Source organism: Ananas comosus, linkage group 12 (assembly GCF_001540865.1).
Source record: "Ananas comosus cultivar F153 linkage group 12, ASM154086v1, whole genome shotgun sequence".
Classification (NCBI taxonomy): domain Eukaryota; kingdom Viridiplantae; phylum Streptophyta; class Magnoliopsida; order Poales; family Bromeliaceae; genus Ananas; species Ananas comosus.
The window spans coordinates 3,181,628-3,312,943 of NC_033632.1; the positions used below are offsets into that span (position 1 = coordinate 3,181,628).

At 36.6% G+C, this 131,316-nt stretch overlaps 15 protein-coding genes, 1 long non-coding RNA gene and 1 other non-coding gene across 40 annotated transcripts; 8 read left to right on the forward strand and 9 right to left on the reverse strand.

Moving 5' to 3' along the window:
• Positions 879–3,341, forward strand: LOC109717886 (pentatricopeptide repeat-containing protein At1g71060, mitochondrial-like). 3 transcript variants are annotated; one of them, XM_020243828.1, is made up of 2 exons: positions 879–1,017; positions 1,318–3,341. In XM_020243828.1, exon 2 carries the CDS (start codon positions 1,365–1,367, stop codon positions 2,913–2,915), a length of 1,551 nt encoding a protein of 516 aa, XP_020099417.1. In that variant the 5' UTR covers positions 879–1,017; positions 1,318–1,364; the 3' UTR covers positions 2,916–3,341. The 3 variants fall into 3 exon arrangements, with proteins under 3 accessions (XP_020099417.1, XP_020099418.1, XP_020099416.1); XM_020243829.1 differs by having other exon boundaries at positions 879–1,012; XM_020243827.1 differs by having other exon boundaries at positions 879–3,341.
• Positions 13,455–15,913, reverse strand: LOC109718469 (protein DETOXIFICATION 48-like). The gene is made up of 3 exons (XM_020244726.1): positions 15,776–15,913; positions 14,832–15,610; positions 13,455–14,597 (listed from the first exon to the last, which is right to left on the reverse strand). The coding sequence occupies exons 1-3, from the start codon at positions 15,911–15,913 to the stop codon at positions 13,667–13,669; spliced, it is 1,848 nt and encodes a 615-aa protein (XP_020100315.1). The 3' UTR covers positions 13,455–13,666.
• LOC109718518 (sucrose transport protein SUT2) lies at positions 29,236–36,619 on the reverse strand. The gene is made up of 5 exons (XM_020244777.1): positions 35,880–36,619; positions 32,413–33,128; positions 32,021–32,084; positions 31,880–31,923; positions 29,236–29,586 (listed from the first exon to the last, which is right to left on the reverse strand). The coding sequence occupies exons 1-5, from the start codon at positions 36,421–36,423 to the stop codon at positions 29,428–29,430; spliced, it is 1,527 nt and encodes a 508-aa protein (XP_020100366.1). The 5' UTR covers positions 36,424–36,619; the 3' UTR covers positions 29,236–29,427.
• Positions 44,439–48,275, forward strand: LOC109718519 (L-galactose dehydrogenase). The gene is made up of 5 exons (XM_020244778.1): positions 44,439–44,812; positions 44,887–45,118; positions 45,856–46,155; positions 47,020–47,148; positions 47,914–48,275. Exons 1-5 carry the CDS (start codon positions 44,646–44,648, stop codon positions 48,043–48,045), a joined length of 960 nt encoding a protein of 319 aa, XP_020100367.1. The 5' UTR covers positions 44,439–44,645; the 3' UTR covers positions 48,046–48,275.
• On the reverse strand, positions 48,853–56,235 carry LOC109718517 (probable protein S-acyltransferase 23). Of its 3 annotated transcripts, none has more exons than XM_020244776.1 (14): positions 55,828–56,235; positions 55,183–55,323; positions 54,505–54,617; positions 54,018–54,097; positions 53,525–53,688; positions 52,842–52,902; positions 52,584–52,683; positions 52,060–52,120; positions 51,406–51,483; positions 51,083–51,181; positions 50,822–50,900; positions 50,663–50,718; positions 50,570–50,586; positions 48,853–49,662 (listed from the first exon to the last, which is right to left on the reverse strand). In XM_020244776.1, exons 1-14 carry the CDS (start codon positions 56,098–56,100, stop codon positions 49,362–49,364), a joined length of 1,623 nt encoding a protein of 540 aa, XP_020100365.1. In that variant the 5' UTR covers positions 56,101–56,235; the 3' UTR covers positions 48,853–49,361. The 3 variants fall into 3 exon arrangements, with proteins under 3 accessions (XP_020100365.1, XP_020100362.1, XP_020100363.1); XM_020244773.1 differs by having other exon boundaries at positions 52,773–52,902; positions 55,828–56,234; XM_020244774.1 differs by having other exon boundaries at positions 50,570–50,718; positions 52,773–52,902; positions 55,828–56,231.
• On the forward strand, positions 61,181–66,215 carry LOC109718068 (maf-like protein DDB_G0281937). 4 transcript variants are annotated; one of them, XM_020244069.1, is made up of 9 exons: positions 61,181–61,310; positions 61,784–61,855; positions 61,940–62,014; positions 62,966–63,049; positions 64,076–64,145; positions 64,234–64,325; positions 65,407–65,448; positions 65,688–65,772; positions 65,858–66,215. In XM_020244069.1, the coding sequence occupies exons 1-9, from the start codon at positions 61,275–61,277 to the stop codon at positions 65,953–65,955; spliced, it is 654 nt and encodes a 217-aa protein (XP_020099658.1). In that variant the 5' UTR covers positions 61,181–61,274; the 3' UTR covers positions 65,956–66,215. The 4 variants fall into 4 exon arrangements, with proteins under 4 accessions (XP_020099658.1, XP_020099661.1, XP_020099659.1 ...); XM_020244072.1 differs by having other exon boundaries at positions 65,869–66,215; XM_020244070.1 differs by having other exon boundaries at positions 65,688–65,768; positions 65,869–66,215.
• LOC109718757 (BTB/POZ domain-containing protein At3g05675-like) lies at positions 67,339–70,208 on the reverse strand. The gene is made up of 2 exons (XM_020245162.1): positions 68,979–70,208; positions 67,339–67,904 (listed from the first exon to the last, which is right to left on the reverse strand). Exons 1-2 carry the CDS (start codon positions 70,107–70,109, stop codon positions 67,635–67,637), a joined length of 1,401 nt encoding a protein of 466 aa, XP_020100751.1. The 5' UTR covers positions 70,110–70,208; the 3' UTR covers positions 67,339–67,634.
• On the reverse strand, positions 72,853–76,987 carry LOC109718910. 4 transcript variants are annotated; one of them, XR_002218550.1, is made up of 5 exons: positions 76,813–76,987; positions 75,998–76,592; positions 73,720–74,912; positions 73,371–73,589; positions 72,853–73,251 (listed from the first exon to the last, which is right to left on the reverse strand). It is a non-coding gene; the product is annotated as an uncharacterized LOC109718910 (long non-coding RNA). The 4 variants fall into 4 exon arrangements; XR_002218549.1 differs by having other exon boundaries at positions 73,720–74,507; positions 74,724–76,592; XR_002218548.1 differs by having other exon boundaries at positions 73,720–76,592.
• LOC109718700 (protein LIKE COV 3-like) lies at positions 77,310–81,182 on the forward strand. Of its 3 annotated transcripts, none has more exons than XM_020245069.1 (6): positions 77,310–77,481; positions 78,369–78,421; positions 78,974–79,083; positions 79,477–79,644; positions 79,982–80,206; positions 80,729–81,182. In XM_020245069.1, exons 2-6 carry the CDS (start codon positions 78,411–78,413, stop codon positions 80,827–80,829), a joined length of 615 nt encoding a protein of 204 aa, XP_020100658.1. In that variant the 5' UTR covers positions 77,310–77,481; positions 78,369–78,410; the 3' UTR covers positions 80,830–81,182. The 3 variants fall into 3 exon arrangements, with proteins under 3 accessions (XP_020100658.1, XP_020100657.1, XP_020100656.1); XM_020245068.1 differs by lacking the exon at positions 77,310–77,481 and adding an exon at positions 78,103–78,121; XM_020245067.1 differs by lacking the exon at positions 77,310–77,481 and having other exon boundaries at positions 78,314–78,421.
• On the forward strand, positions 82,195–82,268 carry TRNAE-UUC. Its single transcript has one exon. It is a non-coding gene; the product is annotated as a tRNA-Glu (tRNA).
• Positions 84,133–94,407, reverse strand: LOC109718181. Of its 2 annotated transcripts, none has more exons than XM_020244234.1 (8): positions 93,859–94,407; positions 92,805–93,161; positions 91,822–92,081; positions 91,430–91,547; positions 90,631–91,002; positions 90,257–90,388; positions 87,160–87,288; positions 84,133–86,562 (listed from the first exon to the last, which is right to left on the reverse strand). In XM_020244234.1, the coding sequence occupies exons 1-8, from the start codon at positions 94,006–94,008 to the stop codon at positions 84,505–84,507; spliced, it is 3,576 nt and encodes a 1,191-aa protein (XP_020099823.1). In that variant the 5' UTR covers positions 94,009–94,407; the 3' UTR covers positions 84,133–84,504. The 2 variants fall into 2 exon arrangements, with proteins under 2 accessions (XP_020099823.1, XP_020099822.1); XM_020244233.1 differs by having other exon boundaries at positions 91,430–91,571; positions 93,859–94,406.
• On the forward strand, positions 98,836–103,500 carry LOC109718868 (phosphatidate cytidylyltransferase, mitochondrial). Of its 2 annotated transcripts, none has more exons than XM_020245323.1 (10): positions 98,836–99,064; positions 99,272–99,328; positions 99,421–99,480; positions 99,549–99,617; positions 99,714–99,806; positions 100,463–100,567; positions 100,670–100,747; positions 100,907–101,032; positions 102,165–102,261; positions 102,703–103,500. In XM_020245323.1, the coding sequence occupies exons 1-10, from the start codon at positions 98,954–98,956 to the stop codon at positions 102,894–102,896; spliced, it is 990 nt and encodes a 329-aa protein (XP_020100912.1). In that variant the 5' UTR covers positions 98,836–98,953; the 3' UTR covers positions 102,897–103,500. The 2 variants fall into 2 exon arrangements, with proteins under 2 accessions (XP_020100912.1, XP_020100914.1); XM_020245325.1 differs by having other exon boundaries at positions 98,838–99,064; positions 102,165–102,258.
• On the forward strand, positions 103,963–106,692 carry LOC109718018 (pentatricopeptide repeat-containing protein At4g37170-like). Its single transcript, XM_020243998.1, has one exon. The coding sequence runs from the start codon at positions 104,108–104,110 to the stop codon at positions 106,076–106,078; it is 1,971 nt and encodes a 656-aa protein (XP_020099587.1). The 5' UTR covers positions 103,963–104,107; the 3' UTR covers positions 106,079–106,692.
• Positions 107,054–116,551, reverse strand: LOC109718416 (uncharacterized aarF domain-containing protein kinase 1). Of its 6 annotated transcripts, none has more exons than XM_020244656.1 (17): positions 116,112–116,526; positions 115,657–115,740; positions 115,302–115,442; positions 115,131–115,201; positions 114,717–114,810; positions 113,308–113,372; positions 111,710–111,759; positions 111,554–111,631; positions 110,808–110,893; positions 110,594–110,644; positions 110,223–110,270; positions 109,657–109,777; positions 109,353–109,533; positions 108,578–108,715; positions 108,115–108,227; positions 107,642–107,710; positions 107,054–107,550 (listed from the first exon to the last, which is right to left on the reverse strand). In XM_020244656.1, exons 1-17 carry the CDS (start codon positions 116,448–116,450, stop codon positions 107,411–107,413), a joined length of 1,869 nt encoding a protein of 622 aa, XP_020100245.1. In that variant the 5' UTR covers positions 116,451–116,526; the 3' UTR covers positions 107,054–107,410. The 6 variants fall into 6 exon arrangements, with proteins under 6 accessions (XP_020100245.1, XP_020100244.1, XP_020100249.1 ...); XM_020244655.1 differs by having other exon boundaries at positions 111,710–111,776; positions 113,295–113,372; positions 116,112–116,524; XM_020244660.1 differs by having other exon boundaries at positions 111,710–111,776; positions 113,295–113,372; positions 115,302–115,458; positions 116,112–116,130.
• Positions 117,836–120,732, reverse strand: LOC109717892 (probable NAD(P)H-dependent oxidoreductase 1). Its single transcript, XM_020243840.1, has 4 exons — positions 120,295–120,732; positions 119,415–119,661; positions 118,591–118,770; positions 117,836–118,114 (listed from the first exon to the last, which is right to left on the reverse strand). Exons 1-4 carry the CDS (start codon positions 120,666–120,668, stop codon positions 117,887–117,889), a joined length of 1,029 nt encoding a protein of 342 aa, XP_020099429.1. The 5' UTR covers positions 120,669–120,732; the 3' UTR covers positions 117,836–117,886.
• LOC109718881 (CASP-like protein 4D1) lies at positions 123,507–126,268 on the forward strand. 4 transcript variants are annotated; one of them, XM_020245349.1, is made up of 3 exons: positions 123,507–123,577; positions 125,556–125,691; positions 125,877–126,268. In XM_020245349.1, exons 1-3 carry the CDS (start codon positions 123,525–123,527, stop codon positions 126,111–126,113), a joined length of 426 nt encoding a protein of 141 aa, XP_020100938.1. In that variant the 5' UTR covers positions 123,507–123,524; the 3' UTR covers positions 126,114–126,268. The 4 variants fall into 4 exon arrangements, with proteins under 4 accessions (XP_020100938.1, XP_020100937.1, XP_020100939.1 ...); XM_020245348.1 differs by lacking the exon at positions 123,507–123,577 and adding an exon at positions 123,584–123,744; XM_020245350.1 differs by lacking the exon at positions 123,507–123,577 and adding an exon at positions 124,756–124,823.
• On the reverse strand, positions 126,611–130,200 carry LOC109717914 (cytochrome c oxidase assembly protein COX11, mitochondrial-like). 2 transcript variants are annotated; one of them, XM_020243868.1, is made up of 6 exons: positions 129,820–130,199; positions 129,588–129,640; positions 128,418–128,490; positions 128,232–128,336; positions 127,258–127,338; positions 126,611–127,166 (listed from the first exon to the last, which is right to left on the reverse strand). In XM_020243868.1, exons 1-6 carry the CDS (start codon positions 130,168–130,170, stop codon positions 127,065–127,067), a joined length of 765 nt encoding a protein of 254 aa, XP_020099457.1. In that variant the 5' UTR covers positions 130,171–130,199; the 3' UTR covers positions 126,611–127,064. The 2 variants fall into 2 exon arrangements, with proteins under 2 accessions (XP_020099457.1, XP_020099458.1); XM_020243869.1 differs by lacking the exon at positions 127,258–127,338 and having other exon boundaries at positions 129,820–130,200.

Below are 131,316 nucleotides of genomic sequence, written 5' to 3' on the forward strand. Positions count from 1 at the left end.
AAATGGGATCCAAAAGCTCGTCGGATGGATCTATTTTAGACTGGTGTGCGGACCAGTTTCTCCGGGTGTGATCTGTAACGATTCGATCCGCCCCAACCATTTGTTACCTTATAAAGATTAAAAAACCAATTGCTTCCCAATTTTTTTTTGTTCTAGTTATTTTTTTGTTTAAATTACATTCAACAATTCATTTTTAATAAGGGATAAGCTAAGATTGTAATGGAATAGGTGCTTTTATGTCCACCTCTAATGGGCTTTAAGGCTCGTAAATGTTTAGCCCATAAACAGTTTACTCTAATTTAAATTAATATTCAACATTTAGGCTTAATTGATACAGTAAAGCACACATTGGATGTATCATATCAAAGAGAACAGAAAAAAAGTAGGAAAACAAAAAATAAAGTGCCTTTCTTATGTAATGATCACTTAAAAATGCTTAGTTATTTTAAATCTCACATTTTTATCTGTATTTATTTATTTTGTTTCAAATGATCCCAATGTTAAAATTACACGTATGATCGGGCCGAACCTGGTCGACCCAATAAAAATAAGAAGAGACCCAAATCCGACCCAAAATCCAATCTGACTGGGCCTACCCAAGGTCCCAAGTCCGAATAATTAACATTTCCAGCTAAGTTTATTTCTAAATAAAATAAACGAAACGGATAGCGTACTATCTATCTCTCTGAAGAAAAAAAAAAAAAAAAAAAAAAAAGTCCAATCCGACTGGGCCTACCATCCAACAGCTTGCTCAGCTCGAAATTCTGTAAAAACTTTATTTGACTGTCCCAATAAAATATCCAATAATATTTCATCGAGAATATATGTTTTTTAAAAAATCCAGATATTATATTTTACACACTATTAGTGATTGTATCTTTTTTTCATAGAAAATAAGGAATAAGATAAATCGTTCTGATCGGACATATCTCAGCCGTTGAATTTATCTCTGCGTCGGCATCATTCCACTAGGTTTCACGCGATTTCAAAGCTAGTCTCCATCTCCTTATCAGTTGGGTTTGTGTCTCTTCATTTGCCCAATTTATAATTTTATATATCGATTCTTATGCATGATTACTAATGCTGGGGAATTTAGAATTCCAGTTTTTGCCCACCAGGTGTTTGTTGTGGTTCTTGCTTGGAAATTAAATAAAACTCTTCTCATGTACTAAGCTTTGTTGTAGCTTGAACATATATTATGTATATGATCCTTATAACTCTTCGCTGCTGAATCATTACTTTTTCTTTCTCAAATTGAATAATCCAAAATGGGTTTTCCTCGCCATCTCAATCATGTACCCAAAACAACTACGAAAGGTGCATTTTTTGGCTCCTACGGTGGTGTTCGCAATGTGTTCGATGAAATGCCCCAGAGAAGTTATACATCTTTCGCCAAGCGAACACACGATGATATTGGATACAGGAACAAGTTTTATAACCCCAGGCTTCGACCAGGCTTTTATAGATCCGCCCATAGCGTCGCAGATCCCCAATTCGTCGTAGTTCCGAACACCCGTGAAGAAACTCCCGTTTCCGACTCCATTCGGGTCTCAAAAGACGCCGAAAAGATCTGCCGAATACTCTTGACAAAGACTGGTTCCAGCGTCGAGTCTTCACTCGATGACTCCGGAGTAGCGGTGTCGCCGGCTCTTGTAGAGGAAACTCTTAAGAGGTTGAGTAATGCGGGAATGCTTGCGCTTGCCTTCTTTCGTTGGGCCGAGAAGAGGAATGGTTTTATGTATACGACCGACAGCTTTCACTATCTGATCGAAGCGCTTGGAAAGATCAAGCAGTTCAGGTTGATTTGGAGCTTGGTGGATTTTATGAGACTGCGAGGTTTGGTGACAAAAGAGACCTTTGCATTGGTTATACGGAGGTATGCGAGAGCGAGAAAGATCAAGGAAGCTATTGAAACTTTTGAAAAGATGGGGAATTTTGGGTTGAGGCCTGAGCTATCAGATTATAATCGTTTGATCGATACGATTAGTAAGTCGAAGCAAGTTAAGAGGGCGCAGGAGCTATTCGATGAAATGAAGAGGAGGAAAAAGTTCATGCCCAACTTGAAAACTTACACGATTCTACTCGAAGGTTGGGGCCAAGAGCGCAACTTAACAAAGCTTAAGAAAGTTTACAAGGAAATGATAGATGAAGGATTCGAGCCTGACGTCGTTACATATGGAATTCTAATTAATGCCTTTTGTAAGTCTGAAATGTGTGATGAGGCAATAAGGATATACAACGAGATGGCGGCGAGTAATTGTGAACCGACTCCTCATATCTACTGCACTCTAATTAACGGGCTTGGTTCGGAGAAACGATTAGGTGAAGCTTTGAAGTATTTTGAGCTATCTAAAGCTAGTGGGTTTACACCCGAGGTGCCCACTTATAATGCAGTTGTGGGCTCTTACTGTGGGGCCGCGAGATTTGATGATGCTTTTGCAGTAGTGAATGAGATGAAGAGAATTGGAATCGGCCCAAATTCCCGTACTTATGACATAATTATCCATCACTTGATCAGGGCAGGGAAGGCCGAAGAGGCATACCGGGTTTTTCAGACAATGGAGAAGGATGAGGACTGTTGCCGGCCCCAGCTTAATACATATACTATGATGGTCACTTTGTTTTGCAGTAATGAAAGAGTAGATATGGCTTTGAAAATGTGGAAGCAAATGAGCGAGAAGGGGATCGTTCCTTGCATGCATATGTTCTCGTCGTTGATTAATGGGCTGTGCTATGAGAATAGATTGGATGAGGCTTGTCGGTATTTCCAAGAGATGCTGGACAAAGGGATAAGGCCGCCGGGGCAGTTGTTTAGTAAATTAAAGGAAGCACTAGTTGACGGTAGTAGAAAGGATTTGGCTATTGAGATGAGCTTGAAGTTGGATAGGTTAAGAAACAATCCTTTGGATGATTAACTACAGTGAGATCAAGTGATAGTAATTTTCATAACTTTTAATGCAAACTACATGGTTGTTTATATACTTTCGCAAAGACGCGTGAGATGTAACAAGAAATGGAACAATGTCAGATCAATTGTGAGGGCACGCAAGATGCTGAGGTTTGTAACGAAGGGCGCAGAATGGTGTATTTATTGTGTTGTTAAGTGTTGGTATGAAGAAACATTAAAATTTTGCTTTCGTTGTCCCGCTTACTTGTTTAAACTTGAATTTCTACCAAGTGGACTTAGAATCATCTTATGATTTTACCTAACAAAGTGATTCATGTTTCGGCATCTGGTTTCATTTTGGTCAATACATTACCTGGAGATGTTCTTTACATACAGTGTATGAACTCCGACGCCATTTTGATGCATTTAATATCATGGACAGCTTTATTTTGTATCAGATTTTCTTCAGTATAAGCCTTATAATGCTTTGGGATATATTATGTCAACTTTCCTCTGCCTCTTATTAGTAGTTGTGGTATCAACCGAGTGTGGTGCTTTTTTCTTTTTTTTTTTTAACCTTCATGCCAACTGTGCTATGATTTGGGATTTCAGATTATGGATAATGTATGTTAAGGGAATATAAAAAAGATTTGTGTTTGTTTAGTTTGATGCCATATCCCTTTTCTTATTTTAAACTCAAATGCATATGCTTTTAAGTAGGTTAAAGATTTTTTTTTTTTTTTGAGAGAGATAGCACGCTACCCGCTTTGTTTATTTCATTTAGAAATAAACTTAACTGGAAATGTGAATCAACTAGCATTCGAACTTGGGTCTCGGTACCAACCACCAAATCCTTTTGCCACTTGCGCTAGAGACGGTGGATAAGGTTAAGGAATGTTAAAAGCGTACTTTTAGGTGTATCCATTTTCTCTTTTATCGTGAATCTTTAGTTCATTTGAGTGTCGAAAACTTCGAATGGCAAAAACTTTGAACAAAACCTGCTTGACCGATTCGATCATTTGTTCTCAGCTGGGCGTAAACAGTTTCTTGAAACAAAAAGATCTCAAGCTTCTTACTTAATATCATGCAGTCGATTGTTATTGTAAATTATGTTCAAACTGCTTTATATGTTTAGGTTTTGTTCATGCTCTCAGATTCAAAATTGTGAAGAAGCGGTCCAATTTCCTCTGCATGTGGCCCCAGTCCAAAACAACTCCAATGGACCAAGGTAGATTGAAGCTCCATTGTTTTGGTTTTTGCATGGATCAAGACTTATTAGATCCGACCCATTTACATCTCAATAAGAGACGACACATTTACTGATGAAGGACTGGGACCTAATAGTCGCGTCTTAAGTTTTTTGTTTTTTGTTTTGTTTTTTTTTTTTTTCGGGGCCTGGCTGTCTCACACTTGTAGCTTAATTCACTATTCTATTGAATGAAATGGATAGCATGCCACCTATTTTTCAAAAAAAAAGAAGAAGAAGAAACCGACCCATGCTAAACCCGTACGAACTTTCCCCTGAGTCTATTACGAGCCCGATTTCTACAGGCGAGCATAGGGTATGTTTGGTCCGGCTGCACAATCTGATCCCTCGCCGCGCGACATCTGCAGTGATAGTATGAAAAAAGCATCAGAGTCAGTGGCTTGACAGAAACATTTATGCCTTTCTGCGCTGCCACTGCACTTCACATATGAAGCCAAATGGTTTAATTGATCCAAAAGCATTGTCCGCTAATTAAGGGTAGCAATCCAGCTCGTTGTTCATAACTCAGCTCATGTTCAGCTTGAAATGAGCTCGAGATCAAATCGCTCGCATAGTAAACAAGCCGAACACGAGTTAAATTTTTCAGCTCATTTAATAAATGAACCGAACGCGAGCTGGGATCAACTTGCTCATGTTCGGTTCGATAAAAAGCTCGAATATATATATTTTATATTTATATAATTATACATAAAATTTTAATCATTAGTCCAAAGTCTAATAGGTAAGATCTCGTAAATTTATTTTTTATACATATCTTTTCTAATCTTTTTAACTTGTTGTTCGTAAGAGCTTAATTTTCTAGCTTAATATTTTAACAGGCTAGCTCGTGTTCGTCTCGTTTATGAAACAAGCCGAATACAAGCCGATCTCAGCTCGCTCGTATTGACACCCCTATCGCTAATACAGAACCGCAGCCAAACAGGCCCACAATTGCGTCTCTACAACCAATCAAATCGTTTCCTTCAACAGCAAATATTCTTATCCCACATGTAACCCCTTCAAAAAAAAAAAGCTCCACCCATAGCCTTTGTGTTCCACAAAGTGACATAATCTTTCTTTAGCAAAAGGGCCAAAAAAAAATGAAAAGAAAAGAAAAAGTTTTAGAAAATATAAAATAGCGGGAGTAAAATATGCACTAGCAGTGGCTTTTGCATTTTCGAGAGTTTTCTATTTGAGACAAACCGAAAGCAACTTCATGCAGTAAAAAGAAAAGAGAAGGCTCAAACACACTCTCCCAACTTTGTTGCGCTCAACACCACATTACCTTAAATGGAAGAGGTTGTGGCCATTTTCTCATTTTCCATTTTCCAATAATGCCACACCCATGCATATATCCTGCTCCTCCCCGTTGTCGCCGTGCTCGTCGCCGACCGGTTCGTTATCATGTGTATTATAGTCGAATAAGAGTCCACGTAGTGGGCAAAAAGGATCTAACTAAGAAAAGGATCATGTGTATACTTCTTCTTTTTTTTCAGTGAAATCTTATTTTGTGATATAAATTTATGCCTGTTTTTTTTTTTTGTGTTTTTGAAACTTATAGTGATAATATTAATACATGCACCCCTTCTTGTTAAAAAAGTTGAGTAGAAGAGACCTAGCTATTCAACATAAAAGAAAAATGACAAACTAGTTGTTAGTAATTCTAGTATGTAGATTCTGATTTCTAAATTAACTGTTTTTCAATCGATGTCAAAATTCTTAAATAGTCTCTGTTCTTAGTTATTCTATGTTAGAGTAATCGATGTGTTTAAAAGTATAATATAACTGACAAATTGAGTAGCATATGGTAATATTTACACTTTATAATGATAAATAACCTCTGATAAATTGTAATGTGGTACTTACCATTACGCCTAATAATTCTAAACCATTTCTCATTAGATTAATTTTTTAAATAATTAATACGATATCAAAACTAATCTTAAGTCTCCTTCTCTTTCAAGAGGTTTCAAATTCAAATCTGGTATCTGTCATTTTATGGCACACATTCTACTTGTTACTTCATCTTTTTTGCTTTTTTTTTTTAGTTCACAGGATGATTCATCCAATAATATAGAGACTAATTCTAAACAGTTTTTTTATTATTGATTTACTGCATAACACCACCAATATGCAGCTGATTAAGCAATGTTGCACTGGGGCAATTAATAGTTTTTAATTTCGTAATATCTTTCATTTTGGAATATACTTTGAGCTAGATTACAGTTACTTATAGCAAGACACCTCATGCGACGTATCAAACTACGTACGTACGTACATAAACCCTTTTACACCGTACGTGAATACATTTACGAGATATTCTATGGTGTCCGTACAATTACTTAGCTGAACCCCGAAACGCCATTGGCCCTCGCAGAGCTACGTGTCAAAATCTTGCATGAGGAGCATGCGGGACGCCCAAAACAAGACTCTTGCGAGTTTGGCACTTGGCCTATCATATACAGGGAACATAGTTTCTCTCTCTCTATATAATATATATATATATAGAGCAGGGCTGCTATGCTCTCATGAGCACGGAGGCCTCCGTGCTCCTGAGTCGTTTTCGATGATGGAGTTTTCGAATCGACGATCGACTCCGTTAAACTTGATCTAGCGTATTTAGAGTTTCTAGAAAATAATTTTTGCGACTTTTTAATATCATTTACCTAGCAATCGAAAGGATTCAAAATCAATAATTTTTAACCGCTGAAAATAAAAATCCTATAAAAAGTGGTGATATAGCACTAAAATTTTCGATCAGAAATATTAATCTTGTTGTAGATAGTATAAAGAATTTTGTATCAAAATTTCATCTGATTTGCATACTTCTACACCGTTAAACTTGAAAACGGCAGATATTAGCCATTAAAAATTATGAATTTTGAATCCTTTCGATCACTAGGTAAATAATATCCAAAAATCACAAAAATTATTTTCTAGAAACTTTAAATGCGCTAGATCAAGTTTAACGGAGCCGATCGTCGATTCGAAAATTCTATCATTGAAAACGGCTCAGGAGCACGGAGGCCTCCGTGCTCCTGAGAGCACAGCAACCCTACTATATATATATATATATATATATATAAGAGTGAGCTAGTATGCTTCTCGATGCACGGAGCCTTTCGTGCTTCCAAATCGTTTTCGATGTTGGGACTTTTGAATCGACGATTGGTTCCATTAAACTTGATTTAGAGTATCTGAAGTACCTAGAAAATAAATTTTGTGATTTTTCGATATTATTTGCCTAGTGATCGAAGGGGCTCAAAATTAATAATTTTAATGACCGTGGTGAGCCGTTTGCAAGTTTAACGGTGTAGAAATATTCAAATCACGTAAACTTTTAATATAAAATTCTTTATACTATATAAAACAAGATCAATTTTTTTGATCTAAAATTTTAATGTCATATCATCATATTTTGTAAGATTTTTATTTTTAGCCGTTGATTTTGAGCCACTTCGATCACTAGGCAAATGATATCAAAAAGTAATAAAATTTATTTTCTAGATACTTAAAATACTCTAGATCAAATTTAACGGAGCTGATCGTCGATTCGAAAGTCCCAACATCGAAAATAATTTGAAAGCATGGCGCGCTCCGTGCTTCAAGAAGCATACCAGCCGCACTCATATGTATAATATAGAGTTCGACTATTATACTATTATGAGTATAGATTTCTTTATACTTTACTTCATTGATTATTTTCATCTGTTAAATCATACCATTCAATCAACCATCCACTCAACTTTAGGAATCACTATTATACTAAATCGGGAATCAGTATTGTACTAACAGCACAGCCCTTTATCCAATAGTAGCCCTAACCTATATGTGTATATATATTAAAATTAAGAGAAATATTTAGTGTGTGCTTTGGTCCAATTTTAGTGGGTGCGTGCAATATATAATGTGGAGCCCACTTGGCATTCACATTAGCAATTCTTGCGTGGACCAACTCCACGGTGTCACCTATGGACCGGTCAATCATCTTTCAGAAATTATACTTTTGTGGCCGATCAATTTTGTTAGTACACGCTTCAACTGAACTTCACTCTTTATCAGATCTCTATCTGATCTTATGTGTTCTATTTCGTATGTATGTTAATTACAAATTATAGTTTTAAATTTATTGAAAAACTAAGCAGGTAAACTAAAATTTACCGAAGAAACGAAAATTAACTGAGCCACGGTGCACAGATCTCCTGATGAATTAATCAATTGCACAATCAAAGTTCAAACCAAACCATCCTTGGGTTAGCTTGGACTTGAACATAAGAAATTAAACATGTTCGAGTAGGGGATCAATGTCACGTCAGGTCCACAGATGATGTGGTGAACCAATTTGAGGGAATAATTTCTCTCCCCCCACTCTTTAAAGATATCAAAAGGGGCACGTATTGAGGGAGTGGATGAATAGAATAATTAGTATGAGGTGGCCACATATATAAAAGTGTCAATGCCACGTAGGAAAGCTATATATCTAAAAACCCTAAACCACAATACTAAGCTACTACTAGATCTCTATAGATCCTACATATATCCTTTTGTGGTAGTGGTGCTTAGCCAACCTATTATTCAAGTGGAGAAAGATAAGGAACACTCAATAAACGATCGAGCATTTTTTTTTTTTTTTTTAATGAAGAAAACATGAGAATTGAGACAGGAGACTAATCCTTTTACCAAATTTGGACATGGTCAAAGTAAACCCTTTGAGCAAAAATATGGCCACAAAAAAAACTCTTCCTCTAATTCCCTCTTTTTTTTTTAATCTTTTTGCACATGTTTATGGAGCTATACCATGCCCTACCAACTTATTGCCTCCACCAATGAGGCCACTTGGTTGTAAACTTAGTAGTATTTAATAGGAAAAAAAAAAATAAAAGGAGATTTATTACACNATATATATATATATATATATATATATATATATATCTTGGTGGTATAAAAAGTGTTGTTAGAAAAGTGGCACTTATCATACTAGCGTTCGAGTTCTTTTTGAAAATAATAATAATAATAATTCCACGACAGTGTTGCACGTGGCATGCAATGATTCGACCCATTGGTTTGCGAAAATAGTACTTATATAAAATCTCTTGATGTGGTTTAAGTGGTTGTGTTTGCCTTTCACCATATAAAATTTACTTAAGGATGACTTTGTTTAAGAAGCTACTAGGAATATATAATTTTAAGGATATTAAAAAGAAGGAAAAAGATGAGGTTTTGAGTGGCAACCACAAGGTTCGATCAATGCATACAATTTTTTAAGCTAATCCTGCAAATGGAGTTCCAAATGTTTGGGGCCATCTAATTAATTTACTTCATATAATAAACTTGTATGAAACATTAATTAGTCATTTGTTTAGTTTACTTTTCTTTTTATGGACTCACTTTTTGTGGACTCGCTTATGCTCTTTTGTTTTAGTTAAGTATATATTTCAACCTTTGACATGCTAAGTGTCGTCAACCTACGTATAGAAAAGGGGGATACTCATCATTACATGATAACTTAGTAAGATTCTATACAACATGAACATTTATATGCACTGGATTTATATATTATCCTTAAAAAAGATGCATGATATGGTTTCATTGGTCCAAATTCATATAGACATAAATATAAGTTTATATATAACCATTAATTATGTGATCCAACAAAATTGTCGGTCTTATATACACTATGTCCACTCCTAAAGTTTTAGGCCATTAATTTGGTCTCAATATATAAATATATATGTCCTAACATTTGTTGGATCATGATACGTACATATGTAGGTGGTCAAACTTATACGTCTATTGAGATTTTACTGAATTAAAATATTTTTAGAGGATGATCCTCTTGGTTCTTCCACTTAGTTTGGGATATTAGTGCATTGGAACCGACAATCAACACTTCTAGGGCATTTGAACTTTTACAAACCAAATTTTATCATTTTAAAAAGTTATTTATAGCTTCTTAAGTGTCCATAATTAAATTAAATCAATAGTTTTAATTGAATATATAATTAGAAAAAAAAAAAGATTCTTCAAATGAGTATAGGGCATAAATTTCAGTCAAAAGGTCTAATATATATATTCAAGTTATACTACATTTTAAATGAGCAAGCAACTTTAACTATGCAGCTCTTGATATTATAGTTCTATGAAGGTTCCAACTCTATCGTAAATTATTGTTAAATTTTAGATTTATTTATAAGAGACTTAATTGCAATGTACTACAAATTCTAATTGAATCTTTGCATATTATGTTCTTTAATCTCATTTCATGGACATTGTTAGAGCCAAATTGTTTGATTTATATGTGTAAACTCACTTTCCAATATTCTTTCGTAGTGCTTCTTTAAATTAAAAAAAAAAATAAAGGTGCAAGTTATCAAAAAGAGCATCATGGATTGGTCGATTTATAATCAAACTTAATTAAAGACCTCTTTATGAAGCTAGATTTGAGGAATAGTTTATAAATAACGTAGATAAACAATTAAAAGAGTCTTATTGGAATTAAAAGAGTTTTATTGACTTAATTTATAATAATTGGACTAAATGCTAGCCAGTGGCCATAAAAAAACAAAAATGTTAGTGTTATTGTACCATCATTAGCATCTAGTAGCTTTTTCAAAAAGAAAGAAAAAGAAAGGAAAAAAAGGAAATGAATGAAAGCAACTAGTATGTTTATTTAAATTTTAAGAAATTTTATTTGAACAGGCTTTGTTAGTGGCTTGATCATACTTCAGTACTAGCCAGTACCAGCTAACACTAAACTTCAACTATTCAATTTTAAATTCTATAGCAATCTCACACTCATGATATATAACAAGCATGTAGAAGGTGTCGATCGAGTGCTTTTCGAACTTATACCTAATCGGCCTAGTAATTAATTCTCCTATATATAAATAATAAATCTTGTCATAGGCAACGAAAATGGTAAAATCCTTTCTTTTCTTTTCTTTTTTGATAAGACCCTCACTGGTGTTTCTCATTCAACATCAGCTTTGTTGGCACTTCAGTCGAATCTGTCGGGTCTCAAATTATTGCCTTCATAACCAAACACATACAATAATATAGTTTCAATTAAAACTGTCATGTTCGAAATCAAATTCGGATTCAGATAATTTGCAGGCTAAACAAATCCATTTATAATATTCCTAGTTCCCCACTAAGAGGGAGATTAATTAGAGTAAAGGAAGAGAGAGATGAAGTGAAATTAATGAAAAAGGGAGATGAAGGGAAATAATGTATGCATGGTTCCATGGTATTTTAAGGATGTAGTTACTAATTTATTAATGCACTCAATTGCTCACCACAGCCAAAAGAAGCCAACAAAATTGCATGAAACCCTGCTTGGGCCGGCCCTTCCTTTCCCCTCATGTCACGGCAAGATGTGAAAAGCAGTAGATGGTTCCAAAGAGTACTTTGGATGGTACACAGGATGGAGACAAGTGAGACAGAGAGAAAGAGATAGATGAGGTGAGAGCATATATAACACAACTTATCTAATCTATAAATTATTTTTAATTAACCGATTATTTAATTTTTAAAATTTTAGTTTTACTATTCAGTTTTTAGATTTGTTTGATTCGTGTCGGTCAACGATATTTTTATTTCATAATTTGACTTCGTCGTTTATCTTTACAAATTTAATCGATATGTTTCGTCCAGTTCTCGCAATTATAAATTCACTAAAACAAAAAAAATTAATTTAAATTTTGAAGTAAGAAGAGCGTCGTTTACTGATTCGAATCAAAGAAATTGAACGGTTGGATAGTGAAATCAAAATTTTGAAAGATCAGATAGCAGATTCAAAATGATCCAGTTTTCAACAGTAATTAATGTTTTAGGATATTTGTTCTTATCCTTTGCTGCAGCATAATGATCCATTTTTCAACAGTAATGTTTTAAGATATTTGTTCTTATACTTTGCTGCAGCATGAAGTGTGGAGACTTTTGATTAGATATCGTTATTTCTAGTTAAAATATCTAATAGAGAGAGAGAGAGAGAGAGAGAGAGAGAGAGAGCTGCGGCGCACGTACCAAGCAAGTTGAAGTAGATGGATTTTTGTTTCAAAGGATAATTATTATTGTTATTATTAGATCCAGCAATAGTCGAGAAGGTGCAATTGTGTATAGGGAGACGTAGGTGTAGCTAGCCTAATTTTTTTGGTTTTTTTGGTGCATGGATTTGTGTATGAGGAAATAAAACGAAAGAAATGGGAGGAAAGAGGAGGGGAGAGTGACTGAGTGAGGGAGGGCAACATGGCTAAGTGCTGTTTGTTAATTTTCCTCTTCAGAGCTACTGCTCAGAATTTTGTCATCTGAGAGGTGGACAGTGGCAATAATAGCTGGATTGTGTTTGCTTCTTCAGTTAGGACTTAGGAGCAGGCCCCCCCACCCCTCTTCTATCTCATATCTATTATCTCTCTCTCTCTCTCTCTCTCTCTCTCTCTCTCTCTCTCCTTTTTCCATTGTAGGCGCCCATTATCATCTAGCATTTGTTTGGCCCCATGCTAATATCGATCTTCGCCACCTTAGTCTTCAGAGAAAAATAATTTTTTCACGTAGCATCAGATAGTGCGTTCTGAATTTAAGTCATGTTCAGCTGCTACGATCTTATCTAGTTTTGTTTTCTTCAAAGCCCATGTCTTACATTTATCAAAAAAAAAAATCTCTAAGTCCGGACATAAAAGAAAAGTGTTAAAATACTTACTCTCTCTCTCTCTCTCTTTCTTGATAAGAGGTGGGTGGAGAAACATAGGATCAGGCTATAGGGAAACTGCCCAACTTGGTTCTGTTTGGACTTGGCAATTCCTGTGGAGAATCCAAGTGTCTGTAACAACAAAGAAGAAATATTTTGTTTTTGTTTTTGAAGAAAACAAAGACAAAACATTGGATTAAATCACTGGTTGATGAATGAATGAGTTTCATGATCAAATGAGGAAGGGAGAACAAAGAGAGCAAATAGAGACTGGACAGCTCAAAAGGTCATTTAAAAAAAGGGGAAAAAAAAAAACCTCGAAGTACAGTGAGAAAGGAATGTTAAAGTGATGGGAGCATGTACTTTCTAATGGGTGATAAGAAAAGCTTGGATTTAGTGTGTGATGGTGTTGCACTGCTCTCTCTTTCTCTCATTTCCAAGTTAAGTATTGGGGTGAAACGAGAGAATTTTGTACAATAGAGCAGATTCTCTCCTTTCCAGTGCAAGGTTAAACAACTAACTCAATTCATTACAACTATATATTCTCCCAATATTAGTTTTTTTTATTATTATATTACAAGAAAATATATATCATTCAAATATGAAAAATGTAAATATGAAGAGAGAGAGAGAGAGAGAGAAACAGAGTCTCATATGTATTATCAAAACCTCAATACACAAAATCATAATAGCAAAAAAAAGAAAGAAAGAAATTAAAAAAAAAAATGGAGAATCAAACGAAAGGCTAACACAATCTAGTCTATCCTCACTCCTGAATAAAAGAAGACCATGCGTAACTCCCCCAGAAAAAGGAAAAAAGAAAAAGAGAAAATCAGAGTCCCACTGCTCAGAGATAAATCAGAGGATGATCATTCTCAAAGGGAGCCCTCTTCTCATCCTCCTCCTCATGACAACCATTATGAATGCACACAACAACCTCATCCAACTTCGCCAACTTATAATCACCCTCGTCCTCATCACTAGTACCATTCTTAATCTTAATAGTGCTGCTGCTCTCATTAGTATGACCATTAATAGCATCATTATAAGTGTCGTTACTATTATTATTATTACTACTACCATTAGAAGGAGAAGGAGAAGGAGAAGGAGAAGGGGAAGAAGAGGAGGAGGAGGAGGAGGAGGAGGAGTAGGCAGCAGCAGGAGGTGGAGGTGGAGGTTGTGTGAGCTGCTTTGCTTTCTGGACCTCGAGGAGCCAGTCGGTGGAGGCGACGGCGTAGAACATGAGGGCGGCGCAGGAGGCCTGGGCGGCGAGGAGGCCGAGCCAGAGGCCGGTGAAGCCCATGCGGGCGACGAAGGCGAGGCCGACGGCGACGGGCATGCCGACGAGGTAGAAGGACCCCAGGTTGATGTGGGCGCCGGCGGACGGCCGCGCGCTGCCGCGGAGCACGCCGCAGCCGGCGGTCTGCGGGCAGTTGCCGAGCTCGCATAGCCCGGCGATGGGCAGCGCGGTCGCCGTCAGCCGCAGGATGTCGGCGTCGGAGGTGAACATGCGGCCCCAGGCGTGCCGCACCGACGCCGCGAAGGCCATCGCCGCCAGCCCCGTCGCCCCCGCCAGCGCCAGCGCCACCAGCGCCGCGCGCCGCGCCCGCGCCGGCCGCCCCGCGCCCAGCTCGTTGCCGACGCGCGTCGAGGCGCCGAGCCCCAGCGACGAGGGGAAGACGTAGACCAGCGACGTCGTCTGGATCAGTATCCCCATCGACGCCACCGTCGCCGTCGGGTTGGCCAGCAGGCCGCACAGCACGATCATCAGCTCGTACCTGCCAGCCCCAATTAATTAATTAATTAATTAATTAAACCAGCCCAGCCCAGCCCAGCCCAGCCCAGCCAAGCCATGCCATGCCATGTACTGATGTACAACAAAGAATAATAAAAAGAATAATAAGAATAAAAAATAAAAAAAGGAGAAGAAATAAGAAAGAAAGAAAGAAAGAAAAAGCGATATATATATGGAGGAGGTGGTGTAGTGGTAATTAGTGGTAATTAGTGCTAACCACCACCACTCGAGGCAGACGGAGACACAGGTGGGGACGGCGAGGCGGAGGAGGTTGGACCAGCCGCGGAGGCAGTCGGGGCCGGGGAGCAGCCAGCAGGAGCGGCGGTTGGGGTTGGGGAGGAGGAGGAGGAAGGCGAGGAGGGAGAGGAAGAGGTTGAGGTTGGTGAGGACGGAGGCGAGCGCCACGCCGGCGATCCCCATGCGGAGGCGGTGGACGAGCAGGTAGTTGAGCGGGCCGTGCAGGAGCACCGACGCCGCCGAGCAGGCCGCGACGGGCGCCGTCACGCTCTGCGCGCGCAGGTAGATGCGCAGGGGATGGAGGAAGGACAGGAGGACCAGGTCGGGCACGGAGCAGGCGATGAAGGCCCTGGCGGCGCCGGCGATGGCCGGGTCCTGGCCGGAGAGCAGGAGGATGCGGTGCATGAGGAAGAGCCAGAGGAGGGCGATGGGGAGGGAGGCGAGCAGGAGGAGGAGGACGGCGCGGTGGAGGGTCAGGGCCAGGAGGTCCGGCCGCCCGGCGCCGAAGGCCTGCCCGCAGATGGGCTCCATCCCCATGGCCAGCCCCGACAGCACCGAGTAGCCCGTGATGTTCGCGAACCCGATCGCCAGCGAGCCCGCCGCGAGCGGGAGCTCGCCGAGGGTCCCGAGGAACACCATCGACACCACGCAGCAGCAGCAGCTGCTGCTGCTGCAATAGGCGGAGTATTCGAATTGGGCGCAAAGGTGGACTCTTTTTGCTTGCTGGGTTTCGTCGATTCGCGCTTCAGAGATGTTGCCCTTTTGCGGGGTTCACGAATGGTGCTCTGCTTCTACAGGGAGGCAAAAACAGAGAGAGATGGAGACAGAGAGAGAGAGAGGAGCTTTAGAGAGCTCTCTGTTTCTCTAGCTCTCCTTAATTGCANTATATATATATATATATGAAGCGCATGCAGTACTTACTACCTCAGAGAGAGTGGGGAGGCGGTGGAGGTGTTGGTGAGAGGTTTTGTCCTCGTCGTCCTCGTCCTCGTCGTCCATGGGTTTAATGGGGTTTAAGAGGTGGTGGGAGGTGGAGAGGGGGGAGGAGGCGGTGTTGCACATAGTGTTAGTATAGTAGTAGCAACATAAGTGTGGGGTTAATCTGGATGTATTTATATGGTAGGGTTAACTCTGTTTGCGTACTCTCTGTCTCTCTCTCTCTCTCTCTCTCTCTCTCTCTCTCTCTCTCTGCGGGGATTGGGAGGGTGTGTGTGTGTGTGTGTTATAACTGTTGTTGGTGTTCGAATGTGAGTGAGAGAGGAGAGTTTGTTTGTTGGTGTTGGTTTTGGAGGGTTTGGCGGGTTTTGGAGGAGAGAGGGGGGCAGGGGTTGGTGGTTATATAAAGGCCGGAGGCCAGTGTCCTTCTACACTGCAGCAGCATTGTATTACTGTATTTCAAAATCAATCAAAAAATCTTTCTCAAAAAATATATATAATAATTTTTTAAACAAATATATATATATATATATAGTTGAGCTAGAATACTATCGGTAGTAAACGAGCCGTTTTACTATCAATTTGTTTTCGATGATAGAGCTTCCAAATTAACGGTCGGCTCCGTTAAATATGATCTAAACCATTTAAACTATCTAGAAATCAAATTTCACGTACTTTCGATATTGTTCTTTTATCCATCAAGTGAACAGAAAAATGAATGGCTGAAAATGAATACTTTTAAAAAAAATAATGATAGGAGTCTTGTAATCAAGATCAAGAGTATAGATCTTGTTTCAAATAGTTTCAAAATTTTCTAACAAAAATTCAATTGATTTGGATATCTTTACACCGTTAAACGAGAAAACGCCTCTTATCGACCATTAAAATTACAAATTTTGAAACCCTTTGATCATTAGGCAAATGATATCGAAAAGATTTGAAATTTGATTCTAAATACATCAAGTGGTATAGATCATGTTCAACGGAGCCGATCGTCAATTTGTAAGCTCTATCATCGAAAACAATCGTAGTAAAACGGCTCGTTTACTACCGATAGTATTCTAGCTCAACTCTATATTATATAAAGAGAGAGAGAAGAGAAGAGAGAGAGAGAGTCCGGCTATTGCTTTGTAAATGCACCAAGCACTTGGTGCTTGTAAGTTTTTTACCGTTAGATCTACTCCTCGATCATTTTCAACCATTAGATTATACTATTCAACCAACCACCCACTAAACTTTAGGGGCTCACATCATCTTAACCGCATATCTTTTAACCCAATGGCTAAAAATCTACAAGCACTACTAACTTTGTACTTTTAAAACATAGGAGCTCATTATATATAATATATATAATTATATATATATACTAAGTATAACTACTTGATAATAATAGAATAAATTTTAGAGATAAATTTACAGATACAGATGGTGCAGCATCACTACCACATTTTAATTTTAAAAAAATTTGGCTTTATAAGGCAGAGGGTAGAGTGGTGGGTGGGCGTACGTGGGCACGTGGCTACTTAGAACTCGAACAGTGACTTTCTATTGACTATTGAAGGAGAGGTTCTTTTTGCCCTGGACCTGGTCCACCACATCAGCTGTGGACCGATCTCAGTGAACAGTTGCAACGTGTATAATATATTCTAAATTAAACAATCTCCTTGTTTCGTGTGAGACAATAATAATAATAATAATAATAAAATCTGGCAAAAATAATAACAATTTTATGTTAAAATAAAGTTGAAGGAAAAAGAAAAATTGTTACTGTACTTTTGAGCAGCATGAAGATCTTTGATAAATTAAATAGTATTGTGATTTTTCTATATGAAATAAACTCTGACAAATTATCATTTAACATCAAATATGTTTCAAAGAATCTAACAAAACAATTGGTGGTCTACATATGACATTGTGGACCATGACAAACTAATAATATCCCAATACGAAAAGAGAGAGAGAGAGAGAGAGAGAGATCACTCCCACTATCACTCTCACTGGGGGTTTTTTTGCATTTGGCTTCCTCAAAAAAAATATATTTTTATAAATAATATTATTAAATTTATAATTATAATTTTGATCCTATTCTAGCTACACAGACGTCACGTAAGCGCTACGCAAGTCAATGCTGGAATAAGTTGGACACGGTCATTCACCGTGTCTAAACACGAGGAATAATTTACCGTGTCTAAGAAAATATATTTATTATAAAAAAATATAAGTATTGAACAGAAAAAATATAAATATGGAATATGATGAACCATTCACCGTGTTTAAACAGGTGAATGATTTGCCGTATTCAACTTAATGCCTCTCTCGAGCCAACTTGTGTGGCGTTGATATAGTGCCTGCGTGGCTGAGATAGGACCAAAATTATAATTATAAATTTAAAAGAGTTATTTGTGAAAAACAAAAAATTGAGGATGCCAAATGTAAAAAAAGCCCCTCTGACTCTCTCGATCACGTAATATAGAACCATTTGAAGGGACAAAAATTTTGGTTTTTACACCATTGGCCACTTTTTACATGATTTTTTTTACCTTGATCTTGATAATTTTAAGGTCAGGTGATTGGTTTAATCTAAATCTTTTCATCAAAACTTTTGTTAATTCAGATATAAATTATCATGATAAAATTTGTATTCATGCGACAGACATAACTCTATTTTGACATAACAAATTTTATTTATTGTTTGACAAAAAAAAAAAAATAATTAAAACAAATGAAATATGTTAAAAATCCAAATGTAAAATTAAAAGATTGGCAACTAAAATAGAAGCTGGAGTAAATTTTGGAAACAAATTAATTAATGGAGTAATTAAAATTCATTTCTATAATAAATCTATTAAATTAAATTAGAAGAGCAATTTGGATACTTTTATATTTGCATGAATATTTATAAAATTTTTAGAACTCCTTCATCCACCTAGTATGTTTTATCTAATTATTTAATATATACTAGTTAAATGAAAATTATCAATATCCTTATTCTACGAACTTATTAGAGCTTCCCATGACATTTTGTCTTATTTGATGGTATTGTACGTATCCAAAAGACGGAGCAAACCCCTAACCCGTGTTATTATCAAATAGAAAGTTGGTGGTTTTCTCCCTTTTTTTTTAAAGAAGAAGAAGAAGAAGAAGAAGAAGAAGAAGAAGAAGAAGAAGAACAAGAGCAGGAATTGGTTGCTTTTGAAGTGGTATAGTATTTTTTTTTTAGAGAGAGAGAAGAATAGCATGCTATCTGTATTATTCATTAAGTAAATCAATTTAGCTATATAGAAAGAGGAAGTCAGGACTTCAAGAAGATAGAGAGTCAATGCAAAAAAAACAAAAAGAAAAAAAAGAAGAGAACAAAAAAGACGAGTAGAATAGATATTGAAATAAACGTAAAAAAACGAAGGGTGTAACAAACGCCGCCCTCACCCAGTTCTACAAAAATCGGCCCACTTTTTCGCCAGTTTTCCAATACGAAACGCAGAAGAGATAGCGTTCATATATAGGTAGGTTCCGAAAAATAACTTTGTTTCTTTCGCAACAGATCGTCCACCACGTAGCCACCACAAGTGTCTGAGCCTTCACAATGTCGGCCTGTGATCCCTTCCCTGAAAACTCCTCCCAAACGATATTGACATCCTCAGTGAAAGAGAAGACGTGGGGTCGTCGAGAAGCGAAATCAATAGGAACTTTCTAATGACACAGCCCACCAGCAAGTAATCTATTGTCTCCAGATCACCGGCACACAAGATACATTTATTATTTCTTGACCATCTCCTTTTGAGAAGATTGTCCACTGGCCAATTTAGCAATAAAAAGTAAGTTGGTGCTTTTTATGTGCTACTCTGTTTATTGAGGAGGATGAAAGGCCAATTTGGCATAAAGATCTTATAGAAGTATGTATAATGGTTCATTATATTAGTTTTTGGAATATTTAGGGAGACACTATTAAATGAGTCTTAAGTTAAACTCATATACAAGTGTTTCTGAAAAATATGAAGGTCTCGGTACTACCATGTTATTCTAAAAAGATATACTATCATACCAAATTGTTAAGACATTATTTTCTAATACCAAATTATTAACTCGTTGTCTAGAAGCAAAAATATGACCGATATTCTTCAATTATTCTAGTTAAAAAAAGAAGAAGAAGGATATGAAGATATTTAGCTTGAGGACTGGTACCATGCAAAGCAATTAGTTATTTCTGAAAGCTTGAGCTAGTAGATCGAGAGCGGTGATATAATATTTCACATAAATTTTGTAATGTTCGAGAATCCTTTGACATAGTTTTCGTAATTGACAAAATAGCTACTTAATTAGGAGGTTCTCCTAGAATTTGAAGCAATGCTTCCTTAGCATCTCTTCCTCTCCTTCCCTCAATTCCTCTCAAAAGTGATTCTCATGTTTCCTTTCCACAAGAAGCAAAGCAAAGCCTTTGGTGTGTTTGTTGGAATTTTTAGCACAACCAATAAGATTTGAGTTTATCTCCCCCTCCTAATGTTTTTTTTTTTTGAGAGACAGGTAGCATGCTATCTGCTTTGTTTATTTAGCTAGAAATGTGAATCAATTAGAATTCGAACTTGGAATCTCGAGTAGCAACCACTAAATTCTTTGTCATTTGCGCTAGGGATAGTCGGTATAATTTAGTGGGATTTTTGTGTGTTTCACCAAAAGGGGTTGGGCCCCCGTTTTAGTGCCCTTTCTTTTAAAAAAAAAAACAAACATTTTCTCCTTTTGTTACAACAATCCCTCAAATAGTCAAATATTGCATCTGTTCTTTCTCCACCTTGTCCCCCTCCCCTCCCCCATTTGTGCTCCCCTAATAAGTGGCCTCCCCCACATGCGACCACTTGTTTAGTCAGTGCATTTTTGTCCGATACCTTCTCCTCACTGCGGATAGACCGTTCTTATTCACAGAGCCCATGGAAGACGTTCGAGATCTATGGATAAGGGCTTCTAGCCTTAACGATGTTGATACAAGATTCCAATGCCTAACTCGCCTGGCGGCTGTTTGGTGGGTGATCTGGACCATGAGGAATAACTTCCTCTTCCGCGAGATACCCCCGGCCCCTTCTCTCTCACTGGACAGCGTCCAACGTTTGATATCAGTATGGAGCGAGCTTCGACGGTGTCCTGACTCATCTGTTTTACTTTTACTTTTGCATTTACTTCTATTTTTTCTTTACTTTTTAATTAAACTTTACCTTTATTTTCTTTTATTGCCTTCTTTTTTTTTGGAAGCCTTAGCTGCTTTCACCATATATGTCTAGTTTATTTTACCTAATAAATGAAGCAAATAGCTTGTTATATTTTTCTAAAAATAATAATAATAATAAGTGACCTCCACCCTGAAAGGCTTCTCTTCGTGGAGGTGTCAACAAAGCCCTCACTAAAAATTCTGTATATTTGTGGCCTTCAATAGTACAACCCTAGCTTTAGGGTTTTAAATACTCAATGTTTACTTTTCATCCTTTGCCCTTTTTCCCTTCTTTTAAAGGTGTATGGAAATGGATTGTCCTAGTACTATCTCCATATTGCTAAGTTGGTCCTCATACTTTTTGGTTGAGCACAGTTTTTAATTAAGCTTTTGCATGCATTAAACTTAACTATTTTCCTGTTGAAAATATTAATTAAAACCCAACATATTTTGCTATAAGGCAACTCTTTGAACCCTTCTTCAACTCTGTTTGGTCTTGTTATAAAGTGCAATATTTTTTGATGAAGTGCCGTCTAAGTAGCAATTAGAAGTGGCACTATATCAAAAGTATTGACATGCAATCGCTTCTTTTCGTACAGCAAAATCGAAAGTACCAAATTTTAAAATTTACTTTTAAGACTCAGAAATCTCATTTCCACTCAACAGAAGTCCGAAACTTTTATTACTATCGAATAATCTATAAAACTGTTACTGAAAGCTAAAGTAGAATCAAACAACCCAAAACAAGCCCCAAGTCAATCATTATTTTACAAAAAGGGGCAAGATGAGGGTAAATTAAGCTTAGAAGTTCAAGTGAAATAGCACATGCATCCTCAAGTCCCAACTTGGGGGTATTATGAAGTGCAGGGACTGTTCATATATTTTACCCCTTTTTTAGAGAGAGAGAGAGAGAGGAGTAGTTAGTGTAGGAGGATACCATGGTAACTCAAGGGGTGGTAAATGGTAGAGGAGTAAGGAAGCAGTTGGATGGTAGGGAACAAAAAAGAGGAGAGAGAGAGAGAGAGAGAGAGAGAGAGAGAGAGAGAGTTTAGGGAAACACATTAATATGATACGTGCACCAATAGAGTCCACTTGTTTGCTTGCACCCCTTTCTACAGCATGTTGAGACTTGAGAGTCAGCTGCCTCTGACCTGCGCATAGCAGCATTTAGGTAGGGCATGGCCCCACTAACAACACAACATCATCATCTCTCTCTCTCTCTCTCTCTCTCTCTCTCCACTCTTGGTGCGCCACGTCGCCCAATAGTCTGCTCTAGCTACAGTCCCATGCTATACAACTCACTTAACCACTTTCTTTTGCGCTGCGTTTGATTATATAAGTAAGAACTATTTATTCTAAAAAATAAATACAAATTCAGGTATAAACGAGAACTAAACTAATTTTGTGTTTGTATAAAAATTAAGGTGTTTCCGAAAATAAGAAAAATAATATTTTGATAAATAAGATGGAATAAGAAGAATAGTAGATAGTTATAAATAGAAAATAATGATATTGCCTCTCTCATTATATTTGAATTTGAATTTTTATATTTTACATTTATAGTTTTAAATTTGAAATTTTAACTTTTAAATATTAAAATTTGAAATTAAAATTTAAAATCTCAAATTTTAAATTTCAAATTTCAAATTTTAAATTTTAAATTTAAATTTAAGACCAAATTTAAATTTAAAAAATTTAAAATATTAAAATACTAAATTTAAAAATTTAAAATATTAAATTTAAAATTTAAACTTTAAATTTTAAAATTTTAAATTATAAATTTTAATTTTAAAATTACAAATTTTAAATTTTTAAATTTTTAAATTCTAATTTAAAACAAAAATCTCTCTCTCTCTCTCTCTCTCACTCCCTCGACCAAAGAGGGGAACAAGGGGTGGGAATAAGCTTGCATGGGTAATCCGTTATGAGTGGGAACTATAGTTCCCACCCACCGAAATTATTATTTGGATATTACAAGAGGGGGAATAAGATCTTATTCCCTCTCTTGTACCCAATCCAAATAGCCTCTAAGGACGGCTGATATTTGCATAGTAAGTTTTGTTACAGATAAAGCGCAATCCTATTAACTATTCAAACTGTAAAGTAATTTACATGACAAGCAGTATTAGATAGTGACTTTGTGTCTTTAACAAAGCTAGTTCTGTCGGGATTTAAAGAATGAAACGGAACAGAGTACAGATCAGTAGGCGATGCACGACTTGCTGCCCTGCTGACTATTATGCTGATTAATTTAGCCGTCAATGATAGGAACCTTTTTTTTCTTTTTCTTTTTTTCCCCTCGTGAAGAGGGGGGATTTGGCACTAACAAAGCTAGCTCTGTGGAGATTCAAAACATAAACCAGGATAGAGAATAGATCGGTGGCCAATGCGTGATCGCATGGTACACCAGATGCAACGACGAATTAAATAGTAACATTTACTTTCCGTGGATAAAAGCAATCAATAATAGGTCCTCTCTGTTTTCTTTTTAACCTCGTGACGAGCAGGATTCGACACAAACAAAACCAGCACTGTTGAGATTTAAACCATGTAATAGGACAGAGGACAGATCAGTGGGCGACGCACGACTGACATGGCACACCAGATNTGCTTGCACCCCTTTCTACAGCATGTTGAGACTTGAGAGTCAGCTGCCTCTGACCTGCGCATAGCAGCATTTAGGTAGGGCATGGCCCCACTAACAACACAACATCATATCTCTCTCTCTCTCTCTCTCTCTCTCTCTCTCTCTCTCTCCACTCTTGGTGCGCCACGTCGCCCAATAGTCTGCTCTAGCTACAGTCCCATGCTATACAACTCACTTAACCACTTTCTTTTGCGTTGCGTTTGATTCGGGTATAAGTAAGAACTATTTATTCTAGAAATAAATACAAATTCAGGTATAAATGAGAACTAAACTAATTTTACGTTTGTATAAAAATTAGGTTGTTTTCAGAAATAAGAAAAATAATATTTGGATAGATAAGATAGAATAAGAAGAATAGTGGATAGTTATAAATAGAAAATAATGATATTGCCTCTCTCATTATATTTGAATTTGAATTTTTATATTTTACATTTATAGTTTTAAATTTAAAATTTAAATTTAAATTTAAGACCAAATTTAAATTTAAATTTAAGACCAAATTTAAATTTAAATTTAAGACCAAATTTAAATTTAAATTTTAAATTTTTAAATTCTAATTTAAAACAAAAATCTCTCTCTCTCTCTCACTCCCTCGACCAAAGAGGGGAACAAGGGGTGGGAATAAGCTTGCATGGGTAATCCGTTATGAGGGGGAACTATAGTTCCCACCCACCCAAATTATTATTTGGAAATTACAAGAGGAGGAATAAGACCTTATCCCCTCTCTTGTACCCAATCCAAATAGCCTCTAAGGACGGCTGATATTTGCATAGTAAGTTTTGTTACAGATAAAGCACAATCCTATTAACTATTCAAACTGTAAAGTAATTTACATGACAAGCAGTATTAGATAGTGACTTTGTGTCTTTAACAAAGCTAGTTCTGTCGGGATTTAAAGAATGAAACGGAACAGAGTACAGATCAGTAGGCGATGCACGACTTGCTGCCCTGCTGACTATTATGCTGATTAATTTAGCCGTCAATGATAGGAACCTTTTTTTTTTTTCTTTTTCTTTTTTTCCCTCGTGAAGAGGGGGGATTTGGCACTAACAAAGCTAGCTCTGTGGAGATTCAAAACATAAACCAGGATAGAGAATAGATCGGTGGCCAATGCGTGATCGCATGGTACACCAGATGCAACGACGAATTAAATAGTAACATTTACTTTCCGTGGATACAAGCAATCAATAATAGGTCCTCTCTGTTTTCTTTTTAACCTCGTGACGAGCAGGATTCGACACAAACAAAACCAGCACTGTTGAGATTCAAACCATGTAATAGGACACAGGACAGATCAGTGGGCGACGCACGACTGACATGGCACACCAGATGCAACAATACATTGTCACCCCCCCCTCCCCCCAATGTAGTTCTCTCTCTCTCTCTCTCTCTCTCTCTCTCTCTCTCTCTCTCTCTATATATATATATATATGTATATGTGTGTGTGTGTGTGTGTGTGTGTGTGTGTGTGAAGTGGGGTAAGGAGAGGGGATGAGCATTGGTGAAAACCACAAACATGTCAGGGTGCACATGTATCTCCAGCTGGGGCTGCAGGAGGGGAGGGGTGGTGGCACCGAGACTCTTCTAAAAGGGAGCAGGCGGAGGGAGACGTGTGCAGTGTTTGCATGGACCTTCAAAGGAAGTAATCAACTTCAATTTCACGCATCCATGGTTCCTCATTCCTCAATGTCTATGACTCTATGTGGCTCTAAAGAGAGAGAGAGAGAGAGAGAGAGAGAGAGAGAGAGAGAGAACGCCATTGCCTCTATGTGCCCAAATACCTTCACCATGTTTGATTTCTTGGAACAAAAATTAGGCCCTTTTGGTTCCAAAATAGGTCAATCTTTAGGTCCAGCTTTCATCCCCCATCTTATCGGATTTTATTCACTAATATAAATATATCATTTATTCTATTAAATTGACGCAGCAGATGAAGAGAGAGGTATATTTTGTACACCACTTTAATATTAATAAAAATCTTCGCTCCGTCTCCATCTGTGAAAGTAGGCCCGTGGCCAAACCCCATATATGTTTATATGCTTTAATTTTCTTCTCTGTTTCTCNTAATCAACTTCAATTTCACGCATCCATGGTTCCTCACTCCTCAATGTCTATGACTCTATGTGGCTCTAGAGAGAGAGAGAGAGAGAGAGAGAGAGAGAGAACGCCATTGCCTCTATGTGCCCAAATACCTTCACCATGTTTGATTTCTAGGAAGAAAAATTAGGCCCTTTTGGTTCCAAAATAGGTCAATCTTTAGGACCAGCTTTCATCCCCCATCTTATCGGATTTCATTCACTAATATAAATATATCATTTACTCTATTGAATTGACGCAGCAGATGGAAGGGAGAGATATATTTTGTACACCACTTTAATATTAATATAAAAATCTTCGCTCCGTCTCCATCTGTGAAAGTAGGCCCGTGGCCAAACCCCATATATGTTTATATGCTTTAATTTTCTTCTCTGTTTCTCAATTCTTTTTTGGTATTTTCGTACCGGACGAACTAGATCTTTTCTATTTTTGCCTTAACAAATTTGGTATCCAGAGTAAGTCATGGATTTGCAACGGCGCTAATAGTACTTGTAAATATGAAAATATTTGAATGGCTTGTGAAGTTTGCTGAGCTCGGTGAAACTGAGCTCTCTCCCCCCTTCTTGAAGAACAGTAAACATTGGGTAACATTGGGTATGTTACGACAAATTTGGGTGAATCCGGACCACTTGGTGGTGCCAGGGTCCTTCCAAAGGCCTAGCGCGGTCCAGGAAAGCAGATGACCCAAACCTAGGCTATCCAATGAAGCAAAAAAGCCTGCGAAATCGACCCACTTAGGGTTAATCAAGGCTTTGTCACTGCTGATCTACGGAATCCGAAATTCCCACAGAACCAAACAAAACCAGCTGTAGAACATCAATTGGACAAAGCTCAGTGTGTGCAGGTAGAGTTGTCACCTACAATCAGACCCAATCGGGCTTCTATTCCGATCAACAGTAGTACAGTTCATGTTCGTGAATGTCGGTCGTAAACAATCCAAACCACAACTACTACTAGGATTAGTATTCGAGCTGTTGAAATCTCTGTGAAAAGACCCGTCAATGTTATTCTCCAAACAAAATCTCAAAATAACCTTGAAGATCAACACTGTTCATTGCGTTCTGGAGCACTTACCGTACTAATGAACTTCTTGGTCGTGCATTGAATGTATCAGCAATGGAAGGAAATTTACACTTCAAAATTGTCAAAATTTCACTACTGTTTTGTCTCTAAGAGCTTCGAATTGGATGAGTCGCTGTGATCTACATGGACTTCTAAATTGAAAGTCTTGCAACATATTTCGCTAGTACCGTGCCGTCGTTTCGAGGGCTGACCAATTGATGAAAACCGCAAAATAGCATGCATTTTTCATCTTCGGACGGCATTAACTTCATAAATTGATATCAACAGAAATAGATATATAGATAATTTAGAAAAATGACTTTGCCGCCGAAGATCTTTTGTAAGAGATAAAGCAGCATTTGACGCGTGCTTATGCCATGACAATGGAACTAAATATGGCCTGCTAAGTTGCTAGAAGAAGAGGAAAGGGAATGGAACCCACAAAATATCTCCCGCCGAACCAATCCTACCGAAAATAGCAAAAGATTCAACAGTATGTGCAGCGCTCAATTAATACAGTTCACAGCATAAATGTGCTTCTGATGACTCCCACTGTTCTCTACAGCTACTACCAGGAGAGGTTGGGCCAAACATTTCAGAATGGGTGCTCCAGAAACCTGGCTACAGTGACCACCATGATCCAAGACCCACTCACCGATCATATAGCTGTCGTTTTGCAACTAAAGATTGTGTGAAAGCTCATTTCTCCATCATACAAGACTACAATAAAGATCATGGAATAATGTTACGCCCGCAATTTTTTTTCCATACATGTCATATAAGAGACCAATCAAGATTCACCGGTAGGTGAGATTCGTAAGTCGCGACAGAGTCCGCCCTACCATTTTTAACCAATCACGCCCCCAACAGGTTTGACATGTATGTCGAAGATTGTGGATAAAATTTTACTCTGTATTTACAAGATTTGCTACGTATTAGATCAATGCGAATTAATGAAGTTTGATGCAGCTTAAGTGGCATAACAGCGATCCCTGCTGTTGATAAAAGGGTAGAATTCTTGTAATTGTGCTGTAGTAGAAGCAACAGTAGTGAAGGCAATAGTGATAGCTTGGTAGTGGTGGTGATGGTGATGGTGGTGGTGGTAACAGTTGAGAGGATAGGAGGCCTGCTACTACAACCCAGATCATTTAAGGCACTGGAAGAGCATCCAAAGCAATAAAATGTTTTCAGGACCTTATGATGGCTCCCCAAAAGCTATGCGAGATTTCATTCTAGGGTGATGATATTCGTGCAACCTAAAGATTCCCTCGAGTACTATTCATGAGCCAGCTTTTCCATACAGCAGCTGACAAGTCTAATAGTTGAGCGGGTAATTTATAGACTCATTAAAATACTAATTCATCAACAACATTTGAGAAGATCTTCTGAAGAACAGCTAGCAATACTCTTCTTTCCGAGATTGCCGATGAAAAAACCATTTAACGGCAGTCCCCCGAACAAAAAGAAAAATAAAAGTTCATGTCTATTGATGCATCATCAGCATATCTCCTTCAAATTTTTAAACCGGACATCCACAGAAAGTATAATAATAGTTGAGATTCTGTTAATTATGTCCCATCTTCAGGGCAGAATAATACTGATCATTAGGTGGCTCAGACACCAAGAGCTCATACGTGGGATGATCGGATCCAACGGATAGAAGACATTTAAAGTTCATAACGTGGAAGGATCTGATCCAATGGATAGAATTTATTTCATCCCTCGTTAGCCTAGTTTCTAGAATATATTTTTTTCTCTGAAAAGCAGCAGCTACGTTTTTGGCAAATATAAGTACCTAGAGCTTCGGTTATAGCAGGAAGCAGAAATGGAGGAGTCATTAAAGCTTCTGCTTCAACTCCTTTCTCATGAAGATGCCAACATATCTTAGGTTCCGGGGATTTCATATTCCATCTAGAAGGTGATTTATCATATCCTAAGAAAATTGGGATTCCGTCTACCACACAAGTCTAGTTTACGGGAAATTGTTCCTCTACAGCATGAACCTCTTCAATCTTTTCAGTTAAGATTCAATCTATCCATCGGACATTGGATAAGATAACACAGTGGCCAAACTATCCTCAAGTGTCCCACCAAGAAAAGAACATGCGCCTATAATTGCTTTTATGAATACAGTACCTTCAAAATATTCCGTCTATTGTAGTCCAACTTGATTTCGTCCTCTAGCATCTATGTTGACGCTTTACTGCATGAACTAATTAGAAATACACTCGAGGCAAAAGTTGAGTACATGCACTGTGCCATTTTATTTTCCAATACAATGACACTCATTTATTTATGACTAGGTTCAATCCGCTATCATTACTATGTAATACTTTAGCAGGAAGAATCTCGCAACTTGGCCATCACTTTATCCTTGTATACTTGGCATGAACTGTCTATAAAGCATAGCATTTTGCTAGGATTTATCCCGGAGGATAGGACAAATTAAAAAGCTACCACAGAGACAGTAAAAGATAGGGAATAAAAAATTCATAACAGATGAGAGCAATAAAAATCTAGTAACCCTACAAAAACCAATAAAATTTACAAGTATTTTTTTTCCTGGTTGATCGTACTAGCTATTATATAGCAACATGTATGAGAAGAATCACAAATGATTAAAAATAAATAGAACACTTATCTGTGACCCCTTGCCCTTGTGATATGAGATCGAGGGATGCCGATAATTGCCACAAGACCACTGAGAAAAGCTGCAGCTGTTGCTACAGCGAAGGCTGGCAAATTTCCACCTCCAAATAATTGATCCCACGGACCACTCCCCAACGACACAATTACCTGGTCTTGCACAATATTTCCATCAGCAACAGTTTGAAGATGGTAATATCCAATTAAAACTATAAAAGTAATACAGGAAATCTACATGGAACAACTTTTAATAGCCAGATAAAATCTCAGGTTTATAAGTGACATGAACATCTCCATAACAAGAAAGTTTAGGCATAACTAAACAAATGTTAGAAAGCAACATCATAGAGGAAGGCGTAGTCTTTGGACAGCCATAATACTGCATAGCACATGCAGCAGGCAGGTACATATGAGGTTCACATAAGGCATAATAAAATAAAATATCATAGAAGGATTTGGATGTGAAATAGAGAGATAAAAAAAACACAGAAGAATTAATAAGAACAAAAGAAAGGTAGGTTTTTAATGACCTCCTTCATATATTGCAGGATTTTGGCATTACACATGTCAAAGCTACAAGTAACGAACAAAGTAATGAAAGTTGGATACTCAACGTTCAAGTAGCTAACCATAAAGACGCCATGCTAAACCTACTTATATTTGCTAATACAAATGACAGTAGACAGTTAATATCTGCACTCGTTATGCAATGCCTATACAACATGCAAATGCACTTTATGCACCACAGGGCAACCAAAAAATTGCATCGCATATGCAGGTGCATGCCACACTTATTAAACACCTCTAAAAATAGGAGTGTGTTTAGCATTTAGTAAAGATTGTATCATGAGATCTTGTTATTCAATGTGTTTCAAAAGATCAACAATATATTTCCTTGTGCAACCTCAAAATAACCAATTAGCAATGGAAGAGAAGCTAACATTATTTAATATTTTTCCTTTTGCAACCTCAAAATAACCAAATAGCAAGGCAGACAAATAAGATTTAGGCCTTGTTTGATGTCGGAAGTAGTTATCTGATGATAACTTGTATGGTATGAGAATTTTCTTTTGCGATTAGAAACTGGAGTTTGATTTTAGCTCCTTGAAAGGTCTTTGCGCCATAATTTCGCAGGACAACACATTTCACCTATGAGGTGACTTATCTTATTTCAAGAAAATGATTTAAACAGCAAATATGATATGCTATATTGGACATTTGATCACACCCCTCAACAACTAAACACTATAATCTTCTTGAATAAATTAAAGAGATACTAAACAAGTTGTTCATGCAACCAAACAAAGCCTCACTTGATTCACTAGCAATCCTAAAACTAAATTATGCTGTAGAAATGCAGAAAGCCATTCAGAAATTAGTTTCTATCTTGACTTAACAATGATGCAGCACTCAATAATTTTAGTTCCAAATATCAGTATCAAATTGATAACCATATTGTCAGAACAATGCAAGAGAAAAGAGGAGAACTACCACGGGAATTCTCCTTATTAGATCTCAAAAAAGTAAGCCTTCAATCTTTCATTCTACAAACATGAAATGTCTTTCAGTAGACAGATGTTATAAGGGTATTCATCAACAGAATGCAGCCAAGTTTTAAACTTGACCATAACCATGCAAATTGATTAATATTTGTGTGAATTTTTTAATTAACTTTAGTAGATTAGAAGCATCTGAATGGAGTCGGATTAGAAGCATCTGAATGGAGTCGACTTCTGTTTTATTTTCCAGCAACTTGAAGACAAGTCTTATCCATCACATAATATGACAAAACTATCAAGAAATTACAAAGCACTGTAGTTGAAAAGCACTGTAGGACAATAATAACATTGCTTACCCTTTCTATGTCTTGTTATGTGGGCACCTCCTTATCACCAATATATTTTCTTGCTCATTATGTAATGAAATTAAAGCCCTATTTCACTGTTTTTTTTTTAAGGGGCCTCCTTAGAACTAAACCTTTTTAGACACCATTTTCAAGCTCCAGCGTCATATTATCATGATAAAAGCTAAGTTCAAACTTTTAACCACCTTATCCCCTAAGGTGAGGATGTCAAAAACAACATGGAGACCCATCTCTCACTATTGAGGTATTGCTTACCTTAATGACATGTTATCGTGGTTTCAATGTAGATAAAGTGCTGTAGTAATTTGTAATACTTACTACATGCTTCTCTTAAGCAATTGAATAATTCCCTAATTGTTCATACTTAGCATATGCCTCTCTTAAACAATTACATAATTTCCCAAAAAGTACTTGATGCCTAAAAACTGTATACTTCTATGGCCAGGATTACTGTAAAGATTTATGGCAGAGTTTTGCCATATTCAATATTCTGTTTACATAAATAGTTGCTGATGAATTAGAAAAAGTTGATGTTTTAAAATGAGACGGAAAGTAGAAAAATTGCAAGAGGATAACTACCTGCGGAATGACAATCGCTAAGTTTAATATGCCCATTGCCAATCCTGTAAATAATAGATTGATCATATTTTAGAGTTAAAAATAAAAAAATAAAAGAAAAAGAGAGATGACAGAACACAAGCACCAAAGCCTAGCACTTGCCTTGGCCAAGTCTTAAGGGCTCCACACGAGTAGTGACCATTGCATAGGGAATGCTATAGGTGATCTGCATATATGATAGTAGTGATTAGACAGAGAATTGGACAATGGAACGAAGTGAACACTGGAGAAAACATTGCCTATACCCAATGCACCACTTGAGCCACGCACCGCCTGCCATATGCCTGACCATCCCATACGATACTTACAATTTGAATATAAAAATAACTTGGATATGAAGAAAAGGCTGCAACTGACTGGATGGTGAAGATTGAAGTAGGGATGAGATGGACAGCATTTGTGGATGGTAGTGCACAACTAGCATGCTGCACTAGGTGGAGAAAACAAGACTCTTGCACACAGTGAGGCTGATGAAGAAACAACATTTTACTCACCGCCAAAGGCGCTCCAAGAATTGCAAAAACTATTAGTGCAGCAACAACAATGCCATCTGGCGGAAGCCCACTAGGTTGGTAATCTATACTTTTCGCCACAAGAGAAATTACAAGCATTGCTAGAAAGCACAGAGACATGATGATGTTCGCAACCCCCCACACAAGGCCAGATCCCCACTTCTTGCATAGCCTTTCTAACATGACTGAACTAAATCCGAGAACAACTGAGTTCAGCATCAAACCAAAAGCCCCCATTCTTACCCCACTGTGATAATTTTGCCCCTCGTCAGGCTTTCCTCGATATATCTCACGGCCCATCCAATCAGTGTCAAACAGAAAGAAAGGGAACCATCCTATCCATGTGAGTGCAGTAACAATGAGAACTATCCAAACCGGCCATGTCAAATACCTAAAAGCGCCCATTAATTCCCAAAGAAATGCCTCCTCGCTATGATTTTGCTGTTCTTCTTCTTCTGGTAGAGTAACTCCTTGTATTGAGGAAATGCTAATGTAAGTAGTTATAGCAAGGAGGATTACATGCAAGAGAAAAGCTGACTTGAGATTGGCACAATTTATGGTACAAGCCGAGGTCACTGTGAAGGGGAATATAGTGAACCAGCCACTGTATGATCCGGTAGCAAAGCCTAGTACATTCCCCAGTGCCATGAAGAGTGAAAAATAGGCATTAGCTATTCGATTTCGCCTTTGATCCTTTCCTGGAGGAAAAGAAAAAAAGGAAGGAAAATGATGAACGGTAATAAGATAACATTAATAATATAAGTTGAGCGGTCAATATTAATTGATGATTGGAGTACTACCTGGAACCACTAGTTTAACTCTTTTAAACTATATATAGAAAGAAAAACAAAAAATTAGAATAAATTTTTGGACAAGAGCAGCTAGTAGTCCTTTCATCGGACGTTTGAAAAACTTGCCTGAATAAGAGTATATAAAGTTCTACAGTGACTGGAAAACTGAGCCAAGGGTTATAGTTTGCAGCATATGAAGGAATAGTTATAGTAAGGTTCAAACACGCTAAAGAATTCCTTTCTGGAATGATTTGGGATCAAGGTTGCAGATGGAAAAGGATAATTTGAGGTAAAGAGAGTGAGGAAAGGCAACCCACATACTACAGTTTCCAGCCTAGGGTTAAGCTTTTTCCACCACTAAACTGCCCTAAAACAGCACTTCCACATATTGTTTTTTCTTTCCTTTTTTTCTCTTTCGGGTTTCTAACTTTGTGTGTTAGTGATTTGTCTATACCTGGCATACATGTACGATATTTACACGATAGTTTAAGCACCTTAAGTGCTTCGTTCTGCATAGTAGTCAAATATCTTTCCATAGTAATCAGCTAGTATAAAAATCCTTTCTATGCAGAATCCCATGTGAAGGCTAGTGAGGAAAGAAACTTTAACAGTCCAATTCTTATTTTTTAGTCATGTAACTACAAGGCTATAAATACCTAAAACTACCTAGTGGCTTAAAATCAACAATTAAATAAATCAAATAACATCTTTTTTCCTCTCTCTCTCTCTTATCAAAGGTCGGTTTCCTAAAGGTAACTTAACAAGATTCTAATCATTTTGTACAAGTACCTCACTATCCAATCCTCGCAACTCTCAGTCCATCTCTTACATCACTTCATTTGCTCTAACCTCCAATATTGTCCCTCAGATGCAATCATTTACAAGTCGGATGACTAGAGAAAGCATCAGATGCAATCGTTTACAAGAGATGCAATCATTTGCTCCAATATTGTTCACTTCATTTGCTCTAACCTCCAATATTGTCCCTCAAATGCAATCATTTACAAGTCGGATGACTAGAGAAAGCATCAGATGCAATCGTTTACGAGAAAGCCATCTACTTAAGCTAAGCCCTTCCTTACAGTTCAGGTCTCTTGGATCTACCTAAATTATTTACTGTTTGAAAACTCATCCTTCTTTTTTTGGGTCAAGTTACTACTGTTCCATAACCATTTCATTGTTCCAGCAAATAAATCATTCTAGTTGCTTCTTCAACTCCTCTCTGTTTTTCTCTAATTAGGAAAGACTAAGCACCCGTCGAAGCTAACTAGCTAGGAAGGCCAAGTCCCTCAAACTGATCAGTTATGCTCTTCCGATGGTGTGATTTCTCATCCTCAACTGTGATTCTGATTTTCTAGCTGTAAGATGTATTTCAATATGACGCAGCAAAACCTATTCCACACATCATGACTGCATGTTAATCAAGGAAAAGAAAGGACAAAAGAACAGCTCAAAACAGGGTCCTACAAAGGAGTAAAGCCACAACCTATAGCAATTTGCATAAAATGGCGGCTCACCTAGTTGGGACATCAGGAAGTAGGCCATCACAGAACTATGTATAAAATTGACTACAGAAACTACCACATGGAATTTGGATGTAATAAGAAGAAGCATCGAATGTCATTATTGCGACCGCAAAAGGGGAAAAAAAAAGAAAGGGCGACAAAAAGCATACATGTAGATCACACCCACAGTCCTCAAGATATTGTGTCGGATTACACTGTAGTCCTAAACTTAAATTGCCGCGCTTCATCGTCAAAATATCAGGCGGGTTGCGGTCAAGTTTTACATTCTGACGATCAGGCCTGACGAACGGACACATGAATTTGTATCCTCATCATCATTCCAATTTCTCATGCTTAACACGAAAACATGACTCAGTGTCCTCACCCCCGTCCTCATCCTCGTCCGGGGTGGTGGACGCAAGGAAAAAGGATTACACCGGTGTCTTCATACCATTTTGGTCCCTTGTGCTTATATTATTTTAAGAAAAAAAAGAAAAACGGCGAGACTTAGATAGCAACTATAACGCCCTAATAGTCCCACATCGGATGAAGAAAGGGTTCTGATTTGATATATAAAAGACCTCCACGTTAGTAATAATAACTGGGCTTAAACATTTTGAGCCGGTGGTTTGGGCCTAACGAGTTATTATTGCTAGCGGATCGGATCGTTATAACGACCTCTTCGAACCTGTTAGACAGTACGAGCACTGAATTGTAACAATATTTGGAAATTTGGATACAAAAGTGCAACCCAAATACTAGCATACTAGTTTGAGCATCATTCATTGGTGTTGTTTAACCTCAAATTGTTCTCTGTTGCAGTAATTTAGCGACCTCCCTCTTCAAACCTGTTCGACAGTACGAGCACTGAAGTGTAACAATATTTGGAAATTTGGATACAAAAGTGCAACCCGAATAGTAGCATACTAGTTTGAGCATCATTCATCGGTATTGTTTAAGCTCAAATTCCAAGTAGTAGCATACTAGTTTGAGCATCATTCATCGGTATTGTCTAACCTCAAATTGTTCTCTGTTGCAGTAATTTAGAATGAGACCTTGCATATGCTACTGTCAATGGACAACCGCAGGGTACAGCTACCAGTAAAAGAGTGAATTGCAAGCAATCCGAGGAGAGAGAGAGAGAGAGAGAGACCGGTGAGATCGGCGAGGAGGGCCCTGGTGGGGCCCTGGGTGGCGTTGTTGCCGACGTCGAGGAGCCAGAAGCCGACCACGTAGACGGCGACGGCGCGGGGGCGGGGGGCGGCGGTGGCGGCGGGGGGGTCGCCGAGGGCGAGGCCGATGTCGGCGGAGAAGCCGACGGTGATCACGGCGAAGGCGATGGTGGCGGCGCCCCCGACGATGAAGGGGCTGCGGCGGCGGCCGAGGCGGTCGCTGAGGTGGCCGACGAGGGGCTGCACCAGGAGCCCCGAGAGCGGCCCGCACAGCCACACCAGGCTCGCCCACGCGTGCGCCACCCCCAGCTCCTGCACGTACGGCGTCAGCAGCGACAGCTGCAGCGCCCACCCGAACTGCACCCCGCACGCCACCGCCGCCGCCCGCGCCACCCGCCGCAGCGGAACCCTAACCTTAACCCTAACCCCCGTCCCCGCCCCCGCCCCCGCCGCACCTCGCCGCGGCCCCGCCCCCGCCGCCGCGGCGGCGGCGCCCCGCGATCCCTGCGGCCCCGGCACCGTCATCGATCTCTATCTCTCTCTCCCTCACTAGAGATAGAGGAGGAGAGTGAGGAGCGAGAAAGGTGGTGGAATTGCGTCGCCACCCTCTAAGATGCTGTTTTAGAGAGAGAAGGGGTGGTGGGTGTGTGAAATGGAGGAGGTGTCCTTTTTGGGACAATTAAAACTTTTAAAAGAAAAATTAGTCGTGACAAGAGAGCTCTCGACAACAACTACTGCAAAGCGTTTCTGGGACCGAGAACAACCGTGATGTTTACGCATACTAGATTCTTTAGCACAATAAACATAATTGCTTATCTGGGTAGTTATTATGATAAGAATTTGTATAGAATTAAGTAGGATAATTAAAAAATTTAAACTAGAAAGCCTGAGAAAGAAAAATTGGAGTTCTAGTGCAGGGAAGAAGAGTGAGAGCCTACGGCTCTGAAAGAATGGAGTTTTTTTTGGTGGATTTGGTTCACCACCTCATTCGTAGGCCGCTGGAGAATTATAATTAGCCTAGTTGAAAGTGCAGGTCCTTTACAAAACAATATATATGCGTTGTATTTACAAATTTTATCCATTTAGATATCAAATGGTAGATTATACCTAATGTGTATAATTAAAAAAAATTATTTTATCAAAATGCTGGTAAGTTTATTTCTTATTTAAATTATTTTAGTTGAAACTATAGTTAATTTAAATATAATTCTAATCGAGCTTTTTCGAGTATATTCAATTATATAAATTTAGACGCGCCACCGTGATCACACCAATCATAACTTATTTGTAGTATGCACAATTAAATAGTTTTTTATACCATTTACTATTATTGTTGGCTGTGAAATAGAGAGCAGCTAGCTAGTATTCCATAGTATTATTTTTATATATTTTGATATATTTGCAAATATATTTAACTTTTTAGTTGCACCTTACCATATTATAGATGCCCATGCATTAATAATATAATAGAAAAACTACAGTAGAAAATTCAAAACATTTCACGTGGACAGGATACAAATTGTTAGATCAAATGTGGAAAAGATCTAATTTGTCGCATACAAAAATACCAAAAGAGAATCGAAAAAAAAAAATAAAGCATACAAATATTTATGTGGTTCGGTCACTATTCTATATCCACGGGTGAAGACGTAGCGGAAATTTTCATTATAATTAAAATGGCATATAAAATGTATTTCCCTCACAAAACTCTAGACTCCCATACTTACTCTTATCTACCACACCAAATTAGTAAAGGTATATTTATAATAATAGCTAAATCCTAATACAACTATAAATACAAACCCACTAAAATTAAAAATAATTTTAATAAAATTAAACATAATTTAAATTTAATTTAATAAAATAATTAAAATAAATAGGATTAGAAAATCTTGTAATTTCAGAATTCAAGATATATCTAACACCGAGATTGCGGAGTGGTTCAGGCAAAATTTCTCACCATGCGGCGCGCATCGCGAGGCGCAACAGTAGCTACCGCGCTGCAACCGTAGGATGGGACGCGGTGAAGATAACCTTACAATTACCATCCGTGACTCCGAGTCCACCGGGACACGAATAAAATAGAAAAAAAATAGTGTGCTATTGGGCAAGGGAGAAATTTTTTGGCTGCACCCGGTGCATGAACGCATGCCAAAACACTGTACCTAACCATCCATTAAACTGTTGTACAAAAAAAGTGTTTTACTTTCAAGGTATATCACCTCAAATTTACGCTTCTTATATGTAAACATTTGCTAAATTAGGGCTATCAAAGAGTAGCGTGCACAAGTAAAAAATTCACCTTATGTATGGCTTATTTATTAATGACTCGAATACAAACTGGTTTACGAATAATAAGCTAGATTGTTAATTCTACTATTTGATAAGAAGTTGAAAAAAAATTAGAAAAATTAGAATCTTAATGTAATAATTGAAATTCACACAATATAGTTCTCTTTATATTTTAGCCGGCCTAAAATTTGTATANCCGCCCCCGCCCCCGCCGCACCTCGCCGCGGCCCCGCCCCCGCCGCCGCGGCGGCGGCGCCCCGCGATCCCTGCGGCCCCGGCACCGTCATCGATCTCTATCTCTCTCTCTCCCTCACTAGAGATAGAGGAGGAGAGTGAGGAGCGAGAAAGGTGGTGGAATTGCGTCGCCACCCTCTAAGATGCTGTTTTAGAGAGAGAAGGGGTGGTGGGTGTGTGAAATGGAGGAGGTGTCCTTTTGGGACAATTAAAACTTTTAAAAGAAAAATTAGTCGTGACAAGAGAGGCTCTCGACAACAACCACTGCAAAGCGTTTCTGGGACCGAGAACAACCGTGATGTTTACGCATACTAGATTCTTTATTAGCACAATAAACATAATTGCTTATCTGGGTAGTTATTATGATAAGAATTTGTATAGAATTAAGTAGGATAATTAAAAAATTTAAACTAGAAAGCGTGAGAAAGAAAAATTGGAGTTCTAGTGCAGGGAAGAAGAGTGAGAGCCAACGGCTCTGAAAGAATGGAGTTTTTTTTTGTGGATTTGGTTCACCACCTCATTCGTAGGCCGCTGGAGCATTATAATTAGCCTAGTTGAAAGTGCAGGTCCTTTACAAAACTATATTTATGCGTTGTATTTACAAATTTTATCCATTTAGATATCAAATGGTACATTATACCTAATGTGTATAATTAAAAAAAATTTTATTTTATCAAAATGATGGTAAGTTTATTTCTTATTTAAATTATTTTAGTTGAAACTATAGTTAATTTAAATATAATTCTAATCGAGCTTTTTCGAGCATATTCAATTATATAAATTTAGACGCGCCACCGTGATCACACCAATCATAACTTATTTGTAGTATGCATAATTAAATAGTCTTTTATACCATTTACTATTATTGTTGGCTGTGAAATAGAGAGCGGCTAGCTAGTATTCCATAGTATTATTTTTATATATTTTGATATATTTGCAAATATATTTAACTTTCCGTACCGCTCATATTATTCAGTTGCATCTCCCCGTATTATAGATTAGATGCCCATGCATTAATAATATAATAGAAAAACTACAGTAGAAAATTCAAAACATTTCACATGGCCAAGATACAGACGGTTAGATCAAATAAAGAAAAGATCTAATTCATCGAGTGCAAAAATATCAAAAGAAAATCGAGAAAAAAAAGATAAAAATAAAGCATATAAATATTTATGTGGTTCGATCACTGTCCTACATCCACGGACAAAAACGTAGCGAAGATTTTTATTATAATCAAAATTGTATACAAAATATATCTCTTTCACAGAATTCTAGATCCCTATACTTACTCTTATTTACTGCACCAAATTAATAGAATAAAGGTATATTTATAATAATAACTAAATTATAATACAATTAGAAATACTAACCCACTAAAATTAAAAATAATCGTAGTAAAATTAGACATAATTTAAATTTAATTTAATAAAATAATTAAAATAAAATAGGATTAGAAATTCTTGTGATTTCAAAATTAATTCAAGATATATCTAACACCGAGATTGCGGAGTGGTTCAGACAAAATAATTTCTCACAAGGCGGCGCGCATCGCAAGGCGCAGCAGTAGCTACTGCGCTGCAACCGTAGGATGGGACGCGGTGAAGAATTCCTTACAATGACCCTCCGTGACTCCGAGTCCACCGGGGCACGAATAAAATAGCAGAAAAAAAAGGGTGCTGTTGGGCAAGGGAGAAATTTTGACTGCACCCGGTGCATCAACGCATGCCAAATTTTTGACTGCACCCGGTGCATCAACGCATGCCAAAACACTGTACCTAACCATCCATTAAACTGTTGTACTTTCAAGATATATCACCTCAAATTTACGCTTCTTATATGTAAACATTTGCTAAATTAGGGCTATCAAAGAGTAGCGCGCACAAGTAAAAAATTCACCTTATGTTTGACTATTTATCACTGACTCGAATACAAACTGATTCACGAATAATAAGCCAGATTGTTAACTCTACTATTGGATGTTGAAAAAAAATTAGAAAAATTAGAATCTTAATGTAATAATTGAAATTCACACAATATAATTCTCTTTATATTTTAGCCGGCCTAAAATTTATATAGTAAAAATTAATTTTTACACACACACAAGCACGTACACATAAAAATTATATCGAGCTGATTCCGGCTGGCGTTCATCTTATTAAGATTTGAAAATATCTGTTCATTTTTGACTCATTTATGAAACGAGCGATCGATCGATCGATCTCAAATTTATTTCGAGACAGAAGCGAGTTGACTTATAAATAGAGAATTAGATTGTCAAGTTTATATATATATATATATATGGAGTGAGGCTACTATGCTATCGGAAGCATGGAGCCTTCCGTGATTCCAGCTCGTTTTCGATATTGCGACTTTCGAATCGTCGATCGGCTCCGTTAAACTTGATCTAGAGTTGACTTTTATGAATGTGGTGCACGGGATGTGCTCATACATCCAGTTCACAAAATGGATTTCCTTGAGCCAGGGAATTTATGTTCGCCGAGGCTTGAAATTTGAGGGGATTTACGGATGGTGCCATTGACAGGGAAAGGTATATTTTTATGCGTATTTGGTAGGGCAAGGTCGGCGCATTTAGACTTACGTGTGATCGACAACTGAACGGACAACATTGCAAACATTTTGACGCTTAATGCTCAACTGTAGCACACTGCACCGCAAAAGTTGCACCGCAAAAGTTGCCACGTCGATCTGACACTCGTGATCAAATTCAACTGCTCTGTTGTAATTATTCGGTGCGGGACCCACGGGAGTTGGACAGGAATTATTCACTGCACCGGGTGTATCTGTATGTCCCATCCTTCGGACATAATTATTCATACATGTAGGAATTTTTTGAATATTATAAAAGAGTAGGACTTGTGTGCCACTAGCTAGGAGCACAGTTAAGCTATTTTCGATGATGGGACTTTCGAATTGACAATCGATTTTATTAGACTTGATCTAGCGTATTTGAATTATTTATAAAATAATTTGTACAGATTTTTTATATTATTTACTCAATAGTCAAAATGATTCAAAATCAACAATATTTAATAGTTGATGTATCATTTAACAGTGTAGAAGTATTCAAAATAGATAAAATTTTGATACAAACTTTTTAATACTATCTACAATAAGATCAATATTTATGATTGAAAATTTTAGGGCTATAATATAATTTTTTGTGAGTTTTTTGTTTTCAACTATTGATTTTGAGTCCTGTTGATCACTAGGTATAGGATATAAAAAAAAAAAACCGCAAAAATTATTTTCTAAATAGTTCAAATACACTGAATCAAGTCTAACGGAGTCGATCATCAATTCGAAAACTACATCATCGAAAACAGCTTAGAAATACAGAGGCTTCCGTGCTCCAAATAGCATATAAAACCTACTATATTGTAAAAATATACTTATATTTTGATTTTAATGCATTTGAGGAGAGTGGTGTATGAGTTATAGCTATACACCAGTTCACTCGACAATTTCTACAAAGGCCGAAAGAGACGACACATTTGGTGGCGTGGGCAATGGAAGAAACTGGCAGGTTGAAGTCTACTTCCCAGGAACTGTTGCATTCCTTGGAAGCGTTGAAACTTGAAACCGATACAAAAAGATTGGATCGTATCTGTATTCAATTTTAATTTTAATTTTAATTTATTTTAAACTCTATCGAATTTGAATATATATATATATATATATATANATCACTACTGTTTCAAAATTTTGAATTTGGATTTAGATATCCGAACATTAGTAATTATATGTGTTATTAATTTGCAACATTATGTAATCGAAAAATTTTCAAAATTATGTTTTGTTTTGTAATACTTTAAAATGCTAATTTTAATACCACTCGCTATTCTACACAACTGCAGAAAATAATTGTATGTGCCTAGTATGTGCTCAGCAGTGCACCACGGATTATTTCATCTTATAACTCTGATCAAATAATTAAAGTAGAATGTTGAAATATGAATGTATGAATCTACATAGTCTAAGCAATAATTTTCAAGTTACCATACTATATGATAAATTTAGAAAGTCTAGATATTAGAGTGAAAGCTTTTAGCTTCGCAGACTTTTTATATTTTTTACTTCTAAAATATTTGATAGATATAAATTTTTGAAATTTCAAATTTTTAAGCCTAATTGATTCACTCTGAATATGTATCTCTATAATCATGTGGCGTTGTCATAATCATCTTTTATAGGCTCGTCGTCATATTCACAATAATCACAAAGTCGATAGCAACATACTGCTTAAAACTGATCATATCACAACATTTTTTTAACTACCGGTCCCGATATCAATTAATGTTAACGCAACAATGACTTGAGCTAAATTCACGTGACATATCTGAATGATGATTAAACCTTATTTAGCGTATATCTTAAACATATAAGTCAGAACCATTAATTAATCTATATATAAGTTCTTTTAGCTCTTATTTATTATTTTATATTAGGATTTATTCTCACATATAAATAAATATACAATAATAAGTCCTCCTACAATGTGGACGTGCTTTGTCCTTTATTTTTTGGATTAATTAAATAGATTTGTGTTAGTTTTTATAAGGTTTTTAGTGATTTAAAACTTGTTAGGCCTCTTGGTCAGTCTAATACTTAATGGGCCTTTTTTGTGAGCCAACTAAAGTTTACATATGTGAGATTTAGTCCTGCAAAGCCAACTAAAATTTACATATGTGAGGTTTAGTCCCACATTGAAAACTAAATGTGTGTTATTATTATTTATATATTATTTTATTTTCAAGCTAGATCTTTGGAAGAAAATGAGAGTTATATTCTCGATTAAACACACGGACTGGGCGGGCGTTGAAACAAGATTCTTGCCTTGCTTATATATATTGGGAACCTTGTTAGATTGTCTTACACTATCTTGAAAGCATGCCGACGGAGTGAAACGTGATCGTTATATTGCTGGAAGTAATTGCTGGGAAATCTTTTTTAATCATTTTTTTTACAGTATTTATTATTTAATTTTTCTCTCGAAATTTTTTTAAAACTGAAATTTAAACTTTTGAATTATTTTTTAAAAAATAATTTAATAAAATATGAGAAAGATTTTCCAATAATTTGAGCATCTATAATAATTGGCTAATTGATTCCCCAAAAAAATGCCAACACCACTTCCATAGTAGAGCCACATTGAAAGTCCTAGGTGTAAAAAGTATAGATCATTAGTTTCTGTTAAATAGAGATTAAACGGAGCCCCAGGTTTAATGGCCGGGCCCGGCATGGATTTTAAAAGCCCAACCCGTGACACTAACAGGTCGGGTTGGCATCTAGATTATAAAAGTCCGCCCCGTCATACGCCATTATTGATATGTAAGAAAACATAATCTTTTAAAATAAAAAAATTTAAAATTAACTTTGGATATCATATATATATATATATATATATATATATATATATATATATATTGGGAGTAGTTGTATATTATATGTACACTTATCGTATCAAGCCCTTTCTTACTATCCTTAATATTTTTTTCTAGTACCAAGAAGAACCATCTGGACCTTCCACTCAAAATTTACTGTGATATTATATCTTTCAAAAATTCAGCACCATTAGTTTTAAGTTGAACATGCTACTAAATTCTTTCAAAACTAAAAATTAATTCCAAAATCAATTGGGGACTACAACACCATTGTCATAATCTGCATGAGTTAGTAGGACTTTGTTGGAGTTTATATGATTTGTTTATAAAAAATATAAAAAAATAGCTAAGTACCACCTAACTAAAGTTGAACAAAATCAATAAAATTTAGATAATTAGTACCTAACTTAAGTTGAAAAAAAGGGGCGAAAGATTGGGACCAATGGATGCAATTAATCTAAAAAATTATTTTGTGGTTTTCTTCGTAATGAAAAGAAGTATTAGAATTATTAGAATTCACTTATTTATTTATTTATTTATTTATTTTAAGAATGCATTGGCAAACTGCGAAGTTTATCGACAGCATAGGATACTTGGGAACATGTGGTGTAATCGGAGCCGTCCAATGCGCCCAGTGTCGATCGCTGAGACGGGTTTTGGACCGTTAGATCAACTGGGCACCGTACGCTTGTCCGTACAGAAGTACACTGGTCATCGTCGTCCTCCTCCTCCTCATCAGCGACGATAAAACCTCGAAACTCGTAAACCTTGCGGAGACGAAGAGGAGGAGGAGGAGGAGCTTCTCTTAACACGGCCATGGCGATGGAGCGGCGCGAGCTCGGCAACACGGGGCTGAGGCTCAGCTGCGTCGGCTTCGGCGCCTCCCCTCTCGGCAACGTCTTCGGCCGCGTCTACCCCGTCGCCGCCGTCGCCGCCGTGCGCCGCGCCCTCGACCTCGGGATCAACTTCTTCGACACCTCCCCGTCCGTATCCCTAACCCTAGCCCTAGATCTCCTTCTTTGTACGAGCTTCGAGCTTCGATCTCGATGCGTGGCAGGTACTACGGGGGGACGGTGTCGGAGGCGGTGCTCGGCGAGTGCCTCAGTGAGATCGGGGCGCCGCGCGAGGAGATCGTCGTCTCCACCAAGTGCGGGCGCTACGCCGACGGGTTCGACTTCAGCGCCGAGCGCGTGTCGCGCAGCGTCGACGAGAGCCTCGCGCGCCTCAAGCTCGACTACGTCGACATCCTCCATTGCCACGATATCGAGTTCGCCCCTTCCCTCGATCAGGTCCCGTTCCTCCCTTTACCCCCTCTTTTTTCTTTTTTCTTTTTTCTTTTTTTTTTTTTGTATTTTTTCCTTTTGGTATCGTATTATCATGGAATTGGACTGTTTTCCGATTCTCTGTGTGTGCGTGTGTATGTATGTGTGTGTGAATTGTTTTGATATTCAGTGTATTTGAATGTTCGTGTGTGTGCACACGCGCATGTGTGTGGAAACAGTGGGATTGGATTGGACTCCATTGTTTTCTTTTGCTGTGTTATTCTTAGTCTCATGGCACATAAGTGAATTAAGAAGAGTATATTTCGATACATACCGAATGCATTCGGATTTGCAATTTCACCCAAATCACAAATTTGGAGGATTCAGAGCAAGGTGTGATCCTCGTTTCTGAGAACTTCTCAGTCCATGATTTGTAATAATCTTCACTAAATTAGTTGGATTTCGGTAAGTGCAAGCTAATCCGAACTTTTTGAGGTTGGTTTGCCATCAATTGATTTTCACAACCATATGAAAATTTGTCTATTAGAATAATAGTATCTTCTGATTGCAGTAGATGTGACTCGGCAAAATTTTAAAGAAAACAACGGAGTTGATTCCAAGCAATGGATTTTGACCCCTGATTAAATCGCTTTATTCTCTGATTGCAATGCAAATCAATTAAGTTTTACCTTGTTTTGGTACTCTTAGTTTTGGGTAACTTCTTCTCTATATGCAAGTTCTTGAACAATGGTTTTGTCAAACAGATCGTGAACGAGACAATTCCCGCGCTTCAAAAGATAAAGGAGAAAGGGAAGGCACGATTCATTGGGATTACGGGCCTTCCATTGCAGATCTTTACTTATGTGCTTGATCGAGTGCCACCTGGATCAGTTGATGTGATTCTTTCTTATTGCCACTACGGAATTAATGATTTGACACTTGCGGATTTGCTTCCCTACTTGAAGAGCAAGGGCATCGGGGTGATCAGTGCCTCTCCACTCGCCATGGGTCTTCTCACGGAGAATGGTCCGCCGGAATGGCATCCTGCCTCTGAAGAACTCAAGGTTAATTTGTTTCTCTGTTGTTTGTTGCTTTTTACTTTTTTCATGGTGCTTCTTAGGGTCCTGTTTAACGTTGTAGAGATGACATATTTTGTGTGAGGCATGACGATCTTTTTTGATAAGGCAAGATGAACCTAAAAAATAGTTTAATTAGTCCAAATGCTTATTCCGGCTTCCTACCACAGCTAGAAGCTTTGGTCTTTAGTTGTCCTATGCCTAGCTTCTACTTGTCGATTGGAGAAACTGTTGTAGAAGCCAAGCCACACAGTAAGTAAATCATTACATTTCATGAGACCGGCATCTAAGTTGGAATTGTAGATGAACATATATCAAAAGTAGTCAAGGATTGGGTATGCATCTGTATCATAATAAAATTCACAAGGATTTAGATGCTTTGACACGCTTAACCTATTTCTGTATGACAAATACACATGGCATCAAGTACCTATAAGAGGCCTTTGTACATCTTTATAAGACCCAGTAACCTATATAGCTAATCCATTTATATTATCATCTTTTTTACTGATATTAGGGAGACCAAGTTATACTCGCCAAAACCATACAGTATACATTTTTTTTTCTTAGCATGATATATTAATCTCTGTGAAAATTCTGCCCCTTCTTTTTCTATGATTTCTCTCTCCCAAACTCGTACAAATGTACCTGTGTAATCATCAGTGGCTTAATACTGCCATAGTGTAGACTACTCTCATAATGAATATTTCAACTTTTCATTTGGGGTGAGCAAGAAATTATCAACTTATTAGTAACACTGGCTCGTCACTTTAGAAATCTGGCATTATGCTATTGTTTGTTATTAGGTACTCAACAATTTTTAGGAACCTTAAGCTCTTTATTTGCCTTCAGTCTGCATGCAGAGCTGCAGCAGCTCACTGTAAGAAAAAGGGGAAAAACATTTCGAAGGTAGCTCTTCAGTACAGCTTGATGAATAAAGAGATTTCGACTGTGCTTGTTGGAATGAACTCACCGGAACAGGTTTGTGATCCTTATAGACATTCTCATTTTATCACCAAGAAATGCACTTTCTCATGGCAACTTATGTCTCCAGAGTTCGTCGTGCAATGCCATCTTCCCGTTAATTTGTCTACAACCCTCATGATAGTTATTTTGGTCTAATAGATAGCCAAGGTAACAAGAAAGGCATACTAATCAACACATAAGTTGTGAGCGATGCAGTAGCCTGGTCTAGCTCTTGTATCTTGTATACTCTTCTTCTCCACGCTTTCTACGCATAATCACGTTTAACCAATTCTTTTGTTCGTAATTTATTTCTTTCAAAAATTTTCGTAATTTTCAGTGTTTACTACCTAAATTTATAACATATTCCTACACTGCTAATGAGGTACTGGATTGTGTGATGGTAAGCTGTGCATGATGTTAAATCAGGGTTGAGTTAGAAGATATTGGGTCTTAAGTAACGAGGGTTAGTTCTTTGGTCTGGAGTATGGGTCGGTACAAAAATTATATGAGATGCCACTCTTAGGTGTTTAGATGAGGATGTCCTCCTACGTTGCCACCCATCCTTAACTTGCAATCTCCACCGCTCCTGTTTAAAATACTTTTAGATGAACAAATCGAGCTCCAACTGAGTTCAATTTTGAACCCTTTTTCATGTTCAAACTTGGGCAAATTTTAGCGCCACGTGAAAGCTCAATCGAGCACAAGCTGTTCGCGAACAAGTTCGTTCAATCGCACTTCCTAAGACGAGACATGATATTGGTCTTATGCCATTTCTTGCAGGTAGAGGAGAATGTGGCGGCCGCTCTGGAACTATCGAATGTAGGAATAGATGAAGGACTTGTGCGTGAAATCGAAGAAATACTAGAGCCAGTTAAGAACCAGACATGGCCCAGCGGCATCCAGGAGAGCTAATGCTTAATGATTTAAAGCCTAATTTATTTACAGGAGTTTATTTATGCCTCGATTTAAGACGTTTGGGTACCAATTATTTGACGTAATTTGGTTTGAAGCATAGAAATGTGCAGGAGCAAATTACTTTGCACTGAAATGTTGTAGATCTATGAGAGCGACAAGGAGACGAAGTTGTTCTTGATGTAATTGGTTTGATTTAGTAAGATGGTTCTATCTTCTTATCTCTGCAACCGAAAAATGTCAGCCAGCGTTTTTGCTTCTTTTTTTTTGGAAAAGTACGGCTTTCATTTGAGGAAAGTTAAAGTATGGTTTTTATGAATGGTCAAATTGATTTTCAAGAAGCCCTTATAATATATATACTTTATACGAGGATAATCTGAATTTTTCTCTAGTCCTGAACAAGGAAAAAGAAAAATGAGGGGAAATTACAAAAGCCTTCCTAGCACTGCGTTGATGCCCTTGATATGGATTCCCCGCGACAGCTGCTGGATGCTGCAACATAGCATCAGCTCTGATACTTTCAAGGATGCGGCAAATTCTGAGTGTTTCTAGAAATTCTCTCCCCCAATCCCTTTGAACTTATGATGATGGTAGCTGCAGCTAAGGAGCATGCTGCATTAAGGCTTTCTTCAGGAACAGCTTCCACCACCATTCCCGTGGCGAACGGGGAACTGTAAAGCTCTTTCATACTTTTCGAGCACTTCAAAGCATCGAATGGTGTGCTTCTAGCTCTGGGCATTAGAGGTATCATCTAATGCCTACATACAGTAAACCTAAGAATTACGTACAGGTCATGCTTGTTAAGTATTTAATTGAAAAACAGAAAGATGTGACTAGCGCCAACAAATACTTATAATTTCATCCTCCAGTCATAGTCACAGACACAAAAAAAAGAAAAAAAAAAACAAAGAAATGGAAACAATTCCCTCTTTCTAAAGTCCTGTGCTTCAAGTTGTCGTGTTGCTGCAATCAACAGAACAGAAAAGATTTCCAACTCCTCCAAAATGGCCTTCCAGCGAAAAGTTCTTTGCAAGCAAGTCCTTATTTTCTTAAAAATCTAAAAAATATGATAGGAGGAGCATAAATTGGATGGCTTACCCCTGACTTTTCTCTCACTGTACATCGATCGATACATACAGATACAAATTGTAACTAGTAAACAGTAAAAATCCTAACTTGTTCATCAAATGCTGTAAAAATTTCTAAACTTCTTCAGTCCTAAAAGAGGGCAGTGAAATCTGATGTAAATAATATAACTCTAAGTTTGATACTTTTACAAAGATTGGTCCATGATAGAAACCTCTCGGGATTGTCCACTAGATCACCAATATTGGAAACATGTATAACCCTCCATGCACCGCTTCTCCAGTAATATGAGGAAAGGAGCTCAACAGTAATAAATAATTGATGGAAACATGGCATATAATTTCATCGTACCACTTGATTAAGTGACGGCCAAGCGATTTCTTCATCATTTGTATAGCCGTTAACCCAAAAATCCGTACAATTCCTATGGCAGCCACGGTTGTAAGGATTCCGGAAGCGCCCCTCTGGTCCTCTAAGATAAGAATAGCGAGCTGAATTTGCCAGCTCGTTAGTTGTGATGTTTCTCGCAATCTGCATATCGGTCACCAGAAGCATTGGATGAAGAGGTGCTCTCAAGAAAATAAGAAATCAGTAGACAAAAAAAAGCATAACAATTGTTCCCATTCTTCATGCTTTTTTAGCCTTTTAACTCATGCTTGGCCTGACTTTTCAATAGATTTCTACTTTGAGAAGCAGGAGTTAAGGGTATGACAAATAAAAATCTAAATTGTTTTGTGGCAGAAAATTGAAATGAGTTTCTGAGTTTGAAGAGTGTAAGCTCCGATTTGAAGGTTTTGTTTCTACTATAAAGAAAGGCTTTCAGGGGGATTTCCACAGAAAATCTCTTCGTTTTTCTTCAAACAACATTTCTGCAGAAGATTCAGATAGGCCAAATAGACTGATAGTACACCAATTTCAGCTTAGAGGCTCAAGAACAACTTTCTACTTTGACATTGTATCAATTTGCACTTATAGCTTTTGAAAAGGGAACACATAACACATTGGGATTAGCAATCTCGTCTAGCAGTGGAAGAAAATGGGCCAATCTTACCTAGTGCTAGCACATTTACAAGATAAAAAGTCTTTGCGTCATAACTGGTAGTTTAGGAAAAATACATGAAGGGATAGCTCATGAATAACCCACACAACATCAATATGAGAAGAGGAAAAGGCAAATTTCACTTTGTAATGAGAATGATAACTACTAACCAGAGTATGATTACTCTTCCTAGGACTTTCGGCATCACAATAATGATAGCATGTTCACATGATTGATGACATTACAATAAATGGGAAAACATCTAGCTGGTTTAACTAAATAGCTTTGTTGCATTTTAAGAAGCCTATATATTTCTTTGGACCTCGACCAAAGTTGATATGCAATGCTTTAGACTGATAGTATCTGCTATCGACAGTTGATGTGCCTTGGAATTATTACCTGTGAAGCCTGTGCACCTGTCAGAATAGAAGCTCCAGATAGTAAGAACACATCCAAAAATAGAAATAAAACAGCCCCAGTATGTTTTGTCACCATGTAATGGATCCATGTCTCAGAAGCCGGAATCATGACTGGTTCTGTCCAAATCCCTGTTTTTAAGTACAAAACAGTAATCTTTGTTAATGAGCCCAATTCAAGATGAAGAAAAGAGCTCTTTTAATTTAGTCCAAAATCTGTATCTAAAGCACTCACTGTGAAAAGCAACAATAGCACCAATAATTGTTGTTGAAGTTCCCATGCAAAGAAATATGAAAAAGTCCCATTTATTTCTCTGCAAGTTGGAACCATGTGCATAATTAGAATGACAAGTTCACAAGTCACAACTAATGTTGCGAATATAAATGTTTCAACGGAAGGAAAATATAAGTCAGAGAATTTTATTGCTCACTTTTTCAGTCATTCTAGTTAAGAGAGCCCAAAATCACAAGCATACGTCAGTTTTTGAGTTCTCACCTTTCCAACACAATTAGAGATCCAGGGGCAATGATGGTCAAATTGCTCCACACAGTGCTTGCAGGTAGGACAGTGTTTGGATCGCACAGGTCGGATTATCTGACAAGAAAGTAATAATAGAAACATTTCAACAAATCTTTATTTCCTTGTCTCCACAGAAAAGTATAATAATATGTAAATGTCCACAATATCATTGTAAGATGGGGAGTACAGTAGATCCACATTCCAGTGATAATAACATAACTTCACTAGTCCCCGAACTTCTAGCCAAATTTGACTAATTTCTATCCGTAACCGATTTTCTTAAGACAAGTTATGAGTACCTTGCAGGTGGGGCAGAGTTGAGACCAATTGCCTGTCCAAACAGAAGAATTGTTGAGATCGATGTCCAATAGAGGATCCTGCTTAATTAAATGCAGAACAATGAGCTAATTGCAGAGGAAAAAGGTCAAAAAGAACTGAACTAAATGAAAAGCATGAAATAAATTTTCTTTTTCAGATAAAAAAGATGAGCAAAGAGATAAATACAATTGCAAAAATACAATTAATCAAAGAGAATATCAGTAGTTCAATAGATGATACATTATAGGACAATTCCAAGAAGTTCCAAACATATTACAGAGAGGGTGAGTTTAAGGATAGTTCACACTGATGAATTCTCTTCCAAGTCAAAAAAGCATTCCGCAAACAAATTATGTTCCAAGTTTACTTCCAGAAACCATGGAATCGACTTTCTTGTGGCCTATTTAGTAATCATCATAATTGACAAAAGATTTTCATTTTTGTTTATTGACTATTATAAGGCTTTCAATATTAAAATTTATCATATTAATATACAAACATATTCTTGTAATTTCAAAATAATTATCATACAACTTTCATATGTATGAAATAAACCTTTACTAGAGACAGAAAAGCTTTCTTCTAGAAGTGCCACTAAAATCTGCTAAAAGCAATATAAGAAAGATGCTCCATACCTTTCCACCCACTAACCTAGTAGATTCTCCACTGCTTGGTTTGATATAACCAGGATCCTTGCTGCAATAAAACCAAAATAAGAATGCAACCGCAAATTTTAAGAAAAGAAAAAAGAGTACATGAATGAATAACATGCTAAACAATACTTTATTGTATAAGAATTCTAACTTAATTTTATCGCAACTGTTTTACCTGAGCTTCAATTGTTTCAATTATTAGTTCTAATAAAAGAAAATCCGAGGATAGGACAAACTCTTTTTCCCCCTTGTATCCTACACAGATCAACATCGCTTATCTCTGAGACATCAAATTTTTCCGATAGTTTTGTGCAGAATCCTAATTTCTTTTGTTTACAAAATTTTGAATATATCTACAGTTTTTCACTTTTTGTGCTTGAATGGCGCAAAACCCAAGTAATCTATTAGGTATGAAGTAGAATTTCAAGTATTAGTAAGACCAATGAAACAACAAAAGGAAACTTGTTCCCATATTCATTAGCTTATATACGTAGTGCAAGAGTTACCTGCTACATCTGTAGAACATTATTAATGAACCAAAAGCAAGAGAAACACCAGTCCAGCCCCAGAGTCCGACAACAGCAGTAACCCGAGAAAAATTGGGAGCTAGAACGAGAAGCAATATAATTAAATTAAGTGATCTTAACAAATTAACTTATTGCCTAGAATTAATAAAGTGATACTGTGACACCCACCAAAAATAATGGAATTTACAAAAAGGACCACAAGGATAATAATCAGAGACAGTAGAATAGGAGCATAACCAATATGTCCGAGCCTTCCAGCACAATATTTATCTTCACAGCTCACCTTTGTTGCATTGGACTAGACAACAAATGGAAAGAAACTTCATATCAGTAGGTTCAAAAGGCTTCAAAATATTAGGATGATATTCAGGTTGCACTAATCTGTATTTCTTATCCCTGTTTATATAACACTCATTTGAGCATCTCCAAAATATGCAAACCTTCATATGATTCTGAAAAAAAGAAAAGTTGGTGGTCTTTGCAAGTATAGATATCTCCAATATTTAGAAAATTACTGTTCATGAATACAGAAAGATTGCTTCAAACATGAAAAATAATAAAAATCAGAGCAATCATGTGATAGTGTCTTCTGTATAATAATTAGAATCTATTGGTTCTATACCAATTGATAACCAAAAAAAAAAAAAAAGGTCTTCCTGACAGCCCACAATATAATAAGGCTTAAAAAGTCGCCTATTTTTCAGGATTACGTCATCTAAATTCACATGCAGAAAAGCTATAACAGTACTTTATCTCCAATAGAAATAATCTTAAATCACCTAACTGCAACTACATGCTCTCATCTGATATACTCTTAACTGCAACTACACACTCAAGTCTCATCTGACATACACTCACAAACATCAAGTTTAAGTTCATAAAAATCTAATTAGTAGTAAAGGTTCCCAAGAACTACATACAAGGATATAAGAAACATGCCGGTGACCTTTATCAGATGCGAGCTCACTAGGAGTAAATCCATTACTATCCTTCACCATAAGTTCTGCTTTAGTTCCCGCATGTACAAGAACCGTACAAACCTCCATACTGCCTCTTATCGCAGCCCAGTGTAACGGGGTGCAACCTACACCAAAGCACTAAAGTAATTTCATCATAAATATCTAAAAAATATGTAGTTGCCTTTTTCAAATTCATTAAAATCAACTGCTATATGGATGATACATATAAGGGAATAATTCATTAAAATCAGCCTACACCAAAGCACTAAAGTAATTGAACTTGTATAAATGTCAAATTGGGAATGTGGATAAGAAGAGCAAGTGCTTAAAGTCATAATGGATGTGAAATCAAGAAAACAAATGTTCCGTTTCTCCAAAAAAACATGGAACATTATACAGCAAAAGCATGGAGCAGAGAAAGCAAGAAGCCAAAGAAAAGTTCTAAAAAAGATACCATTTTTGTCTTGCCTCCCTTGATATGCATCCCTGAACAAAAGTAGCCTAACAGTATCTGCATATCCCTTGTAGGCAGCCCTGAGAATAGTACCAAATGGTCAGTGTGTCAGAGAAAAGCATAGATGAGTGATAAGACAAATTGTATTCTAGCTTGACAACAAGAGAGAAAATTTAAAAAATTCATGAAGATAGTTTGAAAAGCAGGTAAAAACATGTCACATTTAATTCGTAACGGTTCTTACAATCTATCAAATTGGCTAAACCAAACAGTTCAGAATTTTATTGTATTGTGAACCATAAGTCCCACATGATTTTTCATACTAAGTTACTAACTTTAAAAGGTATAAAATTAAAAGCAAACACAACAGATCAAGTCTAAAGTTGGTAAATTCAAGAGCTCATAAAATGGATAGTTTGCAATGCAATGTGAAAGAGACCAGTGAGAAAAAGGATAGTAGAAATCAAATATAGCAATTTTGTAATACCAGTGAAGTGCACTCCTGCCATCATTATCTGGAGCATCAAAGTCTGCACCATACTTTGAAATGATGTGATTTAAGAATGCTGTTTGTCCATACTGTGCTGCAACATGAACTGCCTGGTGCAAATAAGTGCACAAATTATAATATAAGCATAAGCATTATAGTTTGTTAACAGATAAACCACAGATGCATACATCCATGACATCAGGCATATATAATGCTTTTATACAATATGAAGGTTGATACGAGAAAAAGAGATCAGGTTGACAGTATAATGCAGGAGAGAAAAAGGAGGAAAGGATGAAAGTTAATTTTCATGAATGAAAGCAAGTGATGTACCATTCGACATGTCAACAAATACTAGAAAATCATTTATTAGTAAGTAATTTGACTGCCATATCTGGTTAGTCTGCATTCTTCTTTATGCACAGCAATGTGCGACTCCATAAACAATAATTAAATAACTTTGAAGGCTACATGTTTTCCACGCCAAGCAAAATTGAAGAGTTCTATCTACATAGGAAGGAGTAGGCGCACACCTAATATTTCATCCTATCCAACTATTATTCCATCTTTCAAAAAGAAAAGAAGAAGCAACAGATATAAAAAGCATTTACTTCAAAAGTTAAGCTTTTATGCAAAAGAAAAGCCTACTAACTTATCAACAATACTATTATTTACCCGATACCCATTGAGGTCGGCAGCCTCTACCCGGGCCCCATTCTGCAGCAACACATCGGCCACTGCCACTGCACCCCGCACTGCCGCCCAATGAAGTGCCGTCTGCTGCCCCAGGTCCACCGCATTCACATCGCCACCATGCTATCAAAAACCAAAAACATCGTCAATCACACAAACAGCGAAAATCAACCACAAAGCACCAATTTGGCCCTGCTGTAAGGCGTAGTAATTGTTCAATGAAGTGCCGTTTAAGTAGTGCTAAGGGCCAATTTCGGCATGCTAGTATGTTTGATAAACTACAGCACAATACACCCAACAGCTTATTTCTACAGCAGATTCAGAAGCATCAAATCAAAGCTTATACTTTTAAGGCTCGGAAGACCATGTAATATAGGCTCCAAAATTTTCCTATTTGCTAAAGGCGTTGCTAAGATTGTTGTTACTGAAAGCAAAAGTAGGGCCAAACAGTCCCTAGATCTCCTCAACATCTTTTCTGTACAGTAGAACCTGAGGCCCCCAAATCCAAGCTTCCACTCTTTTGGGGCCCAAAATCCTCATTTTAGCTTCGGATCGCAGCAAAAGTTTCAGACTTTTCAGTTTGCGCAAAACGAGTACCAAGTCGCAACTAGGGAATCGAACAAATACCTCAATTATGTAGTGGGCGATGTCGGGGTAGTTGTTGAGCGCGGCCCACTGCAGGGCGTAGTAGCCGTTGCCATCGGGCTTGGAGAGGGAGTGCCCCTCCCTCTCCACGAACCCTCGCAGCTTCTCGAAGTCGCCGTAGGCCGCGGCGGAGCACACGTCGACGACGACGTCGACGCTCGGATCGGGGCTGGGGTTAGGGTTAGGGTTTGAGGTCCCGTTCTGGCTGTGCTTGGGGTCGGAGACGATCTCGATCTCGGCATCGCCAGGCGCCATGGAGGCGGAGGCCTCGAGGATTCGGGTAGAAGAGGGCGAGGAGGGGAAGAGGAGATCTATAGGGTTAGGGTTAGGTTAAGTCGATCGACAACGAACGACGGAGTGGTCGACCCTTTTAGCTGTAGAAGACGACGGTTAGCCGCCGCGGAGTGGTTTAGGTGGGAGTAGATATTTTTGCCTGGACCACATCCACCACGTCAGCAATTAAAAAACCTTATCTTTCCACTAGATTTGCACCATTGGGTCCTGAGCATTAAATTTGACATCTACAACCTACATTTAATAACTACACATCAGCATTATCTTTTATGCATTATCCTTGCTTTGTGTTTGGAAAAAAAAAAGGAAATTATACAGCATACTTGGTGCATCAATACATTCCTTAATCATGTATCGTCGTCTATCAATTCTCGATCCTAGTTAAAACTTTGATCACATTGTTCATCGAGTTTCAATCTTTTTTCACTTAAAATTTTGACAACTATATTAAAAGCAAGAGATCAATTGAGAGATAAAAGATTTTAATAGCTATTTTAATTTTGGTTGTGCTTATATTTTATAAGGCCTCTAATTAGTAATTACCAGCACGTAAAGTAAAATTTAAACTGTAAAAATTGAGTGAAACAATCTGGCCTTAGATATCAAGTTGTTTAACAAATTTTACTGCATGACAATAATTATTGTTTATTATAAAAAAAAACTATAAACACTCCATATTTTTAAGATATTAAGCTTTAAATATTTTAGATCGCATCAAACAATGTTGCTTTTGGAGACCGCGGTCTATACACCGAGGTCCACGGAATACTTTTGACATGAAGGAAGCGACAACTCCGCACCGACTAATATAGAGGATTACGCGGACTATCTGCGACAGAAATTATTGCCTCCACCGCGTGTATGAGTACCAAGTCATACACCACACTGTGAAAACCCTATCATGGATATCTTAATATTTAGCGCATACGTTCTATGACATTAAAATTGCATATAGGGCGTGTTTGGTTCGTTTCTTTTCCATTCTGGAATCAGAACCGAAATGGGTGAATCCGTTTGTAGGTGTTTGATATACGGGAGTCCCATTCCGATTCCGATTCCCAAGTGGAATGGGAATCCCCCAATCACCTCTTTTTTCAATCCGGCCTAGGAGGCCGGATTGAAAGTTGAATTCGGACGAAATAGATATTTATTCGGATTAAATTTATTTTTTCAAATTTTTTTATTAAAATATGAGTTAAAATATAAAAAATTAAATATATTATTTTAAATTTTAATTTAAACTTAAATTAAAAATTAAAATTTAATCAAATATTTCCAATCTAACTTATAATTTGAATTTAAATTAAATTTTAATTTATATAAAGTTTTATTCAAATTTTATTTCAAACTTAAATTAAATTTATGGATTCAAATTAAAATTTAAATTGTAATTTTAAGTTTGAATTTGAATAAATCAAAATTTAGTTTCATATTTTGAATTATCCACTCAACTTCAAAGTTTAATTTTTTTAAAAAAAACATAGATTTAAAATTTTGATATTATTTCAAAATTTTGATGTAATTTTTTTAATATTTAATATTTAATTTGAAATTAAATTAATATATTATAAAGATAATGTTAATATACTAATTTGATTACGTTTTTTATATCCATTCGAACCAAACACCGACAATAGGAATGATTTATTCCGATTCCGATTCAGGTGATGAACCAAACAGAATTAGGTAATAAGTCATTCCGATTCCGATTCCAACTTATTTTGATTTCGATTCTGATTCCGACTCCGACTTCAAACCAAACACGCCCATAGAGTGTATTATGCACAGTAATAAATTAGAATATTTCATATTCTTTCTAATAAATATTGCATTTTATAAATCACGACGATAAATTATGATATAATTTTTTTTTTCTATATACTCCATTTGTTTCTAATTCATTTTAATACATAGTACTCTATAGTTCTCCATATCAAACCTGCTTTGAAAAAAATGTATAGATATTGAATAATTTAAATTTTATATTTTAAATATCATTGATGTAATCCACAGATTAGTTTTTTTTTTAATAATATAAAGATAAATAATAATAATAATAAGAACAATAATTTTTTGATGCGTGATCACTAAATGCTAACTTATTTGATTTAATGATTGAAAATCTATTGGTTCTAGCCAACAGATAAAAGGCAAAACCACTAACCCACTTTACAAAACCTGTGGGTATCTAAATAACTAGGATGTAAACAGGTTGAATTGGAGGCGGGTTTTCAAAAAACTGAAGCCGAACTTGTGGACCAAACTCCAAATCCAAATTCAATAAATTTAAATATATATATATATATATATATATATATATATATTATCTAATATAAAATTAATTTCGATTCGAATCAGGTACTGATAAATTTCATACCAAGATCTATATTCGTCGAGTTTTCGTTAGCAAATGCTAACTCTATTCGTTTAATATTGAATAAATCTTATCCTATTCACATTCAAATTTAAATAAAATTTCGAGTATCCGTATCCATCGACATCCGGATGAAGGATGCCAATGCCCTAGTAAGTATCAGTGCTAAAAAAATTTAATAAAAAAATAACCAATTACACCACACCTCGAAATTCGGCACGACACGTTTCTCAAAACAAACATTATGTACATCCTCCATGTTGTTACATATACTAATGATTTACACAACCATCTTTTTTTTTTTTTTTCCAAATTCGAAAATCTTAAATTTATACAGAACGATATTTTTATATTTTATAATTTTACGAAAAACTACGACAAATTGACCTTCCACCCTCTCTCTCTCTTTTTAAGACCAGCAGCTGAATTGAAGGGACTCCTCAAACTTATCTTCTAAGGATGGAGCGCATGTCGATGCGACGCGATCCGTAACTTCTTCGGTTGTCGTTCCCAACTCCGATCGTCGCAAGAAAAGACGGGAAGCTCCAAATTTGGACGCTTTCGAACTGAAAAAAGAAGCGATCGCAGCAGAAGTAGCGGCAGTAGCAGTAGCGACAGCGCCCGCAGCAGCAGTAGTGCTAAAATTAGTAGTACTTGTTATCAGAGTGTTAGGATTGGGATAATGAGTGGTGGGTGTGGTTCGGCAGTGGTGGTAGCCAAGGAAGAGCATTGCAGCAGTAGGAGCCATAGAAACAATTGTACAGAAAAAAAAAAGAAAAAGAAAAGTGGCCTAATTAGGAGTGAGTAAATAAAATAGGAGAAAAGCTCCCCATAACCCCTCTCTATTTATAGAGAAGAGTAGTGAGGTTTTATTATTATTATTATTTTTTAAAAAATTTTATTAATCAATGATTGAGGTTTGGATGTGCTGTAATGCGGGTTGGATGAGAGAATCTGTGGGTGGGTGCAGCTGAGTTGTCCAAATCAATGGGTTGTGTTGTTTCACGTGACTACTTAGAAAAGCCTCTGGTTTGTTATGCTATCTCAACAATCCAAATGAGATTTAAGGTTTTTTCTTATTTTTAATATTAATTTTATTTAAAAAAATTAAATCCTCGAGGAGAAGGGTACAAAATTTGAATTTAGAGCTTTAATCCTCAATGTTCTTTGAGTTATAGTCTACGATTCCGTCTCGAATTATCGAGATATTGTAAGTTGAATAAAATAACAAGTATTGTTAGATGAATTTCAATACCAAATAAACTTTTAACATTTCTCATAGTTTAAAATAAAAAATATACATATACAAACCGCTTGAGCTTTTGCACTTTTCCGAATAGACTTCTAAATATTTTAATTTTAGTAATTAAATTTTCAACTTTTATCAAATCTTTAATAAACACTTCTCCTAATAAGTTGAAGTTGCTAATTATAATACTTTTTAAGTTGCATGTATTATATAATCTTGCAAATTTTAAATAAAAACAAATGGATATCAATTCTCCGACCATATTCAAGTACCCTAGAAATTGTTAGGAGGATTGAACATTTAAAACCAAGGACATTTTCGGCCAAATTATTCTTAAAAAAATATAAAATAAAACAAATAATATATAATATTTTTCTAAAAAAATATTTAAAAGAAAAAAAAAATCATATCAGTATATTTTTTTTTTCAATTTCCCAAAGTGATTGGAAAAGCGCGTGCATATACCGTGCAAACACGTGCCGAACCAAAAGAGTAACGTGCCGAGCTCACGCCACGCATGCAATCGTGCGGAGACAAAAAGAGTTGGGAATCTTTTGATCCAGTAAAAGGACTTGGATGATGACACAAATTGAAAGGTGTGATTCCCAAATTAACGAGATTCGATGCGATTAGGGAATTACACATGTATCTGTAATCAGTTTCTTTTATAGTGATACATCAAAATTCCACGTTTGATTCTTAAATTATGGGGCAGAGTTTTACTAAAATACTATCAATAGTAAGTAATTCGATTTACTTTCGATAATAGTGTTTCTAAATCCACGATCGGTATCGTTGAATATTATTCGAATCATTTAAAATCATCTAGAAATCAAATTATATAGATTTTATTTTAAATAGTTTAAAAAAGCAAAAATTTAGTTGAATTGGACTTCTCTATATTGTAAAACGAGCAAATGCAACGTATCGGCCATTTAGTTGAATTTTGTGACTCTTTAATCGTTTGATTAGTGATGTCGAGAAAATATAAAATTTAATTTTTTGACTGTTTAAATATTTTAATTATATTTAACAGTGTCAATCGTCGATTTGAAAATTCTATTATCGAAAATAAATTAAAAATAAATCGAACAGTTTATTACGGATAGTAGTCCGACAAACTCAAAATTTGATCTTAAAACTTTTATTTATTAAACTCATCTGATTTGATCTTTTAGATATATACAGAAGTTCGAATTTTTTCCAACAATATAGCTCACAAATGCAATACCTACCGCCTGCTCTATACAGCACTGGTATCACTTGAGATGCTGTGACTCAACAGGAATAACCTACACATAGCATGCAAACAGAATAGGTAAAACTTTCCAAACGAACCGAAGTGTGTATATTTGTTCGGATTCGTTTTGGTTCATACCCGGTTCGGTTCGGTTTACACAAAACCCTCTCAATCCAAACCCGAACCCGACCCAATCCCTATCCCTCCTCCCTATTTTCCGGGAACTCATCCCTCTCTCTCTCTCTCTCTCTCTCTCTCTCTAAGAAAAAGCCATGGATTCGCATCCTCCCCCTCGTACCTCGTTCAAGGTTCGACACTCTCTCTTTTTTCTTTTTTTTCCCCCCTCCATTTTCGATTCTCGTTGCTTCTACTAATCACATGTAGTTTATTATTATTATTATTATTATTATTATTATTTTTAAAAAAATTAGTTTCGATCTCTAACTTCGACTATTCTATATGAAAAGTAAGATTTTTGTGAAGTAAAAATGTAGGGAGACCCCCTCAAATACAGGCCATTTTGAAATAAATCCTTGAACTTTGTTTCTTATTATCATCGACACACCTCGATGTCGTTAATAATTGATGACTAATAAGTAATCAAACCATCAAAAATTCTAAATTCAACGGGCTAATATAACTTAAATAAATATAAATAGAAGTTAAGGGCGTCAATCAAGAGAAATGAAGTTCAGGGGCCTATTTCAAAATGTCCTGTAGTTGATTGGGTCTTCTCTCTTTGATATGAGGAACAATTACAAAATGCTCCTTGTTTTAGCAGTTGATTTTGGGATCGTCCTCGGTGGCGCGGAAGCACATTTTGGCTGAGATGGGATATGAATTCCAAGTCATGGTTTGTTAGTTAATAATTCGTTTGTTTTTAATCATTTTTATGCTTATTTTTAATCATTTAGGGCTAATTTTAGTTGTGGTTTAGTCCGCAGATATTGATGAGAAAGGCATTAGGAGGGAAAATCCCGACGAGTTAGTAATGGTCCTTGCTGAGGCTAAGGTAGTTTTTTTTTTTTTAAAAATAATTTTTTTTCATTATATTGAGAATTTAGAGCCAAATTTAGAATCTCACTTATTTATTAGTTATTGATGATAATGTAGCTTTGCTTATTTTCAATTTTAACAATTTAGTCCTTGAAGTTTGTTCTGCGTAACAGTTAACCGTTCAGTAGTCTATCATGTAGTACATTGGTACCATCGTCAGACTTTCCCCTGTGAAAATCAGAACTTTGAGGACGAAGGACAATATTGGGACGGAAATCAAAATTTAGGACCAAATTGAAAATTCTGAGGATAATTTTGAAATCAAATTTCAAGGGCTAAACTATTCCAATTGACGATGGAATTGTAATTCTTGTCAAATTTCAACAACAAAATGTTAGTTAACCAATAATTCTGATATATATATTATATATATACCCATATTTAACATGTATTTGGCTTGTTCTTCAACCTTAATCTGAAATGTTTTCATTTCTATCATTCTGTTGTTGCATGTAAATGTTTGAGGTTTAGGAATTAACTGTTGCAAGTAAAAGGACTGTATTTTTCTTATGCAGTCCTTTCCTGTGGGTTAGAAAACAAAATTGATAAAAGGATAGTGTTGAATTCAAATCTGTCTCGCCATTCCAAATCAATATTCCTGGAATGCTAAAACCGGTGAGACGAATGCTCGGAGGAAGTTGAGGATTATGAAAGTGTATTGGCAATATGGGAAGCAAATATAACGATAACAGCGGCAACAAAGATAAGCCATTTGTCCCAATTATTCAAGTTGATTGTAGAGAATCCATTCTTAAATTCAGCTAGGTTTTATATAAGATTCTTTGCCAATTGAAGTTTTACCTTATCTGTTTTCTACTTGATATAATGTGATCATTTCTTATGAAACTTTGACCTTACTAATGGTTGGAATGGATTTTTTTAATTTATTTTTTATTTTTTATCTCAGGCTGATGCTATCATATCAAGGATGAACATTTCAGATTACGGAAAAGAAGATACTGAACCTACGCTTCTAATTACTTCTGATATAGTACGTCTCTGTTTCTTAGTCACATATTTTCTTAAGCAAGTATATAAGCAATTATCTTTTCTTTTTGCCCTCTTCCATATGTAGTATCAGATATGCTTACTTAACCTCTGCATGCCAGTGATTTGATGTTGGCATGATATTTTAGACATCAATCTATTTTCAGTATAATGTCCACTAGAAAATTCATATCATATCCATACTAGGATTAAAATCAGATTTTGATCTGATATTAAATATGAACTTTCTTTCACTGGTTTACTCTTCTTATGCTGCAATCACCGTGACTACATATTCCAACTTAAAGTAAAGTGATATATATGGCTTAGCTCCAAGTTGGCCTGCTGGATCTCTGCAGTGCAGCTCTTTTGGTAGAGCACTTCAATTGTAACTTTTTCATTAAAATCAACCCCAACTACTTCCATCGTCAGTAGAAGCAGCGAGCAGCAATCGGACCATTTTCTTTCTGTTTCCGAAGCTTATTACAGCTTCCTGCAATAGCAAAGGCTCTAGATTATTTATGTGCCAAACACTTGGTTGCTACTTCTCGAAGTAGAAAATAAGTTCAAGGTGTCACGCCATAAGTGCACTTAATGGTGCTTTCCCACACCTGCAATTTGTGGGAACCATCTTAATTCAAAGTACACAGAAGTATGTGCATTTTTATCCATGGTTGAGCATGGTAGGTAATTTAGGCCTAGATAACTTATTTGCAGATATTGGGAAGCAAATACATAGAATGAGCCGATAGGGTAACCCGTCCAAAATTTTGATATTCTGGGAGCTACTTAAAAGTTCGTAGTGGCATTTTAAGTTCTTAAAGAAAAGTTGAGAAAGGATTCGGAATCCCTATGGATCTTCATTCAATTAATGCAGTAAAATGTATTATTTAGCTTTTGACAATTTGTTGCTATTATATAATCTCTTATTTAGGCCAAACATTATTTCAATAAGTTTCCCTTAGGTTTGCATTAAACAAGTATTAGTTTGATCATTTTTAAGTACTGAACTTCTTTAGTTAACTTGGAGGTCGTAGTCCATGAAGGGATAATTAGAGAAAAGCCAAGCAGCAAGGAAGAAGCGCGCCAATTCCTCAAAGGTTTGATAATAGATCTTGCCTTAACTCTTCCTGCTGGTACAGTACAAATATCTTGTGCCATACATTTATATACTAAAACTGCTCACAGGCTATTCTGGGGGTCATGTATCAACCGTCGGATCTGTGCTCGTCGCCAATCTCAAGACAGGCCGGAGATATGGAGGACTGGACAAAGCTGAGGTGGATTTTCCTTTATTGTTTTATTTTTTCAAGATCACATGAAGTTTTGAACATTGTTTTGATTTTGCATGGCTGGATTTGATGATATCTTATTTCTCAAGTAAATTGCTTTGGGAGTTGGTAAACCTTTCAGCACATTTTTAGTTTGGTCCTCAACCTCTCAGTTGTTATGATTGGGCCCCTGAACTTTGCAATCCCTTGCAATCTTAGTTTCTGTTTAATACCTCAATCAACATCTGTGGTAATGCCCATGCCATTGCCCAAGTGAGCAAAGCAATATTAACCGTTACTATTGAGTACAAAAGTCGCATATCTAACTAAGCGGATATTTCTGTCCATTCTAATTGCGAAATTCAACAGAACAACTATATTGCAAGTTTGCAATGTAATGCAAATATTACGGGCTTAATTGCACCTATTGCAAGATAGAGGACTAAACTGAAAGTGCCCTAAAAGTCCAGCTCCTCTGCGCAATCCAGCTCCTCTGTGCAATCTACCCTCTTTCCTACTAGCTGAAATCCTGACAGATGTATCAACGTATAGATATAATTTCACGACTTTTCTCCTTAGGCAGTGGTAAATTTCGACAATGACTATGATTAAGGTAGAAATATATGAAGACCCCAACTATAGGACATTCTGAAATAGATCTCACAACTTTATATTTTTGGTTGACGCCCCCAACTTTTGCTCATTTTGATTTAGTTCTTTTAGTTAATTGAATTGTGAATTGAGAATCCTGGGGCAGTTGATGGCTCTTTTAGCTATCACCGGCTGTAACATCAGCTGAAAAGCCACAAGTGCCCTTAACTTAATGGAATTACTATTAAATTTACCGGAGTCCCAATTCAACTGATTGAAATAACACAAATTTAACCAAGCGAAGGTTAGGGCGGTAACAATAAGGAAATCAAAGGCTGGCGGAAGGTTTATTTCAAAATAGCCAAATAATTTACGGGGTCTTTGTACATTTTTTATACCACGATGACTAATCTTAGTGGGAGAATGAAAAAAAGTCTAAGAATTGCTTAGGCATTCGAATCCTCAAATTATGAGTGACATTTCCAGCAATTTTTTGCAGGTATATTTCCATGATATTCCAGACGAGATAATCGAGAACCTGGTATTTTCTCCTCTTGTTCTTATAAGTGATTACTTTAAGATACTTTTCCCTTTTCCTAGTAATTAGTGCATGTGTATGTGATTGTCTTAGTAGACTGGTTCCAATGATTGTCCAAAATCAGTGAATTAAGGACCAACCAGAGAAGCCTTTTTTCTTTCAATTTTCTCTTTGATATTTACTTACAAGGTGACAAATAACGAAGTGCTAAACAATTTTAGTAACAACTTTCAATTGATCAGATTGACGAGGGCATCGTATTCAATGTGGCGGGTGGCTTGCTGTTAGAACATCCATTAACATTGCCATTTGTTGAAGCAGTCGTTAGTAGCCATCTCATCTCAAAACTCTCGTAAAATGGCAGTTCTTTAGGGTTTTTAAGCAAACAAAGTCTTATCTAATCTCAGATTAGGGTTTTTGCAGATCGGTGCCAGCGATAGCGTGATGGGACTTCCGAAGGCTCTCACAGAAAAACTGATTCATGAGGCTTTGCTTCCTCAATCTAGTTGATTTGTTGAGTGTAACTTCATTTCCTTTCCTTTATTTATCTTATAGTGCCATAGAATTTCTAACGGCAAATTTATCCCAATAGCATATTGATTGCATGAGTACTGTATTGGCACAGTTCCCTTGTATTGCATTTTGATAAGCATTAGGCTTATTGCGAATTTTTTGATTTTTATATTGGATAAGGAAAATGGATTCAGATTTTTAGCTTTTGGAAGCCGATCCCCTCAAAATGGACGAATTATCTTTCTCTTTCTGGCTTTTACTTGTTTATGTCAATTTATTAGGATATGATATGGAATCTTATCACTTTGGTATCAGAGCAGTTTAGATCTAAGTTTGATTGTGGTGATTAAATTTTGGTGATTAAATTTTGGAAACTTTCGCAGAAGCGCATCATTCTAATTTGTGACAAACTGAAGGGGCTCGCAATCTGAGAATACTACGAGAGCTGTAATTTTGGTCAGTAGATATGAAATATGTGCAACTGAATCAAATGTGTATCTGAAAAGTGTAGAATTGCAGAGCCACTTCACACTATAAAAGCAACCACACTGCTTTTATGTGGGACTCTTTTCCCCCTCTCCTTCCTTTTCTTTTCTGCGATGAGCAGCAGCTGCAAGATGAGAGCTCAAAATAAGTATTGCGTTTTTATATATATAATAATATATATATTGGAAACTGTCAAACACCCAACACACAAGTTTATTTCTTTCTAATTCAAGATAGAAGGAAAACCGTGCCAAATCAAAAAATTCAAACCTGGCTCAGTTTTGTCTATTCAACTTTCCGTCATAAACCAAAAGGTCCAAAACCAAACACGTAAGCCCATAGCATGAACACCCATTGGCTCGATTTCTGCTTTTCTTTTCCTTTTTTTCCTCAATTCTTTTCTTTTCTCCAGAGAGTTAGGCTACAACTAGGGTGCTCGTGCAGTGAATCAAGAAAACAGAATTTCCACATATTTTTCGTGAGTCGGCACATAGTTTTTGGCCTTTCAAGTGCCCCATGAAAGTTTATATATATATATAGAACTAGGCTGGAATACTATTAATAGCATCAAATTATTAGTACTATTAAGGTTTTAACCCTTGGATTGAAAAATGTGCGATTAGGATGATGTGAGCCGCCTATAGTTGAGTGGGAAGTTGATTGAATAGTATAATTTAACGGATAAAAATAATCAAATGGTTAAATTTAACAGTGAAAAATTTGATAGCACCATCCCCTTGATGCTATATATATATATATATATATATATATATATATAGCCATTGGTGCTTGGTGGTCCCTTTTTTTAACAACAAAAAGAAAAAAAAAAAGAAAAAACAAAATGATTTGTCAATCGTGTAATCAAATAATGATTACATAATAAACCTTACAAGCTAACACTAATGTAAATTTCAGGTGCCAAACTGTGCATTGAACATCTACATTCATATCAACACTGTTCTATACAGAAAACACAGAAAGGTCCCAAAACAGAAGGGAGTCGAAACCATAAAAAAGGAAAAACATATACACACATTCTCTCTCTCTCTCTCTCTCTCTCTCCTTTTTTTCATACATGAAAATCCACATATTTCAATACTAACAGTCACATCATCTTTTAACAGCTCTTACTAGAAATAAAAAGATTTGTGTAGTAACCTGCACAGTGAGCTCGATTTCATTTGCTGTCGTTAAGTTCCGGGGGGCGTGCGGTCAGCTCTCCTGAACCAGGTCTTGAATGCCGCGATCAGGTGTTGGCAATCGTCGATGTTGCGGGTGGAGAAGGTCAGGCACTGCTGCAGCAGCTCCTGGGCATCCGATACAGGAAGAGTGGATATGATCTGGAGGAACGTTTCCTCCAACTCTTGGAACACTGATTTGTGCCCGCTCGGAATCGGGGGTATGATGTCGCGGCAAACGTTTAGCACTGGCAGCCAGCTCTTGACGAGCTTCATCCTCACCTGTTATGAAGGATGATAGGCTTGGATTACAGCTCTATGACGCTCACTATGGTTTAAAAAAATTAGCAACTATGAAAAACCAAGTTAAAAAAAAAAAACCACCATTAGAATTTTGCGCCCTTGGAATATAAAAAAATAGCATTTCTCCCTCCCTCGATGTTTAGAACTTCAGCACTTAACTGCCTTCCCATCACATTTTTAATTTTTTTCATTAAGTTTTAAGGTGAGTTTTTGGTCACCTCAAGGTACACATCCAATAATGAGCTTAATCGCGTATCTTAAGTACATTCAGGTGAAGCATCAGTAAACTAGCCTCAGCTTTACCTTCCAATTAATCATTTATTTCTTTCTAGAAATAAATCATTTGACTTAGCTGTTCTATCTAACTTCCAAGGACACCGAATTTGGTGTATTGGCAAAAAAATGAAGCAATATCAAAGGACAAGTACATTATATTTGGACAGGACTGCGGAATTTGATATCGAAACAGATTTCACAATCAAATAATCTTAACATTATTGCAGCATTTACTCGATTCTTATTTCACTAGAGACTTCATGCGGTGATACCGAGCACTTAGTCCTGATTAGTTAGTTTAGTCTCAGCTAGATGAAATGAATTTCTTTTAATGCAGTGACGATTGATTGGTATTAAAAAAATAAGGAACTACAAAAATGCCGTACATAACTAACCTCTCGTTATTCTTCGGTGATAAAGAATCAAATAGCAAACATTAATAGTAGCAAACATACAGGAAACATCTTCTGAGAGCTCGCAATATGTATGAGCAACAATTAGGAGAATTATGAGGCCCCGCGACCATGATGAGAAATAATTTGGTCCAGGACACTTAACATAGATACGCTGCAGCATCCTAAACCTCAATTTAGATATTATAATGGCGAAAATAGCATCATTCATCGCATACGAATCCTAAGTTCCCCAACTAATTTTCACTAAATTTCGCACCTTTAAACAGATCAGCACTTTCCGAATTAACTCTCCTTATGATCTATCTACTCTAGAGATGAGATTAGATAAAAATTAGAACAAGATTTTGGAAAACGTCAGTACCTGGCGGGGAGCCAAAGTGGATCCTGAGGCGACGGCATTGGCGAGGCGGAAGGTGCAGCGAGTGACGAGCAACGGCAGTCCGGGGGCGATGTTCTTCCAGGCGTCGTCCCTGAGGGTTTTCTGCAGGTCGGCGGCGAGGGCGACCTGGTCGGCCCACTCGTGCACGGAGCTGTCGGCCAACCGCAGCTCGATCATCCTCTCGATGAGCCAATAGAGGTGCTTGGTGTTCACCACGGCGGCGTGGAGGTTCAGCCTCTGGATCGCCTCCCTCTCGTCGTTGTCGCCCGACACGCGCAGGTCGGGGCTCGCGTACTTCCCCATCAGCTCCTTCACGGTGTCCAGGCTCGCCAGGAACGCCCCGTCCAGAACCCTCCGGACGGAATCTCGGGACGAGTGCTCCCTCAGGAGCTTCGCGACGAAGGCCTTAATGGTGGCGACACTGGGGTGGCTGTGGATCGCCGAGCTGATGAGGCCGCGGAGCATGTCCTCGGACGCGGCGCTGCAGCGATGGCCGGCCGGGGAGGAGATGCGCGCGAGGAGGTCGCGGGAGTCGTCGGAGGGGAGGAAGGGGGCGATGGAGAGGACCTCGTCCTCCTCCTCCTCGGTCCAGGGCACGGCCTCGAGGAAGCGGACGCAGGCGCGGGCGCACTCGTCGCAGACGAGCTCGAGCGCCACGCGGAGCATCTCGATCGCGTCGGACGCCGAGGGGATGCCCCCGGAGAAGTCGAGCGTGTGGAGGAGGCGGAGCACGGCGACGTAAGCGTCGAAGGGGCGCCGGCGCCGGCGCACCGCGGCGGCGGCGGCGGAGGAGGAGACTCTGTAGGTCAGGTGATCGGAGGGGCTCGCCGCCCACCGGCCGGAGAGGAGGGCGTCGAAGTAGCGGGAGCGGCGGAGCGCGGCGGAGTGGAGGTGGAGGTCGAGGGACAGGGCCGAGTCTCCGCCGCCGCCGTCGCCGGAGAAGGAGTCGGGTTCGGGGTCGAAGAGGAGGCGGAGGAGGACGTCGGCGGTGGCGGGGTCGTTGAAGCCCCCCGGGACAGGGGGAGGGGGAGGGAAGAGATGCTCCGTTACGGTTCCGTCGGCGCAGCTGAGGCGGCCGCTGCTCCCGACGCGGTGCCGCTTCCGCAGAGACATGGGGAGTACCCGGGCTAACGGCGTCCAGTAACGGCGGAGAGAAAGGGAAAGGGGAAGAGTGTAGAGAAAGAGCAAGGGGAGGGTTGCGCACACGAAGGGGAAATGAATCCGGGAGAAGGGTAGTTTCGTAATTACAGTGGGGGTGACGGTGACGTTCGGAACGGGGTAACAGTGTCGGCGTAACGGGATTCGGAACGCGATTTCGAACCAGGCAAAGGGGACACGTGGAGCTCCACGGGACGGTGCGTTTGGGAACGCACGTTTCGAAGAGGGTCGTCGGGAAGATTCTGAACGAGTATGGGCGTTGGATCGTGGATGGACGGTGGATGCAACCTAGGGGTAGCTTCGGAAGGTTTTGTTCGCGTGTAGATGCGACGTCGCAATTGGGATAAGGCCCAGGCGAATAGATTTTTCTTACTACAATAGTACAAGTTAATGCCCCCATTTATTTATTTATTCATTCATTAAGCTTACTATTTCTGCTACAAGTTACTATCCTCTTTAATTTCTAATTTAAATTTAAACTATAATCCACATAAATTTTAAATTTTTTAATTAAAAAATAAATATTCAAATATTTTGTATGTTTTAGGAAAGAGTTAATTATAATATATAACTTAATTATACTATACTATAATGTATTTTATACCTTTTAGCTTTTTATTTTAACCTTTTTTTTGTCAAAAGCATCACTAAATTTTTTTTAATCCCTACACTACAAACAATAAATTTATAATTTATAATTTTACATAAAAAATATTAAATTACATTGATAACGAATTACATAGTACATATTCATTCAACTTATTTAACATAAAAAATAATAAAACTCTTAAAAGAAGCTTTTAATTTATCTATCATAAAATTTATTTCATATTTTTTTCAACAATTTAACCGGTGCTTCTTAATTAAGTTTTTAATTTTTGTTTCGAATAATAAATTTATTAATAATACCAAAGCGATTTGCGAGAATTTTTTTTCGCAATATCTACAGTAAAAAATGGAAGAAAATAAAATAAAATATAAATACAATGCAAAAACAAATAAAATATAATAATTCAGTAATATTTTTAAAATAAAAAATAATATAATATAGCAACATAAAATAAAACTAAATTATAATATAATCTAGCTTTAGAACAATTATGCCCTGCACCATTTCTAAAAACAAAGACAATTACTTTATGGTGTATAGTATTTATATCTCAAATTTAAAATTCAACGTCCAAAATATAATCTAACCTAACACAAAGCCGGACCTTGGCGGGCTCGAACCGCCAACCTCCCAAGAATGAGGTCCCTGGGCGCTCTTGCCATTTTTGAGCTTAAAGATCCACAGATAACGAAATTAGATCCTTATTTCCCAGGTCGCACAATGCGACGCACACGTGGGAAAAACGCAAGTTCTCTAGTACCATTTATTCTGTTATTGTTGATTAATTCACCACATTAACTACATTACCCTACTTAATTTAATCATGTTGCTGTTTAATGTCCTATAATAATATGATTCTTAAAAGAGACGATAAACAGCATTTCCCCCCTGATGGCCGTGGGCCTTCCAACAACATCCTGTGAGGGCATATTCAAGGAAATCATTTTTTTTAATCCCAAAAACCTGCATCTGGATATTCGATTTGAGCAATTGAATAACTTCCGCTCTCTAAAATCCAATAGAAATAGCAAACTTATCAACAAGTCACATCTCTCACAGCATAATGGTTATACTCCCACCAAAAGTTAGTGGAAAAAAATAGAAACCACTCAGATGTACCAACCAAAACATTTTGATTTGAAAAACTCCTAGATGAATGGCCATTTAACACCATGAAACATAAAATAGTACAGTTGTCACATACCTGTTTAAGCACTCAAAATACACCAGTAACGTAGGTAGAAACATTAGTAACAGCATAAGCGCACAACATAATAATGTAGGTAGATAGATTGCTCACCATAAAGCAGCACAATCGATAGGGCATAAAAATTCAAAAGGAGTTATAAGAGCAGCGTGCAATAGAATGAATGTTTCAAAGCGGCGGCAATGAACTTGCAACAAATTATTTCTAAACCCACGCAAAGATCACATGAAATCTACCTCATAGAATGAAAATGTGATGATAGAGAAACTTAGCAATTATGCCAATCGCTTCTGTACCTGTGGAGATTACTAATTGATAGCACATAAGGTTTAGAAAACACTGAACAAGCCAAGATAAAATTTTGAACGCCAACCACAAAAGTAACAAATGAAATGAATGACCAACTCAACTACAATAAGCTCTGCTAGAGAGCCTGGCAACGGATAACTAAACAAAGTGCATTTATGAAAACCAAAATTCAAAATGGACAAAGTGGAGTGACTAATGAGAATAGTCCTAATACACCAGACTACTTGCAACGAAAAGGAGGAACCATTTTGTAAATACACAAGGAGGTGCCGCAACAACTCAGTTATGAATTGATGCCGTCATGCCAGAAACAAAGACTTTACAAGAATGAAAGAGGGACTGAAATGCACGATCAAATAGGAAGGGGTAAAAAATGGCCATGCTAAGAATGAGAAATAACAGTTTCATATCTACCTACATTAAATAAATTAATGAGCTAAGAAATACCTCAGTTTTCAATTCTTGAAAGTGAAGCTCTTCCGCAAGGTGTTAAAATAGTTGTCAGTCAACACCGACATAGAGAAGTGAAGGCTTGCGTATACTAAATTATAGCGATAATTTTCAAAACAGGGTTTCAACTGAATCAAAGCATACAAAAAAGGAAATTTATTGGGGTTTGATGATTTGCCTTATAGGCGCATCCAACTGGTCTACCAAATCCAAAACCAGTAACAAACCTTCTTACCCCTCGTGAAATCCCACCTTAAAAACCACATTCAAATCTAGTTTCCAACACAAGAAAAAACAGAGAGAAACCAATAACAAAAAACAAATGATAGCATCCTCACCGCATGACCAATATCCAGTTCTCTTAACTAGTCGAACAAGAGACCGCAGGTGTATATCTACCAATAAACAATGAGCTAACTTCATGATCCACATGCAGTATCCGTAGTTCTTGAGATGAAGCATGCACAAATAACCTTGGAAGTTATAGCCACCTCCATCTACGGAGAGGAGCATAAGATTATCTGGAGACAAAAAAAATATCTGATCTGTCACAAAAAATATATCAATATGTAAAAAAATGAATAACTAGCAATATCAAAATTTGATAATGATAAGAGATATGAGACGAAGTAATCAGTACCATAACAAAGATTGCAACAAGCCACCAGCTACGACAAAGATGACCTCATGTCTTCCTGATCCACCTCGATAGAATTGGACCACATAGGATGAAAGGGCCTCGATCAACAATTTCTTGGATAAGAAAGTTTAAACTCATGCAATACCCATATAGCTGTGTCTCTAACATTGAACTATGATCGTAGAAATTTCATCCATCCATCCGGCGCACCCCAATAACCTGCAATAACAACCCACCCAAGGCAAGAGGAACATAGATCAGAAAAAATCACTTTAACATGAAAAATTGGAATAAATATCCAAAGAACTAAAGTAACAGGATAATAGAAGAATATAACAACAAGTCTTACAGTAGAATCTTTCATCCACTTGTGCAATACCACCTTGGAGTGATCAATCCTGTTTATAATTATCAGGTACATGCAGCGAATTTATTTTACAGCAACAAGCATAATTCTGTGCACCAAGACTGTCGCTGAAAAGCTCCTTCTCCCTCGTTGTTGATTACACCAAGCTGATGTGAGACTAAGAAGTACAAAATATATAGTCCAGCCGACTGTACCGAGCTCAACAACCGATACAGAAAACATTTATAGAGTAAACTACAATATAAAAGTCACTACAAAAACTCACAATACAATTGATAACAAAGACGATACAAGTAAAAAAAAAAGGCAGAGATGCACATTTCACAGAGATGTTAGATGTAAGAAGAAAACCAGCCATACGATATGAAAGGAACGAAAGCAGAAATGACAGTTACAAGGTCAATCAGCTTTTCGACCATGATAGCTTCTTAACACTGCAATATCTTGAGTAGAGTTATCGATAGCTTTTGCACAAGAGTTGCATGAGCAGAAGTTTTTTTTTTCCCGAGTTACAACAACCTTTAAATAGAATGCTCTCAATAGTATCATTCTCAGGTTAAATATGGTGAGACATTCTAAGGTTATATATAGTGAGAATGAAATGTCAAAAACCTTTGTGCATGTCCCTGTGGGAGTCAAATGACTGGTCTGTGGAAGTAAATTTCCAAACCATGAGAAAAGAGTCTTTAAGTTCAGGCAGAACAGGGTGCAGAACTCGAGTTCTAAGAAACATACTTCCACACTTCATACATTCCCATCAACCAAACACCCTGTAAAGTGAAAGATAAAAGCTCCAAATTAGATTAATTGCTTTTCTATGAACCAAAAGCCCAATTTAGCCCCCAATTAGATTAGTTGCTTTTTCTGTGAGCCAAAAGCCCAATTTTGCCAAATGCTTCAGATACTTTTGTCGCCAAACACATGGCTGCTCAAATAAAGAAAATGGGGATAATCAGACAGACCCTTATGGGCATAATTGCACCTACACTCTGTGTATATTTTGAGGCCAGCGGATCTATACTACCCACAGTGCAAGGAACTTAAACAGGTGACTTCCAAATGGTGTTACCAAAATTCTTCCGAATGGCATTGCTTGATCACTGTCCGTTATTTACCGCACAGGAGAAGAGATAGGCTTTTGCTCACATTCCCATGAAAAACTTTCACACGTGCACCTAACATTAGGCAACTTTTACATCAAAATAACTCTCTTCATGTGATATAAGGGCAAGATCAGCATAATCATTAAAGACACCAAATATGATATACCATGCTGATAGACACTTTTAACTTGAACATGAGGTTCAAATAATACTAAAGATAATATACCATGTTCTGCAAGTGGAAAAGATTCAGAAAATGCCAGATTTGGCAAGGACCATTTGTAGAAATCAGTTTTGTATAGGCTATTAAGCAAATATGGAAAATTAGGAAGCTAATCACACTAGATCATTGTTCACATGGAATAGGAATGGCACTAGTCAAATTAATTAATTGCAGAATCATAGAGACAAAACAATAAAGCCGTATAAGTTAACGTTGACAGTGTGTTTATTTCACTGAAAGTGGAGAGAGGTGAAATAGTTTCCAGCCAAATACCCACTTCCATTGTTTGGTTACCCGTAACTTCACATTCCGCCGAAACTCAAAATTCCCAAAATAGCACAACAAACTTCGGCCGACCCGAGGCCAATCTCATTTACGAAAAAGACTTGAGAACAAAATAATAAAATACTAACTCATCTCTCATCTCTCACACCTCCAGCTTTTACGTCATTTATTCCTACCACATAAACAATAGAACTAAAAAACTTCAATTCCGCAGCTATCCAAGCAAATAAAAGTAAATTTCATCTGAACTCTAGTTCACCCAAAAATCTATTCACTTTTGGTGAAACAACGGCCGGGAGGAAAAAATCATGCTGCTCTTGTGCACGAAGTAAGACCCCTCAACTATATGCCATTTTAGAATAAACCCAACTAATTTCCTCTTAATCAACAGTTTGATTTTTTTTTTTTTTTTGTGGGTCCTTCTAATCCGAGTTATTTCTATAAAATATCACAGGGATTTTGACAATTTAACATTCTTTTAATTCTTAACACCTGATAGATGAAGGGACTATTAATTTTAACAAATCTCTAATTAAAAAATCTCTAACTAAAATCTAGGGGAAAAAACTCAAATTAAAAGCCTGTTCCAAAATGGCCTATAATTGAGGAAGGATCTCTACGCTTCTTTACAAGTAAAAATCGATTGTACCTCGCATCACAACCTGTATTCAGAGGAGCTCCTCGTGCTGCTGATGTAAAAACTGTAAAGAGCCATCAAGAGAAAAGGAAAAGGGAAAAAAAGAGGAGGAGGCACCAACAAGTGGGGAGGAACCTGGGTTTTAAAATAACCCACCCATACGATCCTCCCCAAAACACACGCAAAAAAGAAAATTTTATTAGGGTTTTGGTGACCTGCCATGCGAGCGCACCCAACATGGCAAAGGTCGGTAGTAGAACAAAGGAAACCGAGTACAACAAAAAAACAAAAAGAGGAAAAAGACACAAATAAATACCATTGTAATACCAATATTTACCTCGCCCTCGATGAAACCCTAGTAACCCCTTCTCCCTACATAATAGGAGAATTTTATACTTAATAATCAAATCATGCGACAAAGCTTACAATTCACAGCATCGTCCACATCCATGAGCGTCCGCGTAGAAAAGTATTACACGAATCACCGCATATAGACCTTCTAGTGCCCCCCAATTCCCGTAGATCTAGCGCTTTGATCTCGGAACCGCGTCCGTACGGCGAGACCAATTGCAGAATCGATCGTCCACAATACTAAAAAACTTCGGATCTGTCATAAATCAAAGAAAAAACGTAACAAAAGAGCAAAAGAAATTAGGTTTTTGTTTTTTTTACTCTACATGATTAGAACGAGATTTCGATAGGGATTTCACGAACTAGGGCAAAAGGAACATAGAGAGATCGGAAAATTCGAAGATACGAAGAGGATCGAAGCAATTAAAGAGATACAGCGATATTAATAGAAACAATCGACGAAAATACAAAAATACCTGTATGGTATCTTTAAACATAGCAGATTCGTCAAAATTTAAACAAAAATAAGATAAAATTTGAGTACAATTCCTCCTAAGAAAAAAAAAAAAAAAGGGAATCAGAGGAGGAATGGAAAAAGGACGAGGAAAAGATAAAGGGCAAAGTTCGGAGGAGAGAGAAACCCTAGACACGGCAACGCGATGAGATGACAAGGCTCCTATTTATAGCCCTATTTATTTAATGCGTAGGGAGAATCAACGGCTACCGTATGTCGGTGGTTGTTTGTGATCCTTCTAGACGTGTCCACGTGTAACAAGACGATTGGCTGCCAAGAAGGGCCTCAAATGGGCCGTAATGGGCCGTGATGGAACCCAGGTCGGCCCAAAAACCGTTAGTTAATCCAAGATCCGACGTTTCCGTTACTCTTCAACTCCGCCCTTACCCTCCATTTTTAGTTAGAGAGAGAGAGAGAGAGAGAGAGAGAGAGAGAGAGGAGTGTGTGGATAATGGCGGGGAGAGACAGGGATCGAGATAGGGAGCTCCTGATCCCCGTCGGGAATGGGGCGCTCGGCATCGACGGAGAGGACGTGGCGTTGGTGTCGACGGCGGCGACGGCGGTGGCGGTGCCGATCATCGCCCCTCCGACGTCCTCCGCCCGCCACCTCCACCACACCACCGGCATCGAGGTCTTCCCTTTCTCTCTCTTTTAAATGCAGTGATAGGGAACGAAGAAAGCCTTCTGTATAACAGTCATACTATGACTTCGTTTGGGATTGCGGAGAGATTACGTTAGGTGCGGTGAGAAACGACGATGGAAAAATATCATGTTTGTTTTCGTACGTAATATTGCGTTCCGCATATTGCCGTCGATTACGATATATTTTCTGCGATCCCATCGGAGAACGTAGAAGCATATCTTTGCATGCTTTTTCTCAACTCCATTCTGTCTAATAGTGTTAGATCCACCTCAATACCAAACTAAGCCTATATCTGCTATAACCAGCTAATTAAATACTTAGAATGTGTAACTCACATATTTTAGACCTTTTTTAAGGGACGAAAATGTTATATAATTGGCCTGCTAGTTCACTATGAGTATGAATAAAATATAAAACAGAACATAAAGATGTATTTTCAGACACATTTTTATTTATTGTCATTTGTTGTAGAATTTTACTCCACATGAATATTAAAGTAGCGATGCTGCCCAGTAAAATCTAACGATAGAAAAGACGTCTTAGACGTGCACCATAAAATAAATGATTGGAATTTTTTTTTTGGTGATAAATGGAAGCAGTACGAAATGGAGGCGCTCAGCTCTGATTGGTTGGAACTAGTCAACTAGACCTGATAATAGAAAAAAAAAAAAAAAAGAAGAANAAAAGAAGAAAGTTGTCTATGTTTGAGAAAAAAAATAGAATAATATTTTTGTTATGTAAAAAAAAAAAAAAAAAATCAAGGTGCAGTTGATTAGTATTAATTTTGAGTAGAATCGTATTCAGTTTACTTCTTCTTTTTTTTTTTTTCCTGGTTTTCTTCGAGTACGATGGTAAAATTTACCTCATTTCTGCAGGCATTTTCCAAAGTTATTCGGAGCTGGGCCTCCAAGAAATTCATGACTGGATGGTAAGTTTTTTGTTTTGTTTTGTTCTTTTTTGGATTATTGAACATTCATTTATCATGAAGTTTTTTTTCTGAGATATTCATTAATCATGAAGTTGCAGGAAAATTTAGATGATTATCTGTGCTCAAAACAATCTCTTTTGGTTCATATGTGTTTCATCATGGAAATTCTTTTATGATGTTGTTTGTAAGGAAATTAAGAAATTCATGATTTAACTCGAGAGCAAATTCCAAACTTAATCTTTTCCTGAGGCAGTTTAGCATTTCAGATACTTATTCTTTGGTAAACTGCCACCAAATACACGCTCAGATAAAAAGATAACTATTTCTTCAGTAACATTGCAAGCGTAATTATTATAACTAATTTTAGATATTTATACTACATTTTGGAGGAAATGTTTGTTGCTGAATTAAGGCATGATTTTAAGCGGAAATGTTAGTATCTTACTCTTTTTCAAGCTAAAATTTGTTGCTTAGAAGTTATTAATGCTGATGTACAATGCAGGAGGGTTGAAACACAATCTTATTCATTAAATTTCTCGTTTTCTTTTGCAGTGTGATTTTGTTTCCAATAGCTATGACTTTCTACATTACCTGGTGGTTCTTCCGATTCGTCGACGGATTCTTTTCACCAATTTATACTCATCTCGGAATCAATGTTTTCGGTAACTACACATATTTCTCTCCTGTAGAAACTATAGACCCCCATGTACAACATCATCTAGCCTTTCAAAATTTATGCTATCTATTTCTTATTATTCGCTGCTAATCTTCATTGCTTGAATCCCTTTTTCCAGTAAAAATCATACATGCACTGTGTAAACTATGGCGCATTTTTGAGTTACCAGTGTTTCTGAAACAATCATTAATATCAGCTAGAGCTAAATATAGATGTTGTGAAATCGAAGATGATGAAAGGTTAAGTACTAAAATCAAAACTTTTATAGTTCAGACACGACTTTGAAATGCGGTTTATGTCATGTAATGTCGTATGTTTTACCTTTTTCTTTTTTTAGCACTTTTGAAGGTTAACTGAATTTGCTTTGTGGGTTTTAAAGGACTAGGTTTTATCACTTCAATCATCTTCATATTTATGGTGGGTGTGTTCATGTCCTCATGGTTGGGGGCTTCTGTTCTCGGCCTCGGCGAGTGGTTCATTAAGAAAATGCCGCTCGTGCGCCATATCTACTCCGCCTCGAAGCAGATAAGCGCAGCCATATCACCAGGTAAAACAAGTACAGCCTTTTTCACTTCCGAATAGAAAGAAAAAAGAAATTCACTTCCGCGTGCGCGCGCACATACACACACAACATGATCTTCTACTTGCTGAAAAGTGAAAAAAAAGAACAACCATGTAGCAAAAGTGAGATTAATTGAGTGCTTAGTCCCTCTGCTTTTTTTATGCTACCAATTTGGCATCAGTCTCTTTCCAAATTTATCCATGAGTTCGACATATATATCAATCACATTTATGTTACAATTCTCTCTAGTTTTTTTCTTGATTTATATGTCAACAAAATTGTTACAAGCTGGGTCTAGAAACCATACTTGTATGTCTTACAGATCAGAGCTCTCGAGCCTTCAAGGAAGTGATCATCTTACGCCACCCGCGTATTGGCGAATACGCGATCGGTTTCATTACTTCGACAGTGATTCTTCGCAGTAGCGCAGGTGATGAGGAGCTTTCATGCGTCTACGTGCCGACCAACCACCTCTACCTCGGAGATATATTTCTTATGAGCAAAAATGACGTGATCAGGCCGAACTTATCTGTGCGAGAAGCAATCGGTGAGGCCCAATTTTCATCTCGTATTTAGCACATCCTAAGCTTTCATATGAGTAAAGCTGTTTAGAGAAGCACTAATAATTATTTCCTTCAAAATTGGCAAAATTGCGGATCATCATTTGAAAACATCGTGATTTGCGCCTTTTATCCTTCGATGTTCAAAAGTCATAGACACCTTAGTTTCAGAAAATCTGTTGATCTTGACTGTTGAAAGAGAGTAAAGTACAAACCATCTCGTATCCTTAAAATCTTTGGAAAATCTTTGATCTTGATTGTTGAAAGAGAGTGAAGTACAAACCATTTCGTATCCTTAAAATCTTCTTTCTCTATGGCTTCTCGTGGTAGCAAGAATAGAAACTTGAAATAGGAGCTTCTTCTTTCAGGGCGTAAAATCTCATCTTAACCTCCCACCACAGCGAAAACTTCAAAAGCAAATGTTGCCTGTATCGTTTACTTTTCGCATTATTAACCAACTTAGGACTAAATTGTTATTTTGGGTTTTTGTTGCCTTTCTTTCTGTGCAGAGATTGTTTTATCCGGTGGAATGTCAATTCCACAGATCATATCTACAGTGGAGGGGATTACTGTTCTTGATGACAATGTGAGAATAGGGAAAAGCCCTTAAAATTACCAAAAGCTTAGTGAGAAAATGGAAATATTTCTATCGCTTGGATGGATCATCACATACTACTCTATCTCTTCACACTGGGTAACATATTATAGTTGCTTATTTGCACCCTTTCTTGTTTTTCTTTTTTTTTTTCTCCCCTTAATTTTCATTTTACTACAACCAATCGGGTTGAGATTTTCACACTGAAAAAGATTTAGTTGTTTATCTAGCTATAACCTCTTTTTGTTCTCCATTCACAAGTGCAGGAGAAAGAGACTCACTTTTTTTTCTTTTGTTTTTAATTGCATGGAAAAGATTTTTGTATTGATTTTGATTGTAACTAGAAGTTGTGAAATTGCTATCTTTTTGTGGCCTATGATGCTTTAATATTCGTGCCCTTACTCCAGGTTTCTCTCCAGTATGTGCCCTATCATAGGATTTTGTTTTCCTTTTTTATTTGTATAAACTTCAATCCAATCTATAAGCTTGGTCTCAATTCAACACTGGTATACTATGCGGACAACCTACTTAAACGAGGATGGACGGAGCCTATAGCTTGTGCACTATGTGGGGTGGAAGAGGAAACTATGGATCATATATTCACGCAATGCGTATTTAGTAAATTCCTAATAGTAACAGTCTTAGAGGAAATTCAATTGATAGGCCTGGGTGACGAAGTGTCCCACATCTGGGATAAGTGGATTTCAAGATTTAGAAATCAGCTTGCTGGTCCTAAGCTAACCGGACTGATAGCTTGTTGGTGGGTTATTTGAGAGATCAGAAACGATACGATATTTAGAAAGATAAAAGTTGATCATTTTCTAGCGCTCAATAAGATCGGATACTTGAAGAACTCGTGGGAAGAATTCACCTCGGCAAAGTAGCTACTTAGGTTTTTTTTTTTTTTTTCGTCTCGACTGAGGTCTATTACCTCACCCATGTAGCCTAGTTCATATTTTTAATGAATGAAACAGGTAGCAAGCTACCTTTTTCTCAAAAAAAAATACTGGTATACTCATCAGGATAGAAATGCTTATTTTTAATCCAATAATGAAGATAAATTGGCGCAAATAATATGTTTTTCATATAATATCATGTTGGTTTTGTTACTTATGCTTATACTTATGTTTCTTAGTTTAATTGAGTTGAACTAAAATGCTTAGGATGTGTTTTGTTCCCCATTTAAAAAGAAAAATTGGGACTAAAGCATGTAGAGAGTAGTTATATTATAGAAATTATATTGTAATTAAATCAGCATAATTTATGTTATGTGCTGTTACTTAGTCTTTGTAGAAATAGATAGAACTGGTGAATGAAGAAAGGGTTGTTTACGGCTGTATCCAAAGCACATTTTCTATATGAGAATTAGTGACTACTAAATCCATTGTCGTCTAGTCCGGTTAGGATACCTGGCTTTCACCCAGGCGACCCGGGTTCAAATCCCGGCAATGGAACTGATCCTTTTTGTCTTGGATATGAATTTTATTTGTACCAGATCCAAACTCAACCTAAATCTAAATTAATTTTGCATTATAATATAAATATATAAAAACATATATAGAGGAGTAGAGCTACTATGCTTTTTTTGGCCCTTAGATCAATCTCTTTAATCATTTCTAACTTTTGGATTAATACTATTAACCTGTAAGGACCACTCAATTTTAAGGGTACTACTCAATCCTGGGAGAACCACAATCATCTCAACCGTATAATTTTTAATCTAATAATCAAAAAGTTTGAAACATCAGATCTTCTATACTTCCGATAATATAGTAGCTCTACACTATATATATATATATATATATATATATACTAGTTGAGTATACGTGCAACTACACGTAACAATTTTTTAAATTTATTTTAAATCAATAAACATTTGTAAATCATATTTATTCAAAAATTTAGAATAAAATATTTTCTAAATTTATATGTTACATTTTATTAGAAAATATCTACAATATCAAATTTAAATTTTAATATAAAATAGATGAATAGATTTGATATCAAAAATTAAAAATTAAATTTAATTCACAATTTAAACTCAAATTTAAATTTTAATGTAAAATAAATGGATAGAAGTGCTACTTTTTAACAGATTGAACATAATAGTTCATTTTTATTTTCAATATTTTTAACCAATTGATCATAACCGTTTGTAGAATTGAAGTTATAGATAGGTATGAATGTTTTTTTTTAACAAATTGATCATAATCGTTTGTTCTTATTTGAGATAATTTTTTACAAATTGATCATAAATTTGTATATCATATTAATTCAAAAATATGATTTACAAATTTATCAACCAATCTATCTTTTAAATTATTTCCATTGTAATATATAGATAGTCCCAAAATTTTAAATTTTAAATTAATTTTATATTTTGAATTGAAATATAGATTTACAGTAGATATTCTGGCAAAAATTTGGATAAGCATAAATTTCTTTTCTATTTTAGAGTTAAAAAAATTAAATAAATTTTTAATTAAAATATAGATTCACAGTAGATATCTTTCGGTTGGCAAAAATTTGGATAAGTATATTTTTTTTTCTATTTTAGAGATAAGTAGAAATTAAAAGTTTGTTTCATTACGTTATTTATTTTACGTAAGGAAAGAGAAAACAATTTTTTTTCCCGCCAAAAAATGAGTCTGTCGACAAATCCAAATTTGAAATACGTGTTTTTATATATATATATATTATATTTAAATTTATATTTTAAAAACTTAAATAAATTTTAATATAATATATTTTGAAATATAATAGAAAAGAAAATTGTTTCGGGTTTTAAATTTTTAATTGAATACCATTTTGAATATAGATTTTCAAAATCCGTCTAGTTCGGATGTGGCTTTCGTGGTCCAGATTCAGATTTTTAAAAACTAAATCCAAATCATGACATTCCAAATTAATAGCTAGTAGATCAATCAATTTTAACAAATCTCTCAAAACAGAGGGTACCCAACAAAGGTATCGATTATTTTTGACAGAGGGATGTAGAATGTCCCTCGTAGCTGTCGAGATCAGGATGCTCATTTCAATTTCCCAGTAGAGCTTTAACTGTTAAGACCAAGATGCTCATTTCGAATTCCCAGAAAAGCAGAAGTTTCGGAATGTTTACTTAAATAACGCTCGATTGCTGCTTCTGGAAGCAGCCAAAAATACACACACACACACACACACACACACACACACACACTTCACAATAATCATGCATTTTGAAATCAAGATGCATGGTAACTACTTATTCAGCATGAAAAATAATATATCATCAATAAAAAAATAATAATAAAATCTCATTAATGATTGTACTCTCCAATCTAAAACAAAACATGATAGATTTTATTTCACTCCTGCTTTTTATGTATTATTATATGACAGCTAGTTCCTCACAAAAGCTTGGGCCCAAAAATATGGCTTAGGATGCAGTGAATGTCCAAGCAAAGATTACCAAATAAAATTTCCAAACTAGAAAAATTTATCTCATTAAGGAAAAACAAAAACAAGACAACAATCTATATCACTCGCAATTTCCTTTCTACAATCCGAAAAAAATATAGCACAAATTGGAAAGAGCAATCAAGGAAAAACTTACTAAAAACTTCACGAGCAATTATTTCCTCCATTTACCGAGTACGAATGGTTGCACTTTTACAGCGGAAGTAGAGAGAGCAGGCATGGTCTTGAAGTAATCTAGAAAAAGGAAAATGTAGCCCCGTTTCTAGAAGAAAACAATCTGTATTCTTCCACATTTGTCTCTTCTTTTGAACAACTATTAGCTTTCGTTATAGGCGACTGAGAGACTAATCCTCCAGATATCTCTTCTTTAGATGATAGGGGGTTCAACACTAATCCCGCTGAGAGACCCGCCATAGGGCCGCCAAAGTGAAACAAAGAGAAGGACGGGCTGTCACTGTGCAGTTCAGAAGCAGTCTCCGGAGAAGCACTTCCCAAGCCGCCGCTTTGTTCTGCCGAATGTGGTCTTGAAGGGATCTGTCTCTTTGGAAATGAACTTTCAAGAGGGCGCCTACTGCCGATCGGCTCGGCTATAGGGCTAACAACCTGTTGACTTCCACACGAGTCAGCGTATTTGTATTGTTCCTTCAAGGTAGGAGTTACTTTACTGCCGTTGTGGTATACGGGATATTGTGTCCCACCAAAGGGAGAAGCTGCTGAGGGTTGTAGACTGTTGTAGTGAATGGAGAAACCGGGATACCCAACCGGAGTAGGGATAGCAAAGTGGTCAGGCTGGGCAAAAGGCAAAAGCCCATTTGTTGCCCAAGGAGCGGCAGGTTTACTATAATATCCCATATGCGGAGAAGGGAAAATGGGCATATGCACATTTTGGTTACGCATCGGTGGCATGTTTTGCCGGGTTGGGGACATATCCGAACCAAGACGACCATTATTTGAACTGTGAAGAGCTTTTATTGAACTTTCTGGTGGAGACCTTCCTTTATCAATGCTATTTCTTTCTACGGTTTCATCTGGGAATTTAGAAAAACCAATGCTAAAGCATGCCGACGTGTCTCTCCCATCAGACTGTTGGCTAGCATCCTCTGAATCTGAAGTTGAAGATGATTCATTATTTTGAGCACTTGATGAGCTTGTGCTGCTCGGATCAGATATATTATCCAAAGGAAAATTGGACTTGATCGTGAAAGAGTCAATTTCCTTCTCCACACCATCCTTTGAATAGCAATCTGATTTTGTTACCACAACAAGCCTACTCTGGTAAGCATTGTCCTCAAGAACTAGGTCATTGTTCAAAGCATCCAAATTCTCAGAATTTCTAGAATGTTCTTCCTCCGATCCATTACAACCCTTAGTATTTCCAACTACCTCGGACTGATCATTTTTGGCACAAGTCTCCGAAGCAACATCTGTACTTTTTCTAGAACACTTCTCCCACACCTGCTTCGTGTGAAAAATTTTGTTAGGTGAGCTACCAACATAGCTTCCTTTGTCTGGTGGATAACAACCATTATTGCTGTATTTTATAGTGCGGTAGAACGGTCTCTGTCCATCCAATGCGCATACTGTTGTATTTGCAGCCTTTATTCTGTAGTCTCCCTGATGATTGCAGTTACATGAATGGAAGTCTTGGTATCGATCTCGCATTCTGCTGTTTGAGCAGTGAAACTTGTCACTAAACTTCATTGTGTTACAATTTCTGGTGTTGTTCCTTAAAACTCTTTCTCTCGACAGCTTGTGCATACCACTCATGCTTCTAGAAGACGCACTTGTTCGTGCGTTCAGTTCGGGTTCATTGTCCTGAATGATCTTGTCGTACCAATTGGAAGTTTGATCTTGCATTGACTCTTTCCTGAATCTCAGTTTTCGCCTTGACGATTTTGATTGCTCAACAATAAAAGAGCTGTTTCCATCTCTAGCAGCAGTAAATTCCCGTTCAATGGAATATTGGTGATTCAAAGAGTCATTCTTTAGGTTCCTTTCTGGTGATTGTTCATCCATAATGTAATTTATAGCATCACCATGTTCACTAACTGAATCTGTGGAGTCGGGAGTGTTAGGTGAATCATCATGTGTACTGGTGGGCGACTCATTAAAAGATGTTGGGCACACGCCATTAGATGATTTCGAATCAGTAAGCTTTAGTTCTCTCTCCTTCTCCTTTTCTTTCAGCCTCTCTTTTCTTCTAAGCTTCTTTTCTCTCTCCTTCATCCTCCTCCTCTCCTTGCGCTCTTCTTCCTCACGCTTTTCTTTCTCCTCTTCCTCAAGGAGCTTGGTCTGCGAGTCGATTTGAGGTTATAGATATTCGAAATGGATGTGATAAAGCTAACACTTCATTTGCTTGATGTAGTTCATCTTATTTATTAGAATGAGTTACAAAAACTACAGTTGTCCTTTTTCCTCCTTTTCAATTGTAAGTTGTTTTCAGTCTTGTATTTACTCTTGACTCAAATAGGTAGAAAAATTCGAGATAACTATTCAATTCAGATGTAAGATTTCACGGAGGTGAGTTAGCATACAGCGTGGGTTCTGTATTTGAACATAAATCTATGCCACGATATATATAATAGATCGGAACCAATAAAGAAATTAAAAGGCCCTACTCATTTATTAGGACTACCTAAATTAGCAGTTTATCAAGCACCTTCAATTTCTGTAATTTTTTTGACAAGCCAATGCTACCAGCCAGCTGGTTTATTCAAAATTTCACATCCGATTTCAATTATCATTTCAAAGTTTGGACCTATTTGAGACAGAGTAAGATGCAAGGTTAAAAAGTGCGGTGATAGCTTTTGTAAGTTGGCCTTTATGTTACGATATAGCACTTTTATTTCCAGCAGGTAAGTGAAAGGAAAATATAAATATCTAATATACCTGTTTTTCTAATGTGATAATTTCTTTGCACGCGACATGTACACGGTCTTCCAGCAACTGTAAGGCCAGTGAAACAAATATACAGTGTGCATTTTGTCGAGCTGTTCCTTCTCTGAAGGCCTTTTCTACCTGGAAAAAGCTCATAATTAACTTAAGAGTATAATTGAAATAAAACAGATATCATACTTGTTATTGATCTACTTTAGCCTGAGTTACTAGCTAGTGCTTAATGTTTTCGGCATAATCAGCAAAGTTAAAACCTAAAATTTCAATCAGGTATACCAAAAGGTAACAAATGCTCCTAAGATGAAGATTGTCCACAACTAATTTAAGTATCTCAACAGAATCAGTCTAAAGATAAAAGAAATAAGAATATGAGTATTATGGCCCCCTAAATAGCATTTGAGTTGGTCGCAATTCGCAAATATAAAATGTCTTTAGACCTCTTAAAGTATCTTGCAATATGGTTAATTCATAGTCCAAGTGTTGTCCCATTAATATGGCGTCAGCTGTAGATCTCCATGCTACATTAAGAAAGCTCCATAGCAGTATTTAGCTTTAGCATTTGTTTCTTCAACCAGCTATTTACTACGGTCAAGACAAGTGAGGATCAAACTCGGATAGCATATTCCAAGCATCTCTAACCTTCAGCCATATTCTCAAGGAAATGGATAATGACTAGGAAAACAATATATGCTTTTTGGATCCTTCGGTTCCATGCTACTCTCATTGCAGATTAGGTTTTTCGGGCAGAAAATGTACAAAATTAACCCAACAAGCCAAGTAGTATTAGTAACTTATTGGGCCTGAACCACTGGCTCAAAATGTTAAAGCCTATATTACTCATTCTCGAGCGTTGGTTCTATATACCCATGCATAGTCCCTAATCTATCCAATATAGGAGTCTGGAAAATGCAATACTCAAATGCATTTTTGGCCCTCTGGAAAATGCATGCTCAAATTAATCGATTGACAGTGGTGACAATTTTCAGGCATCAAAGCATTGCAGGTTAAGTTTTATGAGTTGAAGTATTTCAGGCAGCATTTGTTCTCCTGACATTAATTTTACTTATTTAAACACAGCCAAACACCGAATGCCCCAGTTAGAAGAATGACTAATCTTTTTAAGCTTCATAAGCTTAGAAAGCAACTGGTTTGCTCCATTTCATTGATAAAGCCCGTTTGGCCTAGCTTTTGAAAAAGTGATTTTTGAAAAAGTGATTTTTGGTTAAAAGCTGTAGAGCGTTTGGCTGAGTTTAGAAAAAAGTGATTTTTCTGAATAGATTTTGAAAAGATGTTTGGCAAAATTTTTTTGTTGTTTGCATAAATTAATATTTTTATTAAATTTTATTTTATAATTTAAAATCTAAATTTAAATTTGAACTAAAATTAAAATTTTTAAATTTCAAAATTGTACAAAATTTAAAATTTTGATATTTTAATTCAAAAAATAATTTTAAATTTTAAATTTTAAATTTTAAAAATTCAAAATTTAAAATTTAAAATAATTATGAAATATAAAATATAAAATATAAAAATTGAAAATTGAAAATATAAATTTAAATTTAAAAATATAAATAATATTGAATTTTAAAATATAAAATTTTAACATTTAAAAATTTAAATTTAAATTTTAAATTTCAAAGTTTAAATATAAAATATAAAATATAAAATATAAAATATAAAATATAAAATTTGAAATTTAAAATTATATTTTTAAAATATAAATAATTATGAAATTTAAAATATAAAATTTTAATATTTAAAAATATAAATTTAAATTTTAAATTTCAAAGTTTAAATCTAATATTTAAAATTTAAATTTTAAAATTTAAAATAATTATGAAATTTAAAATTTAAAATTTGAATATTTAAAATTTAAAATTTAAAATTTAAATTTGAATATTTAAAATTTATCTTAAATTTGAATATTTAAAATCTAAAATTTGAAATTTGAAATTTAAAATTAAAATTTAAAATTTAAAGTTTGAAATCTATTTTTCAAATTTTAAATTTTAAAAGTTAAAATTTAAAAATTCAAAAATGAATGTGAAAATTAAACATTGAATTTAAAATTAAAATAAAAATTTGAAGTTTGAGTCCAAGATCAGAACAGATTTCAAGAAGCAGCTTTTTTCTGCTTCTGATTCTAGGACTTTCAAAATCAGTTTTCTGATTCTGAGAAGCAGAATCAGATTTTAAAAATGAAGTTGCCAAACACTCTATTGGACCGAAAATCACTTTTCAACCTAAAAGCGCTTTTTAAAAACTAGGCCAAACACCGCCATAATCATCAGACAAAATAGCAGTTAAACAATCCCACATAAAATGTTCAACTTTGAGTACCAAAGCGATATCCAGTACTGATGTTAGCAAAAGAGAATAATGATTCACAAATCCAACTTCGTGCGATCAGCATGCACCGAAATGGCAATGTAGTCTCTTAATATTGAAGTACCAGCAAAGAGATTAACAATTATAGTAGGTGGAATTAAGTACACAAGCATCAAGTAAATGTTTTTCAACGTCTTGTTTATATAAGCCAACTGATTATCACATAAAAGAAGTTGCATAGTCCAACATGAATGACGAAGTTCACTAAAATGAACTAGTTTCAATTAAGTTAATCCAAAAGGCTGGGAAAGAATAAGATTAGCTCAATTTAAGTTAATCCAAAAGGCTAGGAAATAATCAGATTAACAAGCTAAGCTAACAAGTTCCTACAGCTTAAAACAACTTTCAGAAGTTGCTCATGCAAATAAAATAAGATAAGGCTTTGACAAGAAGGAATCCAATATCTATCCCAATTTATGCTGATGACTAGAAATAGTAATTTCTGTAAAAATGAAGGCTAAAAGGCATAGATCAGACGTTACAAGTGAACACCAAAGCATATGCAAAGTAGGATATGGAAATACATGCAAGACTTAAATTTTAGGTACAAAGGTGTGCTGCAGTAATAGCAGACTAGAAGAATTGACAGATGTGAAAGAAATCTGCAGTCGGAAAGTGAAAAACAGCAAACTTCTGCAATGAAATTAAAAAATGTATGTGGAAATGTGTGAAATATAGATAATCTTTTGTGCTATAAGAGTACCTGCTCTTTAAAGATAACTGTTGCAGCATCCAAAAGAAACTCTCTAGCAAGTTCAGGGCTCTTGGCATGCTTTTGTGGACGGGAACCATCACCATCAAGATCATTTTCATCTTTGTCCATGGAATCATCATCCTGTTTTTGCCACATCATACTCATCGTATTACCAATATAATAGAAGTTCGGCAGAAAATGTATGGACCCCTTCCCACTCTCCCAACAAACAGTATGTCATTTGGATATAGGTCAGTCAAACCCAAAAAGAATAAAGTTCAGAGACCTGTTTCCAAATGGCCTATAGTTGGGATTGACTATACATTTTATCCTAGACATTTCTGCCCAAAGAGAATTAATCAGTAGGTTCACATTACACTTACATCTTCTTCCTCAGCTTCTTCAGCATGCTCAAAGAACCTTCTTATACTTTCACCCTTCGTTATTGTCACAAAACCATCACCTACTATCATCCTACGATGAACACATGGTTGTCCCTTCAATGCATGTGCCTTTACACGAAGCTCAGTGTAACGACCATCGAGCTTCCAAGCTCTCAGAGTGATAAAGCAAGCGCTTAAACCACCTAGATCGAGTCCACTAATTTCAACATCGCCATTCATGCCAACATCTTCGAAGTCCAGAATATCACATTTGCCCTCTGCTGTTCCAATAGCCCATTCGAAATGGTGATATATCCCTACTGTATCGGGAAAGCACTGGTGCCAGTCAGCTCGGACAGTGTCTTCAGATACCTGGAATCATAAACAATAAGTTGCAACTTCTAGTAGATGCATGGATAGTCCTTGTAATATCCCAATATTGTAGCTATGGCCTTAAATTCAATTAAACCCTTTTAAGTCCCCGAACTTTCTCATGTATTGCAATTCCATCCTTGATCTTTTTTTAATTCTAAGTTTTTCCATAAACACGACTATTTTATTGCTTTTTCAAAATGACTTGTATTAGTATACTTTAAACAAGTTTAGAATAGGTAGAAGTTACATAATTGCGACATATGAGAATAGTCAGGGACTAAGGGTTAAGATCAGGGACAAAGTTACAATATCGAGATAGTACAGGTGCATCCATTCGCTTTATAATACAAAATTTCCTATAATTATTTGCTGTAAGTGTAGAAATCACAATGTAATCTCCAGAAAATCTAGAAAAGGCAAACACCTCGTATTGGAAAGCCGTATCTGCCACACAGAACCAACTAGTGCAGCGAGGTTCCCGTCGCATGCGCTTTAGTTCCTTCAGCTCCTTGAATTCCCGGATGACATTCCTTCTGCAATCTCTGCAAAATCTCTTGCTGTCAAACCTGTGACATGAGAATTAAATGCAAAACAGTTTAGCTACCTAACTAGTTAGACAGTTAAAGAGAAACCATCCATCCATTTTAAACAATCATAAGAATTTTAATTTTCAGAACTAAATTTTGTCAATGTGATTGGCACTATCAACTACGATGTTGATATTACTGACATAGCCTACAGATTAAAGCTGTAATTTTCCTATCTGTTTGTTTATTACTAAACACTGCAACCAAGAAGTGGCAACAAAGTGCTCACCTGTACATAAGTCTTTCTATAAAATCCTCCTCCTTCATCTGTAAGAGAGACGATCTAGTTTCTTCACCAAGTGCAGACCAGAAATCCACCAATGTATCACAGGAAAGCCTAGCCGTGTGCAAAGCACAGGTTTCTCGAGTTCCGTGCACTCTGCCATAATTAGCAATGCCTTGGCTAATCCATCCTCTGCCTCCCCCACCACAGGCATCAGGATAAAGCAACTCCCTTTCGCGTTCCCTCACTCGTGCGTTGTCAAATACCTAGACAGATAATATACAGAATGGAAATGAAATTGTAATTCAAAAAGGACAATTAAAACAAAAAATGCTATGCAAAAAGGTATCGGAACTAAATGCTTGCTTAGCACTGCTTCTACTACTACTTCAGCTATAGCCACCTCTAATAGTGTTTGGCAAACAAACGAGTGCTAATGCAGGAAGCCAAAATGAAATTCCAAGCACCAAAAGCAAGCACAAATTTGGAGTTTCCACTTTCATTATAGAGAGAAGTTTTGAGGATATTTTAATATGGTGCTTCTCCTAATGGCACTAGTCCAATAGCGCTTCACCAAAGTATATGGCGCCCTACAAAATGGACCAAACAGGCCCGAATTAAAAAAAAAAATGGAGATGTTAACAAAAAAGATTCTTATATAATAGAAAAGGGTAAAACTATGAAGAAATAGAAAACCTAAAGGTATGTAAGAGAAAGCTGATTTATTTTAAAGTATAAAAACTACTAAACAAATTAAAAACAAGAAAAAGTAAAAAAGGTCGAGAATTTTTTTGGTTATGTTTAGTTCTTTTAAACTCAAAATCTATATGACTGAATGCCATAAAAAGAATAGCGAAGTCCATCCTAGAATCCATTCAATCACAGAGTTTTTGAGTTTTGGCTTAAAAAAGAAAAACGAAAAAAGGGAATGGTGACCACATCATGCCAACATGAACATGGTAAACCTCATTTCCTTCTATACCACTTACGTTCTGGAGTGTCCTAAGCGACTTTGCAGTTATGAAGCAGTCAAGAAGTGACAGTATTCCATCCCTAGTTGTTGTCAGCCCTCCCCAGGGATGGACTGACGGGTCCTGCTGCTCCTGCACGTCATCAAGCTCCCCAACCTTTAAATGGCTGTCGGACGTCCCTGTTGTGCTAGGAAGATGCATGCCCAAGCCTTCCTGCTGCAATGACTTCCCATAAAGGACAATCTGTGTGAAGCTCTCCAATAGCAAACCATTGCATCTGGAACAGTATAGATTCTTCCGAGCTTGCTCAAATAAGGTCTGTTTATCTATCCTTAGCAGCTCCTGCCGAGCCTGTACCGGCAACTCGCTCCAAAACTGAATCACATGCATCCACAATCCAAATAAGGTTAGTTTTCACATATATTCAACCATCCGAATGTATAATGTATAGAAAAACACAATTCTACTCGAATTAATTGTTTAAAAATTCACCATCACAGTAATATCCATTTTGATGATCCTATTCAGATACCGCAGCTTGCATTTAACAGTCATTTGGAAAACTAATCTATTCCAAAATGATCTGATTTATACACTATGCTATCAAGTAAACAACACATTTCTACTTGAATTGGATAGAGAAAGGTCCATGATGAAACTAAAATCCATTTCCCGGATCCTATACAGCAAGCACAGTTGACATTTTACAAGTTATTATTGGAAGATTAATCTAATAACCACACAATGCTTCTCAGTGAGTTCTAGTACAAATTTAAACAGAATGAAGAACGCGACAGAGAAGCATCACCTTACGTCAGGTAGATGATTGGATCCCAATTTTTACACACTCTAGATACGAAAGTATGAACTTAAAGGAAACAGAGAACCGAGCACAAAATTGAAGTTATTTCCAGATTTCTATACTGAAAAGATTCGATGACCAATGCAAAGGCGTTTTGATCGCTTCAACATCAAATTCAGGATCGAAGAGCGATAACCGAGCACAAAACAGATCCATCGAGCAAAAGGAAACGAATCCAACGGCGGATGGATCGAAATCGGAGGCGGATACCTTCTGGAGCCGATCGAAGGTAATCTCCTCCCGGCTTCGCGACCAGATTCCGCAAGCGGAGCCGGATCCGCAGGCGACGGAGGCGGAGGCGGCAGAGTGAGTCGCCGGAGCGCCGCCTAATTGCGCGGTCCTCTGCAAAAGCCCGGGCATCTCGTTTCCTCTCCCCTCCCCTCCGCCACTCCCTCAGCAGCGAATCGGCGATCGCTCCCGTCTCCGGCTTTCCATACACAGCGGCGGAGGATCGGAACCGCTCCGGATCGGCAGCGATCGTCGTCGTCGTCGGCGGCGGCGGCGGCGGCGGCGGCGGAGGAGGCGATCCGAGCGGCGATCGGAGGGCCCTCGGATTCGGATCGGAGTGCGAGCGAGAGGGGGATCGGGGGACGATCACCGATGTAGGGAGGTGATCGGATTCGCCGATGAGGGGAGAGAGAAGGGAGGAGGTGGAGGAGGGGAATGGTGGTTTTGTTGATGAGATTTGCTTCTCTCTCTGTCTCTAGCGTCTCCTTGTAGAGAGAGAGAGAGAGCGGATTATTACACGAAGACCGCTATTGTAGATGTGAGCGCAAGGGTTAAGAAGTTACGCGGCCCCTCTCTCTCTCTCTCTCTTTCTCTCTCTCTCTCTCCCTTTTCCTTTTTTTTTCAAAAAAATATATATATTTTTACTTTTTATTTTTAACTGTTGTTATTTTATTACAGTTAAAAACATGTTAAATTATAAATTGTAATTTATTTTGATCCAACTATTTAGCATTTTTTTTAAAAATTAATTTTAGTATCTGCCTTTTAATCTATTTGATTTGATTTAAATAATTTAACAGTTCCTTTTCTATTAAATTTAACTTTACTATTTGTTATAATAGAAATATAACCACGTGAACTTATTCTAATTATTCCTGTTAGTATAAAATAACATATATAAATTTTAAAATTTAAAAATTATTAAAATTTTAAAATAACTAAATTCAAAAATAAGATAGTAAAATTAATTTTTTAAAACAAATTAGATAGTCGGATCACAAACAAGTGATAAGTTAGGTAATACAGTATTATTTTTTATTTTTCTTGTTTCTGGAAGGTTATATGATCTTCTTCTTAAATTCGTTTTGTATCCTTTTGAAGAGGGCGTTTTCATAAATTATTACAGTCTCTGTACATGTGATGTCGTCATTGTGGTGTAACATTGCTCCAATTAATATCAAGCTTACAAATAAGCTAGTGTAGTTACCCGCACGATGTGACGGATAGATATTATCAAAATAATTATTTTTTCTGTCATCATCAATAAAATGAAAAACATTAGTTTTAATAATTCGCAGGAATTGATAAAAAACTACTAAGATGACTTTTTTTTCATCTTGTTCACTCAATAATCTATATGATTACACATTTGCAAGACTATAAAAAAAATAAATACACATTTGTAAAATATAAAATTTTTAGAATTGAGCGGTAAATATAAAACATGAATAATGTAAACAATCATACATACAAATAAATCATAGGTCATATCTAAAATTTACAGATTTTTTCTTATAGAGATGAGCAATAAGAATACCAAATAAATGATGTCGAACCTCTGGTGAAAATACTTGTGAAAAACTCCCCAACGACATCTGTTGTCTTGTTCCCCACCTCAAAGATCCAATCCATAGAATCGAAAATTAGATCGATCAAAAATGAAATCAACAGAAAATAGTGCGACACCATACCAATTTCTACTAATTTGAGGTGATTTTGAACCGTGAGTGAGATTTGACAAAAATTCTTTAGCAACCCATAGAGAGAGAGATTAGTGGTGGATAAATACTACTAAGCATTTAACAAAGATGAATCAATTATATTAACAAAATCTCTGAAATTTTTTAAAAAGAATATTGATAGTTTAGCAAGGTTCTGATGAACTAGTTCAAAGCGGGGAGCACTATCAACCTCTGCTTGAGGATCCTTCTCTGCCATTGGATCCGTACCACCTTCGGCTACTTCACAAAGTAGGTGAGGTCTCTCTTCGTATACAGGGCTCCGCCGATCCCGAAGGGGATCATTCCATATTATCGCTTCGAGTATAGTTAAGGTATCAAAGGGTGTAGAAGAGACAGAAATTCTAAAAGAGAAAGTGTGAGAGATATAAAAAAGAGAGGATTTATAAAGGGCTCATGAAAAAAGTACCAACGAATCTCGTATAATCTCAACCATTGGATATGTTGATGAGGAAATGATCAGTTTGTATCAATCGTTCTATTGAAAATTATAAGGGTTTGAATTAAAAGGAGTCCCAAAGTAAAAACATTGCACATTAGTAAAATTATTGGGAAATCAAGATTGTTTATAGATGTCATAGCATGGTGGGTGTAATTTATGCGTAAAAGTAAAAATTTTATAGAAATCAAGTTTTTTAGTTATTTTAGGAAGTTATAATTTTGGGTAATTTATATGCTGTATTAGAAATTATTAGGGCATACAAACTAATAATAGATAATTTTGTTATAGGTTATGCATTAACGTAAAATTTGAAGAAAATATATAAAAATTTAAATTTGCTTAGGTTTGTAAGTAATTCGGGGTGAACTATGAAAATATTATCCTTCTTCACCAAGAAAAAGAAAAAAAAAAAAAACTATAATGGTATGCTTTGTACGATCATGTGCCTGATGATTCCTTGCACTTCTATCCTGCAGTTATTTTTTTTTAATTAGTTCTCGCACACGGATTTTTCCAATCCAATTCTTAGCCTTATCACTAGGAATCCAATAGTTTAACATGTCACATATCTTTTTATGAGTGATTTTAGAATTGTTGATAATATTAACTCGTCGAGTATTTTTTCACGGATAATTTTAAAATTACTGATAATATAAATACATAAAAAGTGACACAATAGTAGTCTCACGTAGGGGTGTAAACGAGCGGAACACGAGCGAGCTGGGATTGGCTCGTGTTCGNCGCATTTATATTTTTATTTTGCTAAAATTTAAATAATAAAAATATATATTATATATAATTATTTATTTATATATAAAAATATAAATTAAATAAATTATATAAATATAAAATATATGTATTCGAGCTGTTATCGAGCAGAACACGAGCGAGCTGACCCCAGCTCGTGTTCGGCTTGTTTATTAAACGAGCTGGAAAATCCAGCTCGTGTTCGGCTCGTTTACTAAACGAGCGAGCCGATCTCGAGCTTATTTCGAGCCGAACACGAGCTGGCCTGCGAACAGCGAGCTAGATTGCCACCCCTAGTCTCACGTGATAGGATATATGGTATACTCGCTCCTAACGACAACAGCACCGTAGACTATTTCTACTCAACCTTTCCAAACTTTTTACAATTTTCCTTTTCTAATAAATTTATATGGATTGAATATAATTTTCCTTTTTCAAGGTAAAAGATTACATAACTAAAATTACCTTGTACAATCCAAGCATGAGGAGTGATATCTTGTCCTCGAAAATATCTCTATCTGCTTTTGTCGTTCCTGCACCTTCTATGAATGTCAATAATAATTTCATGCAAGTTTTTAGCAAAAAAAGAAAAAAAAGAAAAAAAGAAAAAAAGGGTTTCCAAAAGGTTTCCAAAAAGTCTGACACTAGCAAACACTCACTAAAAAGAAGTAAAGAAAAGAATTGGCCTAGACCATTTTATGACCATTTTAAGTATTCAAAATGCATAGCACTAATCAGCAATTTCAACAGCTTAAATTGATCAAAAGAATGTAACAAATTTTTCGTCGACTTGATTTGCCATATAGATAAAGTAAAATTACATATTCTTAACTAATAAGTAATACATATTCTTAACTAATAAGTAAACATCTAAATTTGTTTTACATAATTTTTTCATATTTTTGTCGAAATAAACACTAGAATTTCTAGTCTCTATGAAGAGTAAAATTCAATTATCTACTCAGTTGAAACAATTTGAATTAACTCAACTCTTTTACGCAAAGATAATTGGAAATACCGACTAAAGTGCATTTACAGTGTTTTTGTTATTTTTTAGGATTTCCTTTGAAATTATTGTGAGAATCCGTTCTTACAGTTAGAAAGTACGATAAAAAAATATTTTATTTATTTTTTATAAAAAAATTAATATTGTGTCGATTGCAATAATTTGATTATTATAATCTATACCGCCTCATTAGCTAACAGAGTAGCATTTTCCTTTCAACTCTTTTTTTTTTTTTTTTTCTGCCTATCAATTGTTTGGTAGCCCGTGATTAGATGTAACGGACTGTTTGGCCTAGCTTTGTGATATTATGAATATTGTATATTTTATTTTAGAAATGATAAGTTTAGTCACAAATTTACTATTGACTTTGAGTTAGAAGATGATTAGAAACTTACATACTTCTATTCAAATTGAAGTTTTAATTTGACTAAGAAAATGATGATTTCGTCACATCTTAGATTCCATAATAAAAATAATTTAAATAAATTCGCTAAATAAAAAAAATAATAATTTCATATAGGTCACTACAAATATAGTAAATAACAAATATACCGCTACAAAGTTCAACTTTTGTCTCTTACAAAAGTCCTAATATTTTCAAATATATTCATGTCGTTTGAATCCGCTAAAAAAATTTAGTTAATCATAGATTAAATACTTAATCCTGATTAGTTTTTTTTTTATTTTTATCCCTTTATATTATACTATTATGATTTTTAAAGGAATATATTTTTATGACAAAATTAAAAATATAAACAGTTCTCCAACAATAACAAAGCAGAGTGACATATTTAAAAATATTAAGATTTTTATAGAAATAATATATGAAAGTTAAATTTTATAAAAATATATTTGTTATTTACTATATATATATATATATATATATATATATATATATGCAGCGGTANATATATATATATGCAGGGACATATTAGAAATTAAACCTAAATTAAATATAGAAAATTATGAAAACATTAGGTGCACTTAATTTACCCATAAAACGAAAATAAAAAAATAAAAAAAAAAAACGAAGACACTTCGACCGGTCCACAGAGCAGCCATGTAGGCCCGCAGGCAGGCAGCCAGCCCTTTGGTGAAAGGAAAAAGGACGATCGTGTCTCGTCCGTCTGTCCAACGGCGGAGATGGCGGAGAGGAGTGCGGCGGTGCTGGCTGCCCCACTGGTGGACCTCCTCCCTCCCGTCGACTTCTGCTGCGCTTATGGCTCCTCTCTCCTCCCCAACAACCACGATCATGCAAAAACGTGCCCGATTCATCTATTTCTTCTGCATTCTCATGCTTGGTTTAAGCCCCCCTTCTTTTCTCAAATTTTCTCTTAATTTTGTTCTTCTCTTCTTTCATTGCTCTGTTCCGATTTTGCATGTCTTTTTTTCTTTTTTTTTTTTTTTTCTCTCTCTCAATTGGATTTTCTTCTTTTTTCCTACGAATTATTATGAATTTAGACTTCTATGGTGGACTACATACTGGGAGTTGCAGATCCCGTCCAATGGCACTCCGAGGTATGAAATTCGCTTTCCCTGGAGCTATATGTCGTTTTACGTTTTTGTTTCTCCTAACCCATTACTCTTTTTTAATCTTTGCTTTTTTAAAGAATCTGGAGAGGAATAGGAAGCACTACTCCAAGTGGATGGCTCATCTCGGCCCAGAAATGGTTCGTTTCTCTTGATCTCATTTTTGTGTGATTTTGATGTAATTGGGTTGAGCGTTTGTGCGTTTCAGATTACGAGGGTTGCAGATGGTGTCGGCGCCGGAGTGCACTTCAATCCGTTCGTGGAGTGGAGAGATAAGGTTCCCCCCTACTTCTGCAATTCATCTAAATTTTGCTACGCATGAATTCTCTTTCGTTATATTTTTTTGTGTAATTTGAATTTGTTGTGCTTGTAGATGATAAAGTATGGAGTCGTGCGGATGCATGATTTAGCGATGGATGTATTGACCTGGGACAGGTTCTACCTGAGCGGCCGATTGCAGAAACCTGTATGTCATTGCTTGAGGTGTGAGTTTAGTTGTTTCGATCATGTTATTGAGATGTTTATACCATGTAAATGTTTCGATCATTGAGACTAGGGAGATTAACAAAGTAGGCACAATAGCACTATTGGTTGTTTAATCGTGCTTCTCGCACGCAACTGCTCTTTCTACACTCCTATGCTATTGTATGTGTCGAATAACAAACTTTATTTCTGTTTATTTCTCTATTCAGGTGTAGAAACATTATTTAGCTGTGTAAAATTTTCTTCTTAGAAAGCAAGGATTGTCGTGCCAGTCAGTATGGTCTGGCACGGTTGGCACGTGCCGCCTGTGCCAATAAGCCCGTGTCTACATGTAAAATGGAGTGTACCGAGGCGTGTTGGCTTGCTGTGCTGTGCCGCTGACACGTCAATCCTTGTTTGAAAGTAAGAATGCCAGATAACTCCTCCTAAATTGTGTAGTCATAAAGATGACATTTCCAGGAGAACGACTATTTCCACAACCCTAAAACATTTTCTACTCAAATCCTTGAATTAACACTTCATACAGAGGTGTGGTGTTTCTAATGCTTGTTTATTTGTCTTGTTTGTTCTTTTTCTTGAAGATGCTCTTGACTAATAGTAACCGGCATGCATTGTAATTCTTTTAAATAATCGGCGCAGGTCCGTGTTCTTATTGATAACTGGGAGATAAGAAAGGTCAATGTAATTAATTTAAAATCAGCAACATCTGCTTCACTTCTCCTTTTGCCACCTGAATTTACTGAGGTTCGACTAGAAGTTTTATTTCCTAATCAGTGCACCTATTTTCTTCTGTTTATGTATATATTTCACTGCTAAATTTATGTTAGAACATCTCTTATGCTGCAGGAAGATCTATATTCGAAAATTTGTGGCCTCTCATACATGGGTGATCTGAGGATGCTGTTTGCCGAAGACAAAAATAAGGTCAGTCTAATAATGTAGTTGTACCTCACCTGCTCTGAATTAACTTGGTCAGACTTCTAGCTGAAGTGGTTAATCTATGCGAAAGCTTTTATTCTTGTAGTGACAGTTTCGTTAATCTAAATCTTATTTTGATGGTCTTTTGCTACTGAAATAAAACAGGTGAAAAAGATAGTCCAAGGAAGTTTCAATTTATTCCAATCAATGTATCGGCCACTATTACGAGAGTACGCAAGTGATGGGTTACTGAAGATGTCATCTCTCGGTCAGCAGCAATCATTCAAGCAGGTTCTTCTGATTCTCTCATTCTCAAGTCTTGCTACCCTTTTTATAAATTTGGAGAATATGGAATAATTGAATTCCTTGCTGGCAACAGCCAAATTTAACAAAATAGGCCTTTCTTTGGGGAAAAAAAAGAAACATGAGAATTTCTTGAATATGTAGGTCTTCTTTGAAAAGAAAAAAGAAGAAGCAAAATGATAACTTTTAGGAATATGCAGAAACGGAAAACCTTCCATCGTTATGGCTTTAGCCCAGTTTGGAACTTTTTAGGACCAAATTGCCTGTTTACTGCATGACCATATGCACTCTTTTAACCTATGGTTGCATAGTTTTGAAGCTGTGCATCATTGTCCTGTAGTGGAGGTTTGGTTTTGTTCTGAAAGTTAAAAAGTGGGCTTAAGTTACAAAAATAGATAGAGTATCATGCTTTAGTCGTCCTTTTTCTTTGGGTGCAAAAAGGGTCAACTATTAATACAGTAGAAATTTTCGGAACGTTGTTTGGAGTTCACTCAAGGAATACCCGTTTTGCTCCCCGGGCCTCCCATGATCCTTGTGTTGTAGATAGTATGTTAGGGATTGCACGGTTTCATTCTTCCCTTCTGAAAAAGAAGTCCAATAAGCTTTTTGTAGTTAAAAGCGGATTCTGGTTAGCCAAAACATATGTCATCAGTAATTGTCATAGCTTTCGATAAGATACTAATTGTTTGTCTCCATAATTATTTACCTAAAATGCCTAAAAGGAGAGAGAAGATATCTTCTACAGGGGTCTTGCTATTTGGACTACTGTTGAATAATTTTTTTTGGCCTTGTGGATAGTTTATAAAACTCCTCATCTTTTATGCGTGGTCCTCTCTTAACAGAGCAGTTTGAAAATTTTCATCTCTCTTATTATGAGGAGAAAATTGGCTATCTGCTTTTCACTATCACTCTTGTTTTACCTTCTTTAGTTCTCTTGTCGCACTATTTGCGGTTTGACAACTAGCATGTATTAATGAAACATTCGCTTTCACTATTAATTTAGAACAACAATGTAATTGTTTTACTTGATGAAGAATAATATTACTGATATATAATCCGACTCCCTCCCCTCCCTCTCTCTAGATGTTCTCTAATTTGCTAATAATTAATTAATTGACAGGAATGCGGTTCATCTGCGACTAACTACCTCGTTTCTATGCTTCCAGCGACAATCCAAAGACAGATTGGAGGAAAGTGTAGAGTAGATGAAACAGGTAGCAAGTATTGCTTACTGATAAATTCTTCAACCATTGGAAATTCAGATTCCTAACCATACAATCATATTTATTTAATAAAAATTATGGAGGCTTCCTCAACTACAGAACAATTCACAACAGACCCCCCAGCTTTATTTTTTTATCTATTTATTGATTGATTGATTGACAGCCCTCAACTTTTACTCATTTTGATGAGAGTTATTCCAATCAAACGAATTCAGTATCCAATTAAAAAATCAACAGTTCCATAAGCTATTGGCCATCGATTGTTACCCGAATTCGCAGTTGTGTAAGCTAAAAGGTGGGCAGACTCGTTAAGTTTGATGGAATCATTGCCAAATTTGACAATCCCCAATTCAATTAATGGAATAAACTAAAATCAAAACTTGCAAAAGTCAAAGGGTAGGTCTTTTATGCATGCTTACTTATTTACTTGTGTAGGAATAATAACACCCCAGATCATCGTATCTTCGAAAGAGGAGGCCGCTAACTGCGTCCGTAAAGCTCTGAGACGGATTGTTATGGTCTCAAGTGTGAGGCAGGCGGTATCCGGAGTGCTTGCCGCAGGCGGAGTAAATGCCGCTCGATATCTCGGGAAAAAGATATCAAAGGCTTGGACGTCTAGAACATCGTGATTTGTAACCTGAAGATGTATTCTCAAGTGCATTCGGTTTGGTTTGGGCATGAATTCTGAAGCGATGACCTCTCATTTCTCTTTTCCTTTTTGTTTTTTCATTCCTGGGTTGACCTGCGATCGTGGGAGAAACAGACGAGAGCACAGTCAATTCTGTGTTTGGTTTTACATTGCATGAAGCATACTACTAATGGCAGTAAACGAAATGGCGGACAGATTTTCAGATTACTGGGATACTGGGTTAAATTGAGGGGTAGTGTGGTACTCTGAAGAGGGTTTACTGAGACATCCATTGACGGGTTATTGTTATCGATGATTCGGCTATGCTTAGCTGATTAATGGTAATAACCCGAGTGCTCCTCTTCTTTCGCGCCCAACCAATTAGTCCTAAACTGTCGTTTTAATATCGAGTTTGATTATCGTGCTCGACTATAGTTTGAGTTGCTCATTTGTTGTAAAATGAAGTCCAGGAAAATAGCATGATTCCGTAATGTTTGTCCTTTGTTGCAACAAGATGTGTACTAAGCTTCTGCTGAAACATTGTGGATTGCATCATCCTGTTGTGAAATGGTAAAAAAATTACTTCTTTTGTTGCATGGTTATAACATTGTGAGTACTTGGTGTGTAAAATAATGTGTAATACTCAATAATGTGTAAGAGGAACAAGAGTTTTTAGTTAAAATTTTTGTGTAGCAATGGCTATTAAAATGGTGTATAATTGAGGGGGTTTCAGTTAAAAAGTGAAAATGATTGAATATGTGAACACATTTTAATTTTGCATGGAGATATGAATAGTAAATAGATGTCAAATTTCGAATTAATATTTGATTAGAATGAAATGTACATATAAATCTTAAGTGGTGGATTATGTGTGTTTGTTTAAAAGAGAAGTTTTCAAATTCAAAAATTTTAGTAAATTATCTGACCGAGTCCAAATTTGAATCTTGAGTGAGAATACTAATCATCGGAATTTCACTCACTGATCGAATTTATATTCGAATTTGATCGCATAATATCGCATCTATTTCATCCATAGTCTCAAAGTACTTAAAAAAAAAATTTTGAGGACTCATTTCAAAAGCGTCGATACTCGAGGGGGTCCGTTTACACTTATACAGTTGTACCTCATAGTTTCAAATCCCTTTTTCGCGCTCCAAACTCTCTCTGACTGACTCTCTCTCTCTCTCTCTCTCTCTCTCTCTTCCCCAACCGATGAATAAGAACCCAACCGCGTCCCATCTCTCCCACCTCTCCAAAACCCTAACCCTAACCCCTCCTCTTCCTCCTCCCTCTTCTCCCCCCTCCTTCTCCCTCCACCCTCATCCCACCCCTCTCATCTGCCGCCTCCTCCTCCTCCTCCGCCACCGACGCCGCCGCCCCGGCGACGTCCTCTCCGCCGCGCGCCACCTCCTCTCCGCCGCCTCTGCCTCCTCCATCCCCGTCGACACCCTCCTCGCCAACCGCCTCATCGACCTCTTCGCCAAGCTCGGCGCCCTCTCCGACGCGCGCCGCCTCTTCGACGAATTGCCCCACCGGGACCTCTGCTCCTACAACACCCTCGTCTCCGCGTACTCCAACAATGGCGACCTCCCCTCCGCCCGCCGGCTGTTCGACGAAATGCCCGATCGGGACCACTTCTCCTGGAGCTCCATTATCTCCGCCTACACCCGTCACAGCCGCCCAACCGAAGCTCTCCGCCTTTACCGGCAAATGCAGAGCCAAAGCAATGACGGGAGTCGTCGCAGCAACGTCGACAACAAGTTCACTGCTTCCTCCGCCCTAGCCGCCGCCACGGCGGTTCCGTGCCTTAACTATGGAAAAGAGATTCACTGCCACATAGTTCGCGCAGGTTTTGATTCTGATATAGTCGTGTGGGGTGCCCTCTCTGATATGTATGCCAAGTGCGGGAGCATAGATTCCGCACGCCGCGTGTTCGATGAAAGTCCAGAGAAGGACGTGGTTTCGTGGACGGCGATGATCGAGAGATACTTTGATGTTGGGAGGAGAGAAGAGGGGCTTTGGCTTCTTTACGAGATGTTGAGAGTCGGGGTTCGGCCGAATGAGTTCACCTTCGCGGGGGTTTTGAATGCTTTTGCAGAAATGGCATTGGAAGGTAAGGGTAAGGAGGTTCACGGGCAATTGATGAGGATCGGATACGACTCGTCTTCATTTGCAGGTAGTGCACTCGTTCACATGTATTCAAAGTGTGGGAGCATCGAGAAAGCAAGGAAGGTGTTTGACGGGATGCCGAAGCCGGACTTGGTTTCGTGGACCTCGATAATATGTGGGTATTCTCAGAACGGCCATCCCGAGGAGGCTTTGAGATACTTTGATCTTTTGCTAAGGTCAGGGACGAAGCCCGATCATATAACATTCGTTGGAGTTCTTTCTGCAAGCGCCCATTCCGGGTTAGTCGATAGAGGGCGTGAAATTTTTCATTCAATCAAAGAAGAGTACGGCGCTGAGTATACTTCTGACCACTATTCTTGCATGATCGACCTTCTCAGTCGATCAGGTCGGTTCAAAGAAGCTGAAGAGCTTATCGACAAGATGCCGATGAAGCCCAATAAGTTCTTGTGGGCTTCCTTGCTTGGTGGTTGCAGGATTCATAAGAATATTAGGTTGGCTAAAAGGGCCGCAGAAGCCCTATTTCAAATCGAGCCCGAGAATGCCGCAACATATGTAACTTTAGCTAATATTTATGCCTCTGCCGGTTTATGGGATGAGGTGGAGAAGATCAGAAAGAAAATGGACAACATAGGGGTGGTGAAGACGCCCGGTTCTAGTTGGATCGAGATTAAGCGGAAGGTTCATGTGTTTTTAGTTGGCGACAAGTCGCACCCACGAGCTAAAGAGATTTATGAGCTACTGAAGAAGATGAACACAAAAATGAAGGAAGAAGGGTACATGCCGGATACCGATTTTGTGCTTCATGATGTGGAAGACGAGCAGAAGGAAGGTGATCTCGCGTATCACAGCGAGAGACTCGCGGTTGCCTTCGGGATCATTGCTACCCCAGAAGGTACGCCGATCAAGGTTTTCAAGAACCTGAGGATTTGCGGAGATTGCCACACCGCTATCAAGTTCATCTCGCGGATTATGCATCGGGTCATCGTCGTGAGGGATTCGAATAGGTTTCATCACGTCAAGGGTGGGAGCTGTTCATGTGGGGATTATTGGTGATGCTTTGAAGAGGATGATTTGATAGGATGTGGAATTGAGATTGCTCGTGCTGTTATACATGATTTAATTCTCCTGCTTACTCTCTTACTAAGAGGATGAGAACTGCAGTAAAGAGAATGAAGAAACGGATCTGTTCTTTCTGGAGTTTTCCTATGAGCATCCGCATGAACAAAGCATGCAGGTCGCAGGAGCACTCAAAAGGAGAGGAGAACAAAAATCATATGGAAGTGTTATGGCAGCTTCGAAGTCATCAGTTCAGAAAAAAAAAAAAAAAAAAAAAAAAAAAAAGACAGCAGCGTGCAAGGTTGGTCGTTCGAAGTTCTGTACGGCGCCCGAGAGGGAGTCCCGAGTTCTTCCCATGCAGCTCCCGGTTCTCAACTTTGTGCTCGAAAGTTGGGTTCGTGCGACACACGATGACCACGGACTCAAAAGCTTCGGCTATTTAAGCACCCAAAAAGTCCTAAAAATATTTGCAAAATTACTGTGTATGTTTCTGTACATAATTTCATGTTATGAATATTATGACAAGTTGTAATGTGTAGTTTCTCTGAGAAGTTAAGAAATGTATTCCGCCCGACCTACATGCTTATTTAGTTTTGCCTGATTCCCGTCAATACAGCTCTTATTGCGCATTTTTTGGCTTTTGATTTCTCATGGCAACTACTGACAGTGTAAGTGACAAATAATTTGATAGTTGATATTCAAAGTTCCAAGTTCGAATTCTATTTGATTTATATTTTCAGGTAAGTTTATTTCTCAATAAAATAAACGAAACGAAAGTGGATAATATGCTACCTATATCTCAAAAATATTTCTCATGGCAACCACATGAGAGATAGAGAGAGAGAGAGAGATTCTAAAAATAGAACAGACAATTAATCCAAGAGAGAATGTTAAAAAGTTACCATTCATTTATTCATGAATTTTCAAACTTTCAACAAGGTCACAGTATCTTACAACAAAATGAAAATCAAGTTGGTTTATTTAAATCCACAAATATAACACATTCAAAAAGCCATCATTTGAGCAAGACAATTGCATACTAGATAATTGAAAAAAAATGGTAATGATCGCCGAGACGATGTAATTAATGATTTCTCAGGTACAACACATGGAAGGCGAGGTAATTCCACTATACAGATCTTAAACAACTGTTGGTTCTCTTATGTCTAATGAATGAAGCAGTTTGAGGCATCAGCCTCTTCCATTTTGTCCGAAAAAAATATCGACCAGTTACTTTTTTCTGGTTAATTAGCGCTTCTTTTTTTTCTTTTCTTTTTTTTTCCCTGGGGACTAAGTTCGATCATTCTCAAACCACAGTTTCACACAATATCATCTTATTCCCCCTACTATAGTCGCTTGATGCAAGAAATTTTTGTAGAAAAAGTTCATGAATTCATGCACCAATCTCTTCAACCTTTTGACATGCATATTTCGCAGATCGTTCGCTTGAGAAACAAATGCCAAAAATTCTGAAAAAAATATTGTAAGTAGATATGAATCTTTTAATTGGATGCGTCGAAACAGGAAGTGAAAAATAAATGAAGGGCATGAAAATCTTACCAACAAGTATTCTCAACCGAAGATAGCTCATGTTTGTCCTGATTGTCGAGACCACATGCTTCACCGGACCTACACATAACATAATGATTACCAATAAGAGATTCTCGAATATTTCACCTGAGCTTTTCCAGGAAAGTTCTATTGAAAAGGTGCTTTGGAGGTTCTGCTTCAAGCAGAGACTGCTCCAGCAGCCAGTAAAAATTAAAAAAGTGCCTTTTGAAACAATTCCCTATTTCGAGCAGCAGCAGTTAAGCATTCGCCAGGGCAGAAAAAATAAAGATTTTTTGCTGTAGCAGAATGCTAAAGTAAGCTTAGGCTCCAAATGCAGAAGCATGTGTCTTCAGCCTCTGCTTCTGGTTCGGTTTGAAGCTGTTTGGAGAAATTTAATGAAGCCTGAATAGCTCTGCTCGGACAGGACACAGCAAGAAGAACTAACCAAGTCAAATCGGACCCACAGTAACAATGGAACTTACCAGACTCTGAGCTTGACTGCTTGTCGAGGCCATATATGGCATATTTTGCATAAGCGAGGAGACGTACATGGCGTGGTGCACCAAGCTTGCCGACTATGGATCTCAACAATCCGCTGAAATTAGATCAATATAAGTCTCACCAAACAAGAAAAACATTATATATATTTACGTATATACCCCTGCAAAATCATCAGTTTACATTTGTATGCTAGAAGAATCTGCACTGTCTTATAGCCCTTTAATTTTCCTCCTCACACATAAATCGTTGTACTCATTAAAAAAAAAAATCTTCTTAAGAAACTTTTCTAAGATGAGAAAACCAACTTCTCCTCTCAAGATAATAGTATTTTTGTAGGTAACAGTACTTTTGAGCAGCATATACAAAAATTCAGATTTTACAATGGCATAAAAATGTGAAGAGTTGATCCCACAGGAGTATAAGTGTAAAAGCATGCTTTCATACTCTGTGCGTAGTATTGAAAGGAAGTCCTCAGGTAAGGATTCCATGAATGACGATATGTCGTCCATCCTTAGAGCCCGCAGATCGTGCTTTAGACGCGTTTTCTCTTCACTAGACATATGATCTCCAAGGACTGATTTGCTGAGAGTTAATATAAAACGAACACTTGTGTGAATACCTCACCACGAGGCCCAACCACTACATGAATTTAAAAAAGAAAGGGAAAATTGAAAAGAATGATTGAGGGCTCAAAACATAAACATTTCTGTTTCTTTGGCTCTAAATTAGTAGTAGTCCTCCAATGCAACAAGATTTCCCCAGTTTTCTTTTCTACTGTGCTTACAAGATGCTCTACGATTAAGCAACTGCAAGAAAACCTCGTGTTCCCAATTGATTGGGGTAAACCACATTGTAACACGAAGGGTATTGCATCAAAACAAAAAAAACCATTGACCTTTCTAAATAGAAAATGTAAATAAATCTGACCGCTCTATACCACTACCACTAACTGCTGTCCAGGATTTGGAGGTTTTCTAATATAGCTGTCTCGTGGTTTTAAAGAGAACTTGATAATTACTTGCAAAAAGAGAGTGATTCTATAGCAGTCTAGCCTTTGTTAGAGATTCTTATTGTTTTTAATGAAAAAAAATGAGTGAGCTATGCCTTCTACAATCAAAGATCAATAATCATTTTAATCTCTATTTCTACTTGCATCGCCAAATAGTGAAGAGAAGGTTTAAAATGTAATGTTCCACTCATAAAAGCACATGAAACTTACCTTTCTATAGTCCTTCCAGTAAAGATAACAGGAAAGTATTTTGCGTACTTTCCGACACCAAACTCTTCACCCAATCGCAGTATTTTCTGTGAATCCAACAGAATCAGTGCCTTCCACAACTCGCAATATTTCAATCTGAACATCTCATCCAACTCTCTATATATTCCATGATCTAATAGAACTGTATTATAGAAAATATATTACCAAATAGCTAAAACAGAAAAAAAAAAAAAACTAATAGTTAAAAGCAGAGAAAAGGAGAAATTCTTCTCAATTTAGTAAAACAAGGAAACAAGGGGCATACCTAGTGAGAATCCACCGCGACCTTTTGGAGAAACCAATATGTTACCAGGGTGAGGATCTCCATGAAGAAAGCCATGGACAAATATCATTTCAGCAAACAGTTTCATTAATGCTTCAGCTACCTGACATATCAATCATATAATAGTAAGAAAGTCTATTTGACAAGGGGCAAAACCTAAAGACAACATGTAAAAGAAAGCCAATAATAGGGAAATTAAGAGAGAGCAATGAGAGATGAAATAAGCAGTAGTGAAAAGGGACACAGAAAATTTAAAAATTAAAATAATGAGAATGCTACCAAAATATACATATAAGGATGCTATCAAGATAACCTAAATTCAGGTTAATCTGTTAAGGATGTCATATATATGATAGCCAACAAATTAGATATGATTGATTGGGTTTACTCTATCAGAGAATGCCACATCAATTTCCTGGCTAAACAAAACTTCCAGGAGATCACCTAAAATGGAATGAGCATACTTCTGTGATTGGCTTTAAACTGGCATAGAACTAAGCAAGGTGGTTAAGAACTACATTGGATCATGCTAATAAGTTTAAACAAACCTTTTTAGGATTTATTCCTTCATCCCGCAGAAAATCCAAATCATCAACCTACACATAAAAGTAACCCTCATGAATTTGAGACCAAGGTCTCATAAACATAGAGTACAACACAACGTAGGCAATACGTATTACGTAATCTAATATGCCAACTAATGTTACTGGCCTAGTAGACTTACTTTCATTTGTTTTTATCTTTTTGTCATTTGATTCTCCATAAAAACATTTTTTCCTGAATAATTTTACGAAATAACTCGATAGTATTATTATCATGTAGGACACACATAAGTTAAATAAGACCAGAAACCAACTCCAAAAAGGCTAGATGAAAATAAATACTTAAGAAAATTCCTTGCAAATGAGGTCTCTAGTACCTTGTGTCCATGACAAAACTGCATTGTTAAAACTTGTCTAGTTGTTAGATCCTGAAAAGAGCATTAAACATTGTCACAATCAGCAAAATTACTTACTTTCTCAGGTATCTGCCAGTGTAAACAGTATGCAATATAACTGAATTATAAAAGAATAAAAGGGTCACTTCTTTATACATTGCAAATGATAGAAGCAAGTATAAATGAGGATTCATACTCGAAACACATGAGGAATCTTGACGATTTTATTTTTACTGAAAAGTCTGGCTGCTCTCTCAGAATTCTTTGCCTCTTGAAGAAAATCTGCACAGAACTTGTTTAATCACTTCAAGCTTAAATTGTGGCATTATAGCAACTAATTACCAAAAGAAAAACCTACTATAATTATAAAACCCGAAATAAATCTAAAAGTAAGTACATGGATCTAGTCTTTCTTCTGGGGCAGAACAAGGATAAAAGTGGTGAGGGAGGGGTGAGCAACATTGAAAGTCAAAGTGATTCAATTTTTATTTTAAAAAGTAAAAGAACATATCAATAAGCAACAATGAAGATAAAAACTCATCATTAATTTAATAAATGATATTAACTTGATGTTCTTCAATACATTTATTACATAAAATATTAAATCGTTGCTTCCTGTCTCAACGATTTCTTTTTCATGATTAAGCCAACGCCATCATCCATTTTATTTCAAAGACTTATTCTTATATTTAATAGCAACAAATACTCATCCACTGAAACTGGAAGCATCAAAATCAGAGAATTAAACTCTCTCTGAAAGAAAACATTTCTGACTTTCTATAAGTTGCTAATCCTTGACAAAGCTTAACAATTGTTGTAGCCTTTTGTAAGACAAAGGTGATGAGACTCAACAATTGTTACTTGGGCATCTATCATGTTGAATATTTTAAGGGGTATAACAAATTTTAGGGGTTTTGAGGGGTGGGGTACACAGAAAATTACCTCTTGTACATGATACCATTGAACATAAACACACAAAAAACAGGATGAATATTGCGAAAACAAGGCAGAAAAGCAATCCTGCTCTAGAAAAATAATATAGGTAACAATGAGTGAAAAATTGTCAAACATCCTAAGAAGCATTTTTCTAGCACTCACCAAGTTCCAATGACATGGCCCTCTCAAATTCAGACAATATGCGCTCAAACCTATAATCAGGAAAAATCTGTAGAAATAAAACAGTGTGACTTCAACCATGACTTCAACCCATTGAAATAAGGTTTGCATATATAACATAAATAAAATTCACAAGCTTATTTTTACTTTTTGTCTACATTCAAAAATCAAAATCACTTGAAGTCACCTAGACTTTAATTCAGTCAAATATGTGATGCTTTATATCGCAGGTATTAGCTGTAAAGAATTTCAAAACAAAGAATAGTGTAGAACTACTTGATTTTGGTCATAGTCACCCATATGCTAGTAGTGCGGTCACCAAAATGAACTGCAAATTATCTCAAGCTTTCCGAATTTGTCTTGGCTACTGTGTTAGAGAAATTGACTGCCTTAATAAAGTAATCATCTCTGCTGGCCTAAAATTAATTGATGAAGGTCAGGTGGAGGGATGTTCACAAAGCAGTTTATGAACCTGCATAAGTGGCCACAAATGCAGATTCAGTATGTTGACACCTGAATAGTCAGCATCTTCTTATGATATATTAAATTATACGGAGCATACAGCCACAATGATAACAAACTGTAGATGACAAACTTAAACATGAGTTCTACCCATTGATCTTAATAGTCTTAGTTAGTACACATTTTATAGCCAGAAAACTTTCCTCAGCATGATTTCTATTAAGATACAATTTTCTACAATAAGATTCAGCAGGTCTACGAAATTGTATAGGTTTCTTTTTCAGTCACTTGATTCTTTTATGCACTATCCTACTCTTTACACTCTAAGTTTCCTTTAATTTTTAAAATAATTTAACAGTACTTTACATAAGACTGCCTAGGCACCAGCCAAACACCAGCATATGCACCTACGCAGCATACACCTAACTAAGAACACAGTCCACATACTGTCGGATCATTAATCACGGCACAAAATCTTTTTTTGAAGTTGTTATTTGGTTTTCACTGTTCCAAGAAGAGGGGAAAAAATCATGTAATAATGGTGCCTTGAACTAAATAGGTTTAGGATATAATTTGAATAACTGTACACACAAATAAATGTGTGAATAATATACATATCCGATGTATAGAAATTCTCTAAAATATCATATATTTATCTCAAATTCTTAATTTATGACATTCAATAATGCAACTACAATACCATGGTCTACTTTGTCTGAGAATCTTGGACAATCAAAAATAAATAAAATTAGCACAAACTTTTCACTCAGTTTAACAGCGATATTTGAGTAAGTTGGCTCTGTTATCTCCTGCCATGCTTAACGCAGTTGAATGTTTACAAGTGACATTTTTCTCTGCCTCTGCAACTATTACAAAGTCCAGGTCTTTCTATCTGCCTACATAAGATGAAGTTTTGGTTTATGAACACCACCCAGAGGGTGACTGAATAAAATATGTACATTACTTATAATGGAGATACAGCAAATGTAGACTGAATTAACAATCAGAAGTGTTACTATTTGCACTATTCAAGTACTGCCAGGAAAATATGAAACAAATTCACTTAATAAAAAACGTGAATGCATAAAATCAGTACTTTCCATACCCAAGAAACTGACTTTGATAGGATGGTCATAGTCGAAATATCTATCTTCATCTGCTGCTCCAGTCCAGGATACTGCACCTACATGCCATAAATTTTTTATAATCAGTTAAGTATGATTTGATACTGCATATTAACTTTTACAAGCTTTATATGATGATATGCTAGAGCCATACATTCTATGACCAGAACCCCACCCCATCCCCCTAACACCCCGCCCCCAACCCCCCCCCTAAAAAAAGAAAACCAAGATCATGAGCATAGAATTGGCAGTAATGCACAGTAAAATGGGCTTTTTATTTGATACAGCGTAACTGTGATTCTGTGAGCATCTTCATGCTCTAGTTCATCAACTCTTGTATTAAAATGCGGATGAAGGAAGGCCCACCCCACGGCAACTGTTATTTGCTATCTAAATTATTTTAGATGGTGGCCTGTGGCGATTTCCAGCTTTCTGTTAATCAATCATTTCAGTGACTCTATAATATTTGTGACATTTTTCCTCTTTTCGATGCAGCAGTAATTTAAGACCAGGAACCTTTTTTATAATTTGAAAAAAAAAGAAAGGTGTTCAGAAAGTCTATAAAGGATCACATTGTACAAACGCTATCTCATATAATTATAATGCACAAGTTACATTTTCTCATGCATAAACTTAAAGGTCACTTATGTTTCATTTCTTCCTCTCAATTTTAGAACACATCTACTCGTCTATCATCCGTAAATAGGAAGAAATCAACAAAACAGAAGATTAGTTCAAAAAAAAAAAAAAAAAAACTCAAATGTAAAGATGGTTGAGCTCCTTAAACTCTTCAAAAATCTCATAGTTAACTCTTTCCAATAGAGCTGACAATTCAAGGTGCTTTTGACATATATGTACCCCACAAAAAGTTCTTCATATATAATCCTCAAGAAGTGATGACATTAAATTACAATTATGACAGCAGATTACATTTCCTTTCGTATCATAAAAAAACCAGGGCATGCATGCATTTTTCCAACTTCTGTAAAGTATTTGTCCGAGTTATAAACTGTTGAATGGATTTAACTTTAAAAAACAATGATTTAGAAAAGGATATGTTACTTTTAGTGTTGAAAGGTAATGCGGATCAAGGTGTACATATCAAAAACAAACTAAATAATAAAATTAATTTACTCGAATAAGGATTCTGCATTACAGCAAGTAATGACTCTCAATTAATCAAGTCATTTTCCATGAAACGTTTCAGAAATAGACCCTGAGCAAATTTGGACACAAAAAAAAAAAAAAAAAAATACAAGAAGTGACAAAATCTCATTGTCAAGCTTCCAGTTTTTCCCTATCAAGTGCCTAACATCACAAAATCAAACAAAAAAGTTATATATATGATGTCACGAAATGTCATAGAAAATAAAACAGCCACCATGTTGATCAACAATGTCTACCTTGATCGCTACTTCTTGGTTATCCTTCAACAGCCCTCTATGCACCTGAGCTATTGATGCAGCAGCAATTGGTTTTTCATCAAATACCAAGAATCTGACAAAAGCATATAGAAGCAAAAGTATTTCTCATGCATTATTGTTCTTTGATAAGATGAATATCAATAAAAGCAGGCAACTAAATAAAGGTTACAGGCGGTGGCCATATAATTGCTCAACAGGCCCATCTGCCCATCTGCCCATCTTGCATAAAGACAATAAAAAGCACTTGTGCAAGATAGCAACACTCATTATAGCTCCAGAATGTACGCAGGTGAGACTTGCGACAACATAATGACAGCCACAAGAGTATATCAAAGTATCTCAAGTAATACTCAAAAGTGTTTTGATAATAACATATCAGGGATAATTGCTTACACATCTGATAATTCTTTGCCCAAGTTTCGTTCGATAACTCCTTTTATTCCTTTGAAGTGATAAGGAGTTGCCTGAATCATTGAGAATGGAAATAGCAGCAGAATCATGAATAGCAGCTAGTACAAACGCACAAAAGAAACACATCGTAATAGATAATGTAGCTTAACAAACCTGATCTTGCAAAGATGAGAGGGTTGAGGAGTACTCCTTTGGTACTTGTCTCAACGATGAAACAAACTGACCAGCTTTCACATAGAATCCTCTATTGGCTTCACACAGTTTAAGTAACTTCATGGCCGAGCGAAAATGAACCTAAACCTCAACGAAACTAAGATATGATCATCGATCATTAAACCAATTTTCTGCCATCATCTGTTACCAATTAAAGCTAGTATATCTTGTCTAAGAAGTCCAATTCATTCAGCAAACAAATTAGATAACCTAGTCACATTTCACAATGTAATATCCATATACAGTGGTATAGTTTTGGAATTAAAAAAAAAAAATCAAACATGCCAAAACGTACCTCTGACAGCTTAACCCGGTACTCTCTCGAATCGGGAGGCAAACTGCGCAAGGAGTACTTGTAATCAACCGTGATAAAAGCGATCTGACGAGAAGAAGAACAAATCATGACGAGCAATCCAGNAAAAAAAAAAAAACCTTAGCCGGATGAAAAGAGGGATAAATTGCGCTAGTCCCTGAACTTCAATTCAAGTTTCATTTTGGTCCTCGAACTTTTACATTTGACGTTCGTTTTAGTCATTACCTTACGTTCATACATTCCACTCTCAATTATCTGACTTTGGCGTAGGCAATAATTTGTTCTCAAATAGTAAATATGCACAAAACCTAAAAAACGTAACTCGTCTCTTATGTCGAATTCGATAGTTCAAAAATGCAAAAACGAAACTTGGCTGAGAATCAAGTAAAACAATGAGTAGCGATACGATTTTTCGAAGAGATAGAGAGGGATCCTACAGTGTAGATGGCCCTCGAGGACCGAACGACGCCATCGACGGCGATCCTGAGGTTCTCGCCGGGATCCGACGCGCTGAGCTCAGGATCCGCCGCCGCGGCGGCGGCGGCTGCGGCGATTCCGGCGGCGACGGCGGCGGCGGCGGCAAGGCGGAGAGGAGCGCGCCCTTTGGCGGGAAGGTTGGGTCGCCAACGGTCGCTCCCCATGGCGGTTTCTAGGGTTTGAGCGACGCGAAGGAGTGGAGAAAGAGAAAAGAAGTAGGACGATAAACGAGAGCGAAAATTGAGAAGGTTCGGATGCGCCTCCGCGCTCCTAGAATGCAGAGTAGGGTTTATTTGCATTTCAGTCCCTCACGTTTCGACGTCTTTGGTTTTTGCGTGGGCGACCGCTAGTCCCTGAACTTTAAGCACGGCCACAATTTGGTCCCCTAACTTTTAATTTCGACGGCAGTGGCCCTAAACTTTTAAAAGAGTTTCACTTTAATTCTTATATATATATATTTAGGAAAGGCATTTGTAGATCTATACACCATACTTTTATTGATTATTTTTTATATCACTTATTTTTTTAATATAAATATTAAATTTCTGAACTGAAAATAAAAGATGGACAAAAAAATGATAAATTTATGATATACGAACAAACAGATGAATTAGATGCAAGCAATAGTTTTTAATCCAAAGTAAAGATTTAACCACATTAATTAAAACCTTATTCATATCGCATGTCAAAATAAGAAGTTTGAGGACCAAACTAAAACTTGCTTCAAAGTAGGGGGACTAGCAGTGTAATATTTCTTCTCTTTTCATTGAGTTCAATTTAGATAAATGCTATTTGTACACTAAACACACCTATTTTTAGCTGTATCAGTGTTATCTTTATAAATTATTAAGGATAAGGATAAACTTTAAATACTATTCCTGTGATTTTACACTTTCTCACTTTAGCATTTTATGATTTAAAGTATATCAATTTAGTACAGTGTGATTTTATTTTTCTCTTTTCATCAACTTCTTTGTTAACATTTCGTTAAATTATATACAAAAAACTTAAGATACTCCACTTTGGTTTATCGAATATTCACTTTAGTATCTTTTAATTTTAACGTTGTTACTAATTTAGCGAAAAAAATTAGTGGAGGGAACAATAAAAAAAAATAAATAAAATCACATAGTACTAAATTGATACACTTTAAATCAAATAGTACTAAAATAAAAAAGTGCGAACCGACGTGGGGGTATATGAAGTTTTCCCAATTATTAATGTATTTGTTGCATAATATAAAAAAAATTTAATTAATTCAAATAGATAATCTACAAGTACTATCATATATGTTTACTAACACATAAACAACAGTTATACTAATAGTTTAATCTCTGAACTTTTTTAGTAACCTCTAATTAGTTTAGTTATTATTACACCTAAGTTTAAACTCAGTTCTCTTTGAATAACAAGGCTTACCCATGTACGTACGGAGTAGTTTCTACATTTACTAATCTCCTTTTCTCTATGTTATCCTTCTAATGTTGGGTGATTCATGCACTGTCCATACCAAAACATAAAAACGGGTGCTTTAATGTTTGTGATCAACCGGCCGTCCCTAGAGCAAGTGGTAAATGACTTGATGGTTAGTACTCGAGATCTCAAGTTCGAATTCTAGCTGATTCACATTTCAAGCTAAGTTTATTTCTAAATAAAATAAATGAAGCGGATATCATACTACCTATCTCTCAAAAAAAAAAAAAAAAAAAAGTTTGTGATCACATTAATTGTTTCACTAGATTTCACCATCCCATAGCTCCTCAAGGGATTTGTAGGGGCCATGGTGAGGTGAGATGAACTCCAATCCAGGGAACCCTTTTCTCTGGGGGATCTCACTGATCCTTTGCCTCTCCTCTTCACTCAGCTCCCAATCCAATATGTCCAGGTTCTCCTCGAGCCTCTCTGGGTTGAAGCTCTTCACCAAAACACAGTCCCCTTGCTCATACACCCACCTTATGCAGATCTGTTTATGTAGAGCAAAATCAAATTACAATACCAATTAATAACAGTAACAATTATAACAGGTACTAACAATGATAATAACAGTTAATTTTTATCGCAAAATTTTGAGCCTATTTGATATAAAGTGTTTGTGTAAGGAAAATTGATATTGATGTAAGAGATATATTGAGAACTATTAATGTAATTTACTTTTTACGTCAAAACAAAAGTGACACGATACATTCAAATTTCATAATGAAGAACTATCAAATGGCTCAAATAAAAAAAAATTAAAAAGTTAGGAAGCAAAAATTAGAATTTTAAAGGTTCACTAATCATCCCAAAACAAGTTATGGCTTATCTACGTCATTGGCTTATCAAAAAGCTTCGAACCCACATGTGAAGACGTATTAAATATAAAAATATTATTTTTTACCTGCTTAAATTTTTAGAATATAATAATTGTTTCGTGTTGTTTAACATGTATGCATTATATACCTGAGCTAGAGTTTTCCCCTTGGCTTGAGCAATCTCCCTGAGGGTCTCACACTCCATAACCCAATCCTTACCCCAAAGAGTCCCTCTTGCTCCCAAAGGTGAGTAAGCACACAGTTGAACCCCCTTGCTTGCACAGTACTCCCTCAGCTTCTTCTGCTGCCACAGAGGGTTCACTTCAACCTTTCACCACCCAAAAAAAGGGTATAAATGTATGGTTAGTGATAATCTTCTTTCTTGCCCAGTTCAGAGTAAGGAATAGCCTTTAATGCATGACTAAATGCATGACATGTTTTATAATTTGTACTAAACACTTCGTTCGCACGTCTGAGTCCAGAACTTTTTAATAGGTCTATGATCGTGCAGAGATTTTTTTTTCATTGGATAGATTGCATAGATGGATGTTTATAAACTATTGAGAAGGTTAGATTTTCAGTCATTAAATTTTAGTTGTGGGAGAAAAAATATTTAATTCTATAAACAATTAAAGTTTGTCCAACAAACCTCACAAGCTACTGACACGATAGTTGTCTATAATCTTTGTTACAGTCATGTCATTGCCACTTTAGCTCCCAATAAATTGGAGGGAGAGAGAAGAAAAGAAAATAAGCGAAAATTTGTTTAGTATATTTCTAAATCTTTTTTTATTATATTCATCTTTTTGGATAATATAGTATCAGAGTCAATTAATTCTTGATTTTGAATTAAGAATTGATCACGATATTCATGAAGTCCGTAAAATGGCTCAAAATTAATAGTTCATTTTCCGCTCAATTCGATGTTGATCGAGGAAATGGCTAAACCCTAACAATTTGGTACCGGCCAACCTGGTTGACGGCGGGGAGTACTTCCGCAAACGAGAGCAAGTCCTGCATCTTCTTGCAGGAGAAATTGCTGACGCCGATCGCCTTCGCCAGCCCGAGCCTGTAACACTCCTCCATCTCCGCCCATACCCCCTTCATGTCGAACGACGGTAGGAGCTCCTCCTTCGGAAACGGCAGCTCGTACCTCCCCTGCTTCGTGCTCACCGGCCAGTGTATTAAATAGAGATCCACATACTCCATCTGAAGGTTCCTATAGGCATGTATCGCAAGAATCAAATGAGAGGTACTATATGTAGCATCCTAATTGTCATAAACAAATCGGAACCTGTAGATTATATTGTTTGTCAAACACTACTGACTCGTTTGATCCCCTTCGGTGCTTTTGCAGAAGTGATATTTGAGTAAAAGATTAATCTCTTTTGTAAAAATTTATCCGTCTATCCTAAATGACAGCGCATTTCGAAATGAGTACCTAAGCTTTACAAATTTTAACTTTACTACTCTTGCATTGTTTTTAAAATAGATAGCTCACATAATAGAATACTCCACTATATATGTACTAACATTCTGTACAATCAAACAAATAAATTTAGATTGTAAAATCATGATTCTTTATGTAACTATATAGCAGATGCAATAAAGTTTATCTAAGATCTATACATCATTACCCAATTATTCTTTCGAAATCTCACCCAATGGCTTGTCCCCTGTAAACTCCACCACGAAAAAAAAAAAAAAAAAAAAAAAAAAGAGAAAAAGAGAAAAAAAGAAAACTCTTCTGATTAGAGGTTCTATTCCTATAATTCAAAATTTTACGGTCTCATTTCAACTTTTTATCATAGCAGAAGCTACAGTCTTTCGTATTTGAAGTGGAAGTGCATACGCGAGGGTAGTTCGGAGGGCGGGGAGGACGCGGCCGGGGCAGGCGTCGCAGCACCACAGCTTGGAGGTGACGAAGAGGTCGGCGCGGGAGGCGACAAGGCCGGACGACACGGCCTCGGCGACGGCCTCCCCGAGGGGCTGCTCGGAGCGGTAGAGCGCTGCGGCATCGAAGTGGCGGTAGCCGAGCTCAACGGCGCGCAGCATGGCTGCGCGCATCGTGGCCGACGCCACGAACGGGTACGCAGCGGTGCCGAGCCCGATGAGCGGCATCGGCTTCGCCGAGCGAGAAGAGGAGATGAGAAGCACTTCAGGGATGCTGCTGCTGCTGCTGCTACTGCTGCTGCTTCCTCCTTTTCTTCTTCTTGTTTCCTCCATTGTTGTGATTTTAGTAGCAGGAAATGAGTGTTGTTTGGTAGTGTGGATAAAATATGCATGTTTATCTTTATCTTGGCTATTAGATGCAGTGTTTAATTTTATTTTATTTTTTTTGAACCACACGTTTGATGGATGCTTTGGAGTTTGTAGGATTGTGACAAATGTTTATCTTCTTATTTGGAGAAATTCGAGCACGTGGGTTGTCTAAGGTAGTAAGGTGGTGATGTTAAAGTTTTTTGTCCCAATTGGAACGTGTCCAAATTTTATTTGTATGATCAAACTCTTTGCTACACATAAATTACATTTTATATGGCTAGTGTGTAAATAAATAAATTTACACAGGTGAAGGCAACCGCGCTTTGCGACGGTTAAGATCGTAGAAATAAATAAATAAATAAAATTGAAAAAAAAAACCGGTAGAAAAAATAAAAGAGTCAAAGAATAAAAAATAAAAAATTGAAAAAGAAAGAACTGCTGCTGCTGTAGTAAAAATATGTAAATAAAAATATAAAAAGAATAAAAAAACAAAACCATAAGAATAAAAAATTACATTAGTTGTAGCAGTAAAAATTAAGGACTAAAATATTATATACCTCATAATTCGAATATTGCAACTAATTAAAATTTGAGAACTAAAATGTCATATACCTTATAGTTTAAGTCAGAAATTGTAATTCATTAAAATTCGAAGATGAAAGTGTCACATGTCTTATAGATTGAGGACCAAAAGCGTAATTTTTTTTTTATATTTTATTTTTATTTCAAATTAGGATAATTGAGTATCGACCGGTTTTATTCTGGTGGAAATAATAGGTAGCGGAAACTTACAAAATATTCTGAATCTCACAAAGAGATTATGATAAGAACTAGGATATGATAAATATCCTCTAGTAGATATGTTTCTTAACTGATAAGAAACATATAATTTATTATTATCCTAAACCTATTAGGATAAGTCCTAATCCACATATTCAATTACTAATTTTCTTCAAAAAAAAATGTTAAACTATTTAATAAATTTTAGAATACCTAATTGTTAAAATTAAAAGTCGATCAATTATATATTGCTCATAATATTAAAGTTTGATATTAAAATCAGAATAAAAAAGTATAGAACTTTTCTGAACTATGGATCATTTTTAATCAACTATCTAACAAATTTATTTTTACTATCCAACATTTCAATATGTTAGATTTGAGTCAATCAATAGCATTTTGACTTCAAAATTTGAATACGATATTTTATCTTTACAGATGTTCACATACTTCATGCAATTCTCACAATTATATTTATTAAAATAAGTAATTAATTTAAATTCCATCAATCTCTCTTATTTCTTATTGTACAATCTATATTTAAGTGTTCAATATAATAAAACTAAAATTTATATACAAACAATCTAAATTATTGAAAAAATGTTATTCCTCAATAATTGTATTATAACTATATGTTATTCCTCAATAATTGCACACGTGTCGCGAGGAGGCCNAAGAACTGCTGCTGCTGTAGTAAAAATATGTAAATAAAAATATAAAAAGAATAAAAAAATAAAACCATAAGAATAATAAATTACATTAGTTGTAGCAGTAAAAATTAAGGACTAAAATATTATATACCTCATAATTCGAATATTGCAACTAATTAAAATTTGAAAACTAAAATGTCACATGCCTCATAGTTTAAGACAGAAATTGTAATTCATTAAAATTCGAAGATGAAAGTGTCACATGCCTTATAGATTAAGGACCAAAAGCGTAATTTACTCTTTTTTATGTTTTATTTTTATTTCAAATGAGGATAGTTGAGTATCGACCGGTTTTATTCAATTATTAATTTTCTTCAAAAAAAAATGTTAAACTATTTAATAAATTTTAGAATACCTAATTGTTAAAATTAAAAGTAGATCAATTATATATTGCTCATCATAATATTAAAGTTTGATATTAAAATCAGAATAAAAAAGTATAGAACTTTTCTAAACTATGGATCATTTTGAATCAACTATCTAACTTTTAAAAAATTTATTTTTACTATCCAACATTTCAATATGTTAGATTTGAGTCAATCTATAGCATTTTGACTTCAAAATTTGAATACGATATTTTATCTTTACAGATGTTCACATACTTCATGCAATTCTCACAATTATATTTATTAAAATAAGTAATTAATTTAAATTCCATCCATCTCTCTTATTTTTTATTGTACAATCTATATTTAAGTGTTCAATATTATAAAACTAAAATTTATATACATACAATCTAAATTATTTAAAAAATTATGCATAAAAAATTATATATTTTAATTTTTTATAATAATAAATGAAGAATTAAATTGGATGAAAAAAAATTCCAATCCCACAATGGAGAGAAAAGGAGAGATAATTTTTTTAAAAAAAACTAGGTCCCACCTCCACCCACACCCCCCATCATCCAAGCTCACCTACCAATGTCACCCGTATAGAATTCACAATTCATTAATTTATATAGATAATGTCAAATATTTTTAAATCATGTATTTTGGTATTTCAACAATATGTAAAGACAATATTATTGAAGATCCTAAAAATATTATAATCATGAATTTATTCTAAATTTTTTTAATTTTAAGTCTTGTTCGGCCGCTAATGATATAAAAATTTTACTATGTGATTGAAAGTAATTAATATAATTATCACTTCATACAAAGTCAATGGAGGGATGTTTAGGAGAAAATTAGTTTTTCTATCTTTTCTCCACATATATTACAAAATCCAATGGAAATTCAAAAAAAAAAAAACCCAATAAAGATCTAATTGGCCAATAGAGGAGAAAAACTTAAAAATTAGAAAAAGAAAAAAGAGTCGAGTTCGAAAAATGACCTCTCAAGCAGTGCAAATATCAGTAGAACAAAACCCAATAATCTTGGAGTAGGAACCGAAATTAATTACTTAGCATGTTCATTCTTTGGTACTTTGCATGTTCATTCTTTGGTTGATGTTATGTTTAATTTCGTTGATTGTATTATGTCGACCAATCCCAAGTTTATGATATTAATCCCCAAAGAATCAATCAATCAAACAATGATGATCTCAAGGTATGTAGTCTTGATTGGCAGTAGAAATTCGAAAGGCAATTTAATTTATTAAGATTTTGTTAGGGTATGCATAGTCTCTTTAAATGTTGTAAATAAATTGCTAGGGTTCTTGAGTCGAATGTCCTCGATAGATGATGAATTGCTCTAAATTCTCCGAAGATCTAAGAAACATTGTTCTGCAAATACCAAGTCCACGTCCAAATTGTTCTCATCTTCTTGTATTCATTCCAGTAAACAAACAAATCTTATACTTAAGAAACAAAGATTCGGTGACAAAGCATAACACCTTTGACATTAATTCCAAGGCACATCAATAGACTCCATCACATCCCTTTCCGAATTTTGAATATCGAAACGCAACCAAAATAGGCCTGCAACAATGCACCATAAAAACCATTGAGAGATCGGGGAAGAGGTGTCGTATCAACACAGCAAGGTATCGAAAAATGGCGAAGAAGAGTGTGCCTATCGTTATACTAATCCTTAGGATTCTTATGTTCATCCTCCTCCTAATCTCTCTCGTCGTCCTCGCGACAATCAAANGCAGCTTAAGTTAATTTTATATTTGATGAAAATTAATTCCAAGATTCACAAACAATGATTTCTCTTCTCATTCACTAGCTACTGGGGGACTACGATATTTTTTTAATTTTAAGTCTTGTTCGGTCGCTAATGAGAGACTATTATACCTACTAAAATTTTTTGATGTACTTATTGCACCATTTAAATTCTGAAATTAATTTTTATAACTAATTTTTAAAATTAAATTTTAAAATAACTATCCGCAGCATCGCGCGGTCCCTTAACTACTAAAGATCTAATTGGCCAGTAGAGGAGAAACACTTAAAAATTAGAAAAAGATAAAAGAGTCAAGTTCAAAAAATGACCTCTCCAGCAGTGCAAAAATCAGTAGAACTAAACCCAATAATCGTGGAGTAGGAGCTGAAATTAATTACTTAGCATGTTCATTCTTTGGTTGATGTTATGTTTAATTTCGTTGATTGTATTGTGTCGACCAATCTCAAGTTTAATATTTTAATCCCCAAAGAATCAATCTATCAAACAATGATGATCACAAGGTATGTAGTCTTGATTGGCAGTAGAAATTCGAAAGGCAATTTAATTTATTGATATTTTGTTAGGGTATGCATAGTCTCTTTAAATGTTGTAAATAAATTGCTAGGGTTCTTGAGTCGAATGTCCTCGATAGATGATGAATTGCTCTAAATTCTCCGAAGATCTAAGAAACATTGTTCTGCAAATACCAAGTCCACGTCCAAATTGTTCTCATCTTCTTGTATTCATTCCAGTAAACAAACAAATCTTATACTTAAGAAACAAAGATTGGGTGACAAAGCATAACGCCTCTGACATTAATTCCAAAGCACATCAATAGATTCCATCACATCCCTTTCCGAATTTTGAATATCGAAACGCAACCAAAATAGGCCTGCAACAATGCACCATAAAAACCATTGAGAGATCGAGGAAGAGGTGTCGTAACAACACAGCAAGGTATCGAAAAATGGCGAAGAAGAGTGTGCCTATTATTATACTAATCCTTAGGATTCTTATGTTCATCCTCCTCCTAATCTCTCTCGTCGTCCTCGCGACAATCAAATTTACTATACCAGCTGATCGTAGTGCCACAAACCAGGACACTGATGTTCGGTTCAAGGATATTTACGCCTATAGGTAATAGGCTTAGCTATAACTAAACACGATTCTATGTTCTTTTTAGTTCATAAGAAACTAAAATGAATGATGTGCTTCGCGATCACGCATCTTTTCGATTTCTTCTTGGTTTGTAGGTACCTGCTCTCGGTGGAAGTGATCGGATGCGCTTACATGCTGCTGCAAATTCCATTTGCAGCTATCAGTGTAGCCTCAGGAAACAAGATCGGAGGGAGCAAACTCGTGTCGCAGTTTCTCATTTTCACCGACATCGTAAGTATCGAATTGGAAGAGTTTTTCTTTTCGTTTTCAGTTCTTCGATAGCCTTGTTAAATCTATATTATGTAGCGCATTTTCGGTAAGAAAATAGGTATCATGATGCACATAAATATTATGGATTTTTCGAGGCATTGACCTGAGAAAGAAACGCTGACAAATACAATGCACTTGATGAGCAGATAGTTTCGCTGCTATTCGCCTCGGGTGTTGGCGCGGGATTCGGGTATACAGTCGATGAAAAACACGACGTAGATGCCGTTGCGTTCAAAGACGTAGGAAATGATCCAGAATATTCAAAACTTCACAAAGACATGGACAAATACTTCGACATGGCGCACATTTCGACAGGTTTCCTTCTCATGGCTACTGTTTGCATGACGGTCGTGACGATCGTTTCGGTATATTCGAAGAAATAAATCCTAAGAGAGTTTATTTTTCCCATGATTGTTAACTCGCGATATGTTATTGCTTAGCTACAATGTTTGTAATAAGCAATTCTTTGCAGTCCTCTCATCAGCTCAGCCTTCCTAAAGTGCTTGTTTTTTTTTTTTTGGATTTAAGTGTATTTATATTTGGTCAATATTTGTTTGATATGCATTAGCATTATAAACAAGCTCCTCAGTGTGTTTTAAAATAGGCATAAAAATATTTTTCAACATGGGCATCTGTGTAAACTGCATATGTCTTACAGTAGATGGAATTAATCACAGATAATGATGGAAACTCTTTTTACTTCAAATTTTTCGGCATCTCTCAGCTTCCTAGGAGCATTTACCAAAGAAAAAAACACACAATTATAGTGCTATTTTTAAAGTTCTATTTCTACATTCCATTCTACAAATTTAATATTAGATTCTGATACAATACAATTCAAGGAAAAGAAGAAAGATGGTGATAAGGAAAAGACAGCAAATGTAGTAAATTGGGACTTCTTGATGAATGTCTCATTTCCGAGAAATAAAAAATAGTCAATACATTTTATTCTCTCTCTCCAGTGAGAAACTGCCAAGATATATTAAAACATGCCTATAACAAAATTCATTTCATACAAAAAGTATAATTACCCCTCTCCCATCCAACACTCTTACAACGGCTACATGAAGCGTAATAATCTTAGCTTTTGTGTTACCCACTATCAGGAAACAATCTAATGGCTGTCGGCATCTCTTATCACAATTTACACCGCAGAATGCACTTTGATCCTTGTTTGATTAAGAAATCTCGAATGACCTCAAGAAATAATTATTTCTAAGATATGTCCAAAAATAAATGCGGTCAGAAATTCTAGCAAGTGATTCGCCGTTGAACGGACCCTTGAGTGAAGTTCAAGGTGCTGGTTGGTGGGTGAAAAGACGGATGGCAGTGACTTAATCCTCGTTAACTTTGAAAAACGTGTAAGAGAGGATGAGATTGTTGATGCCGTCCATCTTAGGATCTGTCTCGAATTCTGGATCAATATAGAAGAAAACCTGTACACGGATCAACAGATTGTTATTATGATTGTTCGAGATAGGAAAGAGAGTAGTAGTGACTGCAGTGAGTCAGCGCAGTGCAGCTCACCGGCATATCAATTTGCTCCCCGGGGAGAAGTTTCTGCTCCTCAAAGCAGAAGCACTGTATTTTGTTAAAGTAAATAGCGGCCTGTAATTAAAAGCCATCTAATTAGTTAAACTTGTTTTCTATTAGAAATCGTGAATGCTTAGCCTACGTATAGACTGTGATGCTAGTAGTATCAACATGCATGATGGCAATATAAGTTAAGCAAAAATTCATGCTTCATATATATCATCAGACGGTGGATTAAAGTTCAAAGTGCTTGGAAAACTACAAGTTTGTCTTGCAAGAGGTGTTAGTCCATATGAATTTAAGAATAAATGCAACAAACAAGTCTTTCAACATATGAGAACTACATTAAAATTATACAGCATAGAGTAACTAATAACCTGAAAACTTGATGTAAGACCTCCTGCCAATCAACAAATTATACCAAGAATAAGCTGTTGTAAATTTGTTCATATGCCAGATACGATGCCATAGTTTCGGGGTTATCCAAATCTATATGTAGCATCTAGATGATATGTGATTCTTCTGTTTCCACCCTCCATATAATTCTAGTTATGGAGATAAAACATGATAAAATAAAAGATCAATTTCAATGATCAGCAAGAATTCCGAGCCACTATTTTTCTTTCTTTGTAACAAAAGGATTTAGCATCAAGTTGGTGGTTAAAACTTATGCATGCATATCTACACCCATAAATACATCCATCTATGTCCAAATGTTGTATGCATACACGGATAGAGAACTGTATTTTGGAACAAACAAGGACTTAAACTACTAAGGTAATTTTCAATTTCCAAAAGAAAAAATCTGCTGATCATTGATGATCGGCTGTAAAAGCCCAACAAACTACAGTACATGAATAATGACAAGGAAATTGAATCCACACTTCATTAAAAATTAAAACAAATGATGTTATCAAGAATAACAAGCATATCATCCTTAATTTTCCAAAATAAGAATGATATTTTACCTTCATTGGTGTAACATTGTATGTGGAAACACCAGTAATCGGAGTCGAGCTGAGATTTTCGGCAGTATAAAATGCAAGAGCACTTTCACCTGGTTTAACCCGGACCTGTCAATTCCAACAATAACTTAATAGTTAGAAGTTCAAGAAATACAGTGCTAGCAAAATTACTATATTGCATTAAGATACCTCTCTTTGTGTAGGAACAAACTTCCATGGCATTCCATCAGCAACATCAGCATTGAACTGAACAACAAGCTCCCTGTGCACATCAAAGGAAAGTTACTATTTAGAATATAACAGAGTCATAAACTAATATCCAGAGTACAGGCTTGGAAACCATTCCATCAAACAATAGCTGCTAGTTAAGGTGCAAGCATAAGTTCTTGTGTCAGCTCAGCAGCAACTGTGGAAAGGAAGAACATAAGGAACCTAATTTAATGACATTTTTGTAGTGATATAGCGGTGCTTTAGACTACTATAACATTACCACACAACTACCTTTCAAGTCAACAAAAATACCGAGAGTTATGGAGGGAAGAGTTTATGAAATGAATTCATAAATCATGTTTCTCTCAATTCTACACAGCGCATGCATATCTTTATTAAATAAAATGAGGAGATATACACTTGAGATTACACAGGGTATGTGTAATTGTGCACTATTAATTGTTTGTTCACGATTTTTCTTCCCTCCTTAAACGGTAAGCATTATATTTATTCAAGAAACATCATAATATTCTTTAGTATACAGATTTGTGTGTGATCTAGTTCAATGTTATTCATATGCTGGGTAACTCGTAACTTCCTTAGTTATGAAAATCCTTCCCAAACCACAAAAGAAAAATGCTGGAGGAAACTAGTAAAACAATAGGAACGGAAACACTCGAGTGCCCTCATTCACAACGAGAGAAAATCACAACTCACAAAGACATGCTGCGAACTGAAATATTTGATTGGTGGAAGCTAGCATAAATAAGGGCCAAATTACCAACAATATTCAACAACAAATGATTAACTGTAATGACTCAATTCTTCAATCAAAGTGGCTGTTGTTTGTTCACGGCTTCACGCTGGGTGTCATTTGACTATTTAAGATCATGGAATATTGAGGAATACCCAATATCATGTTGTTCAACCTTGTTAAACACCATTATTAATTGATCCAACTAAGAGAACTCGTGTGAAATCAAGATTCAAAGGAAAGACACAAATCATTCAAAAATCATGGAACAGTTGCTGCTATTCACACTTCAGGAATCGAACTAACAAGTAGTACAAACTGTATCGACAATACCAAATAATACAAATTCATGAAGCGAAAGAAGCTATAAAACAACATAAACATAAAACCCTAACCTCGACGTCGTCGTCCCATCTCGGGCGTGGCGCGCGATCTTCTCCTCCACACTCTGCAGATACCCATTCCTTTTCGTCACAAGCCATAAACAAACCCATCCATCAACTCCACCACACAATAGAAAAAAAAAAAGCCCATTTTTGAACTAAAAATAGCGCTAAATTCGTACTCCCCACGACGAAATCGTAAACCCTACTTCGCGGAGGGGAGGGGAGAGGGGAATCGATTTACCTCGCGGCGGCGAACGGTGCCGCCGTAGCCGGTGGCCTGGCAAAAGCGGCGGTAGAGGGGGACGGCGGCGTAGGAGGCGCCGACCATGGCCGCCGCCACGGCGAGGAGGTAAGCTAGGGTTTTCTTCGAGCTCCGATCACGGGAAGCCGCCGCGGAGGCGGCGGCGGAGGAAGAGGCGTAGCAGCACCGAGGGGTGAGCCCACCGTGGGGTGGCCATGGGGATCTCGGAGAAGGGCGAGGTGGGTGCGATGGGAAAGGGAGAGGAGGAGGAGGAGGAGGGGCGAGGGCGAAGGAGCGGCGGAGGAGGTGGACGAAGGGAGAGGGGGAAGGGTGTTTTGGGAACGGGGGCATTTTGGGAAGGGAACGACAAAGAATCTCTCTACATCTCTCTGTTTTTATATATGTGTGTGAGGATTTGGGCAAATTAAGCCCGACTCTTTCGGCCCAACCCGGGCGGCCCAGGTTTCCAAAACAAATCACAAGAGATCCGGCCCGGTTCATTGGGCTGGACTCGGATTATTTGTTTTTTTTTTTTTTCAAAGCCTTTTCTTTAATCTATTTTGTTTGGGAAATAAGAAGGTCTCTTTTGGTTGGTGTCAAATCAGTTTATTATCTTTTACTTATTATTTTACTAGAAAAAGTTCGATAGGAGTTTCTCGGCGAGATCTTGTTGAAATAATTCGGTGGTGTGAGACGATTTAAAGACAGTTAATTATCTGCTAGTTGGATGCGTAATTAGCAGATTTTTTATATACAACATTCTAGAAGGTAGGCACATTTCAGAGCCTGGAATAGAGGTCAGGAGTGTTTGGGAGCTTCTGGCCGGAGACCGCAGCCAAGGGGCACCTGCGAGGGATCTAATTAGGGTTGTAACCTGTTTATGAATAATCTGACGGGAAAAAAATAATATTATTTTTATGAGCCAATCATTTGATCATTTTTTTGACTATTAGACAAATACGAGATGTATGTAGAAAATTGACTGAGTTTTATAGCTCTTATGAGTGAAGAGTACAAGTATCAATTTTTTATAGTTTTTTATTTATTTTTATTTGTCTTTTTTGTTTTGGTTGGCTTCAATGTTTTCCGAGACCGCGTTGCCTCAACTCCTGTAGCTAAATTCATCTGCTAAATGAATAAAGCGGATAGTGTGCTATCTTTCTCTCGAAAAAAAAAAAAAAATGGTGAACTAAATGGCTCACTCATTGTCCGAGTTTTAATGATCTGATCCTATTAAGTTGTAATGGTCATTTTATTCAATATATTTTTTCAAAACTTGAGAGTGCAGGACTGAGATAGAACTAAGGGTGCGTTTGGTTCGCATTATGAAAGATTACTAGGAATAAAAGATATCCGAGAATCTTATTCCTATTCATCCTATTACTAAGAATGTGAAATTTCTGTGTTTGGTTCGCACGGTAATATTAATTAGCCATGTTATTTAATATTACAAAAAATATACAATTAATTAATTTATTTATTTAATTAATTTTAGAT

What these genes read in the sequence shown, in the direction of transcription:
- LOC109718469 (XM_020244726.1), bottom strand. Translation starts at nt 15,913, where the DNA reads ATGTGCAACACCGCCTCCTCCCCCCTCTCCACCTCCCACCACCTCTTA. An exon ending in GCCTCCCCACTCTCTCTGAG is followed by an intron (nt 15,611 to 15,775) that starts GTAGTAAGTACT and finishes ACCCCGCAAAAG; the next exon opens with GGCAACATCTCTGAAGCGCG. An exon ending in GTCTGCCTCGAGTGGTGGTG is followed by an intron (nt 14,598 to 14,831) that starts GTTAGCACTAAT and finishes TGGGGCTGGCAG; the next exon opens with GTACGAGCTGATGATCGTGC.
- LOC109718519 (XM_020244778.1), top strand. Translation starts at nt 44,646, where the DNA reads ATGGCGATGGAGCGGCGCGAGCTCGGCAACACGGGGCTGAGGCTCAGC. An exon ending in AACTTCTTCGACACCTCCCC is followed by an intron (nt 44,813 to 44,886) that starts GTCCGTATCCCT and finishes GATGCGTGGCAG; the next exon opens with GTACTACGGGGGGACGGTGT. An exon ending in CTGCCTCTGAAGAACTCAAG is followed by an intron (nt 46,156 to 47,019) that starts GTTAATTTGTTT and finishes ATTTGCCTTCAG; the next exon opens with TCTGCATGCAGAGCTGCAGC.
- LOC109718757 (XM_020245162.1), bottom strand. Translation starts at nt 70,109, where the DNA reads ATGTCTCTGCGGAAGCGGCACCGCGTCGGGAGCAGCGGCCGCCTCAGC. An exon ending in CCACTTTGGCTCCCCGCCAG is followed by an intron (nt 67,905 to 68,978) that starts GTACTGACGTTT and finishes CCTTCATAACAG; the next exon opens with GTGAGGATGAAGCTCGTCAA.
- LOC109718416 (XM_020244655.1), bottom strand. Translation starts at nt 116,450, where the DNA reads ATGCAAATAAACCCTACTCTGCATTCTAGGAGCGCGGAGGCGCATCCG. An exon ending in ACCGGGTTAAGCTGTCAGAG is followed by an intron (nt 115,443 to 115,656) that starts GTACGTTTTGGC and finishes GTTGAGGTTTAG; the next exon opens with GTTCATTTTCGCTCGGCCAT. An exon ending in GGCCATGTCATTGGAACTTG is followed by an intron (nt 111,632 to 111,709) that starts GTGAGTGCTAGA and finishes TTTCTAGAGCAG; the next exon opens with GATTGCTTTTCTGCCTTGTT.
- LOC109718018 (XM_020243998.1), top strand. Translation starts at nt 104,108, where the DNA reads ATGAATAAGAACCCAACCGCGTCCCATCTCTCCCACCTCTCCAAAACC.
- LOC109718881 (XM_020245347.1), top strand. Translation starts at nt 125,270, where the DNA reads ATGGCGAAGAAGAGTGTGCCTATTATTATACTAATCCTTAGGATTCTT. An exon ending in AAGGATATTTACGCCTATAG is followed by an intron (nt 125,440 to 125,555) that starts GTAATAGGCTTA and finishes CTTGGTTTGTAG; the next exon opens with GTACCTGCTCTCGGTGGAAG. An exon ending in TTCTCATTTTCACCGACATC is followed by an intron (nt 125,692 to 125,876) that starts GTAAGTATCGAA and finishes CTTGATGAGCAG; the next exon opens with ATAGTTTCGCTGCTATTCGC.
- LOC109717914 (XM_020243868.1), bottom strand. Translation starts at nt 130,170, where the DNA reads ATGCCCCCGTTCCCAAAACACCCTTCCCCCTCTCCCTTCGTCCACCTC. An exon ending in GATGGGACGACGACGTCGAG is followed by an intron (nt 128,491 to 129,587) that starts GTTAGGGTTTTA and finishes TGATGTGCACAG; the next exon opens with GGAGCTTGTTGTTCAGTTCA. An exon ending in GGGAGCAAATTGATATGCCG is followed by an intron (nt 127,167 to 127,257) that starts GTGAGCTGCACT and finishes ATCCGTGTACAG; the next exon opens with GTTTTCTTCTATATTGATCC.
- LOC109718517 (XM_020244773.1), bottom strand. Translation starts at nt 56,100, where the DNA reads ATGGCGCCTGGCGATGCCGAGATCGAGATCGTCTCCGACCCCAAGCAC. An exon ending in CCGACCTCAATGGGTATCGG is followed by an intron (nt 54,618 to 55,182) that starts GTAAATAATAGT and finishes TATTTGCACCAG; the next exon opens with GCAGTTCATGTTGCAGCACA. An exon ending in GGCATGTTTCTTATATCCTT is followed by an intron (nt 52,903 to 53,524) that starts GTATGTAGTTCT and finishes TTTGTTGTCTAG; the next exon opens with TCCAATGCAACAAAGGTGAG.
- LOC109717892 (XM_020243840.1), bottom strand. Translation starts at nt 120,668, where the DNA reads ATGGAGGAAACAAGAAGAAGAAAAGGAGGAAGCAGCAGCAGTAGCAGC. An exon ending in GCCCTCCGAACTACCCTCGC is followed by an intron (nt 119,662 to 120,294) that starts GTATGCACTTCC and finishes ACATGCCTATAG; the next exon opens with GAACCTTCAGATGGAGTATG. An exon ending in TACTCCCCGCCGTCAACCAG is followed by an intron (nt 118,771 to 119,414) that starts GTTGGCCGGTAC and finishes GGGTGGTGAAAG; the next exon opens with GTTGAAGTGAACCCTCTGTG.
- LOC109717886 (XM_020243827.1), top strand. Translation starts at nt 1,269, where the DNA reads ATGGGTTTTCCTCGCCATCTCAATCATGTACCCAAAACAACTACGAAA.
- LOC109718700 (XM_020245067.1), top strand. Translation starts at nt 78,342, where the DNA reads ATGGTAAAATTTACCTCATTTCTGCAGGCATTTTCCAAAGTTATTCGG. An exon ending in AAGCGCAGCCATATCACCAG is followed by an intron (nt 79,645 to 79,981) that starts GTAAAACAAGTA and finishes TATGTCTTACAG; the next exon opens with ATCAGAGCTCTCGAGCCTTC. An exon ending in ATCTGTGCGAGAAGCAATCG is followed by an intron (nt 80,207 to 80,728) that starts GTGAGGCCCAAT and finishes CTTTCTGTGCAG; the next exon opens with AGATTGTTTTATCCGGTGGA.
- LOC109718181 (XM_020244233.1), bottom strand. Translation starts at nt 94,008, where the DNA reads ATGCCCGGGCTTTTGCAGAGGACCGCGCAATTAGGCGGCGCTCCGGCG. An exon ending in ATAGAAAGACTTATGTACAG is followed by an intron (nt 91,572 to 91,821) that starts GTGAGCACTTTG and finishes CTCATGTCACAG; the next exon opens with GTTTGACAGCAAGAGATTTT. An exon ending in ATACGGCTTTCCAATACGAG is followed by an intron (nt 91,003 to 91,429) that starts GTGTTTGCCTTT and finishes TTATGATTCCAG; the next exon opens with GTATCTGAAGACACTGTCCG.
- LOC109718518 (XM_020244777.1), bottom strand. Translation starts at nt 36,423, where the DNA reads ATGACGGTGCCGGGGCCGCAGGGATCGCGGGGCGCCGCCGCCGCGGCG. An exon ending in TTCTTGGAGCGCCTTTGGCG is followed by an intron (nt 32,085 to 32,412) that starts GTGAGTAAAATG and finishes TCATATATGCAG; the next exon opens with ATCACCTATAGCATTCCCTA. An exon ending in TAGCGATTGTCATTCCGCAG is followed by an intron (nt 29,587 to 31,879) that starts GTAGTTATCCTC and finishes GTGCAAGACCAG; the next exon opens with GTAATTGTGTCGTTGGGGAG.
- LOC109718868 (XM_020245323.1), top strand. Translation starts at nt 98,954, where the DNA reads ATGGCGGAGAGGAGTGCGGCGGTGCTGGCTGCCCCACTGGTGGACCTC. An exon ending in TCCCCAACAACCACGATCAT is followed by an intron (nt 99,065 to 99,271) that starts GCAAAAACGTGC and finishes TTATGAATTTAG; the next exon opens with ACTTCTATGGTGGACTACAT. An exon ending in TAGAGTAGATGAAACAGGTA is followed by an intron (nt 102,262 to 102,702) that starts GCAAGTATTGCT and finishes TTACTTGTGTAG; the next exon opens with GAATAATAACACCCCAGATC.
- LOC109718068 (XM_020244069.1), top strand. Translation starts at nt 61,275, where the DNA reads ATGGATTCGCATCCTCCCCCTCGTACCTCGTTCAAG. An exon ending in AGCGCGCCAATTCCTCAAAG is followed by an intron (nt 64,146 to 64,233) that starts GTTTGATAATAG and finishes AACTGCTCACAG; the next exon opens with GCTATTCTGGGGGTCATGTA. An exon ending in ACGAGATAATCGAGAACCTG is followed by an intron (nt 65,449 to 65,687) that starts GTATTTTCTCCT and finishes TCAATTGATCAG; the next exon opens with ATTGACGAGGGCATCGTATT.